The sequence below is a fragment of the Perognathus longimembris genome, chromosome 12, assembly GCF_023159225.1.
Source record: "Perognathus longimembris pacificus isolate PPM17 chromosome 12, ASM2315922v1, whole genome shotgun sequence".
In the NCBI taxonomy this organism is placed as follows: Eukaryota; Metazoa; Chordata; class Mammalia; order Rodentia; family Heteromyidae; genus Perognathus; species Perognathus longimembris.
In genome coordinates this window covers 56,229,782-56,373,960 of record NC_063172.1, presented here as the reverse complement: position 1 = coordinate 56,373,960, position 144,179 = coordinate 56,229,782, and the positions used below count along the sequence as shown (strand labels likewise).

The 144,179-nt window shown below is 42.5% G+C and overlaps 1 protein-coding gene across 1 annotated transcript; it reads right to left on the bottom strand.

Annotated features, from left to right (window-relative positions):
• Positions 1-79,919: 79,919 nt before the first annotated feature.
• On the bottom strand, positions 79,920-83,007 carry Sox17 (SRY-box transcription factor 17). Its single transcript, XM_048359096.1, has 2 exons — positions 82,514-83,007; positions 79,920-81,966 (listed from the first exon to the last, which is right to left on the bottom strand). Exons 1-2 carry the CDS (start codon positions 82,821-82,823, stop codon positions 81,050-81,052), a joined length of 1,227 nt encoding a protein of 408 aa, XP_048215053.1. The 5' UTR covers positions 82,824-83,007; the 3' UTR covers positions 79,920-81,049.
• Positions 83,008-144,179: the final 61,172 nt, after the last annotated feature.

Sequence of the window (144,179 nt, the reverse complement as noted above, 5' to 3'; positions counted from 1 at the left end):
TGTATAGGGAGTCGACTGCCAGCAGGAATACATTGTCTCTGCTTTTCATTTATTCTTTCTACAGGCATGTAAGTATTTAATCAGGCCAGGAAGCACAGGTACTCTGAACTGAGAAGTAAGGAGTCAGAGGAGAGGAAATAAATATATCAAATCATCACTCAACATCATTTCTAAATTGACTTGTCTTCTGGGCCAATGTTTCATGTTGTTTGTGTGGTTCTTTTTGTTTTGTTTTGCGAGTACTGGGGCTCGAACACAGAACTTCAATCTCTTACTTGAGACTGGTGCTCTACCACTTGAGCCACAGCTCCACTTCCAGCTTTTTGCTGGTTAATTAGAGATAGCAACTGCTCTTGGAATGAGCTAGCTGGCTTCAAATCTCATTCCTCATATCTCAGCTTCCTGAGTAGCTAGGACTATAGGTATGATCCACCAGGACCCAATTGTGGGATTTTTTTTTCTAAACAGCTTTATTGGAATATAATTGACATGCAAAGAACTACAAATATTTCACGTTTAATTTTAATTTAATTTTTAATTTAATTCAAGCACATACGCATACACTGTGAAACCATTACAAAAGAATAGGCATATACAATATCCTCCAAAGATACCTCTTTTGTAGATTGTTTGCTTTGTGGTGAGAAGAGCTAGCACATGATTTTTTCTCAAACAAATTTTAAAGTACACAGTGCCTATTAACCAGAAGCAATCCATAGCACAACTCCAAAATGTCTTCATCTTGCCAAATGGAAACTTTTTATCTCTCTCATTTCTTTTTTTTTTTAATTGCCAAACTGATATACAGAGTGGTTACAGTTGCATACATTAGGCATTGGATACATTTCTTATACTGTTTGTTACCTCCTCCCTCATTCCCCCCTCCCCCTCCCCTTTTCCCTTTCCCCCCATGAGTTGTTCAGTAGATTTACACTAAACAGTTTTGCAAGTATTGCTTTTGCAATCGTTTGTCTTTTTTTTTACCCTGTGTCTCTCGATTTTGGTTTTCCCTTACAGTTTCCTAGTTCTAATACCTGTATACATGGTTTCCAATGTACTCAGATAAGATACAGAGATCGTGAAGGTATGACCACAGGAAGGGGATACAAGAGGATCATCAGTAATAGAAGCTACAGTTTCACATCACATGTTGAAAGTAATTGCAACAGTGATTTAACAGTCGTTTGCCAAATGGAAACTTTATACCCTCTTAACAATAGCCCTCCATTCCCAATCCAACCACTTTTTTACTTTCTGCTCCTATGACTTTTCTCTAGAAACTTGTATAATGGAGTCATGGTGGTTACCTTTACCTGGATTACTTCCTTTATACTGTCTGTCAGGCTATTCGTGTTGTTCATATGGTAGAATCCCTTTCTATTAAAAGACTGAATGGCTGGGGATATGGCTTAGTGGCAAGAGTGCTTGCCTCTTATACATAAAGCCCTGGGTTCAATTCCCCAGCATCACATATACAGAAAATGACCAGTAGTGGCGCTGTGGCCCAAGTGGCAGAGTGCTAGCCTTGAGCAAAAAGAAACCAGGGACAGTGCTCAGGCCCTGAGTCCCAAGCCCCAGGACTGGCAAAAAAAAAAAAAAAAGACTGAAAAGACTGAATGGAAAGGTTAAGGTTGGGAGGATTATGGTTCAAGGATGTCGTCCAGGCAAAATGTTCATGAGATCCCATTTCAACCAATAGCTGAATTAGGCGGAATAACTGTCATCTCAGGTATGGCAGGCATACTAGCAGGTATGGGGCTGAGGAAAAAAGTAGGATACTATCTCAAGACACAGTGGGAAAACAAAAGAGGGAGGAAGAAGGCTTAGTTCCGTAGTAGAGAACTTACGTAGGAAGCATGCAGCCCTGAGTTCAAAAATAATATTGACAAAAACAAAATGTACGCCATTATATGGAGATCAATCATACTTTCCTATCCTAGCCATTTAACCATCAACTGAGAGCTAAATGGTTGCTCCCTCTAACAATTCTACAGTCACAGGAATGCTGTTGTCACCAAGAGCCAAATTTCATTTTTTGTCAATATGTCCAGAGATGAGACTTCTGGATAATAGTTATTTTTATATGTTTTTTTCAGAACTGCCTGCACCATTAACTATTTTCCATAGCTGCTGCTGCATTTTCCATTCCTGCCAACTGTGTACAAAGAATGCAATTTCGTCACATCCTCAGCAGCATTTGTAATCTTCTGCTTCATTTCATTTTGTTTTTGCAGCACAGGAGATTCAACCTTAGGCTTCCAGCTTAGGAAGGCCAGTGCTCGCCACTTGAGCTATACCCCTCACCTTTTGTGTTTCTTTAGTGATGGTAACTGTAACTGTAACATCTCACTGTGGTTTTGGATTGCTTTTTTCTGATGATGCACTATTGAATTATGGCTTCATATTTATTTGACTGCTTGGATGGAAAGCATAATCTCTTTGGTTTTCATTTCCATGCAGAAAATATATTTTCTTGTGAGGACTTTCCTAGAAGCAATGTCCCTTCTAATGTGCCCTTGAAAGGCGATGACAGGAGGAAGCAATTCTATCTGAAGAGCACTTTCCACTTCTTGACAAGGAAGCAGCAGGGGGCAGGATAGTGCAGTGGATAAACCTAGAAGTGACCCTCTAGAAGCCTGGGTCTGCTTCTTTTTACCTCCACTAAGCTTTGCTTAGTTCTTCTGCAAGGAAAGAGCCAATACAGACAAAACCATTGTTTTTCCTTCATTCCACAATGATATTGCAGGGCTGGGTGTAATTCAGTGCTAGAGCACTTGCCTAGCATGCTTGAGGCCAGAGCATTGTACCTCCAACACCATAAAATAATGATGAAAGTAGTACCACACACCTGTTGTATGCCAAATACTAAGTAAAGTGGTAGAAAAAAAAATAATCCAACTTCATTAAGTTTATTGATAAAAGGCATTCATTATACTTTGAATTTCAGTGCTAGCAGATCATATTTGAAAAAACTAGGCAATCGAGATCACAGTACAAGCTCAACAGCCTTAGCCTTGTGCACTACGAGCCAGGCACAGGTTGTAATTCTAGCTACTCAGGAGGCTGAAATCTGAGTATCACAGTTCAGAGCCAGCCCAGGCAGAAAAGTATGTGAAGCTCCTAGCGCCAGCCCACCTCCAAAAAGCTAGAAGTGGAGGAATGACCTAAGTGATAGAATGCCAGCCTTGGGTAAAAACGTTAAGGGATAGCACCTAGGCTCTGAGTTCAAGCCCAGAACACACACATACACACACACACACACACACACACACACACACACACAGCCACTTCAACTTGCAAATCTGACCCACATGTTGCCCAAAGTCTATGGATCTCACATTGGGTAAACAGTGAGCAAGATGGGCACCTTCTCCCACTCCAGCATTATCTCAAATATTCATGGGCACAGCAACAACTCGAAGCCACAAACGGCTTCTCCAGAGGCTTGGTCCCCACCATGCCTGAGACTTCAGTCTTTCTACTGTTTTGGGTAGCCTAATTTTGTTCCCAAATTCCCCAGCTGAGTAACTTTGAGTCACACTTGACTTCTCTCTCCTCTTTCCTTCCTGAATAACTCCCAACAAACCCGCAAATACTCATTCATGCTTGCCACCAGAGCGCCTTCTCCTAACATAACCACCGTTCCCTGGGAATTTGATCTGTTCCTGGGAGCCCCATGGAAACCCAGGAAGGCTCACCCATGCCTTTCACTTACATGGACAGGAAAAGTAGGGAAAGCAGGACGGGTAGGAACCAGGGCTTTCCCACAGGACCTGGCCAAGCCCTGCGCAAAGACGTGTCTGCATTCCAAGGCCGGAGCCGCCACCACCCTCCCAATCCCTTTGAAGCTGGGCAAAAGTCCTGCCAACAAAACGCCCAGCTTGAGAGCTCCTCTGCTTGCCCTGGGAGGGGCCTTTCCTGCAGGCCTCTCACGAGGGAGGTACAGCCACTAAGTTATGCAAGATTTTCACTTTAGACGCCGAGGACTTAAGAACTCAATTGACATAGTTTTATATGTGATAATACATCAGCTCAGATGGACCAAGATCTATTTAATCCTGAAAGGTAATTACACTGATTTAGTACTCTGTTATCATTTCTTAAATAAATTGTTGCCCGTGCTTCACACCTATAAACCTAGCTACTTGAGAAGCTGAGATCTAAGGATCATAGTTCAAAGCCAGCCAAGGCAGGAAAGTCTATGTGATTCTTACATACAATTTAGCACCCAACAAAGCCAGAAGTAGAGCTGTGGCTCAAGTGCTACAAAAGCTTAGGAAAGCCAACCACCTGGGGCTCACATTTGTAATCCTAACTTCTCAGGAGGCTGAGATTTGAGAATCATGGTTTGAAGCCAGCCCAGGCAGAAAAGTCCTGTGAGACTCCTATCTCCAATTAACCACTCAAAAACCAAAAGTGGAGCTGTAACTCAAAGTAGTAGAATGCTAGACTTGAGCAAAAGAGCTCAAGGACAGTGCCCAAGCCCTGAGTTCAAGCCCCGTCACCAACAACAGCAAAAAAAATAAAGTTCAGGAACAACACCCAGGTCCTGAGTTCAAGCCCCAAGACCATCACAATAAACAAATTAACTGTTCAGACTCTTATTTATAAATCAAATGAAATGTTCTTAGCTCCTTAAACAATTACAGCCCCTTTCCTACTGGTGTTAAGTGATCTCTTGTCCATGTTCTGATGTCTCTTAAAATTGGCTCCTTAGGAGGGCACACGGGATTTCTGGTGGCACTAAGGGAGCTTCTTGCCTCTTCATTCCAAGGTGTTCATGAACTGTTCAAAGCTGGAGTTTCATTTCTCCACTGTATGAATTTTTGCCAGGCCAAGGTCTTCTGTTCTGACTAAGGGAGCTGAAGGCTTCTGTTTGTGTTTGTTTTATCAGAGAGTGTTAGAACTAAAGAAATGCTGACACAGGGTGAGCAAGTCCCTCATCCAAAAGTCTGAAATCCAAAATGCTCCAAAGTTTGATGTGTCCTCATAATGACACAAAGTTGAAAATTCCACTCTGACCTCATGTGAAAAATTCATCCCAACACAGGTACACTAAACCCATCCTCTAAAATGTCCTTCAGACAACATGAACCAGTTGTACAGGGAACAGAAATGAATTTAACAGGCCAGGCTCTGGTGGCTCGCGCTTGTAATCCTAGCTACTCAGGGGGCTGAGATCAGAGGATTTCGGCTTGAAGACACCCCAGGCAGAAAAGTCCATGAGATTCTGATCTCCAATAAACTACTCAGAAAAGGCCGGAAGTGGCACTGTGGCTCAGGTGGTAGAGTGCTAGCTTTGAGAAAAAGCAGCTCAGGAACAGCGCCCAAGCCATGCATTCAAGTTACAATATTGGCAAAGAGGAAGGAAGGAAAGAAGGAAGGGAGGAAGGGAGAAAGGGAGGGAGGGAGGGAGGGAGGCATGCATTCAAATTACAATATTGGCAAAGAGGAAGGAAGGAAAGAAGGAAGGGAGCAAGGGAGAAAGGGAGAAAGGGAGGGAGGGAGGGAGGCATGCATTCAAGTTACAATATTGGCAAAGAGGAAGAGAAGGGAGGGAGGGAGGGAGGGAGGGAGGCATGCATTCAAGTTACAATATTGGCAAAGAGGAAGAGAGGGAAGGAGGGAAGGAGGGAGGAAGAGAGGGAGGGAGGGAGGGAGGGAGGGAGGGAGGGAGGAAGGGAGGGAGGGAGGAAGGGAGGGGAGAAAGAAAGAAATTCAATGTTTATAGAGTTGAGGCCAGCCCACATGATACTGCATTACACAGGCAAATAGTCCAAACCCCAAACACTTTGAGTTCCAGACATACTGGAAAAAGGACACTCAACTGGTACAGTTTACAAATTGGAGTTATAACAATTTGTGGGCCATGAAATCCACTCAGCAAAATAGGCACCTGCTGTAGACAGAATGCTTGGGCGCTGTCATTTGTGTGTGGGCATCCTATCCCCCGCTGGGTTGACAGGAAGCAGCGAGGCCTTTGAGGGTGGTGAGAATGTGAGAGGGAAGCCCTAGCTATGCGCAGGGTCAGTGTTCTTCCCAGACACCAGAGTGATTCGCTGCTGCCTCTCAACCAAGAAGTGAGTTCTCATGCCACCGATTGCCAGGGTCTGGATCTTGCACTTCAGAACTGGGAGAAGTTAAGTATTTGCTGGGTTTTTGTTGTTGTTATTGTTGGTTGTTGGGTTAGTGCCAGTAGTGGGCTTGGGTGCTGTTCCTTAGCTTGTCTGCTCAAGACCGGCCCTCTGCACTTAGGCCACCATTCCACTGACCGGAACACAAGCACCGTGAAACCATGACTACGGATCTCCGCAACATGCTAGATGCTGGTGGCTCATGCCTAGAATCCTAGTTTCTCAGAAGGCTGAGATCTGAAGATCAAGGATTGAAGCCAGCCTGGGCAGGAAAGCCTGAGAGACTCTTACATCCAATTAACTAAAAAAAAAAAAGCCAGAAGTGGAGGTGTGGCTCAACTGGTAGAGCACCAGCCTTGAGCAAGAAAGCTGAAAGATAGGATTGACACCACAATGATAAATAGTTATGAATTATTTATTTCTGTAGATTTTTTAATGTAGGTTTGTGCCCACAGCGGGGCTTGAACTCACAGCCTGGTCATTGTCCCTTAGCTTTGTTGCTTAATCTAATGCTCTACCACTTGAGCCCCATTTCTAGTTTTCTGGTGGTTAATTCCAGATAAGAGTCTCACAACTTTCCTATGTGGGCTGGTTTCGAATTGTGAACCTCAGATCTCAGCCTCTTGAGTAGCTAGGATTACAGGCATGAGCTACCAACATCCGGTCTATTGAATATTTTTGAAACATGAGAAGCAAAACCACAGATGGAGGTGAGGGTAGCATATTAAATAATGCATGTCATGTTGAAATTCACTGACAGACGACTAGCTGCAGCACCTTACACATGACAAGCTCCATGGTCCGCTGGTCCACAAGCCCCCACTGAGCAATGCTGTGTTCGGTGACAGCTATGGTAACCATCACTCCCATCGTGATGACTGGTGCACCGTCTGGGACACCTGTCTCCTCTTCCAGCGTGCAAAGTTCTTTTCACCACTCCCTCAAAGAGAAACCTGTGCATTTACACTTGTTATTTTCATCAGTCTATCTGAGCCTGCTGAAAGCTTCTAGAATCTTTACACTATCACCCAAAGGTACCTGGGTTTGTGTCATTTGCACACCTTGCTGAGCATCTAGCCTGTCATCTGGATCTTCATGGAAGACTCTGGTGACAATCAAGAGAGCAGAGGCAAGTGTGCTTTCCCCCTATGAACAAAGTTCTGCAGATCCCTGGGATGCCTTGTGTTTGCTTCTCTTTCTCAAGCCCACACCTTCGCTCTCCAAAGGGGGTCCTCTGAAGAAGGAGCCCTAGGAGATAAACCGCTTTGACAGAGCCACCTTGTGGTGCTTCCGCATCATTGCATGCGGGAGATGTTCCATACATAGGCTAGGGGGCATGGCTCTCACTCTACACACAAAAAAATGTTTTCCAAGTAAAATCAGACTGATCTATTTCTTTGGTTTGCCACTATGCAAAAATAAATGTAACAGTATAGGCAAATGATTTGGGGTGTTTTGCTTTGGTTTTTGGAGATGAAGTCTTTCCGTGTACCCCGGCTATTTCTCTATTTTTTTATTTATTTATTTATTTTTTTTTGCCAGTCCTGGGCCTTGGACTCAGGGCCTGAGCACTGTCCCTGGCTTCTTCCCGCTCAAGGCTAGCACTCTGCCACTTGAGCCACAGCGCCGCTTCTGGCCGTTTTCTGTATATGTGGTGCTGGGGAATCGAACCTAGGGCCTCGTGTATCCGAGGCAGGCACTCTTGCCACTAGGCTATATCCCCAGCCCCTATTTCTCTATTCTTAGTCTCCTGACAGCTGGGATTACACGTGTCTGCCAATATGTCTGGCTTTCAGAAGAAAAAATTCAGTGTGATAAAGAGAAAATTTTGAAGTGTGGCTTCATCATCCAGAGTCCTCATTTGAGGTAAAAATTCCTTTTTTGGAAGTTCTCTTGAAGAAATCTTTTCTTTCAATGGACAGCAGTAAAGAGAAAGGCAGTGATGGTTTAGCCACGCAGCTTCCTCACGCTGTTACCATTGCTGACGCCCTGTCATACCAGCCTGATTCCCAACCGCTCCCAAGCTACTCACACATCTCTGCTTTGTAGAGTAAGAAGACAACAAGGGGAAAGAAAATATTTCCATCACACAAGTGGGCTTGAGAGGTAAATAATGATTTACTGATCAGAGTTGGAGGCAAGGATCAGCTGAGTAGCAGACACATTCAAGAAGGCTGCTGTGACTTCGATCTTACATTTCTTACACAGGTCCACATGCTGAAGGCTTGATCCTCATCCTGTCATGCTATCCTCTCAGGGCTGGAGAACCTTGAGGAGGAATAGACTCCTGGAAGGAAGTTAGGTTATTGGGGGATGTTCCCTTGAAGTCGATATTAAATCCCAGGCCCTTCTTCACTCTCTCTTTGCTTTCTGGTCACCATGCAGTGAAGAGCTTTGTCTACCACATGCTCCTCCCATGATATATCACCTTGCCACATGCCCCAAAGCAGTGAGCCAATTGATCATGAACTGAAACCTCCACAGTATGAGCTAAAATAAAGTTCTTCTCCTACTAAGTTGATTGTCTCAGGTATTTTATTACAGTGACAGAAAACTGCCTAACACAGAAGTGAGGAGTAATATGTTATTCCTGATATCTGTTTCACAAACCAACTGGAACTCATGATCTATTTTGAAATAGCAAGTGTAAAAGTGACAACATCATCATTACCTCAAAGTCAGTTCTGGCCATAAGTCTGAGAATCAAGAAAACTGAAGCCTGAATCCTACACACTCGGGCTGTGGCCTTCTAGAATAAGCAGCCAGGAGAGTTGAGGTCTAGCCAGACTTCCCTGGAGGTCCTCCCACTCAGGCCCAATCAGAGACCATCTTACAGGATGATCTTCTTTATTATGAGTTTATAAGCTCTGAAACGGTGATGTCTCAATCTTCTAATAAATAAATAAATGTAATGGTGGAAAAGATCAACTTGAGAATATAGTGAGCTACGAAAACCATCACGCCAGCCCTTACAATGGAAAAAGTCTAAGAAAATGGAAATTGAAGACTTTTCTTAAGTCTACTAAGAAACTGAAGTCACAGGAACCAACTTAGCAGAAATCTTCAGAAACGGGATGCTACATATAAGTCAGTAAAAAGATTCAGCTGGAAGTTTTCCATGAGTTGCTGAAGGCCGAGAATGGGGGCAGAATATGAGGTAAAGCCTGTGGAGGCTGTAAATAGAGGAGCATGACAGGAAACCAGCTTGCATGCCAGTCATCTAGCTCTACATGAACATTAAGAGATGCTCTTCTATCAGAAATGATATAATAAATGTCAAAAAATTAATTTATACAAATCAGTCAGAGATGGAAATATGAAGCTAAAGTAAAATGTATTTTTTCTTATTTTAATTGCTTGAAAAGTTAATGTTACCAAAAATTCTAACAACAATTCTGTATTGCTATCTTATGTAAAAGTAAAGAAAACACAACAATGATAAAGAATGAAAAACAGAATATATATATACATACATATATATGTATATATAGATAGATAGATAGATATCCTCCTTTGGTCTCACTCTGTGTGAATGCCTAGATACCTATATAATTTATCATATCCCCTTTGATTTTTTTTCTTTTACTATCCAATGTGCTTACTTGTAGATTTACAGGCACATTCTAGTTACCACAAATGAAGGAAACTATGCAACTGATGTTTCTTTGGGTCTAGCTTAATATAATTTTTTCTAAGTCTTTCCATTTCCTTATAAATGATACAATATCATTCTTTCAGATTGACGCATAGGATCCCATTATATATGTATACCACATTCATCCTCTGAGTGGCGCCTGGGTTGATTCTATATCGTGGCTATGGTAAACAATGCCACAATGAACATAGTTGTGCTGGTAGCTTAAGTGTGGCCTTGATTATGTTCTAAAGGCACAATATCTATGTGTATTTGATCATATAAAACAGTATTTATTGAAATGAAATTCAGGAAATAGAAAAAGAGGTTTTTCTTTCTTTATTGCTGTTTTTGTTTTCTGTTCCTTTTGTCTTGTTTGTTCATTTATCTGTCTTTGGAGGGAGGGGACACAGAAATGATGCAGAAATGATGGGACAAAGTATGAACAAATTCAGCAGGGGTACTCACTAGACACTATGTTGAAAATTCACTATAAAACTCATGGTGAGGATGAGAGGGGAAAACTGGGAGAGTGTGAAAGAAGGGGCAACATTGTTCAAAAAGGAATCTTTTTCTAACTTACATAATTATAACCCCTTCATACATCACCTTTACAATAACAATAAATAAAAAATTAATTGCAATAGTTACTCAGAAGGCTGAAATCTAAGGATTGAGGTTCAAAACCAAAACTAGGCGAAAATTTTGTGAGAAACTCTTATCTCCAATTAACCAGGGGGGAAAAAAAGCCTGAAGTGGAGCTATGGCTCAAGTGGTAGATTACTAGCCTTGAGCAAAACATTCAGGGACATTGCCTCTGAGTTGAAGCCCTAGGACCAACACAAATAATAATAATAGTAGTAATAAATGATTATTTGTAAAAAATACACATAAGCCCTAGGATTGTAACTTTTTAAAGGTGTTTACAATGGAAAATAACATCAATAATAAAGCTGAAATAAAAAATGAAAAATATTCATATTAACCCAAAGAAGAAAATTTTTAAGGAAAAAAAAGTAAAATAAAAGAAACAGAAAACAGCAAGATTGTAAATGATGAATTTTAATCCAACCTTATTAATAATCACCTGAAATTGGATTAACTAAATCAGTTTTTTTTAATTTGTTGGATTTTAAAAGAAGAGGGAAAGAACGCAATCAAGAATCCAATGTCTATCCTACAAAATTAAGAAAAGGGAAAGAGTAGATAAGGGAGGGATGGGTGAGAATATTGAAAAGGTAAGATTGATCAAGATATGCTGTATTCATAAACTGCTTCATTAAATGGCAACTTTCTTGTACACCTACTTAAGTTTTCAGTATAAATTGTATGTTTTTAAATTTTTAAGAAAAAATAAAGTTGTGTACATTAAAAAATTGTTGGATTGTTGTATTTTGCAAAATAAAGCAGGACCCAACTATAGGTTGTCTACAAGAAACCTACATTAAACAATAAGATAAAATTAGGTTAAAAATAAAAAACTCTATATATAATAATATATAATATATATTATAATAATATATTATATACTATTACATAGTATATATTTATATTATATCATATATATACATATATATAATGCTAACACTAACCAAAAAGAAAGAATAGTAATGTAGCCTCCAAAAAACAAAAAAGAATACTATCAAAACAAAGTGCAAAATTGACAATAACTGCATCAATTTTCCAAAAAAATGTTTTCCAATTTTCCAAGAAAAATGTTCTCCTAATAACAGTCCTAAGTGTGTACATACGAACCAAAGTTTCAAAATAAAAGAAGCAAAACCTAATAAGTCTAAAGGTAAAAGAGCCAAACCCATAATAAATAGCTGGAAACATGGCGCTCACTTTCTCAGTAAATGATGAAACAGCCAGAAAACCACAGAATAACCTGATTGAATAGGTATTTAGGAAGCACTCCACTCACCAACAGCAGTTCCCATCTTCCCAACACACATAAAACACTCACCATGAAGGGCCATGGTATAAGCACTGATAATATTTAAATAATAGAAGTCATAAAAAATATGTACTTAGAACACAGTAGAATCAGGGAAAAAGTTAACTAAAGAAAGAAATTGGAGTAAACTTCCAAATATTTAGAAGCTGAATGATGCACTACTAATTCATGTCTAAGAGCAAGCCTGAAATAAAATTGGGAAGTATTTTGCACATATGGAAAATAAAAACACAACATACCAAAATTTGTAAGACACAGAGAAAACAGTACTCAGGAAAAATATAGCACTAAATGCTAAGGGTAGGAAAGAAGAAAGATCTAAAATCAGTTACCTAAGTTTCTACCTTCACAAATTAAAAACTGAAAAGTGAATAAATACAAAGCAATCAGATGGACTGATAAAGTTAGTTATGGGAACAGTAATCAGCAAAAGAGAAAAAAGGAAAAGAATACGGAAAAAAAAAATAAAACCAAATCCTGATTTTTAGAAAAATGTCAGTAAAATTAGTAACCTCTAATTAATGAGTTTGTCCAGGAAAAAAACAGAGGCTATAAATTACAAATGTTGGTCCTAGAAGAATGGAATAAATGAGTGTATACATATGTTTGACAACTTAGATAAAATAGGTTAGTGCCCAAAAGACATCAACAGAAACAAAACTCGAGGCCTAGAAGATTTTGGTGATTTTACCAATGCTTGAAAGCTAATACTAAATTTACATATTTGCCTCCAGAAAATAGAACAAGAGAAAAAACTCTCCAACTAATTTTATAATATTGCATTCTGACGAGCCATGTACCAGTGGCTCAGGCCTCAAATCCCAGCTACTTGGGAGGCTGAGACACGGAGGATCGAAGTTAGAAGCCAGCTTTGGCAGAAAAATCTGCAAGGCTCCAACTCCTAAATAATCAGCAAAAGGCTGGACTGGAGGTATGGTTCAAATATTATAGCCCCAGCAAGAAAGTCAAATGAGGGTGACAGGCCATGAACTCAAGTTTCAATACACACATACACAACAATTCGAATTTGAAACTTTAAAACATTTATAATAACATTATATGTATAATGTTATAATATAATGTTATAATAACATTAAAAATTTAATACTTAGGTTTAAAGATCACAAAACTTTGCAAGGTTTGTCAGCTGAAAAATACAATCCCCTCCCCCCCACCCCCGTGAAAGAAACTGAAATAGAAACTGACAGATATATCACACCTCTTAACTGGAAGAATCAATATTATTGCATTCATTTTTACATCACTGTGACAAAATACCTAACATAAACAGATCAAAGGAGAAATGACTTATTTTAACTCGGTTTTTAACCATGGTTCTTGGTTTTCTTGGTTGTGAACTCACGGTGAGACATCTGGGCAGTAGGACGGAGTGCAGAGCAGTGTTTTCCTGCATACACTCGTGATGCACAGGAAGGGACCAGGGAAATACCCCTAAGCACCTGCCTCCATGGACTTACTTCCTAAATCACTCAAACCACAGGACTAGTTAGGCTTCCTCTCTTCAAGTTCCAGCACCAGCAGTTGGGGACCAAGTCTTCAATCCCTGAGTACTTTTGAGGGGCACTTTATATACAAGCCATAACATTAAGACATCCACGCTCTTCACCTGATGCATATATTCAGTGCAACACAAGTGGACACTGCGGCAAAACTGCCAGATGCCCAGGGCTGACACCAGGAATCCTAGCTACTCAGGAGGCTGAGAGCGGAGGACCACTGTTCAATGCCAGCAAATGCAATAATGTCCATGAGATTCTCTTTTGTTTTTTTGGGTTTTTTGCCAGTCCTGGGCCTTGGACTCAGGGCCTGAGCACTGTCCTTGGCTTCTTTTTGCTCAAGGTTAGCACTCTGCCACTTGAGCCACAGCACCAATTCTGGCCATTTTATATATATATATGTGTGTGTGTGTGTGTGTGTGTGTATATACACACACACACATGTATATGTGTGTGTGTGTGGTGCTGGGAAATCGAACCCAGGGCTTCATGTATATGAGGCAAGCACTCTTGCCACTAGGCCATATTCCCAGCCCCTATGAGATTCTCATCTACGATTAACCACCAAAAAGCCAGAAAAGGAGCTGTGAATGGAAGAATGTCTCAACTGGTGGAGCACTTGCCTTAAGCATAAAAGCTCCAGGACAGATCCCAGGCCCTGAATTCAAGGTCCAGAAACAGCATCAAAAAAATTAAAATAAATGTGCTCACTGCCTTACATATTAAGGTGTGACCCCTCTGTACATCACTTTGACAATAAATAAATTAAGAACGAGAAAAAATAAAATAAAAACAAGCAAAACTTTTGGAGACATAGACAAACTAATGGTAAAAATTAAAAGAAACATGAAAGACTTAGGCAATCCTACACAATCCTTAAAAAAAAAAAAAAAGAGGAAGAAAGATGAAGACCTCATTCTATCAGATTTTAGAATTTATTATCAAGCAACAGTTACCTAGATTGTATGATATTGGTGAAAGGATACATAAAAATAATAGTAGAACAAAATAAAGACCCAAAAAAGGACTCATAAAATACACTCAACTGCTTTTCTGGCAACGATTCAAAGGCGATTCAGAGGAGAAAGTTTTATCTTGAAGAAAACGCTGCTAGAACGATTGTTCCAGCATCCAGAGGCAAAGTAGAATCTTGACACATAGCTCATACTTCACAATGGGCTCAGAATAGATCTCTGACTTAATTCTGAAACTTGAAAACAAACAGGAGAAATCTGTGAGGCCTTCAGTCAGGCAATAATTTTTTAGATGTTTTAAAATCCATAAAAGAAAACTGAAAGGGCTGGTAGACTGGCTCAAGTGGTAGAGTAATCTGCCTAGCGGGCCAAAGGCCCTGAATTCAAACCACTAGGCCAGTAAAAAGGAAAAAAGGAAAATTAATAAAGTAGAGTTTTAGAAACTTTAAAAAGATATCTACTTTATATAAGCCAATGTTGAGGCTAGGCACAGTGGCTCATGCCAACAATTTTAGCTACTCAGAGGCAGAAATCAGAAAAATCATGGTTCAAAGCCAGCGCAGGGCAAAAGTGACAAAGACTGCCATCTCAACCACAAGTTATGTTCAGTGGTTATAACTGTGATTCCAGCTATATCTGACACAATAGGTAGGACAGTTGTCGTCACAGGCTGATCCAGGAGTAAATGTGAGACCCTCGCTGAAAAAACAACCAAAGCACAAAGGTCCTGAGTTTGAAACACTAACAAAAGAAAAAGAGGAGGAGGGGGAGGAGGGGGAGGAGGGGGAGGAGGGGGAGGAGGGGGAGGAGGAGGAGGAGGAGGAGGAGGAGGAGGAGGAGGAGGAGGAGGAGGAGGAGGAGGAGGAGGAGGAGGAGGAGGGGGAGGAGGACTTGGAATGTGGCTTAGTGATGGAGTGCTTGCCTAGCATGCATGAAGCCCTGGATTTGATTCCTCACTACCACGTAAAAAGAAAAAGCCAGAAGTCGTGCTGTGGCTTAGATGGTAGAGTGCTAGCCTTGAGCAAAAGAAGTCAAGGGACAGTGCCCAAGCTCTGAGTTCAAGTCCCAGTACTAGCAAATTAAAAAAAAAAAAAAGGAGGAGGAGGAAAGGAGAGAGGGAGGCAAGAAGGGAGGGAGGCAAAAGGGAGGGAGGGAGAGAGAACTTTTCATTAGAATGCTGGGTGGTTTGAAGCATGCAGTCCAAGTCAAAGTGTGTGTTGAAATTCATTCCCCAAGGCAATAGCATGAAGCAGGCCCAACCCCCATGAAGGGGATTATTAGCTCCCTTGTAAAAGAGCATGTGGATGAAGAAGAGATCTCCTGCCCGAACCCCTTCTCTCACACCAGGACTGAGCGACGCCCCTCTGGAGGACAAAGCAGTGAGGTACCATCTTGAAGGCAGTCTCCGGAACTGTGTGATATAAATTTCTGTGGCTTATAAATTACCCAGTCTGTGATGTTTTGTTATAGAGCACAGAGACAAATATGTAAAAGTAAAATAACCTCAACACAATTTTACTAAAAAAATGAGCAAAATATCTGAAAATATCAACACTAATTGCTATCAGAAAAGTAAACAGGTATAAGCATCCATGTAAGATGGCTGCAATTTAAGACTATTGTCACCAATGCAGAACAACAGTGCACTCCTGCGTCACCGGTAGAAATACAAATGACAGCCATTTTACAAAACAGTTCAACGGTTTCTTATGGAGCTAGATGTGGGCTTACCATAGGATCCAAAATCTCACTTTTAGACATTTCCTAAACTGAAAACATACTTTTATCTAAGGACCTCTTTGTAAGGGCTCATAATAACTTTATTTGTAATGTCCCCAAACTGGAAGCAACACAGACACCCTTCAAGAAGTGACAGGCTAAATGCTCTGTGGTATTTCTGCACAACTGAAACCAGTCAGTAATAAAAGTGGAAAAATCTACTGTCTCTTGCAGCAGCATACATAAATCCTAAGGCTTTTTACTAAGTCAAAGAAATCAAACCCCAAAGAGATCAATCATATGGTTTAATTCCATTTTTGTGACTGCTACTCAACTTTCTGTGATGATAGCAAAATGCCTGAGATCATCAAATTTAAAAAGAAAAAATGTTTATTGTGAGTCAATGTTTCAGAGCTTCCACTTCATGGTCAGCTGGCTCCATGGCTTTTGGTGGGAAATGTACAATAGAGCATGCAGCACCTTGTGGCAGAGAAGCATCTGGGAGGAGATGGGCTGAGGTGTTCATATTCCCTATCACTAGGCTCCACCTCTTAAACACTCCACAACAAAGCCACTGTCTGGGGAGCAAGACTTCAACACGTGGGCCTTGCAGGGCACTTAGCTAAAACACAGTACTCAGCACAACTATTTCTCTGAAATTTACAAATTAAAACGACACCATGTGTTTTCATGCCTGTCAAATGGGTCACAGCACAATTCTAAATGTTGACAAGGCAGCGGAGGAAACCGAATGTTTATAAATGCATTGTTGTGGGAATTGTAACATTGTTCAACTATTTGGAATAGCAATGTGGCCAATATTATTACAGCTAAAAATGCACATTTTCTACAGCGCAGCAAATCCACTTCCGAACAACTTAGAGAGCCTGGTGTAAGATGCATGGAAAATCCTGGGTGCTGGAAAAGTCACTGCTACAAGGAGTAAATAAATTCCATATTATATATCAGAGCGAAACAATGAACCAGATCCACATATATGAAAAACACTTGCAAACTAAAACCAAGAACATAAACATAAAAGAACATATATTAGCCAGGCACCAGTAGCTAACACCTACAGTCCTAGCTACTCAGGAGGTTGAGATCTAAAGATTAAAGTTCAAAGCCAGCCAAGGGGAAAAATAATCCTGTAAAAACTCTCATCTCCAATTAAGCACCCAAAAAGCCAGAACTGGAGCTGTGGCTCAAGTGGAAGAGCACTAGCCTCGAGCAGAAAAGCTCACAGGCAGCACCCAGGCCATGAGTTCAAGTTCTAGGACTGTTACAAGGAAAGGAAGGGAGGGAGGGAGGGAGAGAAGAAGGGAGGGAAAGCAAGATTTTTAGGAGTTTATGGCATATTTTCAAAATACATATTTATAAGAAATGAAAATTTCCTCCATTCTTCTGTGTCTCTTGAATATTTTTATTAACTTGTGAGATATTAAAACTTTCAGGTTTCATAATTTATCAATTATGATTTACGCTTTTAACTTGTCCTTTTCTTAAAAGTCTTTTTCCCTGGTATTATAGAATCTTGTCTTATTTTCCCAAAAAAATGTTCAAATTGTGTTTTCCAAAATCATGTTAAGTAAAGTAAGTCAGGCTCAGAGAATCAAGGGCTCTTATTTTCTCTCATATGGGAAGTTAGACCTCTTCTAAATCTGTATCTACATACATGTAAACATACACAGGGTCAAATGCATACACACAAACATGTTAAATAAATATGATACATATGTAAACTAGTAATGCAATGCTGTTACTCCTTTGAACAACTAACAGTTTAACAAAATGAATACTAGAAAGCTGAACTATGTTGTTGGGGGAGAAGGTGTGCAGATGAATGGAGAGAGGAATCCGGTGCAGGTATGATACTCAGTGTACATATGTGAAAACAGAACTAGGTAACTGGAAAGGATGGGTAAGGTTGGGAGACATGGCAGAGAAAGATGAAGAGGTGCATTGAACTCACAAACTGGAATGTTGAATTAAAACCCCTTTGTACAACCATTTAAGGATAATTGGGGGGAGGGATGGTACGGGTCCTGGGTCTAGAACTCTAAACCTGAGCACTGTCCCTGAGTTTTTTGGCTCAAGGTTAATGCTCTTCCACTGGTGCCACATCTCCACCTTGGCTTTTTTTTTTTTTTTTTTGCGGGGGTGGGGGGGGTTAATGGAGATAAGAATCTCCAGGAGCTTTTGAACCCTAGTCCTCAGATCTCAGCTTCCAGACCAGCTAGGATTATAGGCATGAGCCATGAATGCCTGGCTAATACTTTCTTTTAAATACTGTTTCCTATACACTGCTTTGTTAAATGGAAACTCCTTTGTACAACTACTTAAACATAATTTTTAAAATTTAATTTGAAGAACCCTAAGTGTGAATCCCTGTGTCAGAGGGGCTATCACTTCCTGCCATTTGCATTTACTTAACTTCTTTCTTCAACCCTGAAGATAGAGCATATGTTATCTGAACTGACAGATAAAGAAAATACAAGCAGGAAAAGAAGTCTAAGTGGTAGGCCTGAGGGCATGCAGTTCTGAAAAATCCATCTGCGGATCTGCATGCATCTTCATGACCTGAGGCACATCAAGTTCAACTCCAGGTGAATCCGAAGTCTTCATTTCCTCTCACTTCACCTCCCCACCCAAGCTGCTGCCCCACCCAGATCTGGTTATACACCTGCATTTCCAAAAAGCTGGAGGGGTGCCCTCTCCAGATCCCACCAGAGATTCCAATATAGTCATTCTAACCAGGCACTGGAGCCGCACATCTGTAAGCCTACCTGCTCAGGAGGCTGAGGATGGAGGTTCAAAGGTAACTCAAGCAGGAAAGTCTGTGAGACTCTGAATTCCAATTAACCACCAAAAAGCTGCTGGAAGTGGGGCTGCGGCTAGCCTTGAGCACAAAATCTCAGGAACAGTGACTAGGCCCTGACTGAGTTTAAGTGGACGTATGTGCACATACATGCGTGTGCACACACCCACAGACACAGACACACCCAATCATCAATCATTCTGGCCAGAGATTGTTTCTAATGCACCCAGATGAGTTTTAACCTGAAACCAGAGATCACCACTAGTAAAGTGCCTCTCACTGACTCTTGCATAATTGCTAATGCTTAGAAATTTGTTTGGCTACACATCTTTCCTCTGGTGTGTGTATGAACATTGGTGGGGGAGGGTTTATAGTCAGAGATCAAGGAACTGGTGGTCAAGTACAGAGATCAAGTACAGGTGTTCAGGGGGTCTATGCGAGTAAAGTATTACTAGAGAGATTATTAACTAGAGGTTGAGATTCATGGGCCTAGATGTGCAGAAAGAGGAGAAGCAGCAAGTCTAGGCCATTTCTATCTTCCCCACTTCCATCAGAATCCACATGTGAATGGGAACCATGGTGATTCATTTGCATACCAGAGTTTGAGGGCCATTTCCTCTACTCTCCCTTCCCTCCCCACTGCAAATCCAATCAGATAATATCCTGATAGCATCTTTAATCTCCAGGAAATGGCCCAGGTGTCCCAGCCCTAGGGTATCCTGATCAATCCAGAACCGCATTACTTGGCATCTTAGTCCTATCAATAGCCTTTCAGTATGACCACCCTCTTCTGTCCTGTACTGTAATTAATGGAAAACCAAAGTAGGACCTTCCCCAGGGAAAAACAAACACACACACACACACACACACACACACACACACACACGCATGCACACACACACTCCACGTGTATTGCATAAAAATCCAAAGATTTACCAAGCCCCTGAAGCCCTCTTCAGATCCTTCCAGTCAAGAACTCCCACCTAAGCCTGTGGGGAGTTCAGGTCCTTAAATGCAAGTGTGGTATTTGAATCCCTGGCTTAAAGCCCAACTACCACCACAGTCCCTGCTTGTTCTGACACCATCGTGGCCAACTCAAGCCAAGCAAGTTCATGTCTGAGTCAGTGTTCTGTCCTATCCCTGTGGTCTGCCATTGCTATCCCTGTACCTGGTACCCTTCCTCCCCCAGGGAGCCTGGCTTGACCCTCATCTTACACTCAGCTGAAGGGCCTTTCCTTGAGAATCTCCGTGTGTGTGTGTGTGTGTGTGTGTGTGTGTGTGTGTGTGTGTGTGTGTGTGTGTCCTTAGTCTCTTATCACATCTGGGTGAGAAAGGTTATCTTTCATCTTTGGAACCTTGTGCTTGGCACAAACAAAGCTCACTGAAGGCTGCTAATAAATTCAAGGGGACAATAGTGCTAGCATTTTTTCCACTGGATCACATTGCTCTCCAATGTATGCTTTGGTACCCTGGTATTTTTCCCTAATAAATACAAGTGTGCTGCCATATCTTAACTTGATGCCAAGTGTATGGGTGTTCATAATACTATTCTTTACACATTGTTGTGTTCCTGAAATATTGTACGCTTACCAGTAAAGGACATTAAGGTACAGTGACAATAACAAGCATATGCTTGGTGTACCGTGGTTCTGTGAAAATGCAACTCCAGATTCAGGCTTCATAAAACCCAGTCCTGGCTTCCTCAACTGTTTTTCTGGGATAACAGAGCAATTTCAGCTAATTGTAGGAGATGAGAAACTCAAACCCTTATTTCCATGTTTGAATGTCCATTAAAAAAAAAAAAACAACTCTCAACAAGAAGGTGAGAATTCAATTTTGAGATAAAAGGAAAACTGGAGTCTAATCACAATTAGCACTTGAACATCCTGGTGGAGACTGGAGACGGAGAATTCAGTTCATTTTTAAAAGGATGAGAGCTTCACTCACAGCCACGATTTCCACCAACATTTAGACACAATCACCATCTCAGAGAAATATTGAGCAAGTTCTTTAATAAGATCTAGACATGCTCATTAAAGAAACAAACAACTTAAAAAGCTCTAGGCAGTTGGGCTTTGTATCTTCTACCCCTTGGCTATTACAATAACTTATTTTTTTCTGCCCTCTAAAACAAACAAACAAGAAATGTCTTTTGCTTTTAAAATGTCACCTCTTTTTCACTTTGATTTAGTGCCCTTTGGCCTCAAGCCCGCTGGCCCTGGTCCAAGGGGTCGGATCCTATGTATGTTTTGGCAACGGAGAGTTGCCAATTGGACGGGCAGGAAGCCTGCTGGGGCCCGGGCTCCTCCAAAGTGCCTGCTACGTGTCAGCTGCCTCCTGTCTGGCTTTCCCTCCTTTCTCGGGGCCATCCTCCGGGTGGCAAAGGCTCAGTCAGAACCACCAACCCCCGCCCCACGCCCCTAAGAGAATGGAAGGCAGATCCTTGGGGCTCCCTTGAAAGCAGCAATGTAGCTTTGGAAGTATGGACCCCGTCAGTTACAGGGAAAACATCTCACAAAACAGAGCATTCTTCCCCATTAAAATCCTCTTGCTGAAGTTGTTTTCTTGCTTTCTCCATGAGGTATAGTGCACTGAGTCTGCCACTGCAGATGAGCAAATCCACCGGCTCCACGAATACACCTTTTCTCCTTGCAGAAAGACAGCATTTCACCCTGTGTGGGGAGCCAGGGTACCTCCTTTAAGACGGGTTCTTCCACTCCTTGCTTCCTTCTAAAACAAGTCACAGACTCTTTAAGCATTAATTTTCTCCCCTTGATCAATGGAATGAAGATAAAAACACCTCCTCCTAGCAACCTGGCCATCCTCTTTTATTTCATTTAAGGAGACTTTATCTTTAGGTAGCTCATACTTGTAATCTTGCGATTCAGGGCGCTGAAACCTAAGAAACATGGTTCGAAGCCAGCCCAGGCAGAAAGGTTTCTTTGACTCCTATCTCCAATGAACTAACTAAAAGCTGGAAGTGGAGATGTGGTCCAAGTGGCAGAGCACTAGCCGTGAGTGAACTCAAGCTTAAGAACTGGCACAAAAGAGAGAACGAGACTTTTTGCTTCAATTATCAAAGTAAGAACTGAAAGCATCTCGTTCTTTTTGCTAAATGAAGAGCTTTCACGAGAAACCCATTGTCTGGAAGCATACAGACAGGTTCTCTGGGAAGAAACAACTCCAGATTGTGCTTACCGAGGGAACATGGTAAAATGGAATATTAGGAACACAGTAAGATGGAATATAAGGGACATATATTTTTCTCCCATTTGAGTTTATAGTCTCCTTTCAGCATATATTCCTCGAGTGTAGAAAAATATGATTTTTTTAAAGACTATAGCATGCTAAACATTATTCTGTTTCGGAATATTAATTGAAATCGATTAAAATCCCAAAATTGTACATGATACATGTAGGTACACACACAAATATGTATACATGGAAGCATATGCATTAGAATATGAATTAATGTGTTTCTCTTCCCTATGTAATGCCTTCTAAATATTTTACCTTTCAACACTGGGGGTGTTCTTTGCCTTCACTGGATAGGTAAGCTAGTAGATTGTCATGGAAGCCTCCATGGTGTACAGTAGAAAAACAAACACATTTGCATCCAAGGACCTACTTACATTTCTGGCTCTGAGGTCAGTTATTCCCTTCCACTAAACAACTTCCTGTTTTGCTCTTTAGTATCCTTTATCATACTGGACTCTTAACTGCAGTATTTTTGTTCTGCTTTATTCTACCCAGAAAAAAAAAAATCATTGCACCTGAACAAGAAACCAACTTTTTTTAACCTAAGTTTTCTCACAGAATCCATGACATAAGAGGATTAATTGTTTGTTTTCAATCCTGACTTTTTCTCCTCCTAGATCTATTTTTGAAATCCATTTTATTTTGGGATGTCCTGACTGGGATGATACTAAATTGGAAAGCCTGGTGCAAATTTTATTGACCTTCATTTCCGACTATAAAGGATGTTCCCTGCTAATCTGTCATCTTCAGGGCACACAAAGGCCCACAGCCGGGGAAGCTAAGCCAGATGGTGTCGGGGAGCACCCCCCACCAGATGCTTTCTGTTTTGTTGAAGAAGGAAAAAACACATGGGCATCCTTCTTATTCCAAGCTGAGTCAAACAAATGTTTCTTATGGGATCCACAGGACTGCAATGCTTGAGATCAGGTCTAATAAACCAGGTATTGTTGATTGCCTATAAGAGAATGAATAACTGGATTGATGGATAGATGAATGATTGAATGAATAGCATTGCACCAATGAATGAATGGATATTATTGATGTGTTTTAATGTAAACAATAGAGAAAATACAAAAAAGAGCCAGGAGCTGATGACTAACACAACGTAATCCTAGCTACTCAGGTGGCTGAGATCTGAGGCTCATGGTTCAAGACAGCTAGAACAGGAAAATCAATGAGACTCTTACTTCCAATTAACCAGTAAAAAGCTGAACTAGGGCTGTGGCTCAACTGGTAGAGCACTAGCCTAGAACTAAGTAAGAGCATGAGGCTCTCAGGTCAAACCCCAGTTCTAGTACAATGTATATACGTTATCACTAAGGAAAACTATAAAGTGTATGGCTCCCACCTCTAGTTTTCAGAGGCGAACAACATTAACTTTTGTCTGTATTCTTTCCAGTTTTGTTCACATTTTACCCTACTATGTTATCTATCTTCCTATCTCAATCCTTTTCCCAAAATTATGATCACATAGTCCACAGTGATCTGTTTCTCTTCCTTTCCATTCACATATATCAAGGACATTTGTTCATGTCAGTGTAGAAATTTGAGTTGTTCTTTTTTGTTTTTGTTTTCAGTTGGTCATGGGCATGAACTCAGGGCCTGGGCACTATCCCTGAACTCTTTTGCTCAAGACTAGCATTCTATCACTTTGAACCACAGCATCACTTCTGGTTTTCTAATGGTTAATTGCAGATAAGAGTCTCACAGACTTTCCTTCCCCAGCTGGCTTTGAACCACAATCTTCAGGTCTCAGCCTCCTGAGTAGCTAGGATTACAGGCATGAGCCACCAAAGCCTAACAAGTTGTTCTCTTTTAGTGACCACATGATATTCTGTTGTGTAAATGATTCAATGAGACTCCTGTTAAAAGTAATATCTCAGTGGTAGCATGCACAGGCCCAAAGTTGGACCCTTAGCACTACCAAAAGAAGAGAAGATAACCTTTATGACTTAATTTTTGTCCCAATAGCATACGATTGTAAAACATTACTTTATACATGTTACTGACCACCTGTTTTTAAATCATTAACATTCTCTGCTGTTTTATCTATTAATTTTCATTTTTCTTTATAGAAGTTCTGCACATTAGGAATTGTAGTGGTAATCATCATTCATATGTAGCAGATGCCTTCTCTCAATCTGTCACTTGTCTTTTAACTTTGTTTGGATGGCTTTTCAGCATTCAGTTCTATAAACTTTTCTTCCATTAAATGTCATTTTTCTCAGTATCATTTTTTTCTTTTCCAGCCCATCTGCAGAAGTCCTCCCCAGCCCACGCTGATACAGACATTTGTACATTTAGCAGTATTACTCAATAGGTACACATCTAAGGCTGGTCAAATGTCATTTCACACTTTCATATTTTCCAAGGCCCTTCTAAAATCATATTCGAAATATGTAACTTTGCTTTTGTAATCGTTTTTCTTTTTGACCCTGTGTCTCTCGATTTTGGTATTCCCTTACAGTTTCCTAGCTCTAATACCTGTACACACGGTTTCCAATGTACTCCGATAAGATACAGACATAGTGAAGGTACAACCACAGGAAGGGCATACAAGAGGATCATCAATAATAGAAGCTACAGTTTCACATCGCATGTTGAAAGTAATTACAACAGTGTTATAACAGTCGTTTCCATAACCTGGACTTCATTTCACTTAGCATCATCTTATGTGATCATAAGGGTATAGCTATTGGGCTCTTGTGATTCTCTGCTGTGACAGCCTAAACCTGTGCTAATTATTCCCTATGAGGGAGACCATAGAGTCCATGTTTCTTTTTTAATGAAATAGAGGAAGCAATCCAGAAATTCATATGGAACAATAAAAGACCCAGAATAGCAAAAACAATGCTAAGCAGAAAGAACAGTGCTGGAGGAATTACAATACCCAACTTCAAGCTGTATTATAAAGCTATAGTAATAAAAACAGCTTGGTATTGGCACCGGAACAGGCCTGAAGACCAATGGAACAGAACTGAAGACCCAGAAATAAAACCACAGAACTATGCCTTAGTTTTTGATAAAGGAGCTAAAAAAAATAGGATGGAAGAAAGATAGCCTCTTTAACAAATGGTGCTGGCAAAACTGGTTCAACACATGCAACAAACTAAAACTAGATCCTTATATATCACCCTGCACCAAAATCAATTCCAAATGGATCAAAGACCTCGAAATTAAAACAGATACCCTGAAAACACTAAAGGAAGGAGTAGGAGAAACACTTGGGCTCCTTGGCACAGGACAGAACTTCCTTAACAAAGACCCAGAAATGCGACAAATCAAAGAAAGGATGAACAAATGGGACTGCATCAAACCACAGAGCTTCTTCATGGCAAAGGACATAGCTTGCAAGATAAACAGAAAGCCCACAGATTGGGAAAAGATCTTTACTGGCCATACAACGGACAAAGGCCTTATAACTAAAATATATGCAGAAACAACCTATTTCTTAAAACAATCCATTTAGAGCCATGGTCAATTTTGCATTGTAGTTGTCTGTTAATTTGGAAATGAGCAGCCTGTGTATGTCATTTAGCCTTTCTAAGAGGAATTTTGATATCCTATCTTATCCTTAGTTTCTTTTCTAATAAAAACAGATCATTCTCTTAATTTCTTTTTTCGTGTGTGTGTGTGTGTGTGTGTGTGTGTGTGTGTGTGTGTGTGTATGTGTGTGCATGCGATTCCAGGACTTGAACTCAGGGCCTGTGTGCTATCCCTGAGCTTCCTATGCTCAAGGCTAGCACTCTTCCACTCAAGCCATGCTTCTGGCATTTTCATTGGAGATAAGAGTCTCACAGACATTCTTCCCCAACTGGCTTTGAACCCTAATTCTCAGATCTCCGCTTGTATTTCTCAAAAATAATTCATTATATTTTTACCAAATCAAAACATACATGTTCATAACACTTCACAAAAATAAGAGTTAAAGCTATTAATTTACAAAATAGATTGCACAAATATTAGTTTTAAGAGCTATAGGGGCTGGGAATATGGCCTAGTAGTAGAGTGCTTGACCCGTATACATGAAGCCCTGGGTTCGATTCCTCAGCACCACATATATATGGAAAAAGCCAGAGGGCCGCTGTGGCTCAAGTGTTAGAGTACTAGCCTTGAGCAGAAAGAAGCCAGTGCTCAGGCCCTGAGTTCTAGCTCCATGACTGGCAAAAAAAATGATAATAATAATTTTATAAGTTATAATTATGACTATCTCCTAAAACTTCCCTTCTACATCAAGACACCAATGTCCTTGGTGAGGATTGGATGCTTAGAATGCATTGAGAAGGATGTGAGGTCAGTACCAGGTACTGAAGGATGTGATAAATTAGTGATAATGAGGGCTGGGAATATGGCCTAGTGGCAAGAGTGCTTTCCTCGTATACATGAAGCCCTGGGTTCAATTCCCCAGCACCACATATATAGAAAATGGCCAGAAGTGGCGCTGTGGCTCAAGTGGCAGAGTGCTAGCCTTGAGCAAAAGGAAGCCAGGGACAGTGCTCAGGCCTTGAGTCCAAGCCCCAGAAATGGCCAAAAAAAAAAAAAAAATAGTGATAATGAGGAGGTAACGAATGGAAGGCATTCCCACCCCACTGGGGCAATTGCTTTATCCTCCCAGCAAGCTCTCTCTAGGCTCTTCCCAAGCTATGAATACCAGTGCCTCTCACCAAGCAGCCTCCTCTTCATTCCTGCCATTTTTGTTGCTCTTCTAACAATCACACTGTCCTGGGGGTTATACATGTGCTAGTGTCATCTGTTTAAAGACAGAACATACTTTAGTTATTTCTGTACTCTACCAGCTATCTCAGTTAGTAAATATGTGCTAATTTAGTATCTTGTTGAAAATAAAAGATCAAATTCCCCTTGCTATTCTGAATATTTAGCCATTTTATTTCATAGTATCCCAAGAAATGCACCTACCCATCAAGATTTGGGTAACCAACACCACTGTAAAGGTACAGAATAATTAAATTAATCTAAACGTTCCCTCATGATGCCATTTTAAAGTCATCCCTTCTCCACTGTCCCAAAGTCCCGGCTGCCTACTCCTTGGTTTACTTCTCCACTTTAGTTATTTCAATAAGAGATTACCATCATTTGGATCAGAAGTTCTGCCCCAAAGCCTCCATGCTGCAGGTTTGGTCCCAAGTTTGGCACTATTGGGAGGTGAGGGCACAGAGGGCGGTCTTCAGGTCTTGGGACATGACCTCAAGGAAGAGTGTCACACTCTAGTTTCTTTCTCTTTTTAACTTCTGAGCCAGGAAGTGAAGTTTTACTGTTTTGTGTACTTCTGTCATGACGTGTTGCCTTGCCACAGGCTTAAACGCAGTAAGGCTAAATAGTCTGAAACCACGAGTTCTCTTTATAACTTTATTATCTCAGGCATCAAGTTACAGTAGTGGAAACTGACTAACAAAGGTATAAAAAAACAAGAAGCACACACAGTTTTGATCTGTAGGTGCTGCTTTTATTCACTCAGCACAGCCGATGAGCTGTTCATTCTCTTTTATTCAGTTAATTAATTAATGTTATTGTAAAGGTGACCTACAGAGGGGTTACAGTTATATGTCAGGTAATGAGTACATTTCTTTTAAAACATTTTTCCCTCTCTTTCTCCCAGTTTTTCTCTCCCAACCCTGCCACAAATTATACAGTTCATTTTCAACCTAGTGTCTAGTGAGTACCATTGCTGTATTTGTTTACCCTTTGTCCCAACATTTTATTGACTAGCTATTCCATAGAATTTATGTGCCAGTTTCTTTAAATTTTACCTGTGGAGGAAAGTATTTGTTGCCAATTGCAAGCAAAATTTCTGTCAGTGATCATATACACCTTCCACTTCCCTGGCATAAAAACCCCAAGCATGCAATTGTTGGGCCACAAAGAGTGCAAGATTCGTTTTCACCATGGTGACACTGTTTTTTCACTTCAGCCAGAAATGTGCTAAATTGTTGTGAGATAATTCTGATGTTGGTATGATCTCAAAGTTGGCTTCTGTTTGGTCACCTTTTTAATTCTTTGAAGTTTTTCTGGATCTTGCTATGATGAACTGTGGACTTGTATGTCTTGGGAGTCCACATCATATTTAAACCTTTTGTGTTAGCTGGCCTCCTCTGATAGCACTCTGGAGATGACAAAAAGGTTCAGATCATTTCTGCCTTGGCCCCTGTTAGGACCAAAACCAAAGAGCTCCTCATTACTACTGCCCACATAATTTCCATTCCTGTGGGGTGGCCTAACTACCACTCACTACTAGCCAGGAACGTCCTGATGTTCTACTTCTACCCCTACTCCATGCTGGAAGGCCATTATTCCATGTGGTGTTCATTGACTCACAACTCTCCACTCAGCCTCCACTGAATCCACGGCAGTGGGGTTGAGACACCATATTCAGATTGGCAAGGATGGAGGCCTAGCCTTTAGCCAGCAGAGGAGAGTGGGGGAAGAAGGGACCAGAGGATTTTTCTTATACTATTTGTCTGGAACTGAGAAAACATTAAAGGTTTTCCTGCCAGAATGACATTTTCTTGGTGCTTTGGCTACAGAGAAGGTTTAAAAGGGGACTTTTTTATTCTAAATTCACTGGAATTCCAAATGTCTATTTCCCTTGTACATCTGGAACACTTGACATGTCACCAGAACCCAGGTCTCAAGGTCCCTGGCCAGTCTTCTCTCCATCTTTCAGTCTTCTAGTATTATTATAGTTTACACGCGTGCGTGCGTGCACACACACACATACACGCACACACACATGCACACGCACACAGAGTTTTAGCTATGGTTAGCAGAAAGAATAGAAAGATAGAAATCAATATGGAGTATTTTCTACAATTTTTCAATGACTTTGCCCTTATAGTTCATTATCTAGTGTCGGGTAGAAATTTTTATTCCTTAGCAAGTATAAAGAGAATTACTCCAAACCTCAAACAACAGATCCTTTTTTTTTCCCCCTTGTGGTTGTGTCACTTTATTTTTTTTAATAATTATTTATTGTCAAAGTGAAGTACAGAGGGGTTACAGTTTCATACGTAAGGCAGTGGGTACATTTCTTGTACAATTTGTTATCTCCTCCATCATTTCCCCCCTCCCCCTTTCCCTCTCCCCCCATGAGTTGTTCAGTTGGTTTACACCATATGGTTTTGTAACTATTGCTTTTGGAGTCATTTGTTTTTTTATCCTTTGTCTCTCGATTTTGATATTCCCTTTCCCTTCCCTAGTTCTAATGCCAGTATATACAGTATCCAGGGTACTCAGATGAGATACAGTGATAGCACGGGGACAACCACAGGAAGGGGATACAAGAGGATCCTCTTGCATGTCTTTTCTTCATGTACTCTACTTTCAATAAGAGATGCTTGAGACTATATAGAAGTGTGTGTGTGTGTATATATACATACATATTGTATTATATATATAATTTATAATTGAGTGCTCATTGTGGATTTTAATAGTAAAACAAAAACATATATATATATATCTATGAATACATGGTCTTTTTTTTCAAATTAAAAAAAAGAAATACTACCTAACTACAAAAAAAGAAATAAATAAGATAGATATAACTTGTGTATTAGACCACATTTCAGAGAAGTAAAAGTAATTAAATTATATATTAATTTTAAGAATATTTATGCTTTCCTGTTTTGAATTTTAAAAATACCTTCAAAATAAATAAATGATGTTTGAGATAAGGAAGTGTTTGGAAAATATTTTAGCTTCCCTAGTAACTACATTCTAGAAGCTATTTCCTATAGGCTATTTCATTCAGTGTTTACAATAAATACATTACACAAGCAATATTCCCTTTAAATTAACTTCTAGTCCAACATAGTTTCTAGATACCAGACATTTTTCTGTAATTTCCAAAGTCCCAGATGCAAGAATATTTTCCTCTTTAAGGCCCTCCTAATTCAAGCCTAGGATATAAGATAAACAAAGTCCACACTGCTCTGTAATTCCTCACAATTAATTTCCACAAACAGGTGTTTCTCCTTTTCCATCTACACTATGTCCATAATAGCAAACAACATCAAGTTTTTAATCACAAGAAGGTCTATGACATATGGCTTTCCCACTTCAAAGCAGTCTAATAATAGCACAAGCAAAGGAATATAGCCTTCTGCACAGAATAAACAAACACTTCTCTCTCCTGAGAGACATCAGATGAACCTTCTTATGTCAGATCTCTCCCAGAATTCCATTGTTGTCTCTCCAAACAGGCTTGAAGAAAAAAAATCACTGAACCTGAGATTGGAAGCCTTTCTCAAACATGTTTCCTTTCAAAACATAGGGAAACAGGATTTTTGGCCACAGCAGGTCAAGGTCAGCAATCTAACAGAATTAGTCCTTTTGAACTTCCTTTCTAAGAAACATATTATGTTATCTGATGAAAGCTTTTACATTGAAATTTTCTATTAACACTACATCTAGGATCAAATTGTGATCCTTGCATAATGAATAATTTCAGGTAGCATATTTTTTAAAATCTACAAATTAGTTTCATTCCAAGGTAATATGAACACTGTGTATTCTGTAAGGACTGGAATAGTATTTGATCACTTTTTGTAGGTCCCACAAAGATCTGTACAATGCACACAAATAGAAAATAATCAATATCTGCTTAATAAGTAGATATATTTTTAACAATTAAAGAACCATAGGAAAAATCCCACAAATTAAGATTGCAAAGAAATGCAAATATAGCAGTCAAACTGGGGTCCTTAGAGGTTGTGTTGCTTTCAGAGACCTAAGTTTATATGAAGTTTGCAAGTATGGATATCCCAACCAAATAAAATGGAAATTTAGTTTTCATTATGACTGGTTTTTGTTTTTCCAGTCCTGGGGCTTGAACTCAGAACCTAGCTTCTTCCCTGAGCTTCTCTATGCTTAAGGTTAGTACTCTACCACTTGAACCACAGCGCCACTTCTGGCTTTTTCTGAGTAGCTTATTGGAGATAAATCTCACAGACTTCCTGCCTGGATTGGGTTGGAACCACGATCCACAGATCTTAGCCTCCTGAGTAGCTAGGGTTACAGGTATGAGCCACCATGGCCCAGCTAGGACTGTTTTTAATACCACTATCTTAGATTTGTACAAAACCTATTTGAGCATTTGCAATAGATTATCATTTTAGTGTTATATAATTTTCCACATTATTATCTCTATTACAAAAATGAAGAAATTGAGATTTATCTCAAGGACCCCAATGAGTAAGCAGAAGAGCTGGACTGTTATATCCACCCTTTGTGTCCATCAGTGGGACTCTTCTTCATCTTTGCAGAGCATGGCCGCTCCTGAAGCTCCATTGCAGTAAGAAGGCCTTGGGCAGGCCACTCCTTGATTCATTTTGCTGTAGTTTGATCTGCTCTCTTCCTGATGCTGTAACGTCATGGAGCTTTGTAAGTGCGGTAGACATTTTATCAGGCTGACAGGTTTTCCTCCCATCAACCACCTTTCCATTGACACTGCCCACTTCCGGTCCAGAAGGATCTTGCTCAAGGAAAATGTCCAAACACATTTCCTCTTGCTCTAAACCGAATCATGAAAACCCATAAAGCTTTTTGATTCTGCGCCAGAAAATGGGAATTCCTGGATACAGTTGTAATTCTATATAAGGATGTAAGAAGAATTAAACCACAGAAGTTTGTTTACATGAAATGCCACAATATTGTTATTCATCACACAGCATAGAATCTAGTGGCTCATTTCCATTTGGTTATAGAGAAACCTCTAGAGAGATTTTTTTTGTGTGTGTGCTTGAACTCAGAGCCTGGTACTATCCCTTAGCGTTTTTGCTAAAAGATGATTCTGTACCACTTAAGCCACAGCTCCACTTATTGTTTTTTTGCTGGTTAATTGGAAATAAGAGTTTCATGAGGGCCTGGGAATATGGCCTAGTGGTAGAGTGCTTGCTTCAAATACATGAAGCCCTGGGTTTGATTCCTCAGCACCACATATATAGAAAAAGGCAGAAGTGGCGCTGTGGCTCAAGTGATAGAATGCTAGATGTGAGCAAAAAGAAGGCAGGGACACTCAGGCCCTAAGTTCAAACCCCAGGACTGGCAAAAAAAAAAAAAAAAAAATTCTTGTGAACTTTCCTGTCCTGGCCTCAAAATGGCATCCTCAGATCTCAGCTTCCTGAGTATTAGGATTATAGACATGAGCCACTGGCACTTAGCTGATTTCTGTTTTTTAGAGATTTACTTCAGTTAAAATCACTTGGGGGAGGAAGAAAGAGGGAGAGAGAGAGAGAGAGAGAGAGAGAGAGAGAGAGAGAGAGAGAGAGAGAGAGAGAGAGAGAGAGAGAGAGAGAACAAGATATCCTATCCATAGACTAATCAAAAATGTCTTTGAAATAGATGTCCAACCAGGACCCAAACGCTAAGAGCAGAGAGCACCCCTGCACTGACAGTGCCTGGCAGTAGACACCAAGTGACCAGTGTTGTGATCACACGCGCTCCACAGTGTTTGGAGGCAAACAGTCCTTAGAGTATTCTCAGAAGTGTTGGCCCCAGTCCTGGCCCAAAGTAAGACTGTCTTTAGGCCAAACACAGCAGGCAGCCTAACAGGAAGTTGTACTCCCCGTGGTGGCTCTTACTTCCTCTCCTCTCTAGACTCACCATTCCTACATGCAGCATCGGTACTGTGAGTCTCAAGGAGCTATAGACCCACCTTAAATGCAGGACTGCATATATATGTGCTATGAGTGAGTTCTGGTAGCAGTGAAGATATATTTACCTACATATAGCATGCTATATGTGGTAATGACTCAATAAAGACATAGCTAGTCAATAAGAAGAATTATATGAGTTAGCATTCTATTTGCCTTTGTTAGACTTGCTTATAATACACAAACAGGTATATATACATATACACAGTATATGGTATATGTATAAACATACATATACATATATATATGTGTGTGTATACTTATATATAGTGGGAGGAGGGGCTTGATCTAGATCCTAGGTGCTATTCCTGAGCTTTTATGCTCAAGATTAGCACTCTACCACTGGAGCCACAGCTCCACTATTGTCTTTTTTGGTAGTTAACTGGAGATAAGAGTCTCGTGAGTTTGTCTGCCAGGGCTGGCTTCAAACCACAGTCCTCAGATCTCAGCCTCCTGAGTAGTTAGGATTACAATCATGAACCGTCAGCACTCGACTAATAACTATTTTTATAGATGTATTTTTTTGTCAGTCCTGGGGCTTGAACTCAGGGCCTGAGCACTGTTCCTGACTACTTTTTGCTAAGGCTAGTACTCTGCCACTTGAGCCACAGCGCCACTTCTGGCTTTTTCTATATATGTGGTGCTGAGGATTCAAACCCAGGGCTTCGTGTATACGAGGCAAGCACTCTACCACTAGGCCATATTCCCAGCCGCTAGATGTATTTTCAATCTATCTTTGTCAACTTTGTCCTACTTAACATGACATTCTACTCGAGGAAACACCTTAACTCTTAACACCTTGTTTCCTTAATTAGAAGCTATTCTTTAATTTCCAAACAAAATCTGTGGCTTGAGTTCTAGAATTTTAAAACTTTCAGGAACTAAAAAATTTATATTGTCCAGTGATCAAAAAAGGCACCATGAATCACAGCCTCACTAAGAGTCAGTCACCCGGTGCTTGTGAAAACTATACATTTCCCTACCTAATCTGGTGTTTAAACCAATAGCTCACACTGAATAGAACAAATCTTTGTGATGACCCCAGCCTGTTCTGCTCCTGTTCCACAAGGGAGAGCCAAAGCAGAAAGTCACCAGGGCCTTGTCAACCCCTAGGATTATGAAAGATGATGATGACGACGGTGATAATGATAAGAAATGACTATTTTATGTCACTAATAGAAGCATATACATACATTCTTCGTTGAGTTCATTAGCTAGAAACTGGGAGTAGAAATAGCAGGAGAAAGTATGTCCCAGGTTTCTTCATTAATTCACCAAATCTTGGAGTACTTTGAGTTTTTCTCTTTTGTTGTTGCTTTTTCTTTTGAGTGATGCTAGGGATCAAACCTAGGGTTTTGCACGTGCTAAGACCCTGTATGCCTCTGAGCTATACCCCTATCCCCTTTGGGGTGCTAAAGAGTGAGCAGCCAGGTCTAGAAAAAAGCAGTAGTTTCATTATTGTTTTAAATATGACAGTCTTTTCCCTTCTACTCCTGTGGCAGGTCAATATAGGTGACTGGATGCCCCTACACATGACTTCTAGTGTGGTGTGGTTCCTGATAACAGAGGAATAATATCTGAGGAAAGAACTGGAACTTTGGGGTCTGTTCACTCACTTGTCCAACTGTCCCTCCACTGTCAGGGGTCTGACACCAAGGACCAGTGCATAAGTGCAAACTGAATGTTATGGTCTGGATCTTAAAACCGAGAAGGCCAAAAGACCTGGTCCTAAACTATTAGGAGATACTACAAGAGGTAGGGGCTAATGGGAATAAGTCCTTATCAAGTAATAGTGACACAGTAGCCAGTCTGTCTGTCTGTCTCTCTGTTCCTCCCTGCCTTCCTCCCTCTATCTCCCTCTTTCCCTCTTTTTCCTTCTCCCTTTTTCTCACTCTCTTCCCCTCCCCCTCTCCCACCCCCCAATCATTCCTGGACACCATGAAATTAGCAGCTTTTCACCACCAAACAGTCTCTGCACTGATACTCTTCTGCTTGCCACAGATCCAAAGCAATGTGGTTGCACAACCATGGGATGAAAGTTCTGAAATCATGAGGTAAATAAACCTTTCTTCTTTTTAAGCAGATTTACCACAGGTATTTTGTCACAGTGACCGAAAGCTGAATAGTACATCACAGGTTCAGAAGAAGAAGTTTTCTGTAAAGACTGCCAATGAAACTTGACAAGTAGCAACGTTCAGATTATTTTTCAAACAAATTCTCTCCTATAATCAAAAATTCCTTTCAAGATACTCTCTAAGTACCTTAGTGAATGAAGGTAAGAATGTATATACCTGGAGGCCTGGCTCTAGCCTACTAGGAGCAACCTGGAATACCCTGCTGTATGCTAGGTGCACATGGACTAAGCACACATTGAAATACAGAGGCTCGTCAGAGTGAATACAAGAGCAAGACCAACCACATGCTGCCTATAATTAACTCACTTTAAGTACAAAGCCACAGGGATTGGGCTTGTAGCTTGTGCAAGGCCCTGGGTTCATTCCATAGCATCCCTACACTCAAATGTTTATAATATGTATGCAATATATGTATATATTTATGCATATACATATGTATGTAATGTATATACATATGTGTATGTATCAAGTCATGAATATATAAAGAATAAAAAAGATGAAAAGAAACAAATATGTTAATACGAACTAAAAGAAATCTGAGGGCTGGGAGTATGGCCTAGTGGCAAGCGTACTTGCCTCCTACACATGAAGCTCTCAGTTCAATTCCCCAGCACCACATATATGGAAAACGGCCAGAGGGGGAGCTGTGGCTCAGGTGGCAGAGTGCTAGCCTTGAGCAAGAAGAGGCCAGGGACAGTGCTCAGGCCCTGAGTCCAAGGCCCAGGACTGGCCAAAAATTTAAAAAAAAAAAAAAAAAAAGAAAAGAAATTTGAATAGATAATATATTAGATAAAGTAGATTTCAGAGGGAAAATTATTAGCAGGGCTAAGGAGTGCTATGTGATAATGATAACGAGATTTCTTCATGAAGAAAACATAAATCAGCCAGCTAGGGCAGGAAAGTCCATGAGACTCTTATCTTCAATTAACCACCAGAAAACTAGAAGTGGCACTGTGGCTCAAGTGGTAGAGCGCAAACAGCTCAGGGACAGTGCCCAGGCCAAGTTCAAGCCCCACAATGGACAAAAAAATAAATAAAATAAATCCTAAATTCTTCTGCACCAATAAGCAGAGTGCTTTAAAATATCTGAATCAAAGAAATGTACCCATGGCCTAACGTATGAAACTGTAGCCCCTTTGTACATCACTTTGACAATAAATAAGTAATTATTATTAAATAATTTAGTTAATTAAATAAAACATCTGAATCAAAACCTGATATAACATCAAGAATAAAGAGATAAATCCACAACTTTAGGAAGAGATTGAAATATGTTTCTGGCAAAGATGTATTTATCCTTAAGGATAAATGATAATGACTCTCCAAAAATTCTCCAAATATTTGAAAACTACAAAAGTACATTCCTAAGTAACCCATAAGGCAAAATAAATAAAAATGGAAATTTAGAAGTACTTTAAATCCATAAAAATAAAAATATCTTGCATCATGGTTTGTTAAATGGTCATTAACAATTAAAAAAACCTTTGTAGCATTAGGATTGTAAGTAACTAGGATTACAGGAGTAAACCAACAGTGCCTGGCCAGACTGATTTTTTTTAAGAAGACACAAATGGCTAATATTAGGAATGAGAGAGGTGATAGATATCACTACTGGCTCTACTAGGAAGAGAAGGAAGTAGAGAAGTAAAGGTTTTTATTTGTAAACTCTGCCAAAACTTTCAAGGGGAAACAGTTTCATTTTTACACATTCCCCTCTGCATTACCTTGATAATAAAATCAAGAAAGGATATTACAAAAAAAAAAAAGGTAAAACTATAGCCAGGTGCTGGTGGCTCATACCTGTAAAATCCTAGCTACTCAGGAGGCTGAGATTTGAGGACTCTGGCTCAAAGCCAGCCTGGGTAGAAAAATCTGATGAATGTTCTTATACTGTATACAATTAACCATCAAAAAGCCAAAACTGGAGGTATACTTCAGGTGGTAGAGCATCAGCCTTGACTGAAAAACCAAACAAGAGTATAAGGCCCTAATTTCAAGCTCTAGTATCCATACACTCATGCACGTGCACGCGCGCATGCGCGCGCGCGCACACACACACACACACACACACACACAAAGTAAAATTACAAACCATTATCTCTCACATATGTAGATACAAAAATTCTAAATAAAACTTTAGTAAACTGAAACCAACATCTTATTTGGCCATCATGACCAAATGAAGATTTTAGTTTGGTTTTTGGTTTAGTGCTGGTCCTGGGGCTTGAACTCAGGGGCCTTGGATGCTGTATCTGAGCTATATCCATTCAAGGCTAGCACTTGACTACTTGAACCACAGCTCCACTTCTGGCCATTTGGTAGTTAATTGGAAATAAGAGTCCCATGAACTTTCCTGCCCCAGCTGATTTTTGAACCACAATCCTCAGATCTCAGCCTCCTGAGTAGCTAGGATTACAGGTAGGAGTCACAAACTCTTACTGACCAAATAAAATTCATCCCAAATATACAGGACTGCCTTACCATTGAAAATATCAATAATGTAATTAGATAGATAGATGATAGATAGATAAACAAAACTAAAAGCAACATTGTTTAATTATCTCAATAGATACCAAAAATATTTTAACAAAATTTATCTCTCATTACTGATATAAAATCTCAGCAAACTAGGGATACAAGAGAGCAACCTTAACCTTTTTCAATGGGCATTTGCAAAAACAAATTACAATCAACATACTTAGTATAGAAGTCTGGAAGTTTGTCCTATGAGATCAGAAAATAGATGAGTATATTGGTCTCACTACCTTTTTATGTGGATGTGTGCTGGTCCGGGGGCTTGAACTCCGGGCCTTGGTGCTGTTCCTGAGCTTTTATGCTCAAGGTTAGTGATGTACCACATGAACTACAGCTTCCCTACCAGTTTTTAGTGGGTAATTGGAAATAAGAGACTTCTGGGTTTTCCTGCCCATGCTGGCTTTGAACTGCAATCCTCAAATCTCAGCTTCCTGAGCAGCTAGGATTACAGGTTTGAGCCACCAACACCCAGCTTTCCTCACTACTTTACTTCAATGTTATGCTAGTAGTTCTAACCAATACAATCAGGAAAGAAAAATAAAAAACATTCACATGAATGAAAAAATGTACAACTGTCCTTATTCATAAATGACAGTCATTTATACAGAAAACCAATAGAACTTAAAGGAAAAAATAATTGACTTTAATAGAATTTTAAATTACAAATAAACACCAAAACTTAATTATATTTCTATGTACTAGCATAGAAACCAGAAATCCAAGTTAAAAAGAGAACATTACTTACAAAAGCATGAAAAAGACCCATGAACTGCTTGAAGGAAAATTTGATTAATGTTATGAACATATCTCTTTTGACGAAAAATTAAAGAAGATCAGAATTGATGGAAAAAAGATATAGCTTATTCATCAGAAGATTCAATATTGTTAAATTGCCAAGTTTTTATTCCAAATCCATCTATAGATTTGATATAATCTCAAACTAAATTTTACATTGTATTTTTGTAGAAATTTACAAGCTCATCCAAAAACTCATGCAGAAACTTAGATGACCTTCAATAACTAAAACATCTCTGAGAAAGAAGAAAAAGTTTGAAGACAAATATTATTTGACTTTAGAACACATCAAAAAGCTTTGTTTATCAAAACAGCATATTATTGTGAGGATGGACAAAGACATTAGTGGAACAGAATAGATAAGTCGAGAAAAATTTATAAATGTTTAAGAAATAGAATTTTGATAAACATGGTACAGAAAAATAGCCATTGTCAGCTAGTAGTACTAGAAAAAAAATTTGATGTTTATATGCACTGAAATACACCTTGACAGCCAGGTGCTGCTAGCTCATACTTGAAGTCCTAGCTGCTCAGAAGGAGATTTGAAGATTGTGGTTCGAAGCCAGCTCAGGCAGGACAGTCTGTGAGACACTTAGCTCCACTAAAGTGGAAGTGGAGCTGTGGCTCAAGTGGTAGAGCAGTAGCTTTGTTCAAGCCCCACGACCAGCACACACACACACACACACACACACACACACACACACACACCACGCCAGAAAACCAGCACAAAATAGATCATATATCAAAACACTGTCAAACTTTAGATGAAAACATGGAGAAAATCTGCAAGACTTAAAGAGATTCATTAGCTTAAAAATCATAAGCATAATCACTAAAAAGCAAATTAATAGTTTATTAATAATAACAATACTCCTACTCTTCCAAAAACACTATTAAGATAATAAAATTTGCATATAACTAAACAATGGGCAAAGCATGTAATAAAGGATTTTTTTATATACAGAATATATATCTCAACAAAAACAAACTTTTTACATTTTAAGTGGATGAAGATTTGAGCAGATACTTCACCCAAGATGACAGATAATTGCTACCATGAAGACATCTTTAGTCACTAGTTAAATGTAATTAAAATCATATGTTTGGCCAAGCACTGGTGGCTCATGCCTACAATCCTAGCTAATCAGAAGGCTGAGATCTGAGGATCACAATTCCAAATCAGCCTGGGCAGAAAAGCCTACGAGATTCTTGTCTCCAATTAACAACTAGAAAACTCTTAGTGGAGATGTGGCTAAAAGTAGTAGAGCACCAGGCTTTACTGAAAAGGCCCAGAGAGAGCACCCAGGTACTGAATTCAATCCCCACCACCACCACCACAACAACAACAAAATTATATGATTGGTACGAATGTATATTTGTATCACTATTACGGACCACTGTAAAAAGTAAAAATAGAATTTCCATATGATTCAGCAGTCTCATTCTGGGTATTCACTAAAATGGTTTGAAGTTACTTTATGGAAGATATTTCTGTAAACCCATGTTCACTGCAACGTTATTCACAATAACTAAGATGTGGGAATCAACCGAATTGTCTATCAACAGATAAATGAATGAGGAAGAGCTGTTACATATGCACAGTAGAATGCTACCCAGCTTTGCAACAATGTGGACAGGAGATTATACTAAGTAAAATATGTCAGGCACAGAAAGGGCAAATACTCTGTGAGGTCCTGTCTGTGGAATTTGTTTTTATTTATTTATTTTTTGGCCAGTCCTGGGGCTTGAACTCAGGGCCTGGGCACTGTCCCTGGCTTCTTTTTGCTCAAGGCTAGCACTCTGCCACTTGAGCCACAGCGCCGCTTCTGGCCATTTTCTATATATGTGGTGCTGGGGAATCAAACCAAGGGCTTCATGTATACAAGGCGAGCACTCTTACCACTAGGCCATATTCCCAGCCCCTGTCTGTGGAATTTGAATCAAACTCAAAGAAATAGAGAGTAGGGTGATGGCTCCCAGAATCTAAACAAGTAAGTAGTAAGGAGGAAATGATGGTGAAAGAATACTATGCTGTAAGCCAGGCACAAGTGGCTCACATCTGTAACCTTAAATATTCAGGAGGCTAAAATCTGAGGATCACAGTTTGAAGCCAGCCTAGGCAGGAAAGTCTGTGAGACTCTTATCTCCAGTTAGCCAACAGAGAGCAGGAAGTAAATCCATGGCTCAAATGGTAGAATGTTAACCTTAAGCACAAAAGCTCAGAGACATGTTTACTTTCTGAGTTCAAAGCCCAGAACACACACACACACACACACACACACACACACACACACACACTTTAAATATATGCTATCTTATAATTCAAATAACTCCTCTTCTAAACACTTACCCTAAGAAATGAATTAAGTGTCCACAGAAACAATTGTACATAGCTGCATATGGTGGCTTTATTTTTTTTTTAATGCATGAAATCAGCTAAAGAACTGAAAAAGCAAGCAGAGGAGCGCTGTCTGGTGCTCTGAGAGCTGCGTGGCAGCTCCCTGATCACAAGAGGATCGAATCCTCAGAGCCAAGATCTCCAGCACACCAGAACTCCTTACATGCAGGCTTTGTTTTCTTGTGAACTCAGACCTTGTACTTCTGAGAAAGCTTGTCCCTGTCACTGGGGGCAGTCTCCCTAGTTGGACACAGTCTAGCTCATGGCTGCCACTTCTAGATGGATCCTTTTCAGTAAGTTGTGGTATTCCACAAGCTTCTCAAAGCCACTGTCCTTTCCAGGTCCTGTTAGTTTTGTAGCTATAAAGTAAGTTGACAGGAGTCACTGGGATGTTTCGGAAGCCAGAACGAGGAGGGCATGGAACTGAAAGCCCGGGCACAGGAAGTCATAGCAAGTTTTTATAGCTGGTCATAAGGGAAGAGAAATAGTCTACCTACGTAAGAAAGATAGAGGTGGGTTAGAATGGGTTTCCTTTTGATTAGGGAATACTGAAGGCCTCTGAAGTCAATAGAGTAGAAGGGATTATACCAGTGAGTGCAGGCAGAGATGAATAGAGCAGCCTCATGGTCTTTGCTCTGTGGCCCCTTCTGTTGAAGAAACACCTTTGCTAGAAAGAAGTTGGCTAGGAAACCACATCAGAAATCTAGGACTGAGTTTGGAGCTGCTATTCACAAGGTCAGGTAAATTGGAATTCACTTTCTTGTCTCAAAACATGGGCTTCTCTATATGACAGCACTGTTTGTGAATGGAATATGTCACCACAGTAAGGCATCTAATATTTTTAATATTTACCAAATGATTTACCTCCCTCTTCTCTCCTGGAAACTCTTCATGCCCAGATACTTCAAGGAGTCAGGAAGGGGTACTCTAAAGTAATTACTAAGCACTAAGGACGAGTATAGAGTCTCCTAAAACCAATTCTGTTATTCCCAGGACAATGTGTACAGGGCAGCCTCCTGCGGTTGCAAGATAACCTAACACAAGAGGGAGATTCGTCTTGAAGGCTATTGCTCATCACATCTCAGTACAGGACCAGGTGATGCCACTTTCAAGCATGGCTCAGAAAACAACTTTGATGGAGGTTATCTGAGTCATGACCCTCTGCATTGTGACATCACTGAGGGCCCCTCCCAGGTTAGTCTCTTCTGGAATCCCTCCAGCAGCCTACATTTCAAAATGTGGAATCACTGTTATCAAGAGAGAGGGAGCCGGTTCAAGCAGGCTTCAGAGTCAGACTGGGAAGGTCCACCCTGGGATCTCATTTGATGACCTTCTATTCTCCTATGTAATCCACAGTGAGCGCTGATTAGCGCTGACAGATCCCTGCCGAGAACGCGCTCGTTATCACTTCCAGGCCAATGGCCCCTTTGAAAATGTAAGGAAACGTGTGATTCTTCTCCTCTAGAAATCTCACTCGCACAGAAACTTGAAGGACTGACACACAACTTGAGAAGAGTTCAGCTGTTCTCAGATGATCATCTTCAGACTGCTGATTACAAGCACCTCAATGTCTAGCAAGGCTGAAATCACACAGCTTACTTAGATCTGGATCCAAGCTCTATCAATCCCTGCCCAAGATTACGAAAGGACCCTATAAAATGCACTGTTTCTAATATAATGGACTGGTGTGGATGCTGGTGGCTCACACCTATAAATCCTAGCTACTCAAGAGACTGAGACCTGAGGATCCATAGTTTGAAGCCAGCATGGACAGAAACGTCTATGCCACGCTTATCTCCAATTTACCAGTTATAATTTTTAAAAAGGTGGACGTGGAGGTTTGGCCTATGTAGTATAGTGCTAGCATTAAGCAAAAAAAAAAAAAAAAAAAAAAGCTTAAGGACATAGCCTAGGCCTTGAGTTCAAAGCTAAGGGACATGAGTTCAAAACTAAGGCACAGTGCCCAAGCCCTGAGGCACACAAACATAAAGGGATTGGCCACAATAAAAGCACATTGAGGCTTAATACAGGAACTCTGACTGTATATATATATGCCAAGTTTCCCAAGTGAATTATCTGGGGCGTGGGCTACTCATCGGTGCCTTTGTGCTCTTACACACCATTCCAGAGCAATCTGCTTGCTCCATTTCTCACAGAATGCCTCTTTCTGCACAGAAGCCTCTTTCGTGCTTTTGTTCAGAACTGACATCATGAAGTTGGTGAAATATCACAATCATCCTCCTTTTTCCAACATATCACATTCCAGATGTGTCACTCACTACCTCCTTTTCTTCCTGACCTCCTCTAAAATGTCAGCAAGTGTGCACTTCCTCCTTCCTCCCCAGCAGGGCAGCACCTAAATTCTGCCAGTCACATCCCGTGTGAGGAAGCGGCCATGGTGTGATGCTAACGGGGGCATTTTATTACGGTCACCCTACACAGAGCTGAGAGAAGAGAGAGGCCCAAGAGGGAAAGCGGCGAGGAAAGCAAGGAAGAAGAGAGAAAGGAAGGAAAGAAAGAAAGGGAAAGGCGGAGAGAGAGGAAAGGAGAGGGGAAAACGAAATGAAGGAAAGAAGGAAGGAACGTGCCCCCAGAAGACATAGACCGGTGAGTGAAAGTTCTTGGGCCACAGGGAGGAGCTAGAAACTGCAGACATGTGCTGGACAAGGAGGCAAACGTTGCAGCTGTGAATGCAGCACAGCAAGAAGCCATGAGGACATCACCAGCAAAGCCACACCCCTGCCATGCTTCGTGTCCTTCCGAGCCAAGGAGAAGAGGAAGGGAATCTCAAGCCCATAATATTCACCTGACAGAGACAGGGTTTGACACACAGGCAGCAACCAAATTATCAAGATGCCATGGGTGGAAATGAGGACTATGAGTTAAGTTCCGTTGAGAAATAAATGAGCTTCCATTTCCAAGTGACGTGGGCGGTGAGATGGGAAATCCACTTCGTTGGCAGGAAAAGTAGTTCTCGATCTCTGCCATCATAACTTCTGGATGACACAGAGCGATGTACAGGGGTAAATCAAATAACGCCAGTCTCCACAGTACGAGAGAGATGGATTCTGAACACAGCATTCTTCATCGATGCACAAGACACAGCTATAACACATCCATGGTAGTGTGCCAGACATCATGCCAGCTCACTTTGTCACATGGAAGCTGGGTGCCAGTGGCTCACACCTGACATTCTAGCTACTCATGAGGCTGACATCTGAGGATTTCAGCTCCAAGCCAGCCCCAACAGCAGTCTAGGAGAGTTTTATCACCAATTAAATTAACTACTTAAAACAAAAGTGGAGTTGCTATGGCACAAGTGGTAGAGCACTAGTCTTAAACAAATAAGAAAAGCTCAGGGACAGTACCCAGGCCCTGAGTTGAAGCTTGAGGACCAACACACCTATACACAAAAAATTGTCACATGGGAACCTCTCACCTACTCAGCTCCAGGTACTATTACCATCTTGCCACAGAGGAGGAAACTAAAAGAGTGCTTGTCATGTACCAAGCCCTGTATATATAAATGCTGTGCACATGTGCCTTCTATTCCTACCCACCCCTGGTCCATGGGGAAGGTAGCCTGGTATTCTCCATAAGTCTGCCAGATCCAGAATAGAATCAGTTCCACCAAATCCTTCCCTACCATGTGACGTGTGTGTGTGTGTGTGTGTGTGTGTGTGTTTGTGTGTGTATGTGTGCGCGCCCTGGGCTTAAGCAGAGTCTGGGTACTATCCCTAAGCTTTATTGCTCAAGGCTAGCCCTCTATACCACTTGAACCACAGCTCTACTTCTGGCTTTTTGGTGTTTAATTGGAGATAAGAGTCTAATGGACTTGGCTGCCCTGACTAATTTTAAGCTGTGATCCTCAGATCTCAGCCTCCTCCGTAGCTAGGATTGCAGGCATGAGCCACTGGCACCCGGCCTACCATGTGACTTTTAAACTGTACTGTTGAAAGTACTGCTCCAATGTTGCTATTTTAAACTTTGCCACTAAAATTGTTTGTCTCCTCTTGGAAACTGTGTTTTTCAAGTGAATGCTTGCTTTATTCCTTGCTTCTTTTGTTTCGTTTTTTATTCTAGTACTCATCCAACCATATGCTTGCATCCAATTTCTCTCTGGAAGATCCTCTTCAATTATCATTTCAGAAACACCATTCCTCTGGTCAATGTGATTCAGTAACCAGCATATGATCAGCGTCCATAAGATGCATTGAGGACTTACTAGACCCTCAAGGAGAGAGGCAGGTCCTTTTCCAGGACTTAAATCTCACATCATGTAAGCGTTGGGGCTATTTTGGTCATCTTACCTCCACGGAGCATCTAACAATCGGCCTACCTCCAAGCAAACAAACCCAGCAGGGTGGTGAAAGGCAAAGAAGGGGCTGGGAATGTGGCTTAGTGGTAGAGTGCTAGCCTTGAGCTACAAAAGCTCAGGGACAGTGCCCAGGCCCTAAGTTCAAGCACCAGGTCTGGCAAAAAAGAAAAAGAAGAAAGAAGGAGGAGGAGGAGGAGGAAGAAGAAGAGAAAACTTTGATGCTTGAGAATACTGTTGAAACCCTTGATCCAGCCGTACAATATCTGAAATCAGTATTCTCTAAACATTTAGATATGTGAATCTCTAATCTCTTACTACTGCTAAACAAATTTGGAATGGAATTTATATGGAATCAAAAGTGTCACTACGCTCTGGGCACCAGTAGCTCATGACTGTAATCCTAGCTACTCAGGAGGCTGAGTGCTGAGGATTGTGATTCAAAGCTAGCGGGTAGAAAAGTCCCATGAGACTCTTACTGTGAAGTATCCACCAGAAAACTGGAAGTGGAGCTGTGGCTCAAAGTGGTAGAGCACTAGCCTTGAGCAGAAAAGCTCAGGGACAGCATCCAGGCCCTGAGTTCAAGTCCAACAACTGACAAAAAATAGTGTCACCAAAACTAAAGATTATAACATGTACGTATTATAAAATGCCAAAGCTGAGGTTGTAGGTAGTAAGCCAAATAGGAGAGAGGGAAGAATATTTGGTTGATGAGGAAATTGAATCTCAGAGTGCTTAGGAAATGCGTGTGATTTGTAGTAGGACCATTTGGGGAAACATGACTTGTCAACAGTAAATAATGTCCATCATTTTGCTGGAAAAATTATCTGACCATAGAAGCATTTGAACCAATACATAATCATAAGTCCTACAAAGAATATCAGCTCTGAAAAGAGTAGGTGAGACAATTCTGGTTGATGGTCTTAAAGGGAACTGATAGATAACTATAGATAACAGTAAACTAGTCTGTCCTGAGACCAGTTAGCATAAAACCAGATGACTTCCAAGGTTAACCAAAACCAGAGCCTTCTCTTATGGCTGACTAGGACATGTGATGGGCCATGAACGCAAATGCTTAGGGCAGAGAAGGACTTTCCCAGGTGGAGGTCACAAAGACTTCCCTGTGAAGTTCAGAAGGAGCCCAAATCAAGCACCAGCGAGAGATGGGTGAGGGTAAGTAGAATTACTATTCTCAAGCCGGGGCTGGGAATATGGCCTAGTGGTAAAGTGCATGCCTTGCATACATGAGGCCCTGGGTTTGATTCCTCAGCACCTCATATATAGAAAAAGCCAAAAGTAGTGCTGTGGCTCAAGTGGTAGAGTGCTAGCCTTGAGCAAAAAGAAGGCAGGAACAGTGCTCAGACCCTGAATTCAAGCCCCAGGACTGGCAAAAAAAAAAAAGAACTCTTCCTTCAAGCCAAGTCCTTCTACCAAAAACTGGCACTTCTCCCCAGGTTAGCTAAGACAGGACATTAGGGAAAGGCCTGACACTACTCAACCCAACTAAGTAGACCACTGCCAAGACCAATCAATATATATGACTGGAGTTGGCTAGGGATGTAGCTCAGTGGTACTGCCCTTGCCTAGCATGCACAAGGTCATTGGTTCAAACCTCAGCATGGTGAGGTGGGGAGAAACTTCCTTGGACCTTCCAGAAAAGAAATTATTCCTTTAGAATTTTTCCTCTACTTCCCCTCAGTGCTAATCAATGTCAACTAGTTCAGCCTACAGCAGGTGCATACATGCTTTGCATTGGTCTCAGAGGCCCTCAGCCACAAAGCCTGACTCCTTTAGGTGGCAAGCAGACTTGGAAACTGAAGGTGGGCCAGGTGGCTGGGACAGGAACAGAGAGCCTTTCCTGATCTTCTCCTGACCACAAGGGAACACATGTAACACATGACTATAACACGTTACCTTCATGAGGGGCTTGGCGTAGGTGCCAACCTTTCCTCCAGAAAGATGTAAATCTGCTTCAAGATGGCAAAGCGGGGGAAGCCAGGGGGGCTAAGAAGACCATGGCCAACCGGCTTCTCATCAGAGTGCTGCTGCTCATCCTGCCTTTGTCCCTGGGAGAGATGGGAGGGCAGGAGCAGCCGGCAGCACGCCAGGTAGCCGGGGGCCATGCTACTATGTTCTAGAAGAAAGTAACACAGAATGAGGATTCTACTACATTGCTCAGAACAGGAAGTGTTTGTGATTTCAGAGTTTAGAACAAGTTAATATTCATAGTGAGCTATCTAGAGTATGTGACCTAAATCTAAACACAGAATCTACCTCTGCTTCATATATGCATATATGTCTATGTTTCATATTGTTGAGTGTCATCTTACATGTTTTTGTTAGAATGCCTGGTTTTTGCCTGTGATCATTCACACGAGGCCAGGTGTGGAAATTTCCACTTGTGGCATCATGTCAGACATCAAAAAAGTTTTCGCTTTTGCAGCTTTTTGGATTAGAGAGGCTTGGCCTTGAATTTCACAACTACTCGTTAAACTTTACACTTCTAAGGAATGACTTCAGAAGGAAGGGGGTGTGAAGAGAATGGAAGAAGAGGAAATAAGTAGATGCTCCTTCCATTTACATGTGTTAGACAGCTTCCACCGGCTGGAGTGCAAGCGAGTAGACAGTGTATAGGTAAGGCCCTGAGTTTGGTTCCCAACACCATGAAATACAACACTTGCCAACTGTATTCACTTATCCGAGACAACTAAAAACAAGTTTGAAGTGTGCATCTGGCTTATGTCCCCTTGGCCATCAACCTGATAAATAAAAGCACCAGGGCCTATGTTCATCTAGTATCAAGGAATATTAAATGCTGTAAAGTGTGTGTGTGTGTGTGTGTATGTACATGTACCGGGATTTCTCACACTCAGTTTTTTTGCTCACAATTGGAGCTTTACTTCTTGAGCTACACTTCCAGCTCTGGCTTTTTGCTGATTAATTGGAGATAAGAATCTCTCCTATTTGTCTGCTGCAAACCATGCTCCTCAGATCTCAGCCTCCTGAGAAGCGAGGAAGTAAATGGAAGCCACCCGTGCCAGCATGCTCTTGCATTTTTATCTCTGCCTAACAGAGGAGAAAATTCTATCTAAAACAGGATGTGTGCAGAATAAATTTTGTTTTTTAAACTGCAATAACAAGAAGCTTTAAAGTAAATCAGACACTGTAATGTAATTTTACAATGCCTTGGAAAGAGCCCAACAACCTGGGTTCTTAAACAGGTTCTCCCTGGCAACTGGAGCTGCCACCCTCTGCATGAACTATTGTTCGTGTCTATTCCCTTGGTAACTCCAAGAAATACCCACCAACATGGATTTTTAGTCTGATAAGAAAAAGGAGGGGAATATGTTCAGATCTTTGGCTTGTTTTTAACTCATTGTATGAAAGTTCCTAAGAAGTGCTACTTAGCAAGCATGATAGCACACACCTGTAACCCCAGCCTTTAAGAGGCTGAGACACGAGAACAAAAAGGTTGAAGGCCAGCCTGGTCTACAGAATAAAGCAGGATCTTAAAATAAAACAAAGTTTCTCAAAAGCAGTGTTGCTGAGTCCTTCGCTCATCCGCCCAGTGCCACTTTATACCCTGGGTGCCACTCCAACCACATGGTCATTACAGCACAGGATCTACCTGTTCCAGCTCCTACCAGCTCCCCAACTTCTTCACAAATTTTATTTCCTACATGTGAGGATTCTGGACAATCACAGGATACTTTACCTGTTCCTGGCTTCTTTTTCAAAACATTTAATGACTTGGCTTTTCATTAAACTTCAAACACTTCAGCTTGATTGTTAAAGAGTCTCTACAATCTGACTGCAACTCACTCAATATAAACTCCTGGAGGTGAAGTCATTTTCATTCATTGTATTTCAAGTCATAAAATTCACTTGACTCTTCACATGTGTGGCTAGCAGGAAGCATATTTTCTGTCCCAAGGAGCTCCCTTTCACCCTCTTCTGGATCATCCAAGAATTCAGGTCACATGCAGTTTGAATGTGACCCTTTCAATATCCTCTCCTAAGTGAGCCCAAGATTCCAAACCAGGGCCAGTGGCATTGCCATCGCCGCCATCTAGCAATGCCATTGAATCCTGCTGCCTCTATTCAAAGCAAAGGCCAAGCTCTTCGTACAGGTTGACAAGAACTTGGGAACATAGGTACCATGCCAGCTGGCCTCCAACTCCTCAAAGCCACACTTGGTTCAAAGACTCCCTCCCTATACCAACTGTTGCCGCTTATCATCTTAGTTCGATGATGGCCATGGTCCTCTGATCCCAGCTTCCCCAAAGACATATATAGGCTCTGCTTCTGGGAGTTCTAATCCCTGGGGGTCCATTCCTAGAAGAGGAGCCACCAGAAGTGTGCAGTCACTTACCTTTCTCATTCTACCCTTCTTTCAAGCTAAGGCAGTTTGAGTGCCTCTACAGAGGAGTATGAAGAAGACAAACTCTACAAATAAGAACTGTGTACGTATCCTCCTAACGAGTGATTTGCTAGTAAGTCATGTCACAAGAGAGATACAAGATACAAGACTACAGTATTTCTTCTTTGCAACACTCCAGAAGCCCTGATCTGACCCATGCAATAAGACGGGGTGGCAAAGGATTAAAGGTTTATAAATCTGAAAAAATGAATTTAAAAAATTTTGGTTCAGGGCTGGGGATATGGCCTAGTGGCAAGAGTGCTTGCCCCGTATACATGAGGCCCTGGGTTCAATTCCCCAGCACCACATATACAGAAAACGGCCAGAAGTGGTGCTGTGGCTCAAGTGGCAGAGTGCTAGCCTTGAGCAAAAAGAAGCCAGGGACAGTGCTCAGGCCCTGAGTTCAAGGCCCAGAACTGGCCAAAAAAAAAATTTTGGTTCACAGATGACATAATTAACTGTTAAAAAAATCTACAAAAAGAGCAAACAAAAAGTCTACAAAAGGGCTGGGAATATGGCCTAGTGGCAAGAGTGCTTGCCTCCTATACATGAAGCTCTGGGTTCCCTTCCTCAGCACCACATATATAGAAAACGGCCAGAAGTGGCGCTGTGGCTCAAGTGGCAGAGTGCTAGCCTTGAGCAAAAAGAAGCCAGGGACAGTGCTCAGGCGCTGAGTTCAAAGCCCAGGACTGGCAAAAAAAAAAAAAAAAAAAAAAAAAAAAAAGTCTACAAAGAGCTACTAGGGCTGCAAGGAAAGGAGAGTCCATTAGACTCTTATCACCCATCAACCATTTGCAATGCCATTAAAAATACATTTAAGGATAAATCAAATACAATATATGCAATATTAAATGTTAAAATATAAAAAATTGATAAAAGAAATCAAAGGAGAACAAAACATATGAAAAGATATGTTCATAGATTGGAAGGTTCAATATTCTTAGAATGCTAGGCCTTCTCAAATTGATTTGTAGACAACTCAATTTTTTGTTTGGATAGTGAGTGTACGTGTGTGCTGGTACTGGGATTTGAATTCAGAGCCTGAGCACTGTTTCGTAGCTTTTCTGGCTCAAGGCTGTCACTGTACCACTTGAGCCAGCTCTACTTCTGGTTTTTTATTTTTTATTTATTTATTTACTTATTTTGGCCAGTCCTGGGGCTTGGACTCAGGCCCGAGCACTGTCCCTGGCTTCTTTTTGCTCAAGGCTAGCACTCTACCACTTGAGCCACAGTGCCACTTCTGGCCTTTTTGTATATGTGTGGTGCTGAGGAATCAAACCCAGGGCTTCATGTATACGAGGCGAGCACTGTTGCCACTAGGCCATATTCCCAGCCTCCACTTCTGGCTTTTTGGTAGTTGATTGGTTAAGTCTCATGTACTTACCTGCGCTGGCTTGAAACTGCAGTCCTCCCCTATCAGCCTCCTGAGTAGCTAGGACTGAAGGCATGAGCCACTGGGACCTGGCTTACTTCAGTCTTAACTTGAATTCCTCAGACTTTTTTCCTAAAGAAATTGGCCAAGTGATGATTTCAATGAAGTAAAAAAAAATTTGGCTTATCTTAGTTATTCATGGGAGGAATTTCACTGTTATATCTCCACACATCTTTCCATTATACTCCAAACAATTTCATCTTTCTTTAGAATTGAAAGTTTTAATGCCAGTAAGTTTTGTTTAAATTTAGCAAACCAATCCTAAAATGTATATGGTTATGGAGAAGACAAAATAAGAACAAGATGGAGGAATTACTCTCTGGGTATCAATAGCTATTACACAGGAAGACTGATTAGGATTGTGAGGTAGTAGCAGATACAAAATTAGACAAATGGGGCAATGAAGAAAAGAAAAAGTGAATTACAGGTGCTAACAAGGAAACTCACATGTGGCAAAGTAGCTGTCTGAGTCAAAACCTTAATTTAAAACTAAAGGAAAGTTGAAATGTGTATTAGCTCTCCATCCCTGTGACAAAAACCCCAAAGATGGCTATAAGAAGAATAGTTTATGTTGGCTCCTGTTTCAGAGGTTCAGCTCATTGTCATTTGGCCCTGTTGCTTTGGCCTGGGGTAAGGAAGGTAGAGTATCGTGTATGAGTTGGTGATGGAGGAGGTCTATTCGTGGCATAGCATGGCATCTAAGAAGTGAAAGAGAGGAAGAGACTGGTGTTATCCCCTTCAAGATCATGCCCCCAGTGAGCTAATTTCCTTCCATAAGACACATCTTTGATGGTAGATAGGTTCTACCACCACCCAATAGTACTGGCAAGTAAGTCTTTAGCACATGGATTTGCCAGAACATTTAAGATCCAGACTATCACAGTTAATCTGAACAGTGTTAACACAGTTAGCTTTCTACCCAGAAATAGCTAAACATCCACAGTTTCATGTGCAAGTTTTGAACTTGGAAAAATTCCAGATTATTATGTCAACATGTTATCTTTAAAGCCACTATGTTATCTTTAAAGTCACTATTTTCAAGCATCATCCCAGTGCTTGAACTTAGGACCTGGGTGCTGTTCCTGAGTGTTGTTGCTCAAGGCAAGTGCGCTGCAGTTGTAGACCCTGAGGTGCCAGGCGCTGGCAGGGTGTGAGCAAAGGCTCCACCCCATTGTCTCCAACCCTCTGGGCTGCATAGGTTTGCCCTTTTGTTTGGGAAGTGCTTCTTTTCAGCTTCAGGGCCTGGGGCTTCTCTGGGGAGGCATGGTAGACATGGATAGATTGAAATAGAATGAGGATGGATGCCTGCTGTCGGCACTTTTCGCAGCAGTGAGTCCTAGGACAGCATTATGCAAACTTGTGACAAATATAGAAGGTGTATATAACTAAAGGTTTTTGCTGAAATAAACAGAGTTATGCCATCGGCCTTCTCTCCATCTCCTTCATCATCAACCCCGTTGCCCCTCGGAATCCTTGTTCGGCTCTGGCTGGCCGGGGGCACTTTACCACTTGAGCCATAGCTCCACTTCTGGCTTTTTGGTGGTTAACTGGAGATTAGAGTCTTATGGACTTTTCTGCCTGAGATTGGATTGTAACCCTCGGATCTCAGCTTCTTGAGTAGTTAGGACTATAGATAGGAGCTCTGGCACCCTGCTTAAAGCCATGATCTTTAAGCAGTAGAGAGTACTAGAATTTGCTACTAGGAAAACTGAGTAAAACTGAAAAAGATCAACATTCTGTCTTGGAAATTTATACTTTGAAGCTTCAAACTGTATTATAAAATGGTACAGAGCCCAAAGTTCATTTCTAAAGCCAGAGAAACCCGAAAACAAGCCAAAGATCACACATTGCTTTACTGAACTCTCTCCTTTCCTCCATCCTATTTGAGAACTATATACTTTGTAAAGAAGATGTATGTGAAATACTTATCAGTCACAGGGTAATTTATGGGAAAAATGAACAGGATTTAGAAATACTGGCACATGTAAAGAAAGAACTGGGGAAATGCTGTCCTATATGACAACATAATGAGCCCAGAGAAAGTTATGTTTACATGGAAAAGCAGCCGCAGAGAGACAAACACTGTGGACTCCTACTCACAGATAGAAGCTTAAAAAAAAAAAGTTGATTTGTCAAAAATACAGAGTGGAATAATAGTCAGTGGGGGCTGGGAAAGGGGGGAGGGAAAGAGTGAGAAAGGAATGGGAAAGGGTTACTCATCAGGCACAAATATGTAAGTAATCACTTTATACAATGAGGGGACTACAGTTAACAATAGCTAACAATTATTGTTGGATGTTTCCAAATAGAATTTTTAATGTTCTCAATACAAAAAAATAGTATATTCTAGATGATAGTCATGCTAATTAGCTTGATCTTGTAGTGACATATGTAATATAGCCATTACACATTCTGTACCTGTAAGGAAATATCACATTGTACCCCATAAATATATACAATTAATATGTGTTGACAAAAACAATGAATAAATAAGATTGCTGGACAGTTCCCTACACCTGATAAAGACCAAATAGAGAGGTGAGAGAAATGATGAAAACATTCAAACTAGAAAGAAAGATATCTAAAAATAAGATAGACAAGGCATAACATGTGTTGAGCCCAGTAAAAAAAAAATGCAACCCCACTGAGGCTGGGAATGTGGCATAGTGCTCGTACACATGAAGCCCTGGGTTTGATTCCTCAGCACCACCTATATAGAAAAAGTCAGAAATGTGCTGTTGCTCAAGTGGTAGAGTGCTAGCCTTGAGCAAAAAGAAGCCAGGGACAGTGCTCAGGCCCTAAGTTCAAGCCCCACGACTGGCACAAAAAAAAAAAAGAAAAAGAAAAATGCAACCCCAGGAACAGAATAAAATTCTAAAGCCAGGCCCTGGTGCCATGCTCATAATCCTAGCTACCCAGAAACCTGAGATCTAAGGGTCTTAGTTCAAAGCCAACCCATGCAGGGAAGTCTACTAGAGGCTTATCCAATTCACCAGTAAAAAGCCAGAAATGGAGATATGATTCAAGTGATAGAGTACTATATTTGAGTGGAAAAAGCTAAAGGAAAGAACCTGGGCCCTGAGATCAAGTACTTACACCAATACAACACACACACACACACACACACACACACACACACACACACACACATACCCCTACAAATTCCATTAGGCAGGGTCACAACTATCATACTCAACAAGTAACCACAGAGCACTTGCCAGGTGCAGGAGAGAAATATAGAATGAAGAAAGAAAAGAAAGAAGGAAGGAAGGGAGGGAAGGAGGAAGGGAGGGAAGGAGGAAGGGAAGGAGGGAGGGAGGGAGGGGGGAAGGGAGGGAGGGAGAGAGGGAGGGAGGGAGCGAGGAAGGGAGGGAGGAGAAAGGAAGAAAGAGGGGGAGATGGAGGGAGAGAGCATGAATTCTAAAGTCAAATACTCTGGTTTGGATCCCAGCAGCCCTGCTTCCCACTTGAGGTCTTGGGAGAGCTGTTGCTGCTTTGTCCTGTTTGAGCATCTGCAGTATAGGAGCTACTCCCATAGGGCTGATATAAGCAGTGTCAGAAGAACTTGGTGTTGCATATTATTTCCATTATCAGTGCTGTGTGTGTTAGATCATAAAACAAGATAGTCAAATAAATTTAGGCCAAAAATTTCTATGTCCAGGAAGTTGGAGTGCATGAACAAACTTCTTCCTATTCCTGCTGCTAAGTACAAAACCAGAAAACCTGGACATTCTACATAAAGCAAACACCAGACCCTGCAAACAGAGACAAGAAGCAAGAACAGTAAGTGAAATGATGGGCTTGAACCCAAAGCCACAGGCCAGCTTTCTCCACTCCTGGCTGGCACTCTACCACTTGAGCTGCTTCCATTTCCAACTTTTTGCTGGAAGGAGGCTCTCTCATATTTGCCCAAGCTAGCTTCAAGGCAATTCTCAACTCTCAGCCTTCTGAATAGCTAGGATTCGAGGCATGAGCCACCAGCACCTGACTCTTTATCCTTTTTTGCACTGGAACTCAGCATAGCTAGAATGACCAGTACACACCTCCATATTTAGCTTCTTCTGTTTAAATGAAGTCCTGATCACTTTTATCCAAGCTAGTCTCAAACTTCGGTCCTGATCTCAGCCACCCGAGTATCTTGGAGTATAGGCACAAACCACCACGCCTGAATCTTGGTTCTTTTTAAATCAGAGAAATTCAGTTTCTAACTTTAAAAAGAAGAACAAATGTCAATGGATAGAAAATAAATTAAATAAGAATAGTGAGTAGGTTTGTCTTACCATACTATGAAGTAATTAAGATTAAAGACATTGGCAGAAATTAACAAAGAAGAGTAAAAGAACCCACAATGAAAGAATGAATATGTGATAAAGATAGTATTTCAGCCTAGTGGGGAAAGAATGGTTATATGTGAAATATTCTGAAATAATTGCCCATTTTTTTCAACTCTATACAAAAATATGGTCAGATTAATCAATGAGAAATAAATTTTAGTAGGACTAAAAATAATGGAGTGGAGCTGTGATTCAAAGTGAGAGAGCACTAGCCTTGAGCTTAAAAGAACTCAGGGATAGGGCCCAGGCCCTGAGTTCAAGCCCCACAACTGACCAAAAAATAATAACAATAATGGATACAAATATGAAAAAAAATCTATCATAACATTAAAAATTAAGGCAAGAGGACTACATTCTTTTTTTTACCAAGCATACTGGGCCAAATTTAACAGGATGACAGAATCTGGCTACGATCAAGTGAAAAAATAGCCACAACGTTTTGTAGATTTCTTCCATGAAAAGAAGTGACTTATTGTTCGGAGCTGAATCTAGGCTTGGCTGTTTGACTTGCATCTGCTAAAGAGACACTTAGTAAATGCTACCAAAGCATAGGCATCAAAAATCCTCACGCAATGGGATTTGATGCCTTACTATTCTTGAGAATCCCCTGGCCACCAGTAGTAGACTATCTGATAAACACAACTGGCTGGTCCGTGTCATCTCCCTAGCATTTAAAGCTCACTCCTATTCCAGATGTGAGCAGAGGCACTGACCGCTGGCTGACTGTAAAGCTGGGATGCCATATTTGATGATGAGCCATCCAGCTGAGCTCTGACTAAACTGCTGCCCCAAGGAATGTTGTTCTGGCCACAAACTTGTAGGGTAGATTATTATAATACACAGGTTAAACACACACTCATGCTGGTAGAAGTGTGCAAAAACAGGCAGGTCCTATACAACTAGTAGAAATGTTGTAGAAATTAAAAGGCAATTGAACAAAACCTATCAAGTTTGTAAACATAAATAACATTTGGTAACAATGTCACCTCTATGACCTGGCTTTATAAAAATATCTACACATGCTCAAAAAAGAACATTGTTGGAAGCATTGTCTATATCAGGAAAAAATGGAGAACTTAGTATCTGCCCAGAGATATTGGCCATATAGGCAATGATACAACCCTGAAATAAGTTAAGCAAGGCATTTTAAAGAACAGGGTAGATCTCCACAGTAGATATAAATTAGTACTGAGCATCTTCTCTTACATATTTAGGAAATAAAATACAATCCCTGACAACTCAAGCTCAGTCCATACACAGTCCCTGAGCCACAGAAACTGGTTCAACCGCAGGTATGACTATTCCTGACATTTTCTGCCTACCCGTGACAGAGAACACAACTCCCTCCCGGCAATGAAACTTTATAAACAAAAGCTCTCGGAGATGGCTTCCATTTTCTGGAGATCACAGACCAAGGGAATGAAGTCAACAGGACAAGAGAAGCCAGATGAGAAGAGGGAAAGTCCACCTGCTCCTTCCACAACCAGCAACACCGCTGTCATGCAAGGTGATTCCTGTCATTAAAAAAAAAAAAAAAAGAACATGGCATTGTGTAAACCCAAAGGATTTAATGGTATAAGTGCCTATTATCTGATATAAGATACTATATTGTGTAATTCTGCATGACTTACACAATATATGACATATTTTAAGCACATTTTTAATTATTTACTGTCAAAGTGATGTACAGAGTGGTTACAGTTTCATACATAAGGCAGTGAATACATTTCTTTTCAAACTTGTTACCTCCTCCCTCATTTTACTTCCACCTACCCCCATCCCCCATTCCCTCCCCTGCCCAATCCCCACCCTCCCACCCCTGAGTTGTACAGTTGGTTTACAGCACATTGTCTTGTAAGTATTGCTGTTGCATTGGTTCACCTTTACCCTTTGCCTCTCCACTTTGATGTTCCCCTTCCCTTCCCTAGTTCTGATAAACCTATCTGCAATACCCAGGATACCAAAATCCGTGACAGTGACAGCGGAGGTAAAACCATGGAGAAGAAAGACAAAAGAAAAGTTAAGTACATTTTTAAAAGGGAATGTATGTCGACTTCCTTTCCTTGGACATATGCTCAGGGATGGTATAGCAGGATCATATGGTAATTTTAATTTTCGTTTTTTGGAAAAACTTCTGCACTGATATTCATAGTGGCTGCATTAAAGGTTCTCACCCCACCCACCCCATGTACCCTTGCCAACATTTATTGTTTGTTGTCTTGATGATTTCTAATCTGTGATAAGATATAATCTCAGTGTCATTTTGATTTGTATTGGCTTTATAGTTAAGGATGTTTACACTTCTTTATGTATTTATTGGCTATTTGTACTTTTAAAAATGTAATTATGGGGGCTGGGAATATGGCCTAGTGGCAAGAGTGCTTGCCTCATATACATGAAGCCCTGGGTTCGATTCCCCAGCACCACATATACAGACAATGGCCAGAAGTGGCGCTGTGGCTCAAGTGGCAGAGAGCTAGCATTCAGCAAAAAGAAGCCAGGGACAGTGCTCAGGCCCTGAGTCCAAGGACTCAGTCCCAGGACTGCCCCCCCCCAAAAAAATGTAATTATGTTATTTGCAGGAAAATGGATGGAACTTAAGATCATATTGAGCAAGATAACCTAAGCTCAGAAAGACAATTACATACTTTCACTCATATATAGAATCTAGACTTAGAATAAAGATAAAATTAATAATAATAATAGAGAATAATACACAAATGTATAATGAAACTCTTTGGGAAGAAAAGCCAAAGGAGGTGAGAGAGAGGAATGGGGGGAAGGCAATGTAACAGAAGTATATGTGTACGATAGAATAATGAATCCCGCTAGAAATTGAGAAGCGAGGTTGGGAGCATTAAAATATCACAGTAAAACCCCTTTGTACAATTAAGTTAGGCTGAGAGAAAGTGGGAGGGAGAGTGAAATTCTGGCCCCTGGTTGAAGTCTAAGCATTGGAGTTGATGAGCTAAGCAGAAGGAAAGCAGATGGAAGCCAGAGTCGGGTGGGCAGATGAGGCGTGAGGCCAATCTTGCTGCCTCCAGGAACCCAGGAATTGCCCTGCAGTCAAGTACACACCATAGAAACTGGCTGGTGGACCAAGAATCCCTCTGTCTCTCAGGTAAGGACGCGTCCGCACAGAGGTCCTGAGACTACAGCCCAAGGGAAGCAGTAGAGTGAGTAGGAGACGGGGTCCCTGCTTATAGGGAGGTACCAGAAGGATAAAATTTAAACTAGGAGGGAGGCTTTATTTATTTGAATTGATATTTTCTTCATGTTCGTCATTTTAAAAATAATAAATTCAGGGTGCTAGTGGCTCACACCTGTAACCCTAGCAACTCAGGAGGCTAAGATCTGAGGACTGCAGTACAAAGCCAGCCCAGACAGAAAAGTCCCTATGAGACTCTTATCTCCAATTAATCACTAGCAAGCCAGAAGTAGCATTGTGACTCCAAGTTGTAGAGCACTAGCCTTGAGCAAAAGATCTCAGGGATAGCATGCCCTTAGTTCAAGACCCTTGACCAACCATAGATAGATAGACAGATAGATAGATAGACAGACAGATAGATAGATAGATAGATAGATAGATAGATAGATAGATAGATAGATAATGAGTTAGATCTTAATAAGTAACATTTCCAGGTAAAACATCCTAAGCCAGGGCAAGTTAAGAATGTACTACTAAAACCCTCCTTGGAGAACAACAAACCCATTTTCTGCCTAGGTCCGAGTGAATTAAGACTGTTCAGGAAGCTGGTTACAGTACAGGTGGGATTGCTTTGTTAGGGACTAGGGGCGGAGCTGGGTGGAACAAAGCTTTGCCCTTCCCCCTTCCACTCCTCCCGATGGAATTGTGGAGCCCAAGGAACACAGATACACAGATCTCCTCCTATCAAATGTTGTCATTCAGATAGGCCCAGACAATGCGTACCAAGCTTATGGTGGCTCTCCCGCTAGTTACTAAGCATATTTGAGATAAAGAAGGAGACTTTCTGATTGGCTGAGGGACAGGGTTAAAGCCCTGGAGCCTGCAAGCCATCTCTCTGGAATGAGAGCTCAGGTCTACCAGCCAGTGCCGCCCATACTCTGCCCACAGATGTGATTTCTTGTTCCCCACCAAGCTTCTGGGGCTGCTCCTCATGCCCAGAACCTGAGAGCTCATGCCGCTGCCCCTCCCACCACCACCCCCTGAACTCAGGACCTGTACCTTAGCTTTTTACCTCAAGGCTGGTGTTCTACCACTATAGCCACAGCTCTACTTTCTGGCTTTTTGCTGGCTAACTGGAAATAAGAGTCTCATGGACTTTCTTGTCTGGGTTGGCTTCAAACTAAGATCCGCAGATCCCAGCCTCTTGAGTAGCTAGGATTACAGGTGGGAACTCTAGCTAGAAGTCTTTTGGGGGGGGGGGGAATGAGGGGCTGTTTTTAGTGGCCCTTTGTCAAGTCCCTCTTTTCCCAGGTTCCCACTTTACATTGGTCTTGCTTTCAATCTCCACTATCCAAGCCTCTGAGTCTAGTGTGTTTGATTTGATAATGAAGAAGCAAAGGAAAGACTTCTCCAGGACCCCAGCCTGAGGGAGGAAGTGGGGTGGATCAGTTAGAAAGGATGTTGACCCCTCTGGGTCAGCCAGAGGAGGGGCCCAGGGCTGAGGGAAGTGACAACAGGGAGTGCCTGGAAGAGATTGTTCATGCTTTCAAGCAGGGCCAAATACCATGAGTAAGGCTGGGGTGTGCAGGGCCGGGCTATAAATAGCCTTGCCTAGAGACTCCCCCATACCTCATACCCAGGAGAGACCTTGTGCTCTGAAACAGCCCGAGGGTCTACAAAGCCATGGTGGAGAAAGGAAAGCTCAGAACCAACTCCTCCCCCTGTCTGATTCCCCCGTGGCAGTGGAGGAACAGGATGCAGAGCCTACTTGGGGAGGGGAAGGCCTGGCTTCCTCTGAGGGCCTGGAGCCTCTGCGGCCCTTCTGATGGGAGAACATCCTACAGATGCCCACTGGTTTGCAGGGCAGCTTCTGTCCCTCGAGGTCTTTGGGTGGCTCTGTCTCCCTCCCAATGGGAAACACCGCGCGTCTTGCTGGGCCTCTAGGCTGCATTTTGAGATTCCTAGATTTCTTTAGTGGAGGATCTGGGAGGACTTCCGGCTTGCACACTTCCCCTGCCCTTCCAGGGAAGTTCTGGAAAAGCTGATCACTTTCAGAGTTCCAGTGCAGCTCAAGTCAGATAGTGCCCCCTTTCACACTGGGTGTGGTCAGTGCTTTGAGATGAAGGCTTGAAGCAAAGAGAGATCTAGAGTGTGGGGGAGGGGGTCAAGGGTAAGGAGTTCGGCACCCTTCTGGGCTGAGCAGTGCCTCAGCTAACCAAGTGAACGGGCCTTCGAAGTATCAACATGGAACTGATTGAGAAAAGGCATTTTAAAACTTTTTTTAAATTCAGCAACTAGAGGTCAAGTAAGGTGAATTCTGACAGGAAGTTCTTAGGAGCACTGTATTGCTAGTAACACTTATCTGTAAACCCCACCAGCAGTTACCTAGCTAGTAAGACCCTCCTGCCACCCCAGCTGCTGGTTATTGCTCTACTATAGCCTCCAGCACTATTTGTGAAGTCTGCATCCTCTACCCTTCAACTTAAAATTTCTGTCTCTAGGCTTCAGAAGGATCTGGACACCTTCCTTTGATCACTAGGATTTTCTGCACCTACTTTTTTTTTAACTCAGTGTTTTTCAATCTGGGTTGGATTTTCATTACTGTCTGTCTGTCTTCCTTTCTGTCTTTCTTTCTTCCTTTCTATGTATCTTTCTTTCTTCCTTTCTATCTTTCTTTTTGTCAGTTATGGGACTTGAACTCAGGGCCTAGGCACTAACCCTGAATGTTTATGCTCAAGGCTATGGCTCTACCATGTAGAACCACAGCACCATTTCCAGCACGTGAGTGCTTAATTGGAGGTAAAAGTCTCAAGGGGACTTTTTTCGCAGGCTGGCTTCAAACCATGATCCTCAGCTCTCAGCCGCCTGAGTAGCTTGGATTATAGGCATCAGCCAAGGGCACTGGGCCTCAACCCATGCTAGAGGTTGAACTCTGGGGCCTGGGCACTGTCCCTTAGCTTTTTGTGCTTAAAGCTGACTCTCTGCCACTTGAGCCATTATCTCTTCTTCTGGCTCTTTGCTGGTTAATTGGAGGTAAGCATATCAAAGATATTTATCCAGGCAGAAGACTTGGAATATAAATCTCAGATCTCAGCTTTCTGAATAGCTAGGATTACAGGAGTGAGACACGAGCATTAGGCTTCCTTCCCCTTCTTTATTTTTTTTCTTCTTTATTGTCAAAGTTAAGTACAGACGGGTTACAGTTTCATGTGTAAGGTAAGTACATTTCTTATCCAACTTGTTACCTCCTCCCTCATTTCCCCCCATCTCCCCCCTCCCCACTTTCCATCCCCCCACAGGCTATATAGTTGGTTTACACCAATTGGTTTTGTAAGTATCTAAGCTCCCATTCCTAAGACAAGAGACCTCCCCCTTCTTTATATCTTGAGTCACTCCCACCCGACCACCAGAACCCCTGGCACAGATCCAATGCTGGGGTGTTCCAGGAACAGTGAAGGGGATCCCAATCTTCCTTCTCACTGTCTTCCCACCACAGGAGATTTCACAATCCATGTGGGAAAATCATCCCACATTACTGAGCTGCACTGCTCCTCTGACCTTCACCCTCAGCTCCTCCAGCATCTCCACCTAGCCACCCCTGAGCTTTACAGCCAATCACAGCTTCCTGGGCTCTGAGGTTCTCTTCTGATTCTTTCCCCTAAATCTCCGTTTCTCCCTCCTTTTTTCTTTTTTTCCAGTGGAATAATTCACATTTTATTGGGATAAATAAAATTCAATATGCATACAGTACCTTAATAAGGAAAGAGAAATCTTCCACCTTGATCAAACAGAGACAGACTTAACAGTAACAAGCAGTTTATATTACCATTTTCTTCTCACAGTTCTCACCTAGGATTTACTACTGTAGTTTCTGAAAGGATTTAGACCATATTTCCAATTTATATATAATTAGAACTCACTATAATTCAAATCTCTGAACTGATTTGTACCAAATAATCCAGTCTAAATCTTCCAGCCTGAAAAAAAAATGTTTTAAAATAGTTTCATAATGTTATTCATGTACCACAAAGAGTCCTCAAAATCTTAAGTTTTGGGAACAAGTATTCTCAAATATTCTGTGAGAGGTTTGCAGAGTGAAGAGACAAAGAGAGGAGAGGTGGGAGAGAAGGGAGAGGGAGGGAGAGGCAGAAATAGGAAAGAGAGAGAGAGGAAGAGCAAGGACAGGGAGAAAGATAGAGAAGCTCAATCAAAGTTTGAGTCTGATGATGAATCTAATGTGCAGGGGTTCCACGTTGAGTCATAATTGGCTTTGTGCTGGTCATAGATGTCCATTGGTGACATCAAGCACAGATCTCCCTCCTTTTTTCTAAGCCTACCAGCTCCTTGTGGGTTTCGAGCTCTCCTTTCCTCCACACTCAGCTGCTCTAAACTCTTGAGGCGCAATCTCACCCGCACTCCCTGAGCTTCCCTGGTCTCCATCACAGCTGCTCTAAGTTTATTCCTTCAAGCGCTGAACAAATCCTGCAATCTCTATCTGCATAGGGCTGCAAAGCATGCAAGCTGGGGACAGAGGCCAATGTGCTATGCTCCGCATGGACAATGGGGCTGGGGCTGCTTCACAAGTCCCTGTCAGCCTCTGATCTTGCAGCACAGACAAAAGAAGTCTCCCCTTGGATTCAATGCTTCTCATCTCTAAAACCCTCAAACACCACCCAGAAATACCTCCCTTCTCTGTCTCCCGCCCACCTCTCCTTCCAAAGCCTTGGGTCACCATTGGCACTTTCCTGTGAATGTGTTATTCCATACTAAGTGTTCAGTGGGTGTCAGCATTACTATTTTTATCCAATGCCCCTTTCTCATGAAATCTATCATTTGCCTGTCTGCTTCAAAAAAAAAAAGCAAACCTTTTACACTTTGTTATTGCACTACACATATTATCCCAGTTATTTGTCTGCTGTCCTTTCCCTTGGCAAGACCACAAAACACCTTCCTTGAGGATAAGGGGCTGTGCCCTATTCATTCCCAGAGACAATATACAGAGTCTAGGTATAATAGATACTCTGTAAACATTTGATGAAATAAACATGGCCCTAAACAAAAAGCAATTTTCAGGTAGTTATGCCCTATTAATATATCAATCTATTTAATGGACATAAGTAAAATCACTTCAAGAAATTTTAAAATTGAGACATCCTGACTGCAGGTCAAACCAATTAAATATGAATCTCAGATGGCCAAGGCAGGCCACAATCTTTTTTTTTTTTTAAGCTTTCCTTCATTCCTTGAGAATCACTAGCTTACCGAAAGTAGTAAGCCTCAATATCTAACTTGAATATATTTGTTACAGGAAGAGGCTGGCTCTAATCTAGTAAGAGAAGCTAGCAAACAAGCGACTCAGGTATTGTTAAACAATAACCAAGCTAGAGATGAGGTCAGTGGTAATGCGCACATGCGCACACACTGAGGCGGCCCACCCTGTGTACTTGTGATTGGCTCCTAGGCCTGCCCTAGGAACCCCTGGAGAAAAAAAAGAGATAACTGCTGAGGTTAGGGGACTGGGCAGCCCAGAGGACATGCCCACAGGCAGGACATCAGGCAACCTTGTCTAGTCTCCAGACCTTCCTCAAATTATTCAGTATCTGCTCCTGAACTGGGTCTGTTTTAGGTCAAGAATGATCCCTAAAAGCTCAAATGGGTCAGAATTCTAAGAGAGCACTCAAAATGTGGCCTATAAGGCTCACCTGGGAGGAAACTTGTTAGACACGATTTGAATACCATTTTTGCTGGGCACCAGCCGCTCAACCTAGCTGCTCAGAAGGCTGAGATCTGAGGATTGCAGTTCAAAGCCAGCTTGGACAGGAAATTCTATGAGACTCTCATCTCTAACTACCAGACAGTTCAAGAGTGATGGCGTGGAACAATGAAATTTAAGGACAATGCCCAGTTCAAGCCTCAGGGCCAGTACCAAGCTAAAGGAGAGTGTCTGGATCCTGAGTTCAAGCTCCAGTACAAGCATATATGAATGCGCACACACACACACACACACACACACACACACACACACACACACAGATTTTTAGCAAGATCTCCCAGAGCTCCACATGTATATTTGAAATTCACTGTTCCGGATCCAAATTTAGCCCAGTATTTCTGCTAACCTCTTAAGCTGTGCAAATACTAGTCTAAGAATATCTCGCAGACTTTCCTTCTTTGGACCCAAAGGACTTGGCAAGCCCAGCCTTCTACAGCCCTTAGTTCTCTCAAGTTCCTGAATCCCATCCACCATGGAGGCTTCAAGACCCAGCTTCACTCAGGCCCTCCAGGCTCTCCTCTAGTGAGCAAAACGGTGGCTAGTAGACACAGCCTGCCACCCATTGTGTCTAAGGACACAATCTTTCAGCCACACCCTTTCTCTGGGCTTGGAACTATCTGAGGCTCATCCAGGCTGGTCACAACAGCTTGAGACAAGCCCGACCCACCTGAGAAGAGTAAGCCCCACCCCGCCTGCAAGGCCCAGGTGCTAGAGGGGAAAACATCTGCCAAAAGAAAACTGAAGTTCTCCAGGGCCAGGCCAGGGGCTCCCTGCAAGTCACTCTGTGGACCCAGGAGCCTCCAGATCCATGGTGTTCCCCCATTCCCGGTCCTCTCACACGGCAAAGCCCAACCTCAGGAGAGCCGGGCCACCCTGCGCCTCCTCTCTCCACGAGAGCTCCACGGGCGTTTCGCCCTTCCCTCGCAGTGGGAACCAGGGCACAGGCGGTCGCCGGTGCCAGCCGACCCGGGGTGCCCAGCGGCGGAGGACGCGGGGTGTGGTTTCGCCCCCCAGAAAACTGGGACGCGGGGATACACCTCCTAGACATCTTGCTTCAGAAACTTTTGATTCGCTTCCGTTTGTCTCAAAAGATGATTCCACTGAGATTTGGCAGATGTTTGGAATCTTCAGATAAATTCTATATTTTCATTAGTCAGAACCTCTGTTGCAAAGATGATTAAGTTGGTGTGCTACAGTCATGAAAAGGTTTTCAGATTCCAGAGGAGGAAGATAAGACCAGAAGAGCCACTAGTATGACCCAGTAGCAAAGAACAAGGAGAGTGTCCTATCAGTATGGTTATCGGGCCAAGAACAGAGATGACAAGTTGGATCAAGACCGGCAGGGTCCCTGGGATGATGAAGAAGCCCAAGACCTGATTCTACCTCAGAGAACTGGCCATGACACATGGGGTGGGGTTGATAGGATACTTGGGTGGTGCCCTTGCCATTCAGAGAAGAAAACATATTGATGTTTTAAAGACTTTCTAGAAAACAGTGCGGAGTTGCTCTGTTTCCAATATTTAGCACTGTGCTAAGCACATGGAATTCTTCTAAGATGTTTTTCTGAATGAGTTAGCAGATGATGGGTGGAGTTGAAGGCAAATCATTTTATGTCAGACAAAACCAATGACCTTGCTTTGTATAACAGACAACCTCAGTGACTTTCAGTTCCATGATTGACATTCCTAGTAAGTTTGTGGTGTGTGTGTGTGTGTGTGTGTGTGTGTGTGTGTGTGTGTGTGTGTCTTTCCTGGAGTGTGAACTTAGGGCCTGGCATTGTACCTGTGCTCAAAGCTAGAACTCTTTGACTTGAGCCACAGCTCTATTTCTAGCTTTTTAGTGTTTAATTGGAGATAAGAGTCTCATAGACTCCCTTCCCCCCCAAAGGCTTTGAACTGTGATCCTCAGATCTCAGCCTCCTGAATAGCTCAGATTACAGATGTCAGCCACCAGTGCCCAGCCCCAGTAAGATTTTTTTTTAATCATAGCACTTGAACTTGGTATCTTCCTTGTCTAACAGATCAAGCTTCCTGATGGCTTTGCTCCTAGAGAAGGATGTCTTATTCATCTTCAAATCTTCAGTTATTATTTTTTGCCAGTCCTGGCTTTTGAACTCAGGGCCTGAGCACTGTCCCAGGGCTTCTTTTGCTCAAGGCTAGTCTACCACTTGAGCCACAGCACTACTTCTGCCTTTTTCTGTTTATGTGGTGCTGAGGAATCAAAGCCAGGGCTTCATGCATGCTAGGCAAGCACTCTACCACTAGGCCATATTCCCAGCCCCATGTTTTTAGTTCTTACAACAGTGATTAGTAGGAAGTAAGTGCTGAACAAATACTTATTTCATGAATGGCTGCAGAAATGATGAGCGAGTAACTTAGCAAACAACCTGTCTTTAATATTTTTTTCTTTATTGTCTAAGTGAAGTACAGAGGGGTTACAGTTTCATATGTAAGGCAGTGCGTACATTTCTTATCCAACTTGTTACCTCCTCCCTCATTTTTCTCCCCCTCCTCCTCCCAATATTCCTCTCTCCCCCCGCCCCCAGTTGTACAGTTGTTTACACCAAATGTTTTTGTATGTATTGCTTTTGGAATGGTTTGTCTTCTTATCCTTTGTCTCTCGATTTTGGTATTCCCTTTCCCTTCCTAGTTCTAATATATGCATATACAGTTAGATCTTAAAAAAAAAGAAAGAAAGAAAGAAAGAAAGAAAACTGAAGTCCTGCTAGGGGCAGAAGAGAGAAATAGGTCAGGAGGCTGAGATCTCTGAGGATCTTGGTTTGAAGCCAGACCAGGCAGGAAATTCCATATCTCTTATTACCAGTTATCCAGAAAAAGCTGGAAGTGGAGATGTGTCTCAAGTGGTAGAGCACCAGCCTTGAAGGGAAAAGCTAAAGGCCAGTGCCCAGGCCTTGAGTTCAAACCCCAGAACTGAAAGAAGAAAAAAAAAGGCTGAGGAGATACCAACAAATGCCACTATCACATATGAAAATATGATCTGGAAGATGAAAAGATAGCTGTACCCTCAGTCCTTAAAGAATAACACAATGCTCATGGTGTGAGAGTTAAAAGTGTTTTATTTGGATATTTAACTAGAAACTAGGTAGTAGCACCCTTGACTAAAATTATGCTAACTGAAAATCCATTTAAAATCCTCTGCAAGCCAGATCCTAGTGACTCACACCTATAATCCCAGCTACTCAGGAGGTTGAGATTTGAGAATCTCTATTCAAAGCCAGCCTCCAGAAAAGCCCATCGGACTCTTATCTCCAATTAACCACCAGAAAACCAGAAAACCAGAAGTGGAGTTGTGACTCAGAGTGGTAGAATGCTAGCCTAGAGTATAATTGCTCAGGGAAAGCAACCAGGCTCTAAGTTTAAGCCCTACAACTGACAAAAAAGTAATCATTTGCAAAACTCCTTTACCTAACACTCACAATGCTGATACTGGGGAAAAACACCCAAATGCTACAAGCTTCCTTTCAGTACACAACTCAGGTTTGATCTTGAAGTAGCTTAAATCTTATACGTAGCATTATTATAAGGATCAAGATGTAAACTCTACATTTGATAGGGAGAATGCATTTATTGATTAATATTAAGGGTAGAGGAATAGCCCATTGGTAGAATACTTACCTAGCAGGTAAAAGACCGTGAACACTGGAAAACAAAGTGAAAGAAAAAGAAAAGAAAGGAGAAGAAAAGGAAAGAAAGACTATTTTAATTGTTACCACTGTTTTAAGGTATCTCAGTCACCAGAAAAGAGAAGCCATATTTCGACAGGTCGAATTGGCAGATTATAGTGGAGAGCCCACATCTGCAGGTCTCAAAGACCAGCAGCCCAGAACAGAGTTTGACAAAGCTTTCAAAGGCAAAACCACCTGCTTGTGGGTAGAGACCAACCCTAAACAAAAGCAGACTTTATATGGAAGCAGCTCAAGGACAAGCAGAAATCTCCATCTAAGAGTATTAGCCTCAAACCTTCCACTTAGGGAGGCCCTCAGAGGCCCAGTGAATGAAACTGGAGGCCAGCATTCTTGGTAGCAAGTTTCCTAAGGCGAAACAGTATGACATCTGCAATTCAATGAATGGCCCCTCTCTCACCTCTAGGCATTTCAGCTCTGGGTGGAAATCTGGTCCACCCAGCAAGGCACCAGGATGGCTGAGGGGTTACTGAGACTCAGCCTCCTCACTGCGCCCCTAACTACTACCCTCCCCTTCATTTGAAAAGGCCTCTTTGAAAACTAGCATTTACAACTGGCATCACTGGAAGAGGTTTTGGGTTGCTTGTGGGGGAGGTGATTGTTTGGTTGGGTTGGGTTTTTTTTGTTATGAGGCAGTCTCCTTATGCAGTAGAGCTGGCCTGAAGCACACTGTACAGCCTCTCTGTCCTCAAACGTACCATCCTCCTGCCTCAGCCTCCAGGCATGTGGCAATCACACCCAGCTCCAGCTAATAACATATTAAGAGGAAAAAACACAAGCTCCCAAGAGGCTGTGCCTGAGCTTTCTAGGAAGTGACATCAGCCAGAGAAAGTAGGAGAGGAACCTTCTGCCAGGCAATGTTGTATTACTCATTTTTTCCTGAGTCCCCACCTGGGGACCTCTTGAGAATAAGAAGAGCAGCAGCTAAGCCTCCTTCCTGCTATGCATTGCATTTCACAGACTATTAGCAATCTTCCCAGGCGCCTTTGAAGTGCTGTGTTAAATCCCCCTGTGGAGGGAAAGCCTGGCCCTGCCCATAGATGCACTCTGCCCCCTTGTCTCAGGACTGTATCCTGGGTCTTGAGGATTAAGTCTGGCCAGAAAATGGGGAGAACAACAGGATTTTCCCCAGGTTTATTTCTGGTCCCCATCCTCCTGAACCACAATTGGCAGTTGATTCATCCTTCTCCAAGGCCACAGCTCCGGGCTGTCGGGACTCCTAGGTCCTCCTGATTTCTAATAACTGCCTCTCCAGCCTCCTGGTTGGGGTGGATGAGTAGTACTTTGAGACACCAGTGCCCTAGTGAATTTCCAGTCCCTGTACCAATCGGCTCAGAGCAGGATGACTGCTCACAGGAAAATCTGTGAGACTACCTCAATTATCCACTAAAAAGCCCAAAGTGGTAGAGCACTAATTTTAAGCAAGAAAGCTCAGAGAAAATATCTAGGCCCTGAGTTCAAGCCCCAGATCTGGCACAAGGAAAAAAATAGATAGATGCACAATTTTTAAATCTTTATTTTCAAATTTACAAAAACATTTTTAATCTAGAACTTCAGAAATAATGAGTTGACATTTGCAGGAAAATGGATGGACCTAGAGAAAATGATGTTAAGTGAGTCCGGCTCAAGGAGACAAAGGATGCATGTTTTCTCTCATATGTAGGAGTTATGTCAAAATTATAAATATATAGGAAAGCATACACAGAGTCATATACATGTATACACAAACATATTAACTAAAGTATGGTAAACACAGACAAGGATTTCAGTGGTATAACTCCTTTGTTACAAGTAATTTACAGTTTTACAAAATGAATACCAGGAAGCTAGAAGATGCATTGTGGGAGAAGGAGAGGTCAACAGGAGTGGAGGGAGGAGGAGAGAGGAAATGTGCACGAATATAGTCATAATATTCAGTGTACATATGTGAAAATGGAACCCAGTAAGTTGAGGGGGATGGGCAGGGCTGGGAGAAATGGAAGAGGAAGCACTGTACTCATAAACTGGCAAGTTGAATTGGCACCCCTTTAGATAACTACTTAAAGATAGTAAACAAAACCAAAAAGTAGATAGGACTTGAAATGTAGAAGAACAAGAATTTTACGTAAGTATTTAAAACTAGTTGGAATAAGATCCCTCTTGAGGGAGAAGGGTGCTTTCTAAGATGATTCATTAATTTTCCACTTTTTAAAAACATTCCAAATGCAAAACTGACATGTAGAAGGAAATGTAGACAGCCACTGGTGGAGCTGGTACCTGCAGAAGAGAGAAAGTGCCAACAGAGAAGAATAAGGGTGGAGTATTTTATATGCAAGTGTGGAAATAGGACAAGGAAATCTGTTGAAATTGTTTTAAGAAGGAGAAGGAGAAAGACACTGAGGGGGGTGAGTTTGATGATTATGGAAACGCCACAATGAAACTCTCTTGTACAACTAAAAAAATTTTTTTAATTTGAAAAATAATGTAAGTAGAAAGTGAAATATTTTGCATGTGTAGGGTGAGATGCTTCCCAGAGTTCCCTGAGGGCAGACACCCATCCTGTATCCCGACTGTGTAACTAATACACCGTAAACGGAGAAGTCAAACCAGAGGCCTGCGGGGAGGGGTGGGTTCAAGTCCTCAAGGGCACCTGAGCTTATTAGCAGGCTGGCTGGAATCCAGCGGTGCTTTGGGAGCCTAGCAAGGAAGATGCTGCTGCTGCTGCTGCTGCTGCTGCTGCTGCTGCTGCTGGTGATGATGATGATGATGATGACGACGACGACGGTGACGATGGTGATGGTGATGGTGATGGTGATGGTGATGATGATGATGACCATCGTACAGCTCCCCGATGGTGCCGTGGGTGCTTCTGGAAGCCACTCCCTGCACAGGCAAAGCCTTTACAGCGTAACACGCATCCTGGACACTGGCTGAGGGGCGCCCGGTGACGTCGCCCGGCGGAACCCAGGACCCCGAGGTTCCCCCACCCTGGCAGCTGTAGCTGCGGCCGCAGGTCGCGGGTCCGAAGCGGGCGGGGGGGCGGCAAATAGGCGCGGGCTGGCTTCGAGTCGTGGCGCTGGGACCAGTGCGGGGCGGGCGGGCGCGCTCAGGGGCGGGCGGGAGTGGGTCCCGCAGCACCCCTGCGCCGTGCAGCCTCCCGAGCCCGCGGGGAGCCCCGAAGGCGGCGCCCACTTTGTCACCCCAAGACCACAGGATTACGAAAGTGGGCGGCGGGTGCGCGGGCCCGCGGCGGGCGGCGATGGTTGGGGAGGAGGATTTCATCGCCTCTCTGAATCAGCTCCTGAGGAGGGGGGGCGGGACGGGGGGGGGCAGTGTCCGATCGCCTTAGATTTTCGGGTCCTGAAAATGCCAGCGAGGGGCCACTGTCCGTGGGGAGTCTCGCTCCTGGGGCGGGCGGGGCGGGGCCGTGGGGGAGCGGGGGAGGCCAAGTCCGCGCCCCGCGCCGCACGCACAGGCTTCACCGGAGGAGAGCACGGCCTAGCGAGGGGGTGCCCGCCCGCCCGCCCCTGAGGACTTGTAGACGCGGGGTGGGGGGGTGGGGGGGGCAAAGAACACAGGAGCCGATGCAGCTGCCCCTGTGGTGCTGGTTTCCAGACAGTACCACCTGGCTGTGTCATTCCTTCTCCTTAAAAACAAATAGGGTGGGGGCGGCTGAGCTCTGAGGACGGCGGTTCGAAGCTAGCCTGAGTGGAAAAGTTCCCAGGAGACTCTAACCTCCCATCGACCGCTCAAAACCCGGACGTGGCGCTGTGGCTCCAAGTCATGGAGCCTTGAGCAAAAGAGCTCAAGGACAGTGCCCAGGCCCTGAGCTGGAGCGCCACAACCTGCACACACACACACACACACACACACACACACACACACACACACACAGTGCACCCCTCTCTTTATTATCCTCATGTCAATTTCAGCAACAACAACCCAATAATGCTCAAACCTGCTCACCTAAAACTGTAAAGCTTCCAGAAGGAAGGGCTGAGTGCCTTTCCTATATTATTAATAATGCGCAGTTTTATGGTAGTCTATCCGTGACCTCCCCACCCCCACCCCCTCTCAGTCCCCCCCCCCTTAAGAATGAAGAAGGCAGCCCTTCAAAATAAAAAGAAGAAAGCTTTGGAATAATAATAATAATAATAATAATAAGCATTCAGCTCTTGTCCAGGGAGCATGACCCCATCAGACGGACCTGAACAAGCGTCTCCCAGACCGCAGCACTTGCATCATCATTCATGGGGGGGGGGGGACCCCACACTGGCTCCTGTAGGTCAGGTCATTTCAGCTCCTGCTTCCTAGGCTGTGACGAAGGTTCACTAACCCTTCGTCCTGAGAAGGCCACCCCGAGCCCCCAGTGGAGATTTTCCCCGAGCCCCCAGGAGAAGCCCGCCCTCCCGGGCGCTCAGCCCTCCCTCCGCACCTCCGCCTCCTCCCGCCTGGGACGCACAGCTAGGCCTCCAACCTGGCCAGGACCGTCGCCGTCTCACTCTTCACCTTCACTCAGCGACTCCGCCCACGGACCGGGATTCAAGCCCGGCCTTCACCCCGGGCCGCGCGCTCCGGGATCGGCGCTGGCAGCCCTGGGCGCCCCAGCCCGGCTCGGCCCGGCGCTCCGCGGGACACGCCGCCTCCGGCAGGACCGGGCTGGGTGCGCGCGCTCGGGGAGGTCGGGGACGCTGCGGTGCTCACGTCTCCAAACCGGACCCCGCCGCCGCCGCCGCCGGTGTTCCGGCAAACGCCACCCCCGGGCGTAGCCAGTTCTCCCGATCTACCCTGTAGCACCGAGGGGACCACGCGCGCCCACGGGCGCGTGGAGAGCCTGCACCCCCGCCTCCCGGCTCCACTCGGGCCGAGGAAAGCGCGGGCGCCCGGAATCGCAGCGCCTCCCCACCGCTTCACCACGCGGCCGCCTCCAGCCACAGGGCTCGGCTGGACGGGACGAATGGGTCGTGGTGAGGCTGAGCGTGGTGCGGCACGCCTGTATCCCCAGCAGGGCGAGGACCACAGCAGGGCCGCGGCGAGTTCTAGTTCAGCTCGCGTCGCGTAGTGACATCCAGCACAAGGCAAGCCATAAAACAAGACAAAACCCCTCACCACGTCCAGATCGGAATCCCGTCCCCTCCTCGAAGGAAATCCAGTCCCGGATGTCACGACTTGCGCTCGCTGGAAGGCGAGCCGGCCGGGGGCGCGGGGCCGCGCGTTCGCAGCAGCGGGAAGCGGGCGTGGTGACTGCGGGGATGCGGGCCGCGCCGGCCGGGCTCGGCGGCACTGCCCCCTCCCCCAACTCAACTCAAGATCGTTACCTTCGGAGCGGTGCGTGGCGGGGGGCGCCAGGTGCCCGCGCGCGGGGTGGGCTCGGCGTGGGCCGACTTCAGCTGGGGAGCCTCGCCGGGAAGCTCGGGCTGGGCCCCTCCAACCGAGGCTTTTCTTTTCTTTCCTTTATGAAAGGCATGGACGAAAACGCCCCGCTTCCTCCTCTGTCTGCAGGAACCGAGCGAGGCGAGCCTGAGACGCTGGAGCGCGGGGCGGCGATCACAGGGCCGGATCTGTGGGTGTTGATTGATTCCGAAGACGCGAGAAGCAATATTCCCGCAAGCCGTCTCGAACCACCCCGCCCCCTGCCCCCATCCTGCCCCCCCACCCCCACCCCGCAGCCACTACTTCCAAAAAAACCCGGCTTTCCTAACCCGGAGGAGCGCGGGGCCGACCGCCTCAACTTTCCCAGGGGAGGGAGTCAACACTTCCTATTTATGGGAAAGACTTTAATAAACGTGGGTTATCCCAATACCCCCCCCCCAAAAAGGCAATGATAATTCAGAGAAGAAATGGAAATAAAATGTAATGACATTCTCAAGATTGAAGAAGGTAACAAAAATTCAGTTATCACAGCAGCGAATAATGAATAAACCTAGAATTCACCCATTCATCATTATCTAACTGCCCACTGAGCTGAATTAGTAATGTCGGTGAATATCCAGTAGGAAAAATGAGAAGTGTCCATTCTAATACGTGGAACAGACTGGAAAAAGACAGAGAACTTTTCAACAACTATACGCCCATCGTGATGTTGCTTCAGTTCTTGCACTTACATGTTTCATTTAGATTTCTGAGTCCTTTTCCAGTAAATATATGTATACACACATACAAATATATATATAATGTCTTCAATCTCTGTGCCGAAACTACAAATTTTAATTTTTCTCTTACATCATCCTGTAGTTCCAATGTTTTCAGTTTAATATTCTTGGTATTTTGTGTGCATCTGCAATCCCTTCCCACTATTGTAATCTAACCACCAACCAAACTACCCTTAGTCTTTAAAAGCGGAATCCACTATATACATAGAAAATGTAAAAAGGCTCCCTTGCTTTTCCAGTACCTCTAAATTTTCTTCTCAGCAATCTGTCCACAAATGCCCCCAGGGGGAGGTTTTCGTTTTTGTTTTTGTTTTTGTTGAAAACAGCAATTTACACACGTGTGCCATTTCAGCATAAAGTGAACTGCCAGAAGCCAGAATCTATTTCTTAATTTGTCGTCCTCCCTTTATTTCACCCCACTTACCTGTCTGCAAGAATTCTGACTGCTCCAACTTTAGAAGTAAATGATGTGGAACTACCATTCAGGCTGATGGAGGAGGGGCTGAGTGCAAAGGTTAATATTCAGTGTCACGATTAGCCACTTTTCTTAGGAACACCTTGGGGGGGGGGGTGCAACATGAGAGTTCATGGTTATGGCAACATTGTCCGCAAGTTCTTGACATGAAAGTTATGTCTGTTCACATTGTATAATCAGAGACTGAGCTGTCCAAAGCTCAGAATAAAACAGATGATCTGTTGTCTCCAGCAAATATGGACACTAAGCAAAAAGCACCCAATTAAGTTCTGTTTTTTTGTTTGTTTGTTTGTTTTCTTTTCTTTTCCAGTGGAAGGCTGACATTAAATCTCTCCACTGGCCTGGGCTGCTCTGTTCTCCTCAGTGAAAATCCCACTGCATCCTGGAACAGAGTATTATTGCAATGACACTTTTATCAGCCACCAAAGACTTTCATCACTCCTGTCTCTTACTTCTTTTTTTCAATAGACAGAGTAGAGCAGAGTTCAGGGAGGAAAAATACTAGCAGCTTCTCCAAAACCACAAAGCCAAGTTACTTACGCAGGTGAACCTTTGACCCAAAATGCAGTTTCCTTCTCTTCCTAGCTTTTATTCTTCCATCCTCTGCTTCTGGCTCCAAGAGCTTGTGATGTCTTGCAATGTTAAATGTTTCTGTTCCGCATCATTAGGGAGGAAGACATATAACTGCTGGGTAGTTCTCAAATAGAAAGGATAAGCAAAACCTGAACTGATGAATTCAGGGTGAAGCTCTGATGGAAATTAAGGTACCAACAACAAGCAGTTCACTTTTCCGAACACTTAGCAGGACTACATCCGGGAAGCAGAGCTCTTCTGGTAGCCTGAAGAATCAGACAAACCCCCAAAAATCTAATCCAGTCATGTCTGTGATTCTCTTCTTTCCCTAAGGAGTTGTTGCCGGGTGTGTGGGAGGTCACTGACAATCAGCAAATGTGGATCCTGCCCTCTCTCCTGACATGTGTACGTTTATATATGTTATTCATGACTCCTATGCTCTTCACAAAATCACCTTCCTAAGCAACACCGCCACAGAGAATATTTGTTATGAAATCAACTATGGTAACTGTTTGTAGCTTCTAAGGGTAAATAGAAAAGCTAAAGTTTCTTCAGTAAGAATAATTGGATTTTTTTCTTTTGTTCATCTACATTGGGTGTGAGATACTCAGAACCTTTGATATTAAAAGGCAGCATTATTATCCCCTCACTACACAGTCAGTGCACTCAGAAACTTCACTTCCCATTTCCTGGAGAAACGTGGAAGAATTGGGGGTTGAGCGGTCTCTGTGATTATACACGGGAGACGGAGATGCTGGAGTTCTTTATTCCCTTTTATTTTCACAGAGCTGCTTGATGACTCAGAAAAATTCACAGCAACCTTTTGTTTTTGTTTTGTTTTGCTTTGTTTTTAATGCCAACTGGCCTTAATGCCTTACTGCTGCTTGAACTTAGGGCCTAAGCATTGTCCTTTAGTGTTTCTTGCTCGGGGAAATTACCACTTGAGCCACAGCTCTACTTCTGGCTTTATTGTTATTGTTAATTGGAGATAAGAGCCCCAGGCACTTTTCTGCCCAGGCTGTCTTTGCACTGTGGTCCTCAGATCCCAGCCTCCTGAGTAGTGAGGATTACAGATGTGAGCCACCAAACCTGGCCACAGCACCACTCTTCCTGGAAGGAAAGTAGGGACAGATGTTAGAATAAAACTTGTAGGAGAAAATGAATCCAGATCCCAGACCAGGGGGCTAATGAAATACTCAGCTCGTCATATGTTTATCAGCTAGACAGGAACTCAAGCTGAAAAAGATACCCCCATTCTACTGTAGGCGAGAATGGGGTAAGAAACATCAATATAGTTTTCTTCAGAGGAAAATTCTGGACTCCATATGAAGCACCGTGTAAGAACGAAGAATAGATGTGTACTAAAAGAATGGATGTTCAATGGTATCAAAACAAATCAAAGCAGAATATGGAGAGAAAGGAAGGTTTGAACTTCTTTGATGGGGTGAGTATGGGGTGGAATATTACACACAAAATAAAATGGGACATGTACAAATATCGGGACGAACTGATACACCCACCGGCTCATAGCACTCTGCTTGGTTTGCTCCAAACTCCTTTTGCTTGGATATGTTCTTCTTAGCATCAGCACAAACTTAAAGGCAAAATGCTAGGATATCTTTTGCAATGTGGTTCAGACTAAAGTTCTAGTTCTCTCTCTCTCTCTCTCTCTCTCTCTCTCTCTCTCTCTCTCTCTCTCTCTCTCTCTCTCTCTTTCTGTCCTCCTTCCCTCTCTCCCCCCCCCTCTCTCTTGGTTGGGGCAAGGAGCATGAACTCAGGGCCTGGGCACAGTCCCTGAGCTTTTCTGCTCAAGGCTAGCATGCTACCACTTTGAGGCACCACTTCTGGCTTCCTCACGGTTAATTGGAGATAAGAGTCTCAAGGACTTTCCTGCCTGGGCTGGCTTTGAACCACCATCCTTTGGTCTTACACTGATGAGTAGCTAGGATTACAGGTGTGAGTCACCAGTGCCCTGGCTGTACTTCTCTTTTGAGATAAGAATCATTAATGAAATAGTTACCTACCTCTTAGCCACTTTTATAAGCAATAAGAAATTTACTTGTGACCCTAATCTATTATAGAGGTAATTCAGATTCCTCTAGGGAGAAATGATACTCTCTTCCTATTATTCTCAATGGTGGGAAGATTTGTTCCTAAGTATTTGTATTTGTTTCCAAGGAAAACAGTAACAACTAAGAAAAATGTGATGTGTTTTAAAATCACTAGCTAGGGGCTGGTGGCATAGTCAGTGGCAGAGAGCTTGCCAATAACAGGCAACCCAGGGCGTCACTAGCCAGTAGACCTGGACCCCTTCACCTGTGTCCATGCAGAAAGAAGAGTCAAAGCTCTGTTCTGCCATGGCTATCCAGCTAGGCGGATTTTACAGAAGGTTTCACCCATTGTCCACCTGAAAATCATAAAGGTGTCTCGGATGGGAACCAAGTTTTTCCCTTGACTGTGCTCCAGGGCTCACATTCCAGTACTTTTGAAGAAGAAAGGGGTTCAGAATGGTTACTAAGCACCCCTAAACTTAGAGGTTGATAATAATCATCCCCTCTACCTTTCTTATTTTAAATCTCTCCCAATTGTGGACTGCCCCAGAACTTCTGGCTTTCATGGGGAGGAGGGTTGTCTTAGTTTACTGTCTTGATGAAGTTGGGTATCAAACCTGTTTCTTTGAATACTAGCCAAGCACTCTATCTCTGAAGGACACCCCCCCACACACACACCCCATGCCCTTTTGGGTGTTTTTTACTCTGGTGTCTCTTATAATCCAATCAGAGGATGGCTAGTGGGAGTGAGCTAGAGGAGAAACTGAGCATTTTCCCTTCCTTTCCACCTTCCTATGGCCTCGAACATTGGTAAACAGACTTTTAGTTGCTTAGGGCTTTCTGGGCACAAGAAATAAAACTCGCAAAGCCTTCCTACAAGTTGGTCCAGTAGCTAGCGCAATACCAGTTCTTTTGTCTTCTGTTGGATTAGAGTAGCAAATTTAACCCAGGTTAAACATGGAAGAGGACTTTACAGGGATATAAATGCCAAGTACAGTTTGCTAGGACCAATCTTAAGAGACTACCTACCACCTCCATTAAAAGACATATCTTCATTGTGACCAAACATTATGATGGAGGCATCTATTCCCCATCATGCTTGAACTCTGTGTAACAAGAATATGGGGGGGGGGGGGAATATGAGGGTGTGACTCAAAGTCGGCCCTGGTAGGAAAGTTCATGAGACTCGATCTTCATTTAACCAGCAAAAAGCCAGAAATGGAGCTGTGCTTCAAATGACAGAGCTCCAAACTTGAGTGAAAAATCTGAGGGACAGCATCCAGGTCCTGGATTCCAGCCCCAATACTAGCAAAAAGAAAAAGGAAAGAAGAAAGGGAGGAAGGAAGGGAGGGAGGGAGGGAGGGAGGGAGGGAGGGAGGGAGGGAGGAAGGAAGGAAGGAAGGAAGGAAGGAAGGAAGGAAGGAAGGAAGGAAGGAAAGAAAGAAAGAAGGAAGGAAGGAAGGAAAAGGAAGATGGGAGAACTCAATATAGGGAAGTGTTACTTGGCATTTTCAAACACAGGTCATTTCTCACAACAAATCATCCTCAGGTTTCCAAATCTGGGTTTAGATTACTCGTGGTTGGTTTTAAGTGGTGGGGTGTGTGTGTGTGTATGTCATGAATTACCTGAAAGTATATCTGAAACACAAAGTGGACATGTGTGTGTTTATTCCTGTAGAAAGGCTTCCTCTATTATCTTCAGATGAACCTAAATATGCAAGATATTTAAGGCTATTTAGAACCACAAAGTTGCCCTGGATTCTTACCTCTGATTGACTTCTAATGTGTCTCAGAATTGGCTCAGACCTGTGATCCTAATTATTCAGAAGGTTGACATCTGAGGATCAAGGTTCAAAGCCAGCCAGGACAGAAAAGTCTATGAGACTCTTATCTCCAGTTAACCAGAAGCAGAGCTATGGCTCAAGTGGTAGAAAGCCAGTCTTGAGTGATAAGCTAAGGGAAAGTGCCTTGGCCTTGAGTCCAAGCCCCAGTAACACACACACACACACACACACACACACACACACACACACCCCTCCCAAGGTGAAATGGGGGTTGGGTGGAAGCAATGTATGTTTCCAAATCAAGTTTTTTTTAAGCCAAATATTAAAGAATAAAATACTTGCAGTTACTTCATCTGAGTGCTTGAGGAAATACAAGGAATCTATGTGGTGTCCTTACTGCCAAGAGCTACCTTCAAGAACAAGTAGCTCTCCTCTGAGCAAAGCATCAGAATTCCTTTCGCCACTTAGCTCTTATTTTCCTATCCATACGTGATGAGTATTAAGAATGCAACTTAACAGGATTCATTCACCTAGGTACTCTACCTCTTCTCCCTTCCTCTTTTCCCTGTCTATCTTAATTTTGTTAGCCAACGGTATACCAGAGCCTCCTTGGGAACCTAAAATCTGAACTGGCCACAGGGCCTTGAACCTGAGCCAGCAGCCTCTTTTGCTTATGGCGTCATCTACTGGGAATGCTGGGGACATCTCAGGCATGTTGCTCAGACTGGAAAATGAAGAACCTTTATGGGACCAGAGGAAGAAACAACATAGAAAAGGGTAGAACACTTAAACCTAACTGGATTTGATAACACATGGCAAGTTTTCCAATTCTAAAATCACTAAGGTGGCTTACAATGTTTAGCAAGACTTATTAACCTTTCTACACTGAAGCTTTTCATCCTTCCCACTCATATCCACAAATCCCCACCAAAAATATGCCTATTTTCACTAATCCAGCCAAATATTTCAGCTCAGATCAAACTAAACTCTCACCTGAATATAAATTCTTCCGGCACCCATGGATCTATCCCAGCACAAATACTGTGAAAAGCTTGTAGTAGGGCTGGGAGTGTAATTAAGAGGTAGAGGGCTTCCTGCCATGCAGAAGACTCAACACACACACCGGCCTGCATGTGAATAGAACCTAAGCTTGCAGGCCTTTTCAGCCTCTCTGTGCTGTGCGGAATGGCATTGTGGAAACAACTGGCACAGCAAATACCCAATCGTAATCCATTCAAACTTCAATCTACAGAATGTGTGAAAAATGCCACAGCAGTAACAAGCAGATCTACTTCCGCCTGTGTTACTTGGGCTCTGGATAGTTAGGGCTGTAGCTTTATTCACATTTTAAAGCACAATACGCACAAATCCACCCATATACTCTTCCCACATGTAGCAACTCAGATGTCAGGAAATTAAGTCATTGATTCATGTACCTATAGCAAAAAACAAGGGCTGAATTTAAAGGCTAGTGTTGACTAGTAGTTGAAATACAATGTTTATTTTGATTAGTTCCCAGCCATACTACATAACTGAGGATTAAAGGCCAGTTGTGCAAGTTGTATTGAGTGAGGGATAAGGATTCGTGATGAATATAGACCACAAAAAAGTGTGTGTGGGGGGCAAAGCCTCTATAGGCAAATCTCAAAATTGACAATTAGACAATGAAGCTATTTGGAAATCTGCTCTTAAAAGCAGAATGTAGAATGTTTACAGTATTGATATTGACCACTACTTTAAAAAACTGAGCAGGCTCATTATAGGAAGTTCTCCCCCCCCCCCCCCCCTGCCAGCAAGAACAATTTCCAGCACCTACAGGTTATAATGTGCTTTTTTAGGGCCTTCTTGGAGGAATTTAGCTGCATTATGGTAAGACAAGATATTTTCACTTAAGTGTGTGTTTCTAGTGGTACTGGTTCTTAACATGGATTTAAAACATAGGTTTCTTCTAAGACTGGTTTGACAAGAGACATTGCTAGGATGAAGAACTAAAACCCAATACTTCAGATTTTTATTTTTTTTTTTTTAAAAAAAGATTAAACACGAGCACACTTGGTGCAAAATTTTGATCAAATAAATTTCCAACGGATGGAGCAACTGTTTTAAGACAACATTCACAAACGGTTACTTTTGAGATCAGAAATGGGGTGTGTGTGGATAGTGGATGAATCAATTTTAAACAAACACCCCACAACACCCTCCCCCCAAATTTTCAAGTGGCAGACAAAATAAATTACCATAAATTATATGCCAAGACAACCTAAAAAAAAAAAAACCAAAACTAAAAACAAAACCGAAGCACACGGCTAAGGATTTCCTTAGTTCTTCCAGGAAGTGTGCCACCCTGAGCCCCTGGGCGGCCGGAGCTGTCAAACGTCGGGGTAGTTGCAGTAGTACACGGCGGAGCTGGCGTCGGACACCACGGAGGAGATGGCCCCGTGGCTGTCGGGGAGGCTCACCCCACAGTCATGCCCCTGGTAGGGGAGACCCATCTCGGGCTTGCACACGAAGTGCAGATACTGTTCGAATTCCGTGCGATCCACCTCCCCGAGGAGCTCGGCGGGGTGGCTGGGGTCCGTGCCGTCGCGGCCTGGCAGCGCCTCGGGAGGCGGGGACGGCTGCCCCGGGCCGGCCGCGGGGCTCTGCGCGGGCTGCGCGTGGAAGCCGCGTCCGCCGCCCGCCGCCGCCGAGCCCATCGCGCCGTAGTACATGTGCAGGGCGCCAGGGGGCGCCAGGAGGCCCGGCATCGAGGGGCCCGCGGGCTCGGGGCCCAGTCGCGGGTGCATGTGGCCGGCGGGCGGCTCCGCGGGCATGGCGTAGTCCGAGACCTGCGGGTAGCTGTAGGTGGCAGGCGCTGGGCAGTCTCCGGGCATCGGGGCGGCGAAGAAGGCTGGGTCGGGGTCCACGCCGTCCAGGGGCGACGTGTCCGGCGTGGGCAGCGGGTAGCCGTCCAGCGGGGGCGCGCCCAGGCCCTGGCAGTCGCGGTAGTGGCCACCCACGTGCGGGGCCAGCATCGGCGGGCCCGCGGGGAAGCCCTGCTCCGGGAAGGGCAGGCCCAAGCCTTCCATCGCCACGCGGCCGCCGTCGGGGCCCAGCGCCGCGGCCTGCGGCTCGGCGAGGCCGTGCAGGAAGCCTCCCTCCACCCGCTTCAGCCGTTTCACCTGCTTGCGCCGCCGGGGTCGGTACTTGTAGTTGGGGTGGTCCTGCATGTGCTGCACGCGCAGCCGCTCGGCCTCCTCCACGAACGGCCGCTTCTCCGCCAGCGTCAGCGCCTTCCACGACTTGCCTGCGCGCCGGGCGGGACGGGGCGGAGGGCGCCGGGGTTACCGCGCTGCGCTCGCCCTCCCCGGCGCGATCTAGCCCGCCTCCGACCCAACCCGGAATGGCACAGCCCGAGGGGGAGCGGGCCGAATGGGAAGGGAGGCCTGGAACCCCTTCTCGGGTCCCATCTAGGGCACCCCACCCTGCTTTAGCTCTCCTGACTCTCTGGGCTCCGAAAAACTGACAGTTTCCCCCTGCGCTGGGACAGGATCGGGGACGGGCCGACCCCACACCACCGGGGTGCTATGAATACCGCCCCGTGTGGCCGCGCGGACCGGCCGGGAAGCCGCCCTCCACCCCGCGCCCAGCCACTCAGCCTCCCGGGCCACCCGGGTCATTAGAAAGGCGATGGCTGATCAAGGCCGAAAGTTTGGAGAGCCAGGCGGGAAGAGAAGAGCCCGGCTAAAACACATCCCCAGTATCGGGCGCCAGGCCCCCCAAGAGCACCCACGCACCCAAGGACGTGCCCTCCGACCCGCGCCCGCGCGCCTCGGCCCCCGCCCGGGACTCACCTAGCATCTTGCTCAGCTCCGCATTGTGCAGGTCCGGGTTCTGCTGTGCCAGCCGCTTGCGCTCGTCCTTAGCCCACACCATGAAGGCGTTCATCGGCCGCCGGATGCGGGACTCGCCCTTGGCCCGTCCCGAGGCCCCAGACGGCGCCCCGCTACTGGCCGCCGCCTCTCCGCCCTTCACCTTCACATCCCCGAGGGGGCTCAGAGACTCGGCCCAGGGGCAAGGGCCCAGCCCCGCCATCACCGGGGGCAGCGCGCTCCGGGCTTGGCTCTGGTCGTCACTGGCGTACCCCGCATCCGGGCTGCTCATGGCGCTCCAGCCCTGCCCCGCGCCCCGTTACCCTTAGCCAGACGGGGCCGCCTCCCCCGGGGGAGGGGGGGGTGAGAGCGAGCCAGGAGATGCCCGGAGAACTACTCGGGCGTCCCGACCCGAGCCCTCCTCCAGCGAGCCCAGCCAGTCCCAGCCCACGACCTAGCCAGCACCCCCTGGCGACCCAGTGACACTGCGGGCGTCCCCCCGTTTGCGGGGCCTTTTCTGCTCAGATGTGGCCAATGGAGCGATGGGGGCGGGCCGGGCGGGAGTCTTCGGCCTCCGCCCAGACGGTGGTCGGAGTCCCAAGTCCCAGTTCCACCCCACGCCCTCCCCTTTCCCTTCCCCCAGCTCTGCGTCCAGGGCTACACCTGCCCCCGGAAAAGGTGGCTGGAGCCGGGCTCTGCCGCCCAGCCCTCTCCAGCCCAGCGCGGAGCACTGCTTTAAAAAAAAAAAAATCAAAACAAAACTGTCCAGTTTTGCTAACTGTCCCATCAGGTAGAGAGAGGTACTAACCCAAAGCAGCTCGCGTTAATCGTTCTAAACATCCTTTGGATTCACTTTTAAATCTCATCTCCAGAATACAAGCTCTGGTTCAGTGCTGGGTAACTCAGCTGCCTTCCAAGTAACTGAAAAGGTGTCTTCTTCAAATGTATCTTCTTTAAGGTAGAAGATATTGCTGATAAGAAACGAACAAATCTCTCCCAAGGCCTCACCCTGCTTACATTATGTTCAGGGTAAATTCTAACTTTTTGAAACCACAGTAAACTCAGGAAGATGTCCTGACTTCCAATGTTTCCTTCAAGAACTGGGATTTTTATTCACAAAAAACCATACCTTGAAAATGTGTATATGAAATTGTGTAGTATATATGCATATAAAATGTTATGTATGTATAAACACACACAGTTTCTCATGTCTTTTCAGTACAAGGGGCAAGACTTGGTTCTGACTTATGGGAAAGATTTGCACAGACCCTTGTCCCCGTCCCAAAAGTAAACTGTAAAATGAGCAATAATGTTAGTCTCAGTGTCCAAGTTTATTAGTTTAATCCTTTTATGTGGCAAAGTAACTATTTCTCATCATCTGTTAAAGATAGCTACCCTGGCAGATAATTATGGCATTTTTATACATTTCTTTAGACTGCACAGAAAATCTGAGTGACTAGTAAACTTATTTTTAGTAAAGTAGTAAAAACTTTTTCCCTCTGTGAGACTTTTAAACGTGCCCCTGTGTGACAATACAGCATACCATCGAAGGGTTCTCAATGCCCTCCCCTAAACAACCTGGGAGGCAGATGCTTTTATAGTTTACAGGGGAGGAAACTGAGGACAGGAAAGGATCAGGAAGTTGGAGAGATCAAAGTATCAGGAAGGTAAAATTCCCACCCAGCAGTCTGCTTTCAGACCAGGAACTCTTAATCACAAAGCCTGGCTGTTGAGTTTGTGTATTTATGTTTTTTTCAAAGCATCTATCTTTTCAAAGGTAACTAAATCTGTTCATAATTCTGAAGGAAGAATAATCCCAACACATTAATTTCCAGAAAAGACTTTCTTTCTTTCCCCTCTTCTTTTCTTCTTTCTTCTTCTTCATTTTGCTATGAAGATGTAGTGAAAAAGTAGCGCTTACATTGGGGAATCGGAGATGTTAAACACCGAGGTTTTCTTTGTTGTTGTTTTTTAATGTGATATTTCAACAACAGACTTTAATTTTAAAAAAATCAAATCTGCCCTAAAACCATGAAGTTCTTGCCTTCAGTTTTTGATGATGCCCCTTTTCTCCAAAGAACTCCGGCACAGTAGCTGTACTTCAACTCAGCAAGGATCCGTGCCGTGTCGTGGCTATCTTTTCCCCTTTCCCCTTCCCTACCCGTCTTCCTGCAGACACAGTGACAGAGGTTGTGGTTCCCTGGTTTCTAAGATTCAGACAGGAAAAATAAATAAATAAACGTGTTTAAAGACATCAAAGAGAATTTTAATTGGTGATTTAAGGCAAATTTAACTGGTAATATACTTTTCTTTAAAGTTTTCTTTTTTCAGAAAAAAATCGGCTTGAGAATAAAAAATACATTACAAATAGTTATATAAGTAAGGATTTTAAAGTTACAGAGACAGCAATATTACAAATTACTTTCCTACCACCATACTCTTTTTTTTTAAACTTTAGAGATATTTCCTAACAGTTGCAGATATAATAAATGCCTATAAAGAGCTCAACGCAGAATTTTCTTAGTACAAGTATTTTATGAACAAACGGTTTTTAAAAGTCAGGCGAAACTAAACCAGAACACCCATTCCAAAACCAACTTTCTCTGCCTAGATTACTCTATTTGGCCAATTTCTCCAAACAATTGAAACCACAGGAAATATAATCCAGGTGTGGTTCCAGAAAAATCCTATGCACCAATCTACCGACGGTCACCCACTAGTTCTCCAAGCTGGGCTCCTCATGGGAAAAGGCGCCCTTAGGAGCCAAGAAGGTAGAGAAACGGCGGGCGGGGGGGTGGGGGGTGGGGGGGGGTGGGGGGTGTTCTGGAGACGAGCCACTTATCTCTGTCAAGTGAGATTACCGGGAAATCAGGTGAGACTACACACCCCTAGGACGTTACTGGAGCTTCTGATTTTCATCATTTCTCCCTTCTATGTCTTAAAACACATTCTCTGGTCGGGGTGTGTGTGTGTGTGTGTGTGTGTGTGTGTGTGTGTGTGTGTGTGTGTGTGGTGTGTGTGTCTGTCTGAATGAGAGGTGGAGGGGAGAGAGGGAGTGCGTGTGTGTGCGTGAGTGTGCGTGTGTGTGATAACATGGTTTACTCAACACATTTACCGAGAAGGAATTATGTTGCTTTTCCAATACTTGTTTGTGAAAGGCAAGCGCTTCCCTGAGGTCTCGCTTCGTCGGAGCGAGCTCTCGACGGCTATTTGGGGAGGGGGGAGTTGAGGGCCGGCGTGTCGCCGACAGCTCTGCGGACGTGTGGACTCGCTCTTTCAAACGTGGTGCTGGAAGCCGAGCTGAAACTTTTATCAGAGCCGGCCACAAATGCCACATGTAAAGAAGCAAACATCCGGAGTCGCTTCCTGCAAGCCTTGCTTTCCTCAACACTAGAGATTTACTGGGGGAGGGGGGCGGAGGCCCGGGTTTCTGGAATCAGAAGGCTGCCCCCCCTCCCCGCAGCCGGCGGGGTGCCTCGGCCGAGCCCCGCGCGGCCACCTCGGCTCCCTGACCGCGCTCCCCTCTCCCCGTGCCCCGGCGGGGCCGACCCTGCGCGGGAAGGGAAGGAGGCGGCGGCGCGTTGTGCCGGCCACTGCGTGGGGTTTGAGGGCCGCGGGCGCACCGGCGGCCCCGGGGGGAGGTGGGGTGTCTGTGACGCTGGCGTGAAGGGGTCAAAGCCGCGCTGTCTGTTCTCGCCGGGCCTGCCGGCTGGATTTCCGGCAAGGTGTGTTGTCGATGCTCAGAAAGCAGGACCAGGACCAGGCCACCCAAGTCCATCGCGAAGGATCGGTGGGCACCTGGGCAGATCCGGGGTGGCCGTGGGGCTCACGTGCGTGGAGGAGGGGAGTGCGTGCCTCCAGCCCCCCGGGGAAGCTCCGGGGTGGCCCCCCCGAAGCCGACCGGACGATCCCCAAGAGCGAAGAATGGCCACAAGGCCTATGCACGAACGCATCCGTCTCCCGAAGGCGGCCTCCACCACCGAGGGAGGCGCCGCGGGCGGCGGGCGCGGCGCCGCGGGCCGAGGCTCCGCACCTCCGACGCGGGCCGCGCACCGCGACGCCTCGGGTTGGCACCTCGAGCCCCGGCGCCGCCGCGCCGTCGCCGCGCCCCCCTGGATACCTTTCGCGTCTCCGCCCCGGCCTTGGCCCAATCCCCCCCCCCTCCCCCGTGGGTCCCGGATGGAGGTCGAAGGTCACGGGCTGCAGGGGAGGGGCGGGGAGGAAGGATTGGCGGGGAAGATAGCGGTCACCCGCTCCACCTTCGCGGCGCCGCGGCGGGTCCCCGGCCCGGGAGGGTCGAGCGAGCCCGGCCCACCGCAGGCCTCGCCCGCGCGGGTGGAGAGAAAGGGCGGGCGAGGGCCAGGGGACTTTGATCGCTCAGTCGAGCAGGATTCGAACTTTCTCCTCGACCCCCTTTCCCGGAGCACGCACCCCTCCGCAGGGCGCGGTCCCCGCTCCCCGCCACCCCCCTCCCTCCCTCCTACCCCCGCCCCGGAGGCCCGGCGACGACTCCACGACGGTGTCCGCGTTCCCGCTCGGCCCCGCCTGGGGCTTGCGAGGGTGAAGCAGGAAATGCGCTGTTCCCGGCCCACTTCCCAGCCTGGTGACCAGAGTGCGGGGACGGGGCCGCGGCCGCCCTCCCCCACCGCGGGCCCCCGCGAAGGTGTGGGCATCTTCCCGGCCCGGCCAGGCTTCAGCAAGCCCAGGGTCCTGGTAGGGAAGCGGTGTTGAGATGAGACAGTCCAGTTCCTAACGCAGTACTGGTTACACACCCTGGCCTGACACGCGTGCGGGCGGCGGGTGGTTTGTCACGCATGTCTCCACCCTCAGCCCACGAGGAACCAGGGCCTTTTGGATGAAGTCGAGAAGCTCACCAGCTAGTCTCGTCAGTCCTGGGTCCACAGTGAGCAGATAAACGCTCCCACTCCCACTCCCCCGCAAAGGAGTGCAGACACGGCCTCTGCCTCCAAGGAATGTAAATGCAGTATCATTAGCCTTTTCCCCTGATTTATGAACTCCCAACTGGGTGTTCTAAGTCTCTGCTCCTGTAATAATTTGTTCCTGGCATGTGAAAGTGATACTGACACTGACATCAGTAGGTCAAGCGCTTTTATTTATTATTATTTTTTTTTTGTCCTGGTGCAGGTAATCGGTTTCTTTCCATCCTAAAACCTCTGCCAAGTTTCTCTATAGGAACAAGCCAGATTATGCCAGGTGGTTTGTTAGGGCAAGGTGTGATCACGGACATGATCAAAGTTAACTAGGTCGTGAGACAGGCCACTCCTGACAGCACTCATTACCCACTCACCTAGACAACTCTAACCAAACTCATGATCAGATCTTGAGTGGGGACTTGAGTTGGCTTGCAAAGTTCCGAGGCAGGAAGGAAGATGTTAGGGTTCCTTGTTGGATTTCATCGCAGGCGGTTTTCAGTTGATTTCCGTTATGTAGTTTTCCTTCTCTGTCCAGATGTTGGACCTTGCCATCATTGCAGCGTTCTATCTCCAGAACAGATGCCCAAATGGCTGGCCTGGATAGAGTCCTAGAAGCCTGTTCTTTCTCCATGAAGGGGGAGGCGGGGGAGGATGAGCACTGAGCCATCAGCAAAGGTTCTGCTTAGGCTTGTGCTCAGGTGCCTCAAGGGCAATAAATTTTTCCTGTGTTCTTCACTCAGAGCTCAGTCTCTAGACATTGAACACCCAGAATCTCTGTGGAACAACACGTTCAGTTGCTTTTCAGATCCCATTCAACTTGGAATTCCAGTCCAACAATGTACATGGATAATTTCACCTGTGCATATAATACAAAAGCAAATGTCCACCTTTGAGGGAATTTAGGAAGCAAATTAATTCAGAGTGTACAAAGCCTTTTAATGATCTTCCTAGCAGGCCTGCAGGTTACTGGAGGAAATCTATACTTAAGCCTCATTTTTTTTTTATCTGAAAGCAACCTTATTTCATACCTAAATCTGTTAGTATTTTATTAGCATACACCAGTAGTCCAATGAAGTTTCTTTATGATAATTCCACAGATGTGTACAGTGTTCCTTAGATAGGTTCAATCCTATGTTTCTATTACCTTCACCTCCTTTTCCTCCCCATTTTCCCAGTGTTTAGTGGAGTTCATTATATAGACATGTATCTAAGTTTGTATCTATGTAGATAAACATACTTCCATCCCTTTTTTCACCTCCTAGTTACCGCCGACTTTCTCCTCCTTTCTTGCTGTTCTGCCACCCCACAGTTCCTCCTTTACATGCATATCTTGTCATCATTATTATAATAATAATTATTTTGGGTCTAGGTTCCAAATATGAGCAAAAATATGCAATACCTGATATTTTGAGCCTGGCCTATTTGACCCCATTTACTAAGAGACTGAGACCTAGGGGGGATAAATGACTTAAGGTCATCTTGTTAGAGTGAGCCCTGGGACCCAAATCTATTTACCCTTGCTATTCACTATAGCTGTGCATGCCATGCTCCTAGCTATAATGAGAGACCTAGTGAAATTTCTAAGAACTAAACCAGGATAGCAGAAAGCAGGGATGAATTCCATTAAAAATCCTTTCAGCAGGAACTTGCAATGTTGTCACTATGATGATCTTTATAATGAGAGATGCCGTACTGTAAGAATGCATTTTCATTTAGAATATTCATTACATATTCAAAAGTCATACAATCTAAGTCTGAAGTGACAACTCATTAGTTTTGACTATTCTTTCATACAAACACATTCTAATTTAGCTGAGAAATAAGAGAAGAGTTCATAGTTAGATGAAGATAAAGTTCACATACAGGTTAAGGAAACTGAAGCTTTGCCATTGTACGTCACATTCTTTCAGATTGTCCAAGACTTAGTTAATTATTCTGAATTGTTGTGGTCTTATCCATCATCTGCTTAAGCCACCTCAATACCCACTGTAGAGTCTTGTCTTGACCAAATACCCTTATATCTAAATAAAGTAAAACTGCCCATTCTTCTACTAGGGAGAGAAATGGGTGGCCCGTATTAGCAATTCTATTTTACAAACTAGAAAAGTATATAACATGGACCAATTAGGTGATTTGCTTAAGGCTTCCAGTCCTCCTACAAGACAAGACAATAAACTATCCATTTAATCAACATAAATTACCCAGCACTTGCTAAATATGAGGCTTTGCACAGTCTAGAACATTGGTAATTGAACACACACATGACAGTTGAAATGTGTTGGATTGAATTTTACTTCCCCAGCTCAGCAGATGTCTGCTTTTGGAAATGTTGCTGAACCTTTAGTACTTTATCTGTAAACTGGAAGATTAAAGAGGAATGACTTCTGAGAATTTCATGAGGCTAAAAGTTTAATGCTAGATGTTGGTGACTCATGCCTGTAATCCAAGCTACTCAGAAGGCTGAGATCTGAGGACTAAGGTTTGAAAACAGCCTGAGCAGGAGAGTTTATCAGCCACCAAAAAGCTGGAAGTGGAGCTGTGGCTCAAGTGGTAGAGTGCTAGCTGTGAGCAAGAAAAGCTCAGGGATAGCACCCAGGTCCTGAGTTCAAGCTCCAGGACTGACAAAAGAAAGTATTGTCCATAAACTACTTAAAATACTGTTGGGCCCTTAGTAAGTATAACATAGATATTTAAGCAGTAAATCAAAATTTAAATTACTGTATACTCGCATTTGAAAATGTACTGAAAGATGTAAGAGAAACCTTACCTTTTACTGAGGGTAGATGAATTTTGAAACCTGAGCAAATATAATTTCAAGATGTAAATTTCATTTATAATAATAATAATAATAGCATTGTCATAGTTAAAAGTAAAGCTTTGGGGAGCTTTCTACACACTAATGTTAATTTTCTGGTCATATTTGAGTTGGATTTTTTTTTCAGTGCCCATTCTGGGGTTTGAACTCATGGGCTCTGTCCCTGAGCTTTTTTGCTTAAGAGTAGGGCTCTATCACTTGAGCCATTTGCTTCACTTCCAGCTTTATGGTAGTTAATTGGTAATAAGACTCCAATGGACTTTCCTGGCATGGCTGGCTCCAAACCACTATCCTTAGATCTCAGCCTCCTGAGTGTTTAGAATGATAGGCTCACGCCACTGGCACTCACTTTGAATGTGAATGTTTTAATTCTAGTGGTCAAAATAAAATCTTTGTTTGTGCATAACATCCTAATACCTGAAGACTGATAAAAATACATAGAATTGTATATTAAGTATTTAGTATTCTCTTGGAAAAATTTCAAGATACAAAGGAACACCTTGCAAATCTGCTCTTAGCTGGATAGGACTAAATTCTTTTCCTACCTAGGCAGAAATATAGTTGAATTCTGAGAAGTAGGCATATATGTACTTCCAAGGAGGACTAGTCCACAAATGTCCTAACCGCCTGGGCTTTGTATTCTATTGTGAACAGACGCTAAATCTGAGTCTTGATTGCTAGTAGGTAGACTGCAAATCACCGAAACTGCCTTACACTCAAATATTTTTCAAAAAAGGAGGGAAAATGCTTGATCTTTTCTCAACTTTTCCAAGTAAAGAGATGAACAAGTAATCATAAAGAATTTTGCAAAGTAAAATACAGAGTAAAGTTGTGATGGCTTTGTATGTGCGTGTGAGGAGCTGTGGATGTCTGGGGACTCAGATTTCAAGAAGATTCTATGTACATAGGAAAAAAAATAGCACCAGCCCAGGTTCAGGAACACTCACGAGACTCTAATGTCCAATTACCCAGGAAAGGTCAGAAGTGGAGGTGTGGCTCCAGAGGTAGAGCTCCAGAACTGAGTGAAAAAGTAAAGCTAGAACAGAAGGCCCTGAGTTCAAGCCCCAGTACCAGCACATAAAACATACACACACACAAAAACCCAAACTAAGATAGAATGAAAGCTGAATTGTAAAGGATCCTTACTGCTTTGGGTTATAGTAGAAGGCTATTGCAGAACTAGTTTTTTTTAATTTTATTTTAAATTGTTATGTAGAAGCTTTCATCCTTTAGGCAAAAGCAGACTTTATTTCTGTGAATCAAGATGGTGAATTTATTGATTAACATTATATTAGTAAAGCAATTGATTATTTCAGTGGGTGACTTCACACTAGAATTGGAGACAAGATTGACAACTCACTCTTTTTTTATCTTTTCCCCAGTAGAACCTATTTCCCTTAAAACTTACCTGACATGTAAGGAATGTCAGGATTGAGAAGGTCTACATACTCTGCCTTTCATATCCCATAATTCAGAGGGCAAGTGTGACATTGTGGAAATAGCTCCCATATGTAATATTATGCTTTACTCTACAAATGAAAGTGCTTGTTACTTATGTGGCTACATATACACATAGGTATTCTTTGAAGATCATTTATTTGGAAACAATTTCAGATTTGCAAAAGGATTGCAAGAATCATACAAAGAGCCATATTACCATCATTGATACCCTCCAGCTTGTTGGCATTTCATTTTTGACCCATCACTCCTTATCTAAATAAACATAAACACTTCCCTACATTGGTTTATTTCTGCTCCCTTTCTAAATGCATAGAATAATCTATGCATATAATACATTGATATATGATAGATATATTTATAGTTATGCAACATTAACATACACTCAGGTTACAGATACCATATAAACACATAATAGAGATCTATTGTTCTCTTATATATGTTCATGTAACTATATACTGTATATAGTTATATATACTATATATTATATTATATGCTATACTTATATACTATATAGCACTGACTTACATATTGTATATTTATTTATTATATACATATGTATGTGTGTGCATATGTGTGTATCTGAGCCATTTGAAAGCAAGTTTTAGCATGATGGTTCAGTGATTATGAGAATATACTTCTCTGTATTTTTTTCTCAGTAACCACTATAGAACTTCACAAATCAGGTATCAATGTACTACCTCATGTGATATCTTCTAAATCACATACTCTATCCTTCGTATTTGACAAATTGCATTCACTCTGTTTATTTCTCTTTCTGGTTCAACACCCATTGCAGGATCACACATTAGTTCTGGTACCAAGTCTCTTCCATATTTTTCTGTCGTCTTACAACTTCTAAAGCATTGCAAGGAAGTCTTGCAGTCAGGTGAGGCTGATGTTGCTTTGTGCATTGTAGGCAAGAAAATCCATGGAAATGATGGCGTGCTTCTACCAAAGCACAATAAGGAAGACAGTTTGTTAGCCATGTCCTATTTTCACCATGGTCACCTGGTCAAGTTGTTGTCTGATCAGTGTCTCTGTCTTTTACTATTTTCCCTTTGGTAATTGAGATATTTTGTTATTTTTGCTGGTAGGGGGAATTTGGTGATTAGACTGACATTCTGATCCTCGTTAGATTGCATCTACCTGTCTTGCTATAATTTCATGAGTGACAAATGGTGATAATGTGGTTTTATTTCTTTTCCCTCTTGGTTTGTTAGTTAATTAGTTAGTTAGTTAGTTTATACAGGGTCTCTTAGCCCAGACTGGCCTCAAACTCAATCTCAACCTCAGCCTCAAATGATAGGATTATATGCATGTACCATACATAGTGGTTTCTTTCCTGCCCCTAATCCTTCCTTCCTCTTTTTCTTCCTTCCTTTCCTCATTCTCCTCTTCCTCCTCCTCTTTCTATGGCTGTACTGGGGTTTGAACTCAGGACCTTGTGCTGCTATATCATATCTCCAGAAAACCTGGTGATTTTCTATTTCCATCATTCCTTGAATGTTTCTCTGTTGCTTCTTGTTATTTTATTTATTTAATTTATTATTATTATTATTATTTGCCAGTCCTGGGCCTTGGACTCAGAGCCTGAGCACTGTCCTTGGCTTCTTTTTGCTCAAGGCTAGCACTCTACTATTGAGCCACAGTGCCACTTTTTTCTACATATATGGTGCTGGGGAATCGAACCCAGGGCTTCATGTATATGAGTCAAGCACTCTTGCCAGTAGGCCATATTCCCAGCCCCTGTTTCTTCTTTTTAAAGGAAGTTTTCCCTTCATTGATTTGTTATTTTTTGCCTCAATAAGGATTGCTGGGTTACTTCTATGATCTTATTAGTTTGGAGGCCCTAGGGGCCAAAGATTTGACAAATTTTCTCCTATATCCTTTGATAAGTCCTTATTCGCTCACCATTTCCATACACTTTAACATGACAAGGTACTTCAGGCTTATCTTGTATCTTTTCTTTTTTTTTTTTTTTCTTTCTTTTTTTTTTTTGCCCAGTCCTGGGCCTTGGACTCAGGGCCTGAGCACTGTCCCTGGCTTCTTTTTGCTCAAGGCTAGCACTCTACCACTTGAACCATAGCGCCACTTCTGGCCGTTTTCTGTATATATGGTGCTGGGGAATTGAACCCAGGGCCTCATGTATAGGAGACAAGCACTCTTGCCACTAGGCCATACCCCCAGCCCGTCTTGTATCTTTTCTGCCTCAGCACAGTCACCAGTCATTTCTCCAAAAAGTCTCCAAAAAGTACCTTTTAGTGGAGGATGGGATCATAAAAGAATGTCAGCACTCTCCCAGATCCTGGGACATTCTAGGCCCCACAGTAGACAGAACCAGAAATACATGTGTGTAAAATATTCTGCCTTACCCACACTTTTACTTTCCATGGGTTTAGCTTCCCAAGACCATTCAACAATCTTGGAAATGTTCAAGTGTGAAATTCTATAAATAAAGAATTGTGAGTGTGACTCAAGTGGTAAGCGACTACCTAGCAAGCATGAAGCCCTGCATTCAAGTCCTCCTACCATCAACAAAGCGTTCAAATTATTTTATATTATTAGTCTCTTACTATTCCTTAGTGCCTCTTATTATGCTTCTTTATAAATTAAATATAGCACCTCCTGGAGGTGCTATATTAAAATACACTTCAGTGCTAATCTCCCTTTCAGGTGTCCCCTAGAGAAGTTGTGTGTGTGTGTGTGTGTGTGTGTGTGTGTGTGTGTGTGTGTGTTGTTTTGTTGTTTGTCCCAGTATCAGGGCTTCAGGGCTGGTGCTCTACCACATCTTTACTCCAGCTTTCATGCTTATTAATTGGAGATGAAGTCTTGTATATTTCTGTTTGGGCTGACTTCAAACTATCCTCAGATCTCAGCCTCCTGAGGTGCTAGGACTACAAGGGTGAGCCAGCAGTGCCCAGCATCCTCAAGGAATTCTTAAAACATATCCCCCATGGACAAGAAGCTACTGCCAACTATGTGTGTTTATATAGCTACATACATGTCTATCACTATCTCCATATCCTTCCGTTTGTCTGAATATACAAACACACATGTGCTTTGAGTTCATTGAGGATACCGCTAATTCAAATCCAACATCTTCAAGATTTTCCTATCCTGCTAGCTTTCCATATTTAGAACTCCTTTTCCTTTGGCCAGAAACGTGGCTCCATTCCCCAGGTTACCTGTGTGTTGTCACTGTAATGCACCTCACAGCCTCTCTCCCTGCCCCCCCTCCAGGCCTGATCTTGGCTTGCTGGCTGTGGTAGCGCCTCTGTGCTGACCTTCGCTGGCCTCTCGGGTCCACTGCATCTAGAAGCAAGGTAAAGAAAGAGTTATTGGTTTCAAGTTTTGTTTTGTGATAGGTTTTTTGTTTGTTTGCTTACTTGCTTGAGACAGGGTCTGCCCATGTATTCTGACTTCAAATCTTCTCTATCCTCCTGCCTCAGCCTTCTAAGTGCTGGGATGAGCAGCACACCCCTCCACTCCCAGTACATTATTTTAAATGTATTTAAAAATATTTTATAGGGGCTGGGGATATGGCCTAGTGGCAAGAGAGCTTGCTTCGTATACATGAGGCCCTGGGTTCAATTCCCCAGCACCACATATACATAAAATGGCCAGAAGTGGCGCTGTGGCTCAAGTTGCAGAGTGCTAGCCTTGAGCAAAAGGAAGCCAGGGACAGTGCTCAGGCCCTGAGTTCAAGGCCCAGGACTGGCAAAAAAAAAAATTTTTTTTATAGTACCAAATACAATCACTGACTTGCCTGGCTAGCATACTCCTAAGGAACAAGTGAAACACAAATTTGTAAGTCATTACATGTGTTTGTCTTGAAGAGAGTTATGCATGCTTTTGAAAGTGTAACTTTGTATCACAAAGAACTAAAAAGTATTTCTTGTACTTCCAATCATGGCTAAAGCAACACCAGATCCTTGTAGGATATTCTTTTTCTCAAAAGCATAAAGAAGAAAGGGCTGTGGCTGTGGCTTAGTAAGTTGGCTCCATGGAGAAGATCACCAGTTCCAGCCCCACTACAAAGATAAAGAACCCCAAAATGTCAAGGAAGATAAGCATTAAATATATACCACTTTCCAGAGATATTCACAAATACTGATGGCTTTGAAGAAATATCTGATAAATACATTGCTTCTCACCACTGTGAGCCTCGCTCCCTCCCACTCCATACACATTACTCTCCATGATATTAACGGAAGAAGAAAATAATGTATAATAAGTCAGACTCTGACTAGCCTCAAGTACAAGGGTTGGCCAAGTTCATTTATAAGCTTCTATGCATGACTGAATTCCAATGAGTCACTGCCATTTTCAGAGTGAGAGAGAAAGTTTCAAGGAAAGAAATAAAAATAAAGACCACTGTGTCTCCCAAACAATGGTCTCTGCAGGCTGCACTCACCATGGGGTATTGAGGCTGTCTCTCTCTCAGCCTCAGGAGCAGCACTTGCCAACAGCCCCAGACCTCACAGTGCCTACATCTAGAGCCTGCTGCAAAGATGCACCGGCATCAATTCAGGTGCTTCTTTTCTGGGAAAATTTCTTTCTCTTTCTCCAGTACAAAGGCAGAGAATTCACTGGGTCAAGTCTGCAAAAAAATCTACTGGTAAAATGTCCCAGGGACAGAAGGGGAAACAGAGATTAAGCATGAAGGAGTCAATGACTATTAATCATAAGTGCATGTATCAACTTGTTTGTTCATTGTAGGAAGTGAGACTTATGTGTGTCTAATATATCAACTGGGATCTGGAGTGATTGCTCAAATGGAACTTTTATTTTTTGGATCAGTTTAAGTCTTTGATAGTTAGACAGCCTACTTGAATCTGATTTGGCCAGTACTTGTTTTATTCTATCTAACGAATGAATTATAATACCCTATTTATAAAGATGATTAGTGTGAATACATGAATGACTTGAACTTTCCCTAAGAAGTTGATTTGGATGGTGTTTCTTGTTATTGTTGTCCTTTGTCTTTCTTGGGGTACTGAGGAAACCCAGGGCCTTGCTTTCACTACTGAACTATATTCTCTTTTTTTTTTTTTTTTTTTTTTTGCCAGTCGTGGGCTTGGACTCAGGGCCTGAGCACTGTCCCTGGCTTCTTCTTGCTCAAGACACAGCGCCACTTCTGGCCGCTTTCTGTATATGTGGTGCTGGGGAATTGAACCCAAGGCCTCATGTATACGAGGCAAGCACTCTTGCCACTAGGCCATATCCCCAGCCCCTGAACTATATTCTCATCACAAGTCACAATCACCAGTTCTCCTTCAATGCTATGTAAAAATCCTAGCCACAATGGCTCTACCAGAAACTGGCTGTCACTGTGTTCGACTTTGTCCCTTAGCACCCTGTCTGTGTCTCCATGGCTAAGTACTAGCCAACTGTCTTCAGGCTGTTCTTGGAACATGTTAAGGTATTTTTTCCTCAATGCCTGTGTCATTCTGTTCTCTCTGTGTGGATCTAAGGTCCTTACTTTCCTACAGTAATTCCTTCATCCTGACACCATCCTACAAGTAGCAGCCAATATCTCCTTCTCTTCCCCCAGATTTGTGACACTGAGTTCACATGACTCTTTTTCCTTAGAGTTTCTGAAAGTATTCACTACTCAGTAGTTAGTGTATTTCACACTTCTTCATTAATTTGGCCCGCCTATTAGTGCTGGCTTCCTGCGATATTACCTGTGCTGGTCAACATGGCTGTATCTCACCTTGTGCTCACTGGTGTTGGGGATTGGCCCATCAAGGAAACTCAACAACATTAGTTGGGTTTAAAAAAAAAAAATCACTGACAGAATTTTCCATGGCTCTCAGTGGGACTCAAACTGGAGAAGTTTGACTACAAACATTTATGCCTCCATTTTTCTTGAAAACACCCTTGGATCTTTGATGGTTGCTATTAAAGTTTCATTGTGTTACTTTAAGAAAAGGAATGTCCCTAAAAGGGACATTTCCCTCACAGGCATGTATTTCATTAACAGAGTAAATCTCATAGAGTCACTAAGAACTTTCCAGAGAAAGGTGATGCTTATAAGGGCCTCTAAATAATTTGGGCTGATTAGGTATCTTAATCCAGTTGCCAGTTAATTGTGTTTGTTTGTGATTAAGAATATGATTTTCGCCTACACCGCCCCTCTACAATCTCCATGTGTTTGGAGAAAGCCAATCTCCTGGCCCACTTCATATCTGCAGTTTGTTCTTTGAAGGTGTTTGCTGAGGGAGCGGGATGAGACCCGAGCTATCACCTGGAACCCTGAGCTGGGAAAAAAGAATCCCTGTCAAGCCACCTGCAGATTGACTAAGAAAGATTCCTACGCCCAGGGCAAACAAGATCTGAGGACAGGCTCTGGTTCCCTCTCCACCCCCTCACTGTGGGGCCCTGGTCATTATTTCTAGGGAAAAAATGACTCAGTGTTGCAAATTCCAATCACACTGCAATGCTCTTTCAACATGAGCTTTTCTGAGACTACCCGAGCAAAAGAAAGTGTTCCTTTTATTTTCCATGTGCATTACAATACTTTTTAAAAACAATAACGATAACGATAAATTGCTAGACAAAATTTAAAGCGCATTTAAAGTTGGGTGCGGGTGGCCAATGCCTATAATCCTAGCTCTTTAGAAGGCTGAAAGCTGAGTGTGCTACAAGTCAGCCTATGCAGGAAAATCCATAATATTCTAATCGCCAAGTAGCGGCCAAAAAGCTGGAAGTAGGGCTGTGGCTCAAGGGGTAGAGCATCACCCTTGAGTGGAAAAGCTAAGTATCAGTGCCCAGGCCTAACTCCAAGGCCTAGTACTTGCATATACAAAAAAAAATTGGCACCACTCCTAATTTAAAAAATCTGATTTAAAATAAGGAGCACAATGAAATCTGCTATCACTCTTGAGCTCCAAATCCACACTATGCCATTTATGGATAGTTTTGAAGGTTGCAGAACTTGGTTAATTTCCCTAGACAACAAAGTCAGGGAGCCTTGGGAATGGAGGTGGGGATCTTCTCCCGGGGTTTACCTCAGCTGTGGGTGGGGCAAAGGGGCTAAAATGCAAAAAGGAGAGATTTGGGAAAGAAGGAATTGGAGGTTTCAGGTTAACTTAACCTTCCTGTGACCTCCTTCTTAACCACAGATTCTAGTTCTTTCTTCTGCTGCCAAATACTTACATCTATTTTCTTAACCATAGCTACTCTGACACACCAAGTGTTTCTGTGTTCTGCTGCTGAAGAACTTGGAGGGAGATTTGCCATCCTAGTCCAGTGGGGGAGGGAGGGGACACACTGGCAGCAGGAGCCAGGGCCCAGTCCTTGGCCAGCACCTTTACTAGTCAAAGGAGAACCCTGCTTAGCTCCTTCTCAGCCTGGGAGAGGAAGACTCCTTCCAAGTGTGGGAGGTGCTGTTTGTCCTTGCAATGGGGTGCGGCTTTTTGGCCAAACTCTTCTTCCTTAGAAATGTCAAGACATACCTTCTGCCCCATCCTCCAAATCTACCTTTACACTTCTCTACTTGGGATCTTGGCTATGGGAAAGAACCCGGGGTTCATCACCAAGCCAATGAAGGTGCATGTTTTCATAGCCACAAAGTTATAATATATAACAAAATATTGACCTTTGGTATCCTATGAAATGTTTTATGCAGACAGAGGGTGATAAATGGTTGCTTGATGTCACATTTCATTTTCTAGGCAGAACTCCAACTATTTACCTGTAATTTCTCTCATTCTATGTTGCAACTAGCTGGGTTCTCAATGTTGCTGGAACTTGTGCAGCTATATTCTCTCCATTTAAAATTCCCTTGAATTATTTTACACATCTTTGCATGTCCACAAATCCAGGCACCAACATCTCAGAGAACTTTCTGTAGCTATGAGTATAACTTTGCGATTCACTCAGACGTGCACAACATAGAGGAACACACAAAGGAGAAAATGGCTCTGTTGGTAGGTTTGTTTGCTGATACGATGGACTTGCAAGATGGATCTACAAAGGCATATTTCTTTGTGAGAGAAGGTTGCTTCACTAGATGTTATCTCTTTTAAAGAAGATGCATTAAAATATTATTGTTGTACAAAGTAAAATAACTTTGTGTAATACTTTCCAGAGTACTTTTGTGTACATATTTCAATTTATTCCCAAAATAATAGTACCAGATATTTATTACTGCAGATTGCATTGTATTCGCAAGAGAAGGGAGTTTGGAGAGATGAAATGACTCAGTCAAAGTCACAACAGACAAGAATTTTCTAATTGCATGCTACAGTGTATGCTGTCTTTGTGTTTCACACTGTTAGTGTAGTTTTACATTACACTATTCCACCAGCAGTTTATATTCTTTATCCATTGCTGTAAGGACTTCATTACACTTAGTTTGCCATGGGCATGTTGCTATGGGTATACTGTAGCTAGACTGCAACACGCTTCTTGTTTTTATGTATTTATGATCTATAATCACTATAACGTACTTCATAGGAAATATTTTCGCAATAATGCTTTCTATGTTCATAAACTATGTGTCAGTAATCTATATGGCAATGCAGAGTGGACCAGATTTTGCTTACAAATCTCTGGAGATGGGAACATGCTGACGATGGCCTTCTGGAGTCTTCTCCACAGAGCTTGGCAAATCTGCAGGGACCCTGGAAGCCTGCGCCCCCAGCACCTCGGGTGCTGTGTTTCCTAGCCAAGGGTCAGACATGTTGTTTTAGTATATCAAGGTGAATTTTTTGTTGTTGTTTGTTTTGTTTTTTGTACTAGTCCTGGGGCTTGAACTCAGGGCCAAAGAGCTGTCCCTGAGCTTTTGTGCTCAAGACTAGTGTGCTACCACTGGAGCTACAGCTCCACTTCTGGCTTTGTTGGTTAATGAAAGATGAGTCTCACAGACTTCCCTGCTTGGGCTGGCTTTGAACTGCAAGCCTCAGATCTCAGCCTTCCTAGAGGTAAGTTTATAGGCATGAGCCTCCAGAGCCAAGCTATCAAAAGGTTTAAATCTAAACATGTGGCTTATTTTTTTTCCCCTAGCATTGGGAGTTTGAACTTAGAGCCTTGCATGTGCTGGGCTGTTTAGCTGTCATTCTACCAACTGCAACCAACTTGAGTGAGGCATCCAGGCTGACTTTTTGCTGGTTATTTGGGAGATGGAGTCTTGAAATTGTCTGCCTGGGTTGGCCTCAAATCTCAATCCTCTAGATTTCTGCCTCTGAATAACTAGGTTACAGGTGAGCCACCCACACCTGGCTTAATCTTACTACTTTTTCATAAAACTAACATAGTCTGGACCAACTTTAATTCCTTTGCTGAAGAGGAAAAGTATAACTCACTAATTTCCCAAGTCACATTGTCTTTCCTTCCAGATCTCAGTTCTCTCTTCCATAGCTTTTTGTCATAATTTTGCAAACAGAATTCAGGTCACAGCATATTGTAATCTGTGGTTTTTGTGGAAATTGAGCACCTGTCTTTTTCTTTATACCATTCTGTATGGCCTGTTAATGCACAATAGGTGTTTAATGGATGTTAATTCGTTAAAACTCTGATTCATTTAGAACAATGCTCACGACAGTATCTCTCTTACCCTTTCACTAGCTATTTGCTCCTGTGAGTTACAGTCAGTTGCTGCAGTCTTAAACTGCCACATATTGCTGACTCTTGCTAAGCACACAGGGAAATCAATCTGTCTGTACAAGTGCTATCTTCCACGGACTCTCCACTGCCCCTGGGTTCAAGACACTTTCAGAAAGACTCAAGAAGGCAATTAAAATTATTCAAAATCAGTTGGGAACATGGCCTAGTGGTAAAGTACTAACCTCACATACACGAAGCCCTGGATTCGATTCCTCAGCACCACATATATAGAAAAAGCTGGAAGTGGCACTGTGGCTCAAGTGGTAGAGTGCTAGCCTTGAGCAAAAAGAAGCCAGAGACAGTGCTCAGGCCCTGAGTTCAAGACCTAAGCCAGGCAAAAAACAAAACAAAACAAAAAAAACATCAAATTATCCAAAACCAGTTGCAGACCATTCATTGCTTAAATGTAACCATTTTAAGTGTTATATTTCTGTAAAAAAGAAATTAAATTCTTTTGCTAGACACTAGTAGCTCACACCTATAATCCTAGATACTCAGGAGGCTGAGCTACGAATTGAGGTTTCAAGCCAGCCTGGCCAACATTTCCATGAGACTTTTCTCTCCAATTAATCAACAAAATGTCAGAAGTGGAGCAAATGGTCCAAGTGGTAGAACACCAGCCTTGAGTTAAAAAGCTAAGCAAGAGTGCAAAACTCTGAGTTCAAACTCCAGTACTGGGGCACACACATATATCCTTTGGACATTTTGTTGATAAATCTAGGTAAAGCTTATATTAAAGAATGTACTCTTTCTTTCTCTCTCTCTCTCTCTCTTTCTTTCTTTCTTCCTTTCTTTCTCTCTTCCCTTCTTCTTCCTCTTCCTCCTCCTCTTCCACCCTCCTTCCTCCTCCTCCTTCTTCTTTTTGGTGCTGGGCCTTTAATTAAGGGTCTAGGCACTCACTGTCCCTGAGCTTTTTCACGCAAGGCTAGAGGGCTACCACTTGAGTCACAATTCCATTTCTAGATTTGGGGGGAGGGGATGGGAGTGTTGGTGGCAGTTAACTGTAGATAAGAGTCTCATGGATATTCTGCCCAGGCTAGCTTCTAATCAAAATCCTCAGCTCTCAGCCTCCTGGGTAGCTAGGGTTACAGTTGTGAGCCAGCACCCAGCCATCTTAGCATCTCTTCATCCAAATAAAAATCATTCCCCAAATAAAACATTGTAAATTAAATATTAGCCTTAAATATTCTGGGTAAGAAACCAGAAGAAACAACTCAAAGGCCATCAGAGCTACCTCAGTCCCACCTCCCTGAAGACAGAGCCCTCTGCACTCCTCTGTAACCAAAAGAGGGGGTCATGGCAGTGCGGCCATCCACTCATTTAACACTTTGCTGGCCCACGGTGAAGGCAGGGAGAAGAGACTGCTCAGGGCTGGAGTGGTACCCCGAATGTGATGAGGTCCTGACCTGCTAGACATTATCAGGGCTTCTACTCCTGCATTGTGGTTCCTGCAGACATCTTTGATCCTCGAGATCACAAAGCACCTCTGGACAATTTGTTTATAGAGAAGAGAGACAGAGACAGAGACAGAGACAGAGACAGAGAGACAGAGACAGAGACAGACAGAGACAGAGACAGAGAGACAGACAGAGAGAAAAACAGAGAGATGCAAGGAAGAGATGGAAAAACAGAGTAAAAGAGGAAGAAAGGTAGGAAAGAGCCTCTGTGACAGCCTCTTGTCTTACCACATAGGGTCTTCAATGGGGATGGGTGCCGGCTCCCTCTGGCCGCCCCCATGGGCGCACCCAGCCACACTGAACATGTCCGCAGTGGGGCGCAAAGGCCAGGCTCCAACCTGGAAAGTGTGCTCCTCCTGTGGGCAAACCCGAAAAGCCCTGGTGATTAACTGCGGAACACATGCACCTGGACCGCAGATGCACGCTGGAATTCCCCGCAGGCTCCGCTGGGGGCGGCCCCCGTGGCGGTAGACATCTTCACAGGTGCGGAGCGCGCTGCCTGCAAGGATGTCCCAGAGGCCCGAGTGGTTTCAGAAGGTGCCCAGGAATGGCGGGTCTCAGTGTGTGGAAGCAGAGCACCAGGTGTGAGGCATACATTTTCTACAGTGAATATTAATAAAAATATGGAATAAAAATATTCTGGGTGAAAGCAGCCTGTCACCAAGGACCACCCATTTCCCAATTGCATTGATATGGAAGATCCCCAATAGCCATCTATATGGAGAAAATAGATTATGAGGTGCTAAGAACTCGAAAAGAATTGCAATTTATTTTGGAGATAAATGAAAATATTATAAGCTTGATTGTGGCTAAATATAAGGAAATACTTAGATAAATCCAAGCATACTAAATATTTATGGACTGCATAAATTCAAATATTTAAAAACCATTGTTCACTATAAATGAGAGGATTTATGGTATATGAACTATAACTTAATTATACAATTATTTTGAAAGTCAGAACTTCGAGACAACCTGGAAAGAGAGCAGAAAGTGAAAGGAGGTCTTGCCTGGAGTTGCAAAGTAGTTAGGAAGAGTAGTGCCTTTGGACAGCACCAACCATCTCTCCTCTTCCCACTCGACCTAACACATCCCTCCTTAACTCATGGATTCTCTTCAAACTCAAAGTATTTAATAGGAAAGTGTGCTGACACACAAATGTTTTAAACTACTAGATTAAGCAGTAAGCCTTGTTTTATGTCTTATTTGCAACCTGAATTCAAATTCATGGATACTCTCAAGAGAGTTTTGCCAAAATCGCTGGATAAATCTATTTCAGAATTCTATAAGGAGATGTCTCCTTTCTGCCTACCTTCCTACCTGGAGTGAGTAGAGTGAATTTTTATCTATTCTTAGACTTATTAAGATCAATTGTCAATTAAGATTTGCTAAGAGATTCTGATAATCTAACAAAAATTAAAATGGTATGTAAATTGACCTTAAGTTAATCAAATTGAAAATGACACATGGCTAACTATAAGGATAGAAGGAAATATACTGAACTTGGATCTCTTTGTTCTCCTAGTAAGTATTCATTAGTATACTTTTGTTAGTTTTTCTGCTGGTACTGGGGCTTGAACTCAGTGCCTGGGTTCTGTCCTTAAGTTTTTGGTTTTTTTGTTCAGGGCTAGTACTCTGCCACGTGAGGCCTACCTCTACCTCCAGCTTTTTGGAAGGTAACTGGAGATAAGAGTCTCTTCCTTCCTGGCTGACTTTGAACCATGATCCTAAAATCTCAACTAGGATTTCATGCCTGAGACATTGGCACCTGTCTTATTAATGTATTTTTATCAAGCTTCTTTCCTTTATTCAGTTTAAGATTTCATTAAATATTCCACAGGAAGTTATCCTAATATTCAATGATTTTATGGAAGACTGCAGACCGGATGAGCCCAAAGAAGATTTGTGTGGAAAAAATTTTCATCACCAAAATAAACCAAATAAATTTTATAAATACACTTAAAGACATTACAAATATACTTACAGGGGTTACAAATAGACTTAAAGGTATGTTTAGTGTGGAAAAGCTTTGCTTGAGGACCTGAGAAATTATGACACAGAGGATAGTTTTTCCTCTGCATATTAAACAAGAATGTTTTTACTTAACCTTGAGTGTCTGAGACAACATGCCAGTATACAGTCTAGGTTAGCAATAGAGCACCTGCCTAGCATGCTTATGAGTCTGAGTTTGATTCCCCAGCACCACAAAACAAGTAAAAGTTGGGAACTAGCTAGAGTGTTTGATCTGAGTGATTTCATTGAAGATGGGGACTTTCTACCACTTGGAGGCTTAGCAAATGACTTCACCAGCTGCCACTTAAGCATCTTACTTGTTCTTCCTGCCTCAACAGGAAATATTTTTTGAAATTGATTGTGGTAATTTTTCTGTTTGGAAACATTTGTTAAAAGAGTGAACAAGAGGAGGCTGGGAATGTGGCTTAGTGGTAGAGGGCTTGCCTAAAATGCACAAAAGCCCTGGGTTCAATTCCTCAGCACCACATAAACAGAAAAGGCCAGAAGTGGCATCATGGCTCAAGAGGTGGGGTGCTAGCCTTGAGCAGGGACACTGCCCAGGCACTGGCAGTTCAAGCCCCAGGACTGACAACAACAACAAAAAAAAAGTGAACAAGAGTTTTTGTAATGATAAATGACAAACCAAGGGCTTCCTATTCAATTTTGAAACCTTGAAGGTTTGTTGTTCCCTTTTTTCTACCAAAATAAGTAGTATATTGTAGTCAGAATGAAGACATTTTACTCTTAGTTTTTTCATTACCCTACATTTTGGAGAGTAATATTTATTTTGAGCCAGAAATAAAAAAGATTTAGCTTTGTAAAAAAAATATTACTTTACAGCCAAATAGATGATATATCTTTACCTACTTTAACCTCTCTAAAATAGAATACAAATTAAAATTGAATCTCTACTTCCATTGAATCAGTTAATTTCTGATATACTCAGAAAACTGTTATGGATAAAACATAAGATATAAAGAAAGACAGATTTTCTTTAAGGTTCCCAAATAAACAAAAATCAAAGCAATGGAATTTGGAGTTGGAATTGTATGTATTCAATTGTACACACAGTCTCAACCTTCTGATTGCAGAAATTTAATTAGCAGAGAAATGGTTAAAAATTACTGTCCTCTGTGCTGTTTTCCTTATTCAAATTTCTTTTTCTTTTTCTTTTTCTTTTTTTTTTTTTTTTGGCCATTCCTGGGGCTGGTACTCAGGGCTAGAGCACTGTCCCTGGCTTCTTTTTGCTCAAGGCTAGCACTCTACCACTTGAGCCACAGCTCCACTTCTGGCTTCTTCTGTGTATGTGGTGGTGAGGAATCAAACCCAGGGCTTCATGCATGCTAGGCAAGCACTCTACCACTAAGCCACACTCGCAGCCCGGCAGATTTCTTTTTAAAAAGCTCATACTCTATTTTAGAAGACCTAGCCTCATAATCCTATCTGATAATATATTTAACTCAAATGGAGTAAATGTCAGTAAGACAAATTCTGTTCTGTGATATCAACTACACTAAGTACTATGTTCTAGTTTACAGCCCTGATTTAAATTTTGATTCATGGAAAACAAGAGAATTTGCTGGAAGAACTAAGTTATAATGTGGAATCTAAATTATGATATGTACATTTATTCATTTTCCAAATATGCCTCAAAATATTAAAGGACGGTATGCCATAATGAATCTAATAATTACATATTGCCAGACACATAGTCATTTTAACAAAATATATAACAAAATATGGTTATTAATTCTATTTGAAATTCATACTTTTTCCCAAACAAAATTAGAACCTTGAATTTTAGATTATGGTCATTTTGGCCTACTTTTTTACACTGGAGTTACTTTATTAAGTTAGATCAAACAGGGGCTCTGCCTCAACTAAGTGGACACGGTAAACTGGCTCCCAAGTTGATTTGTGGAACTCATTACTGGCTTCACAAAGTGTTCAAGGTTACTTTTCAATTTGTTTCAGCCAGAATCAATAAATCTCTCACTCGGTTTCTTTGCTGTACGTATTGTACTGGTTAATCATGTATGTGCAAAGCATATCACAGTAGACTTGAGAAAGACTTTTTTGATGGGAGCCAATTTTTAACTACCGTACTGTTGAAGACTGAAAACAAAGGAAAACTGCTTCTGTTTATTATTAAGGTGCAATGGGAGCTAAGAGCCATAAATAATCTTGCTGGCCAACATCCAGGACCAGAAAGAAAGATAGAGGGGAGGGAAAGAGGGAGTGAAAAAGGGAAAGAAGATATCTCTTAAAATATTTCTATTTAGGAATCTTTTGAGTCCTCTTAGAAAATCTCCAATAGAGAGATAAAGGTGCCCAACCAGAAAAAAAGGAAAATAGGCAACTCTACAAATATAATGTTAATTTACATGTGTGCATACATGCATACATTGAAATACGTCCTAGAAACCAGATCTTAAACTTCACATTCATATGAGTAGTGAAGAGCTGTAGAAGGTGAAAAAATGTTGTAAATCTTTTCTACATGAATTTCTGTCTTGTGCTTGCTCAAGACAGATGTCTTTTCTCTGGATTGTACTATCGGTCCTTACAACTAAAATTGGAGGTTTGGTCTAACTGGGAATGAAGACATAATGGTGTCCAGTCAACCCAGTTCGGCCCAAATCTAGCTGAAGCCACAGTCATAACACCTGACTCCATATTGTCCTGTACCATCTGTGCCACTTATATGGGTGCCAATGAGACTGTGAATCTCCAAATGGGGGATGAAGGATAAGGTTCTATTATTATGTGTTTCTGCTGTTGTTGATTTTGGGGTTTGTTGTTTTTTTTTGGGGGGGGGTTGAACAGTGCTGGCTGATGACGAAACAAGGCCTTGCACATGCTAGTCAAGTGCTCTACCGCCTGGCCACATTTCAGGCATTGATGATTATGAAGTATCTTGCATTTGTCACATTCTAGGTTATCATTTTCTGTATGACAAGATTTTGAAACTTTTATCTTTTAATTTTTTTTAAATTCCAGTTTTTGGTGAAGCAGGGAAGGAGAATTTTTCTTTTGGAGGGGGGAGGTTGTAACAGGAATTGAATTCATCTTGCTTTTCTTGCCTGATTTACATGTATCCTACCATGACTGATAGGATTTCAAAATTGTTGGATGCTTTGAAAAATACTCTACCATTTCCTTAAATGTTAAAGAGTCCTCAAATAACCTAACAATTCTACTCTAAGCGAGTTGTAAACATACCTACTACCCCAAACTGTATGCTCAGATGTTCATAGCAACATTAATCGTGAGAGCCCAAATGTTGAAATATCAGGGTACATATTTATTTTATTTTACTTGTGCTCTTACTGGGGCTTGAACTCAAAGTCAACTCTTACTTGGCTTTTTTGCTCATGGTGGATGCTCTATCACTTGAGCTACACCTTCACTTCTGGCTTTTTGTTGATTAATTGGAGATTAGAGTCTCATGAACTTTTCTACCCAAACTGCCCAACCACAGAGTTCAGTCTGCTGAACAGCTAGGCTTATAGGCATGTGTCACCAGCACTTGGTTTGTATAGGGTTTTTTTTTTTTTTTTTTTGGCCAGTCCTGGGCCTTGGACTCAGGGCCTGAGCACTGTCCCTGGCTTCTTCCCGCTCAAGGCTAGCACTCTGCCACTTGAGCCACAGCACCGCTTCTGGCCGTTTTCTGTATATGTGGTGCTGGGGAATCGAACCTAGGGCCTTGCGTATCCGAGGCAGGCACTCTTGCCACTAGGCTATATCCCCAGCCCCTGTATAGGGTTTTAGTGTCTCTAGCTCTTCACCAATACTTATAGTATGAGCTTTGCTTTATCCACATCCTAGAGGATATAAACTAATATATTATTGTGGTTTTGATTTGCATTTTCCTAATGGCTTTCACTATGTATTTTTTCATAAGCTTGGTGGCCATTTGTATATCTCCTTTGGAGAAACACCATTTCAGAAGCTTTAAATTGTTTTAAAAATGTTCTTATTATTGAGTTGTGATTATTTTTATATTCTAGGTATAACTCCCTTAAAATCTAATGTGATTTACAAATGCTTTCTAATTGTGTGTGTGTGCGCGCGCGCGCGCCTTTTCTGTACTTTAACTCAGTGCGGGCCTGGGTGCTATCCCTGAGCTTTTGTGCTCAAGGCTAATGCTCTACCATTTGAGCCACAGCTCCATGTCTGGCTTTTTGGTAGAACTTAGAGACAAAGGAGTCTCAGGAACTCTCCTGTCCAGTCTGGCTTTGAACCACAATCCTCCGATCTCAATGTCCTGATTAACTAGGATGACAGCTGAGACCACTTCCATCCAACTCTAACTTTTTTGTTCACTCTTTTAATTGTTTGGTTTTTTTTTTTTTGGAGGCAAAATTTTTTGATCCAAGTTCATTTTCTCTTTGTTTGGTTGCCCACATTTTCTGTGTCCAATCTAAGAATCTATTGCCTATTTCAAAAGCATAAAGATTTACCTGTGTTTTTTAACTTGAATTTTATCATTTAAACTCTGATATTTAGGAATTAAATTCCTTCAAAATGTTTAAATTCATGTCTTAACTGTGGAAAAAAACATATAACAAACTATACTCTTAGCCACTTTAAAATGTACAGTCAGTGATGTTAATTTCACTTGCATTATGTGGAATCCTCATCACTACCTGCATTCCACAATTATTACATCTTCCATAAACTCTTTACCAGTGTCTCCTATTCCCTCTTCTTCCCAGCCCTGCAAGCCACCATCCTTCCTTCCTTCCTTCCTTCCTTCCTTCCTTCCTTCCTTCCTTCCTTCCTTCCTTCCTTTCCTTCCTTCCTTCCTTCCTTCCTTCCTTCCTTCCTTCTTTCTTTCTTTCTTTCTTTCTTTCTTTCTCTCTCTCTCTCTCTCTTTCTTTCTTTCTTTCTTTCTCTTTCTTTCTTTCTTTCTTTGCCAGTTGGGGCTTGAGTGCAGGGCCTGAGCACTGTCCTTGGTTTCTTTATGCTCAAGGCTAGCACTCTACCACTTGAGCCACAGCTCCACTTCTGGCTTTTTCTGTTTATGTGGTACTGAGGAATCGAACCCAGGGCTTCATGCATGCTAGGCAAGCACTCTACTACTAAGCCACATTCCCAGTGCTGGAAGCCACTATTTTCTGCCTCTGAGCTCATTCCCTCAATTAACATCGTACAGTATTTTGTGACTTGCTAGTTCCACTTAGCATATTTCTCCCAAGTCACTCTTCCTTTCTAAAGGCTGAATAACAGCCTTTGTGTGAGCAGCCCTATTTTGTTTAAGTGTGATCTATTTTTAACTAAGTGTCACTGATGTTTGTAAGGTGGGAGTCCAGTTTTATTCTTTTGCATGTAGAAATCCAGTTACCTCAGTATCTTCTATGGCCTATTCATTCTTTTTTTATTAATTAATTTATTTATTGTCAAAGTGGTGTACAGAGTGATTACAGTTTCATACGTAAGGCAGTGAGTACATTTCTTATCAAACTTGTTACCTCTTCCCCATTCATTCTTAACACAGATAAATAATTGAATTTGAATTACCTTACTATTTCACACTCAAGTGCCAGGACAAAAGATCCAAATGCTATTTCAAGAGATACAGAGAATCATTTAGGACACTTTGTGTTGTGAGTGATATTACACACTCAAGACAAGTATTAAGAACACCAGGTGATACCATGTTCTTATCGATTATTTGTACCCAAGTACCTTTTATGATTAAAAAAAATATATTAACAAGCAGACTGTCACTGAATATGCTACTTTAAAAGTACAGTGAAATGGATACAACCCACAACAGAATTCCATATTTATTATCATTACCAATGTTTAAGTGTAATAGTCATTGTAGAGTGCTCATATGCACATACAAATTGAAAGAAAAAGAATTATGAAAGTAACTTCTTTTTAGGGAGTTCAGTTATTAAGAAGCGATATGTACTTGTCTGACAATAGGTGGCGCTAGACATTTAGTTAGGGTTGCATGCAATTGTATGATGCCCATAATATATATAACTATGACAATCTCCCTCTGGAAAAGATGGAAAGTGATTGGGACGCAATGGCCTCTTGTCCGTATCCCACTGCATTCCATTCAAATTGTCAGTAAGTAAAGGCAATTAAGCCAACCCTGCTAAGCGTGTCTACAGGCTTGAGCAGCCCCAACACACGGGAAAAGGAACAAAGCACCTTCTTGCTCTCAGAGAGGCAGTCTTTGAGAAGAAGGACACGATCAAACCTCGTCAGTCCATCAAGAAATATCTAGGAAGATCCTCTGGTTACTGGTGGCTCACACCTGTAATCCTGCCTAGTCAGGAGGCTGAGAGCTGAGGATCAAGGCTCAAAAGACAGAAGGGAGGGGCTGGGGATATAGCCTAGTGGCAAGAGTGCCTGCCTCGGATACACGAGGCCCTAGGTTCGATTCCCCAGCACCACATATACAGAAAACGGCCAAAAGCGGCACTGTGGCTCAAGTGGCAGAGTGCTAGCCTTGAGCGGGAAGAAGCCAGGGACAGTGCTCAGGCCCTGAGTCCAAGGCCCAGGACTGGCCAAAAAAAAAAAAAAAGACAGAAGGGAGGTGTGGCTCAAGTGGCAGAGCACCAGGCTTGAGTGAAAAAGGCAAAAGAGAGAGCAAGGCTCTGAGTTCAAGCTCTAGTACACACCCCACACACCCCCCCCCCCACACACACACACGAAGACTGGAAATTTTTTTTTCTTAATTCTTGAGAAATAAAATGGAATGTCATCAGAGAAGGATCTGCACAACTGGCTTCAGGTATATTTTTGCATAACCACCTCATTTGTATATATTTCCTGTGTTACTACAGTAGTGGTCAACCATAACCACTGCTAGACTAAATATTATACATAAGGCTATATCCATGTCTATGTGTGCAAATACACACACACATTAATGCAACACACATTGAAACCTCACAATGGTTTCAAAATTGGTCTTCCATATTAAAAACACATATTAGAACAATATCAGATATTGAGGATAGTGTAGTGTTTGGCTCTCTTTTCTTTTTTCTTTCTTTTCCTTCCTTCCTCCCTCCCTTCTTCCCTCCCTGCCTCCCTCCCTCCCTCATCCCTCCCTCTCTTCCTCTCTTCCTTTCTTCCCTTCCTTCCTTCCTTCCTTCCTTCTTTCCTTCCTTCCTTCCTTCCTTCCTTCCTTCCTTCCTTCCTTCCTTCCTTCCTTCCTTCCTTCCTTCCTTCCTTCCTTTCATTTTTGCTTAAGATTAGGACTCAATCAATATCTGATGCTTGCTTTCACCCACTGGCTGGCACTCTACCCCTGAGTCACTCCTCCAACCCTTTTGCTTTACTTTCATTTGTGATACTTCACACCATTGAATGGTAGACATCATGCTGTCTTTAATGTACTTAGGGATACAATATGCAAATAAAAATTAGAACTTGTGCCAGATGCTGGTGGCCCTTGCTTATTATAATCCTAGCTACTAAGGAGGCTGAAAACTGAGGACTGTGGTTTGAAGCCAGCAAGGGCAGGAAACTCTGTGAGACTCTTAACTCCAATAAATGACTCCAGAACCTGGAAGGGGCACTGTGGCTCAAGTGCTAGAGCCCTCATCTTGAGCCAAAGAAGCCCAGGGACAGCCCTTAGGCCCAGCCAGAGTTCAAGCCCCACGATGGGCAAAAAAAAGGAACTTGTAATAATATGACTTTTCAAGAATATTAGTTCAAATCAAAATGGGGAGTACTGGTTTCAGTAATGTCTGAGTGCTGACAAAATATAACTATGTTACTGCTTATTCTTCATAGAATATTGGGGCATCTCAGTCTTCAACGACATGGAAAAGACAAGTAAATGCTTGCCCTGTTACTGTTTTCTATAGAAGTTTTTAAAGGTTTGTTTAATTTTGTCATGCTTCTTAATGTTCTCAGCCAAATAAATGGTGACTTGTTTTACTCTTTCAAAATAGTCACAAAGCAAATAATGTACTTTCCAACACATCTTAGAGAGTACGATAGATAGGTACAGATGATAGATAGATAGATAGATAGATAGATAGATAGATAGATAGATAGCGTGGTAGGTAGGTAGATAGTGAGAGGTAGAGAAAGAGAGAGAGTGAGAGAAACTTAATGTGATATAAGATTTGGCTTAGTCCTGAACCAAATATTAAATATAAAGACTTTCTGAAACCTCATTTTAGCTCTAGACTGGCCCACTGTTGTGAATATAGATGAAAAGATTAAAACTTTTTCAGACTTCTCTGAAACAGAAATTTTTCTTCTCCTATTTTTCAATACCTATAGTGAAAGTAAGAGACTCAGATTTTTTCTTTCTTTCTTATGGTGCAATTTATTACTAAGCTATGTTATTACCATACTTTTACAATATTGTCAAGTTTAGCACCCTACAGTAGAAACTATAGCCAATGCTTATTCTCACTAAACGGAAAATATGTGGGCAGGATAAGCAAATAATTTTTTATAAATTGAGATAATGCAATAAATGAAGTCCTTCACAAATTTGTCCATCTAATAAAACCAAGATTTAAAATCCCAAATGAACTCAAACATTCCAATCAGACATACTTTTGAGTTTATTTTTATTGGATTGTATAAATTCACTACCAGTCATCTTTTGCAATTAGATTTTGTGTCTTATTTTAGCATTTATAAGACCCCATTGTGCTTGCCAGGGCTCGCGGGATGGCAAGGGTGCTCACTTTTTCTCTCTCTCCCCCCACCGGACTCTTTGAAGGGAGGACCACTGAGTAAATTCATGTGCTGACAAGTCTGAGATGACCGCATTGTTCTAGGATTCGCATGAGTCTTCAATTCTGGATTTCACATATGATGACAGATGGCAGTAGTTTTTAAAGTGGGGCTCATTGTTCTTGGGGAAACTCAAACATCTTCTTAGGAATCCTTGGTTTTTCTACACAACTTTTTATAGTTCTGGGTTATTTTTGCTAACAAAGGTCAGTGTAGATATCTTCCAGGGTATGTAGATAACCCTCTGATGACCAGTACCGTGTTGGTCTCTTGCCTGGTTTGCGCACAATGGCCACCAGCTGAGCCATTTTACCAGCCAGGAGATAAGTACAAAGAAGCTAGCAGAGAGAAAGGGGACTGGTAATGGGGCCCCCCGACGCCCGCCCTGTTAAAATCACACCCCTAAATGTTTTCAAAAATTTAGCTGAGAATGTCTGGGGCACCTGTGGCTCACACCTGCCATCCTAGCATCTCAGGAGGCCGAGATCTAGAAGATTAGCGTTGGAAGCCAGCACAGAAGGCCCTGCCAGACCCCATACATCTCCAGCTAAACAAACAAAGCTGGGCTAGAGATGTGTGTGGCAAGTGATACAAGTGATACCGGCCAGATAAGCAAGCAGAATGAGAGCACGAGGCCCTAAGTTAAAACCTCGGTGCCGGGGGGGGGGGGGGGGGGGGGGAAATGTTTAGATGATACAATTTTGTAAATGTCATGATTTTTATTCCGTTATTATTGTTTTGTTTTGTTTTGTTTTGTTTTGTTTTGTTTTAGGACAGGGCCTTGCTGTGTAGCCCAGGTTGGTCTTGAACTTGTCATCTTGCCTGAATGCTGAAATTATAGGCATGTACATACAAAAACTTTCCGCTTTAAAATATAGTTAGGGGGCTGGGAATATGGCCTAGTGGCAAGAGTGCTTGTCTTGTATGCATGAAGCCCTGGGTTCAATTCCCCAGCACCACATATATAGAAAATGGCCAGAAGTGGCGCTATGGCTCAAGTGGCAGAGTGCTAGCCTTGAGCAAAAAGGAAGCCAGGGACAGTGCTCAGGCCCTGAGTTCAAGCCCCAGGATTGGCAATAAATAAATATATATATATATATATATATATTTAGGTTTAGAATAAATTTTAAAATAATTCCCTACAGAATGGTTGACATTTCTTAAAATATCACTACTTACAATTTTTTTGTCTTCATCATGATTATTTCTGTGCGAGTTACTTTTAATCTACAAAGAACATATGATTTAGTAGGTTCAAGTATCAGAAACTTAATTGAAATAAGAAGACATAATATTTACCTAAAATGAACTCTCTAATTAGAAGAAAATATATGTTAAATAATTTCAAATAAATAAATAACTTTCAAATAACTTTAAATTTCAAATAACTTTAAATAATTTGTGTGTATGCCTATACTAGAGCTTGAACTCAGGGCCTAGATGCTGTCCTTTAGAGTTTTCATTCAAGGCTGGCACTCTAGCACTTGAGCCACCAGCTCTACTTGTAGTTTTTGTTTGTTTATGGTGGGGCGGGTGCTTGGGATCAAAACCCAGGGCCTCACTCAGGCTAAGTCAATGCTGTGCTACCAAGCTACATCCCCTAAAGAATGGTTTGGTTACTGAAAATTGTACTCTTAAAAGGTACATGGGCAAAATGTTCCTGCATGAAAGTTCTTACATGTTCCTAAACCATGTTTCAAAAGAATGCACATGTTATATATTAATTAATAACCCAGACAGTTCTGGTAGAGTATTCTATAACACACAAACATGAATATTCACACTTAATGGATAAATTAAATGATAGAGTCTCAACATCAGATGTTTCTCCTGCCAATTAAGTTATAAAAACTATTTTAATTTTCAGTTGGACATTTGTGGTTGCTTTTGGTTTGTTTTAGGACTTCAGAGAAGGGACTACAGACCTGAGAAGGATTCCTCTTGCCTGTGTGGTCTTCCCCTGGGAATAGTGCTGTCCCCACTGCAGAGTGGCAGTTGCCCTGTGGGTATTCATTGGGGCACAGAGAACAAAAGCTTCTCACTGCATCAAAAACCAAAACACATACATTTTAAATTTTTCTTGCTAAATGTTTATACATTGTCTGGATTTGACCCAAAATTTGCACATTTGCCTGGGAGAAACAGTATAGCCCCTTCTGCCAATCACTGAAGCTCTTGATGGTTACCAGAAGGATCGTCAGATTGTGGAGGCCACATGGATGCAAGGCGATTGACTAGTGGTGTGGACACAAAGCCTTCATGCCCTTCCCACCAAGGCAGGAACAATGGTTGTTTCATGGTAGTGAATACCTATGTACACTTAAGTAACCACATATAAGGTTGGGCCAGAGTTTGCCTATAGTTCATGTTGTGGGCTTGCAAGGTTCTGCCACTTGTTAGTTACATGGTTTGGAGGAAGTTACTTAGTGAGGTCTTGGGATGTGTCATTTATACACAGGGAAGATTGCTCTCCATGTCAAAATTTGCTGAGGTCAAGCCAGGAAACTGTGGCTCATACCTGTTAAGCTTAGCTATTCAGGAAGCTGAGAGCTGAAAATCATGGTTTGAAGCCATCCCAGGCAGAAAAGTCCTGGGGACTCTTATCTCTAATTAACCACCCCCCCCAAAAAAGCCAGAAATGGAGATGTGGCTCAAGTGGTAAAGCACCATCCTTGAGCAAAAAAACTAGGGGAAGCATCCAGGCTGTGGTTTCAAGTCTCAATACTGGCAAAAAATATACATATACATATACATACACATATGCATATACATATACATATATGTGTGTGTGCATATATGTGTATATATTTTTTTGCTATGGTCAAAATTGGGAGCACAGGGGCTGGGAATATGGCCTAGTGGCAAGAGTGCTTGCTTCGTATACATGAAGCCCTGGGTTCGATTCCCCAGCACCACATATATAGAAAACGGCCAGAAGTGGCACTGTGGCTCAAGTGGCAGAGTGCTAGCCTTGAGCAAAGAGAAGCCAGGGACAGTGCTCAGGCCCTGAGTCCAAGGTCCAGGACTGGAAAAAAAAAAAATGGGGAGCACAGGGAGACTATTTTCATTGACAGATCATATATGAGTCCCTTGCCCCAAGGCAGGAGCATGGAAGAGAGTTGGTGCTAGGATTTTGACTACAAGTGGTGATGAAGCCAATTTCATCTTTCTATCCATCACTCTAAGCACCAAGACCTGGATCTGTAAGAATTCACTCCATTCTTGTGATTTCTTTTCTCATAATAATGAATTATATACTTGGGGGAAGAAATCATCTTGAGAGAGAGGTATGTATCATTATGTAACATAACAGAGATCTAATATGTAAATATCTACTTTCACACTTTGGTCCTGTATCTTATTATGGGTAATCTGGGCCAGTCACTCTGAGTTTCCATCTTTAAAACCTATAGCTACTTAGGAGGCTGAGATTTGAGGACTGAAGTTCAAAGCCAGCCTGGCAGGAAAGTCCATGAGACTTTTATCTCCAATTAAGCACCCAAAACCTGCAAGTTGGATGTAGAGCTGTGGCTCAAGTTAGTAGAGCCTCATCCTTGAGCGAAAAGGCTCAGGGACAGCAGCCAGAGTGCAAGCCCCATGATCAGAAGAAAGGAAAGAAAAAGAAAGAGAGAAAAAGAAGAAAGGAAGGAAAATAGAGAAGAAGAGAGAGAAAGAAAGAATAAGACACAGGATGATGGCTTGTTCACAAAGATAGCAATTACTCCCTTCTGTTTATTTTATTTTATTTTTATTATCAGGGTGATGTACAGAGGTGTTATAGTTTCATATGTAAGGTAGTGAGTATATTTCTTGTCAAACTTGTTACCACCTCCCTCATTTTTCTCCCACCTTCCCTCCTCCCTACTGCCCCCTCCCTTTGAGTTGTACAGTTGGTTTACAACATATTCTCTTCTAACTATTGCTGCTGTGTTGGTTCACCTTTTACCCTTTGTCTCACCATTTTGATGTTTCCCCTTCCCTTCCCTAATTCAGATAAACACATATACAATACCTAGGGTACAAAAATCAAATACAGTGACAACAGGGGCTAAACCATAAGGAAGAAAAAAGAAAGAAAAAGGCATATCTTATCATAGTATGGTGAAGATAACAACAACACTGATAAACCAGTTATTCCCATAACTTGAGTTCATTTCACTTAACATCATCTTATGTGGTCATATGTACATAGCTATTGAGTTATTGTGATAATCTGTTAGGGTTATCCAGACCTGTACTAATTATTACCAATGAGGGAAACTATAAAGTCGATGTTTCTTTGGGTCTGGCTTACTTCACTTAGTATAATTTTTTCCAAGTCTTTCCATTTCCTTACAAATGGGGCAATGTCATTTTTTCTCATAGAGGCATAGACTTCCATTGTGTATATATACACCACAATTTCTTTTTTTGGGGGGGATTGTAAATCATTTATTATGATTGAAAGGAAAGAAAATGATAGGAGACATATATTACAATTAAACATGAGACATTCTCTTGTAACTAATCATAATGACATACTTTGAATTTTTAATGGATATATAAGCAGTTTCCCAGAAAAGAAAAATTTTCACATCATCAGTGACAGAAAATTGATTTCTTTCCATCAAAATATTTTATTTCAGTTCTATCAAAACGAAATGCCATGTCTAACATACTACCACTTTAGCTATGTCTTCACAACTTAGTTTTTAAGATAGAGGGTTTGAGAGGGTAGGAGGGCTTACTAGATACACCACAATTTCTTGATCCATTCATCTACTGAGGGGCATCTGGGATGGTTCCATATTTTGGCTATAGCTGCAAAATAAATAGAAAGCCCACAGATTGGGAGAAGATCTTCACTGGCCAGATAACAGACAAGGGCCTCATATCTAAAATATACTTAGAACTCAAAAAATTAACTTCCCCCAAAACAAATCCTCAAAGAAACAACTGCCCCATTAATAAATGGGCTATAGACGTAAAGAGAGACTTCTCTGAAGAGGAAAAGAGAATGGCTAAGAGGCACTGAAGAAGTGCCATAAAAGAAATGCAAATTGGGGCTGGGGATATGACCTAGTGGCAAGAGTGCCTGCCTCATATACATGAGGCCCTGGGTTCGATTCCCCAGCACCACATATATAGAAAATGGCCAGAAGTGGCGCTGTAGCTCAAGTGGCAGAGTGCTAGCCTTGAGCAAAAAACGAAGCCAGGAACAGTGCTCAGGCCCTGAGTCCAAGCCCCAGGACTGGCCAAAAAAAAAAAAGAAAAGAAAAGAAATGCAAATTAAAAAAAAAAAATTGAGGGCTGGGGATATGGCCTAGTGGCAAGAGAGCTTGCCTTGTATACATTAGGCCCTGGGTTTGATTCCCCAGCACCACATATACAGAAAACGGCCAGGAGTGGCGCTGTGGCTCAAGTGGCAAGAGTGCTAGCCTTGAGCAAAAGGAAGCCAGGGACAGTGCTCAGACCCTGAGTTTAAGGCCCAGGACTGGCCAAAAAAAAAAAAAAAAATTGAGATTCTACCTCACCTCAGTAAGAATGGCCAGTATCAAGAAAACTAATAACAACAGATGCTGATGGGGATGTGACCAAAAGGGAACCCTACTGCACTGTTGGTGGGAGTGTTAACTTGTTCAACCACTCTGAAAAGTAGTATGGAGGTTCCTCAAAAGGCTAAACATAGAGCTCTCCTATGATCCAGCAACCCCATTTTGGGGCGGGGTATTTACCCAAATGATAACAAGCAAGACCACACTAAAGCTACCAGTACAACCATGTTCATTGCAGCACAATTAAGCACAGCTAAAATCCCTTCCTTCTATACATATCTCATGCCTAACAAGCCTGGGTGGATGAACAGACAGCACAGAGCTGCTTTTTTTTCCCTTGTATGATTTTGTCAGGGCACTGGGTAAGTTGGTAGAGATGGGCAGTAGCTCTTAGAAGTGGTAATACAGCTGAACCTGTCTCTGGACCATGTCTGAGATCAGAGGTGTAACTAACCCAGGCAGGAATTTGCATAACTGGAGAAGAGCCTTGATAGCCCATCTTGGGTGGTAAGGGCTTTGGAGCTCATCATCAAGGAAGCCCCCCACACCAGAAGCAGCTTTGGAGGCTTATTGTCTCCTCCCACCTCAAAGGATGCCTACTCTACTACTATAGAAGCTACTTTCTCTCAAATAAGCAGAGATAACCCCCAGCCACACTGCATCATTCAGCCTGCTGAGATAATGGCTGAGACCTTGTGTTTTTGAACAAAGTAAAACTAAAGCATATTTAAGTGCCCAGGAGGCCTAAACTGTGAGCCATTGGCTCAGGTGGTGACAGCAGGGAAGACTAAGAGATGAAAGGACACAGAACCTATTCAAAGCCACAGGAATTTTAGTTTCAGGGACCAGAAGAAGAGAGGAAGAAGGAGGACAGAGATGAAGGTAGGAGGCCAGGGCTCCTTGAGGAGAGGACATCAACCATGAGAGGCTGTTCTGTGTCAGAGCAGAAGCTCCTATTGACTGAGACGGGGACCAGAGCTAGATCCCAACCTTCCCTTCTTTAGAGGTGCTGACTGTTGAGCTGGGAGTCAGAAAATCTGGAGAGCTCATGGAAGAAGGAAAGAGGTTCTGTGATTTAGAAACAATCTGAAGGAGTCATCAGTGACAGCTGGACTATTTGATCTTTGTTGATTTGTTCCAGATGCAGCCTAGACAGAGACTTTCCTATGCAAGGGAAATAATGATCGCATCCCTGAATAAACCAGCACTCCCACTTGCCTCTACAGAAACCTATCCAAGACTTTAGACTTGCTTATGTACAATTATCAAGAGCACTTCCTTTTCTCCCAATTATTCTGCTAATATCCTAGGTGTGGACTCCCTTCAGTGTGGCTCAGGTATCCAGGGCAAAAGGGAGAGTTTTCTTTATCTCAGAAATACCAGCCAGAGCTGGTGAAATTCCACTTTTAAATAAAGTTTAACTTTGATACTTATTAGAATAGTGTAAGACTGTGTTTCTATTTATGAACATAAAATCAAGTTAATCGACAAAAAGAAATGCAATAAAAATAGATCTTTAGTTAAGTGCTGGGGACTCATGCCTATAATTCTAGATACTTAGGAGGCTGAGATCTGAGGATCACAGTCAAAGCCAGCCTGGGAAGGAACATCCATGTCTTTCTCCAATTAATCACCAAAAGAACAGAAGTAGACCTGAGGATCAAGTAGTAGAGTGCTATCTTTGAGCATGAAAGCTTAGGGATAATGCTCAGGTCCTGAGTTCAAGCTCCAAGAGAGACATACACATAGAAAAAAATAGATCCTGGTGTGAATAGGGGGTGTTTGTTACAATCCTGATCTAGCAAAAAAGGATGATCCCAAAAAGAATGAAATAGATGCTGAAATTTTCAATGTCAGTTTGATATATAAACATTTATTTGTTTGTTTATCTACAGGACTAGAGATTAAAAATCCACTGCCTCTAGGCAAGTGCTCTACCACTTGAACTATCCCAGACAATTTTTAAAACATTTTTATTATGATTATGATTATTGTTACTTTGGATACTGAGGTTTAAACTTGGGGCCTTACGCTTGCTTGCTTGTTTGGCTGGTGATCTATTACTTGAGTCATGCCTCCAGCCCTGCTCTTTGTGCTGATTATTTTAGAGGTAGATTTTTTTTTCTGCCTAGACTGACTTTAAACCATGATTCTCCACATCTCTGCCTTCTGAGTAGCTAGGATTACAGGCAGGAGCCATTGGCACCTGGCATGTGCTTTATTTTTGTGATAGGTTCTCACAGACTTTGTCATGCTGGTCTTGAACTCATGACCCTCCAGACTTCACCTCTTAAGTAAGTGGGAATACAGGTATGCCCCATTATAGCCAGCTAATAGACCATTTTTTGGCTAAAAAAAAAATGCACCAAGAGTCCTTTTCTGCTTTGGAAAACATGCTTTCTTTTTTTGGTGGGGGGGGCAGGGGTGGTAGTGGTAATTGAATATACTTGTTAAGTGGGTGCTCAAGTCTCAAGCCCTTTCTGTGTTGGTTATTCTTTAAAATAAGTTTTCACTACACCTTAGTTATCTTCACTGAGATCCTCCTATCTGAACTTCCTCTGTTGCTGGATGACTGACAAGCACAAACCACTACATCCAGCTGATGAGCAAGATCGAGGTTTAGGAACTTTTTTTGCCTGACCAGCCTTGAGCCACCACTATCCTCTAAATTCTACCTCCCAAGTAATGAGAATGGTAGGCTGGAATAACTACAGGTGGCTGGAAAGATCTTCTTTAATGACTTTGAGAATGAGAATGATAGAATCTACAACTTAAATTAAGAATTTAGGGTAAGTTCATCTACAGAAAATTTAATGACATTTTAGATAAATTTGTATTTAATTATGTAAAATGGTCTCAGTGAATATGCAGTTCTTCTTGAAGTGTTTAAGTATTTTAATAATTTATTTTCTTGATATATCTAGGATTTTTATTTTTCCAACATTCCTAACAGAAGACATAAATAAATTGGCTAATCACCTAGACTACGAAAAGTCAAAATATCATTTTATGTGCTATTGGCTTAAAAGTAGACACTTATTTTCAAGACTAGAATTCTTGATATGTTACCTTACCACAAATTTCATAAGAAATCAAGAAAGAAGGGCTGTGTAACTTCTGGGCAGGGACTGGAGGGGAAACTTGAGGAAAGTGAAAGAAGTGATGACATGTCCAAGAGAGAAAGGAATACTTTACCTGAATTGTGAAATGATAACCTCTCTGACCTAAAATTTAATAATAACAATACCATTACATTTTGAAACACTCAGCTATTACAGGACACCACAGTTTTCAAATAAAATGCTTTCCTTGGTTTCTGTGCAGACGCAGCACAGTGTATATCATACAACAAACAGAATACAACTACCTAGAATTTGTCCAGGAAGTGTGTTGAAACATGTGGCCAGGCTCTGATCGAGAATGTCCTGGCAACAAGACCCCTAAGCATCTTCTGGCCAGTTGGTTCCATGTGCAGATAAGCCATTTCAGACAAACATGTCTTTATCTAGCCTTGGAATACATCCAGAGGAAACAGAAAGACTCCTGACATCAGAAAATAGCTGTTGATTTTGGAGCATCCCTATCCATAAGAACCAAACACATGGCAGATGTGCCAGATGTGTCAGTTGAGCCCACTCTGCAGGAGCAAAAGGAATGTCAGCTATGAAAATGTTCAAGAGGAAATGGAGATAGAAACTTCCACATTCCTCTACCTCTGTCTACATGCCATTAATTGGGCCATTTTTTTACATTTAGTCTAAAAAATCTAGACTGGCACTTTCAGCTTTCTGTAGCCTTGAACAAAAATGTGATATTTAGATGCTTTAAAAGATCAATAGCAATGAGACTTCCCAGGCCCATTCCAGACTCTTTCCTGAGCTCTAGGCCTTTGTGTACAATAGCCTGTTAGAGAACTAAAATTTAGTACTTCAAAATAGAGCCAGTATTTCTCCAAATCTATCAGATCTAAAAAATGAGTTCTGCAGATGACAGGATATATGATCAATTTTTTTAAAAAATAGATATCCTTCTATTCTTTCTTATTTTTATTTTTTATGGTTATTATAAAGGTGATGTACAGAGCAATTACAGTTTCCTAAGTCAGCTAATGAGAAGATTTCTTTTTGGACAATGTCACCACTTCCCTCACTCCCAGTTTTTCCCTCCCATCTCTACCCACAAGATCAAGTTTTTAAAAGTCAACTGTAATTCTATACAATAGAAGTGACTAACCCTAAAAGAAATGAAGGAAAACATTCCATTTACAATACATCAATGATCATAAGACATTTACATATAAATCTAATATGAAGTGAAAGAATGGTGTCAACTGCAAAACACTATTGGATGAACTCAATCAAATAAGTGAAAAAACCCACCCCATGTTCATGGATCGAAGGACTTAATCTTGGCAAGGTAACAGTATGCCCAAAGTTTGTCTATAGTTTCAACCTAGCCTCTCTTAAGATTTTATCTATCTAATTTCTACAACGCTTATCCTAAAATTTGTACAGAAATACATAAGAATCAAGACTAGTGAAAATAACCAGGAAAACCAACAAAAACCAGGAAAAATAAGTATGAACAAAGTTGGAAGACTCACACTTTTGAATTTCGAAGTTACTGGGAAACTACAGGGATTAATATATAGGGTACTGATCTGAGTATAGACATAGAGCTAAATGAAGGAAAATAAAAAATTCAGAAATAAACCTATATAGTAGTTGAGTTTGGACCAGGGTGACAAGACAATTTATAAGAGAAAGAATAATTTTTCCTGTAAAATGTACTTGATACCCATATGACAGAGAATGAAATTATACCCCTTCCTCATGTCATATATAAAAGTTAACCCAGGATGGATAATAAACCCAAACGTCAGAGCTAAATCTATAAAACTCTTGGATAAAACACAGGCTTAAGTCCTCCTTATCTTGGATTAGGCAATAGTTTCTTAGACAAAGGTACTTTGAAAGTTTGAAAAAGATGGCAGGACTTCAGTAAAAGATCAAAGGTAGACATTTTGTGGGTGGGGTACAAAAGCATAAACAAGAAAGGAAAATTAGCCAGGCCTCAGTGGCTCACACCTGTAATCCTAACTACTCAGGAGGCAGAGATATAAGGATTTCATTTTGAATAATGGATGGAGAGCAGGTAAAGTAGCAGGAGCCAGGCTAATGAACTCCTTCCAGTGAGCAGAGGGGTGTGCACGAGAGGATTCCTCCTGGAGACTGTGATGGGAGGCAGAAGCATTGGGGACCAGCTGCTGATCTGGAAGCTCAGGAATGGATCCAAACAGCATATTATCATTGTTGAAATGAAAGCTGTGTCCGAACAAGTGAAGAATGTGTGTGTGTGTGTGTGTGTGTGTGTGTGTGTGAGAGAGAGAGAGAGAGAGAGAGAGAGAGAGAGAGAGAGAGAGTGAGAGAGAGAGAGAGAACAGGAAAACAGGAAGGGGAGAGCTGCTTATATTCAGAGCTTTGGGCAACTGGAAGTGATGAGGGTCGCAGGGCAGGGAGCAGCTCAGGCAGGGGGAAGGAGCTCAGTGAGTTTCACAAACATGTTGAGGTCCTTTATCTTGGAACTAAGGACCAGAAGTGGTTGTGATTTTGCAACAGATGCATAGACATCTTTGGTAAGATCATTGATAAAGTACTCAAGTTGGAACAGGAAATTCTTTTCTGCTTACATCCTATATTCTTACCTAAAGGTATTTGATACAATGTTTTTTCATACACCTGAGCTTTGACTTCATCTTATTACAGGAGGTCAGTCAGTGTGGACTTTTCCACGGCTGGTGTTTTGTTGGTGATCAGTGAGGTTTTGAAGTTGGGAGCATTTGGGGACTCCTGGTTTTCATTCAGTGATACTCCATGTGCTCCTGTGTGATATGCAAAGGGAGCTGGCTAATAGGCATTCTCAATCTGCAGCCTGGGGGAAGAAACAGGCTGTGTTCCTGTCCCCAGGCTTATATTCATCTCCGAAGGATTCTGGCTAAGCAAGAGGATGGAATAATGAAGAAAAATAATTTCCACCTCTCACGAACATGTAAGTCACAGAAGAATATGGCTCTGTACTCAAATGCTGGGGAGGAAGTGCATGAGAGACCTCTCTGCCCACCGCACCCCATAGTTACCTCAGGGAACAGAAAGGGGTTTGAGGTAATTTTGTAGGATGACGCAGAAGCAAAATGCTTCAGGAGGCAGGGGATACATGAAGTTACTAAATTGTAACAGCGTCTAGAGATGCCAATCGACAAAAATCAGTATTGCTCTGTAGCCGTGGTCCACCTCACAGGGGCTGGACTCAGAACCAGCCAGGCAGGACTGTCCCTCTACCAGATGACCAGGAACAGCGGCTACAGACAGCTTGTGGCGGTGACTATTGGAATGTGGTTTTAGGAGTGCCTTGTCCTTGCAATTTGTGCATGAAGAGCGGGAAAAGGCTCTGACAAGCTCCTGAATAGTACTTGAAGAATGGATTCATCTGATCAAAATGTCAAAATTGGATGGGCTGTGAAGCTCATCTACCGCATAAGCTCTGCTTTCCTCTTGTAGCGTTGGGAGGCGAGTGGGGGAAACATTATTAGAGTAAATATGAATCTGGGCCTTGCTTGGCATTAGGGCCCAGCAGGCAAGCTTTTGCCTAGACTCTACAAAGACCCACTGGAAAGAGAGACTTGAGAAGGCTTAGAAAGAGCCATGGAACATTTGTACACTGAAGTCTGCGAGGATGGACATCACCCTAGTGAGCTGTACACAAATCATGTTTCGTTTGCCTTCTATGAAAAGGTAGTCAGCCTAAGATTTATGAGCTACTCTTTAATACGACCAGGGATGAAATTGAAAAACAACTCTTTACGGCTGAAAACTATCCCCCAAGGAGAAGTGGTAAATACCACTGCAAGGAAATGAAAAACAGGAGGTGACATGTTTGTGTTGGGCAGATGGGAAGTGGCTTTCTATATTTCCACAGGCAATTATAACACCATTAAGGAAATATGAGAAAGCCATTAGCATTACACAAATGCCTGCTGCTCTGTCCGTTTGTGAATGCTATTCAGCTGAGTTCAACCATGGTTATATGTGTAGTGTTTCAAAGTATATATAAATACCATTTTTGTTTTACCGACTCATTGAGTTTAAATATACAATTACTTTTAAATATCCAGGTCTAAATTACTTCTAAAGTTAAAATCAAAATTTCTGGTCACCAGTGGCTCATGCCTATAAATCGCTACCTATCAGGGTCAGATTAGAGGATCTTAATCTGAAGCCAAAGGCAATAGACCCTTATTGCCAATTAATTACCAGAAAACTGGAAATGGAGCCATGGCTCAAGTCATAGAGCATTAGCCTTGAGTGAAAAATCTAAGGGACAGCAACCAGGCCTTTGGCTCAAGCTTCAGTATTGGCACATATATACACAAATACAAAGTTAAGATAAAAATCATACATGTGACGGCTTCAGAAAAGACCATGCTCTTATTTATAGTGGAATTATGAAAACTTAAGTCCTGACAATAAGCAGAAAGTTTTATCAATGTTTACTTGAATTGTCAACTGGCTGTATAGAGGATGTGCAGACTTACACATCTAAGATGCTAGAAAAATAAGGAAGCACTTCCTTTCTCCAATGAGATCTGTGTATCTGCTATCCAAGGGGACCGCTTAGCTGCAGAGAAACTTGTTCTATGTATAGCCTTGTTGATTTATGTGCGTCTCTACAAGGCCCACACCCAAGGTTTTGTTTCAAATGAACAACATGGGCAAACAAGCTATCTAATAAACCTTCAGTGTTATCCTAGAAGATGGAAAGAAGGGCAAGATCTCCAGATAATCTAGGTCATTTTCTCCCTTGACTTGAAATCCTTCTGTCTCCAGCTGAGTTGAAGGTTGGCATCTCCTTCTTGGGTTTAAGTAATGAATGTGCAGAATACCTATAGGAACGATGTCACTGCTAACCCCTCTCTAATTAGAGCAGAGGTATCTTCTTTGTGAGAGGTTCTGTGTGGATTAGATGCACTGGCTGCTCATAGCCCTAAGATAGATAGATAGATAGATAGATAGATAGATAGATAGATAGATAGATAGATAGATAGATAGATAGATGAATTTCAGTTTCTATCCCAGAACTCTCAGGGTAATACTGCAATTTAAGGGGCACCTGTGTGACCGAGCTGGAGTCTGAAATGTAGATAGTCTCAAAAAATAACTGGTGAAAAGATCACATGTCCTTACAGATAAATAACTTTCTCTAACACCTTCAGATGTCACCAACTTGTGTAGTGTTCTACATATTTGTGTGTGTCTGTGTGTCTGTGTCTGTGTCTGTGTGTCTATGTGTCTGTATTCTGTGTCTGTGTCTGTCTGCCTGTCTGCCCATCGATCCTGGAGCTGGAAATCAGGGCCTACGTGTTGTCCCTGAGCTTTTTTGTACAAGGTTAACACTCTACCACTTGTGCTTATTTTTGGTAATTAATCAGAGAAAAGAGTTTCATGGACCTTTCTGTCCAGGCTGGCTTCAAACCACAATCCTCAGATCTCAGCCTCCTGAGTAGCTAGGATTACAGGTGTGAGCCGCCAGGTGTTGGGCAGACTCCCATGTCCATATGCCAGGTCCAGGTATAAATGCTTCTGTTCACATCATCATCACAGAAACTTCACACCACAGGCCAGAGAAGCCCCACCACTGGCTCCAGGCCACCCAGTAACTAGTGTAAGGCATTTCTGGCAGAGGAATCTAGGCACTGTGCTGACCTAAATTGCTTCTGTGCCAAAGTGGGCCATAAGTCTCCTACACTTAACCATCTACCTTCTCTCTCTCTTTTTCATTACTTAGATACATGGATGTGTCATTGTTGAGTGACTTTTTCTGGTGTGAGAACTCAACACTACTTTTTCTTAGGCTTGATGGGTTCATGAATATGAACATGTATCCATGGCTTTGGGAAAGACCAGCTTTGACAACTTGTTTTGGTTATTCAACAAAGTACAAGAGGAGATGATGGGATGAGATGTGGAAAGCTCACCTGGACTCTTCTCCGGGTGAGCTGGTGATCATGGATGAGGCACTGCCGTCTCTGGCTCTGATTCAAGGATTTTCAGCTGTGTCACAGGAGAATCTGACCCAGCACCATTCACTCTCTTCATTCCTGAGCCTTCTGTGATTCTATGGAACTGAGAAATTGGACCAGCATTGAAGAACACAGGTGGCAGATACAGCAGAATGTGAAAATGCACTCTAATTCCACTCTAATTATTTGAATGATAGAACTTCTGAAACATGAAAGATTCTCCTCTCGTCCTTATAGATGAGGGAATATTTGGAAAACAAATGTTATTATATTCATGTCTGCAAAATACTTCACCTTCTTATTGTGCTGACTTGGAAATGACAAGACATGAGGTTAACTACGAATCCTAGACAGCTATTATTTTCAATAAGCAAGCATAGCTTACTCATAAGGTGTTATTACACAATCTGAGTTTGGATTTTTATCCCATTTAATATTTAACTTAAAGTTCTGATTCTGGAGAAAGCTGTCATTTTCTAAAATGAGTGATTTTTATAAATTAAAAAAATTAACTTCTGATTAAATTTGTGGTTCCATTACTCAATTTAACTAAAGAAATTACCTGCTGTAGTTTGGGTCATTAAAATGTGGTCTTTGAATGGTTTCTAACTTCTGGTATCAAAAAGTATTCAAATTTGTCATAGGATCTTATTAAAATCCTATGTATCCAGTGGGAGACATTGATTGCAACGATTAGAGGCTGTGATCAAACCAAACTCATTGTTAGAGTGGTTTCATCATGTGATTGGGGTGTGGGCTGCTTCCGTGGCTAAGATGGGACCATATCCAGAAATGGGGTGGAGAAGGGGACCCTCTGGCCTTTTGACCCCCAAGCTCCTTTCAGAGAAAGCCTGCATGAGATCTGCACATAGGGAGAACTCGGGTTTCACAGACAATGTCAAGGAGCCCGCCTGAGCTTGAAGTCTGAAAAGAATTCAGAAGCTGCATCCTGTTAGAGTTTCCTCTCATTCCTGTATTTCTTTTTCCCTGGAGCACCTTATTGGCAGCAAATGAGCTATTCTTTGGTAATCTTCCTAAATATTCTTTCCCACAACCTTTCTTTTTCTGTTTCTTTCTCCCTCATTCCCTTAGATACCTTTCTTTCTTTTTGTTTTAAAATTTTTATTATCAAACTGATGTACAGAGAGGTTACAGTTTCATACATTAGGCATTGGATACATTTCTTGTACTGTTTGTTACCTCCTCCCTCATTCCCCTCTCCCCCCTCCCCCTTCCCCCCCCCCATGAGTTGTTCAGATCATTTACACCAAACAGTTTTGCAAGTATTGCTTTTGTAGTTGTTTGTCTTTTTTTACCCTGTGTCTCTCGATTTTGGTATTCCCTTTCAATTTGCTAGTTCTAATACCAGTATACACGGTTTCCAATATACTCAGATAAGATACAGAGATAGTGTAGGTACAACCACAGGAAGGGGATACAAGAGGATCATCAACAATAGAAGCTACAGTTACACATAGCACGTTGAAAGTAGTTACAACTGTGATATAACAATCGTTTCCATAACATGGAGTTCATTTCACTTAGCATCATCTTATGTGTTCATAAGGGTATAGCTATTGGGCTCTTGTGATCCTCTGCTGTGACTTGCCTAAACCTGTGCTAAGTATTCCCTATGAGGGAGACCATAGAGTCCATGTTTCTTTGGGTCTGGCTCACTTCACTTAGTATAATTTTTTCCAAGTCCTTCCATTTCCTTACAAATGGGGCAATGTCATTCTTTCTGATAGAGGCATAAAATTCCATTGTGTATGTACCACATTTTCCTGATCCATTCGTCTACTGAGGGGCATCTGGGTTGGTTCCAGATTCTAGCTATGACAAATTGTGCTGCGAAGAACATTGTTGTGCTGGTGGTTTTAGTGTGTTCTTGTTTGTAGTCTTTTGGGTAGATGCCCAAAAGTGGGGCTTCTGGGCCATAGGGGAGCTCTATGTTTAGCCTTCTGAGGAATCTCCATACTGCTTGCCAGAGTGGCTGAACCAGTTTACATTCCCACCAACAATGAAGAAGGGTTCCCTTTTGGCCACATCCCCTCCAACAATTGTTATTGTTAGTTTTCTTGATATAGGACATTCTTACTGGGGTGAGATGGAATCTCAATGTTGTTTTGATTTGCATTTCTTTTATGGCCAGTGATGTAGAGCACTTTTTCATATGTCTCTTGGCCATTCTCATTTCCTCATCAGAGAAGTCTCTTTGTAAGTCTTTAGCCCACTTGATGAGGGGGCTATTGGTTGTTTGCGGTTTTGTTTTGGAGGAAAGTAATTTTTTTAGTTCTGCATATATTTTAGATATGAGGCCTTTGTCTGTTGAATGGCCGGTAAAGATCTTCTCCCAGTCTGTGGGCTTTCTGTTTATCTTGTAAGCTATGTTCTTTGCCCTGCAGAAGCTCTGCAGTTTGATGCAGTCCCATTTGTCCAACCTTTCTTTGATTTGTAGCCTTTCTGGGTCTTTGTTAAGGAAGTTCCGTCCTGTGCCAAGGAGCCAATAGATACCTTTCTTTCAAAGACACTCACTTGATAATTATTTTCTTGTTCATGAGTTATTCACATCAATCTCTCTTTTTCTAATTCTTTGTCCACATTGCTAATCTATGACAAGAGGCAAATAGGTCTTAAGGGAACAGTCTTCGTTCGGTCCCCTGTAGGAGAGGAAAACTTCATTTCATTTACAATTACCAGACTTTGTTACATGATGCCCATATTTTTCTGCAATAAAACAACTTGATAGACATACCCTGATTGAATTATGGAGAGAAATGAATGTGGGCATTTCCAAGAGAAAGCAAAGGAACTGTGTTCCGAATTCCCTGCCCAGCGAAAGCATCTGCATACGTATCAGTGGGTGTGGTTAGTGAAAGCCACAGGGAAGATAACTGTCCTGAGTCTAGTGGATATGAGAACAAATGTCTCCTGTACAGTGAGATGTCATAAAGACTGATACGATTGATCTGAGGGTTTGAAGGAAAAAAGGCAAGCAAATATATATCCTGCTGAGAGGAGAAGCCTTAGGAAGGAGATGACCTTCAAAAAGATACTTGGGGGGGAGGGGGAAGGGAGACATGAAGATTCCACAGGGTGAATTCCACTACCCCAAAGGGTGTGGACACCCTGCAACCACTCAGGCAAAGGTATGGTGATACCACACGCTCCACAGGGCTTAGCTAGGAACCGGTATACCTGGGGGGAGTAGGGGTGGTCAAGACACAGCTGAAAAACACACCAGGAGTAAACAATGAAAGATTCCATTTGCCTTTGCCTGATTAAGGAGCCTAAGTATTGCTATGCAAAGGGGTGTGGGGGGGAGGGTTACCATGGAAGAATTTTAAATCCCCAATTACAATGGACAGTTTGCAAGCTTTAACAAAATCTGACAGGCAGTTGGAAGGAATATTGGAGCTAGCTGCCCATGCTCCAGGGAAAGAGCGTGAAGAAGCAGGAAGGCAGGAAGCAGGAAGGAACGTGAGAGTTACAATGGAGATGGAATTGGTTTTGGAGATCTGTTGCAAACAGAGGAGACAAATTTACATTTTCTTTTGCAACAATTGTCTTAAGTATCCAAATATATGGGTAACAGTCACATTGACCAAAATCTATAAAGCAAAGAGTGAGTTTGAGACGGGAAAGCTCACGAGCATCAGCCGAACATCTTTCCCGGCCATGCTTGTTGGACATGAGCGTCATTTTGGAAGCCATGATATGAAGTCCAGGAACAAAATGCAGATTTGGAAACTGTCAGATGTTGGAACAACTGAAGCCAAAGATTTGAAGAAGACATCCATGGGAGATACAGATGACAGAGACCGAGGAGAAAGAAATGTGGATTGGAACCTCAGAAGTACCAACGTGTCAGGTCAAGGAGCATGCAGAAGATTGGAAAGCCAGGAAGGTCAGCAGAGATATGGAGGATTGGTATCCTACCATCAAAGGGAGAAGGGAGTGGACCGAGGCTTAGACAGTCAAATAAGATAAGAATGGGAATGTGCAGTAAATTTCGAAATCTGGATTTACAGGTAATCTTACCATAAAAAGCTTCAGAAAAGCACTGTCAGAAGACAGCCTTATCCTCAGAAAGCTGAGGACAGCATGAGGCCTCAAGATAGAATAACGATGGGCAATTCTGTCTTCCACGTGAGAACACTTTACACTAAAGATGACTGGGAACCACCAGATCTTTTCTGTTTATAATAAATTGTGGGTTACAACTGTCAACAGTAGTCATATTAGAAATATAAACAGAACTTTATGAATAATTTTTTAGGCTGGACACTGAGTGTTTTTTTTAGGCAAAAGGCTGAGATCTGAGGGTGGCAGTTCAAAGCCAGCCTGCGCAGGAAAGCCCATGAGATTCTTAGCTCCAATGAACTACTCAGAGAAAACACTGGAAATGATACTGTGGCTCAAGTAGTAGAGCATTAGCTTTGAATAAGGGAATCTCAGGGACAGTGCTCAGGCCCTGACTTTAAGCCCCAGAACTGGAAATTATAATAATAATAATAATAATAATGACAACAAAACAAATATTTTGCAGTCCTTCCTTTTTCCCCCTGGTACTGGTTTTGACTTCAGTGCCTCGAGCTTACTTGCTCAGCTAGCACTGTCTTACTTGAGGCACCCAGTAGTCAAGCTTTCTGCTCATTATTTTGGAAATGGAGTCTCATGGACTTTTGGGCCAGGGCTAGCTACAAAACATGATTCTCCAGATCTGAGCCTCTTGAGTATTTAGGATTACAGGTATGAGCCACTCATGCCCTGCTATAATACTTGTAGGCCTGAAAAGTAACCATGTTTCCCAGGGCAAAACCCAGCATTTGAAATGCTCCATCTATACTATATATGCTGACCTACAGATAATAGTGCCAGTCTTTCTCCTCGTGCCCCACCCAAGCAGCCTATTCACTGAGAAAACAATGCTCCAAGTAAGCAGTTTTCTTTTTTTCCATGGTGTAATCCAGTATCACAGTTTATACTACTCTACTTTTAGTATGTGCAAAGTAAGCAAGGAATGGCTTTTAAAGGACCAGAGCCACCAAATAATAGAATTCAGGACACTAATGTTGGTGTTCTTTTTCATTAGCATAGTTATCAGCTTTAAATTTCTGACCACAAGTATTAGTATAAAGACAAAAATGAGTAATTTCCACATTCAACAGCCGAGGATCATTGACATGCTTCATCTCACCTGGTCTTCCAGACATCAGGGCTAGTTTTCAACTTTCTAGGCAGATCTATAAGGATGCTTATTGTATTTCATGTTATATCTTTGCACACAAGCCATCTGAGGCCCAGAAATGAAAACAAAGCTTATCTAGCTGTCGAGGGAGTTACTTGGAAGTAGAACTTAAGACTAAAGTTTTTCTCTTGCTTTTCTTTCCTTATACTTGGATTTGAACTCAGGTCCTTGTGCTTGTTTACCTTGCTTGCTTGGCTGGCATTCTACCACTTGAGCCAAATCTCCTACTCTTTTTGTTTTCTTCTGCTGGTTATTTTGGAATGGAGTCTTGTGACGTTTTAACTGAGCTAGCTTTGAACCCTGATCAATCGGAGTTCAGCTTCCTGCGTAGCTGGGATTGCAGATGTAAAGCACCAGCTTTTCCATGGCTATGATATACTTTAAAAGTACTGCATTACTTCTCATTGGATTCATGATTGGTTGTTTGACTGCCCTCCTGAACATTTTCATTCCTCCCCTGTAAACAAGAGAAAGGTTTATCAGAGGATCCTAACTGTTCCCTCTCCTGCTCAACCCAAGCCCAGTACAGTGTGTCCAGGAATGTGTAACACCCAACAGCCACAGGAGGACACCTCCTGAAGCCTCTCTGAGTCAGAATTTCTCATTAAATAGAAAAACCCAGACTGATTATTTCTGGGTTTAAAAGAATAAAACACCATGTACCTACTAATATTGACAAGGATGCAGAGAATACAGAATCCTCTTGTGTTCCCTGTGGAAATGCAAAATGGTACAGCCACTCTGGAAAATATATTTTCTTTAAAAGTTAAGAAGACTACATGTGGGGCTGGGGATATAGCCTAGTGGCAAGAGTGCCTGCCTCGGATACACGAGGCCCTAGGTTCGATTCCCCAGCACCACATATACAGAAAACGGCCAGAAGCGGCGCTGTGGCTCAAGTGGCAGAGTGCTAGCCTTGAGCGGGAAGAAGCCAGGGACAGTGCTCAGGCCCTGAGTCCAAGGCCCAGGACTGGCCAAAAAAAAAAAAAAAAAGAAGACTACATGTAACTTTACTATCATTCAGAGAAGATTTAGTCACTGTAGCCCCAAACTAGTCACTCCAAATGTCCGTCTAGAATCAACAAAGGAAATGTGGATATTCATCCCATAGAACATTGCTTGACAATAAAAACGAAAGAATGATTAATGCATAAATAACTGAATTGATTACTTGGAAAATTGTGCTGTCAAAGAAATCATACATGAAATACTATATATTGTATGATAACGAGTATGTAGGCTTAAAATGCAGAAACACAGAGGCCCAGCACCGGTGGCGCTGTGGCTCAAGTGGTAGAGTGCTAGCCTTGAACTGAACCGCTCAGGGACAGTACCCAGATCCAGAATTCAAGTCGCACAGGACACAGGGCAGGAAATTGACTGCAGATGGGAATCAGAAAACATTTTGGAGTTATAAACATTATCTCTGGATGAATTGTGATGGTATTAGAAAAAAACTGTACAGTTTACAAAAAAATCACTGCATTGTACTCTTGAAAGAGATTTATTTTCTGGTTAGATCATAACTTAACAAATTTGCTTTTAAGAGAAGAAAAAAAGAGAACAAAATCCTGTACTATCCTTTCCCACAGGGATGAGGAAATCTCAGCTCATTCAGAGAAATTCTGGCTATAGACTAGAGCTACAACTTCAAGTTAAACTCTTCTGAAAGTCTCAGAGGATAGTTCTAGAGTACATGTGGACACTTGTTAACAACGAACACGTGCCCTGGGCACTCATAGTCCATGCCTGGAATCCCAGCTACTCAGGAGGCTTGATCTCCAGGATCTCAAAGATGGCAGCTGGAAGCCAGCTGAGCAGTAAGGTCTGTGAGATTCTTATCTTCACTCAGCCAGCCAACAGCTGGAAATGGAGCTGCACCTTACGTGGTAGAGTTCTAGCCTTGCGTGGAAAGCTAAAGGAGAGTTCCCCAGAAGTCCAAGTCTCAGTACCAGCACAAATAAAATACAATTTTAAAAACTGGATGTGATATCAGAAGGAGCAGAAATAAGAATGTATCCAATGATAGTGGCTTCCTGGAAAGGGGTATGGGAAAAAAACAGGGTATGGAAAAGCTTCAGAAACCTGGGGGGCCAGGAAGTTCAGGCCTGACACAGCAGCAGGGCGCCCTGCCCTGCAGAAATAACTCAGCAGCTCAGGGAAAGGGTTTTGCCCTGTACACGCCTGCATACACCTCAGTTTGAACATCTACAAAATGAAAATAATAGTAATACACATATACTGCTCACAGAATGTTCTCAAACTGGGGTACCCAGGCTCTGATAGCAGACAATCCACTTCCACGCAGTGAAAAATAGAAGATGTAGCCAGTTGTAGAGCCTTTGCTCAGCCTGCAAAGCCTTTGGGTTTGCTCCCCAGGACCAGAAAAGAAAAGAAACAACAAGAGCTTCTAGTTAGGTTCATTGACATTACTCCTGTAACTTTATTTTTAGCTTATGTTTTCTTTATACGTAGTACAGTAGTATATTTATATACTTTATATCAAGTTAGCAAACACAACTTCTTGACTTATATTCAAGACAATATTTTACTGGTGAGACTATCAGTTAATCCACTGGTTGGCACTCAGTCAATGTTAGCCATTACCAAGGTAAGATGTATGGAGTTAGAGTGTAGCTCAGTGATAGAGCACATGCCCAGCATTAGAGCCCCGACTTCAATCTACACTACCAAAAATCTATAATTGATTATATCATTGTGACTAAGCCCTTGACAATTAGCTATACTGTTGTCAGTTTCTTTTTTCCCATCACCAAGGAGATTATGAAGCAAACAAAAATCAAAAGATCAGGGGCTAGGAATATGGCCTAGTGGTAGAGGGCTTGCCTTGTATACATGAAGCCCTGGGTTTGAGTCTTCAGCACCACATAAACAGAAAAAGCCAGAAGTGGCGCTGTGGCTCAAGTGGTAGAGTGCTAGCCTTGAGCAAAAAGAAGCCAGGGACAGTGCTCAGGCCCTGAGTCCAAGCCCCAGGACTGGAAAAAAAATCGAAGATCAAATTATCCAAGTGAACCCTATCAATTCAACCCTCAATTCTGTGTGTGTGCGTGTGTCTGTGTGTGCACGAGTGTATGCACGTGCACCCATATGGAGTTTGAACTCAGGACCTGGGGGCTGTCCCTGAGATCTTTTGCTCAAAGCTGGTGCTCTACCCCTTGAGAAAAAGCTCTGCTTCTGGGAGATAAGAGTCTCATAGACTTTCCTACCCTGGCTGGCTTTGCACTGAAATCCTCAGATCTCAGCCTCCTCAGTAGTTAAAGATCACAGGCGTGAACCACCTATGCCTGGCTGAGAATGTGTTTTATTATCATTTTAAAAATAGAAAAAAATTGAAGGCCCAAGAGAGAAGAAAACACTTTTTACCGTTGTAGTGTGGAAATACTGAATTTTATTTTTCCAATTCTTAGTATGTAAATTCTATTGTACAGAATCAAGTTGCTGTTCTTTTGTTAATTTTATCTCTGCACTATATATGTGTATGTATATATCTATAAACCTATCTATCTCTATCTATCTCTCTCTCTCTCTACCTATGCAGTGCTAGAGGTCAAACCCAGGGAGGTCAAAGCCTCACACAGGCTGGGCAAGGGCTCTCTCACTGAGTTGCATCTCCAGCCCTTGTATTTTTTTTTAATAACCCTACTCATCTGAAGCACAGGATCCTGAATTGTGGGAAATCCAGACATCTCTGGGTTCCTCCAAACAGCCAGGCCCAAGCTTTGGGCGTCTAATCTGGGAAGGGCTCTCTCGAGCCCAGCCGGTTTCCCTGCCATTCTTTGTAAGAACTGTGTGTATGGCACCGGAGTGACTTTCCCAGAAGAGCTTCTGGGACCCAAGTGTGCACAAAGGGGCTGTGCAATGTGTTTCCCTCCCTTCTGGCTCAGTTGGCTCTTGAGCTGCAGGTCACACACAGCTCACAGTTCCTATCGACTTTTCCCAGAGGACCCCTGGGCTCCTGCAGGAGCCAGCACCTCCCTGGAACAGGAAGCTCTATTTACACTGTCTTGGAGCCTGGTGCTCATCCATAAAAGGGAAAGGAGTCCTGTAGGAAAAGGGCAGGGTGCTTGGAAACTCTTTAAAAGTGAAAGCCTCCCAACTGCTTTCTGTTGTTTTACATTTTTGCTTGATAGTTATTTTTCAGGACAGAAAAACACATCCTCTTTGCCATAAGTGAACAGCACATCTGAAAGCTGATATTTGCTAGCCAAAAAAAGTATGGAGAGAATGTCACGGAGAACCCTCTAGAATGTGAGTGTAGGGTAGGTAACACCTTAGTCTTCTAGAACATGATTCCAGGCAGTCTTGTTGGTTCATATGTGAATAATTGAATTGTACTTTAGATGTGGGAGAAGGCTCATGTAGATTCAGAAAGTCAGGATTCTTAGGTCTATGCGTGGCTGCTTCCAGGTTTGTGTACTGGTGTCAGTTATGTACATTTTGTTCCACTGCTGAGAGACACACAGGGAGTGAAGTGAGTCCCAAATGAATAAGAGTGAGGCCAGGAAAATAATATGATTGGGGTGAGAGAGAGAACTTTAGGAACCCAAGCTCTTGAAGGATGCAATTATAACAGTCAACAATTATTTAACCATACTCGTAACAGGATTTTCCATCATTTGAGTTAATTGTGAACAATTTTTGTGAATTGGCACAAGGCCTTAAATATTATAAGGCCTTGGAGTTGGGTACTTTACACATATTTTACCTTCACGATAACCTTGTGAGTTTGGTATTATCAGAACTCCTGTCGTATTGATGACACATAGAGGTTAAAGAATTTGTCCAATCTAATGCTAAGTAGTGAAGCTGGAATAGGGCTAATGCATAGCTAGATTCTCCAAACTTAGATGCCATAACCATTTTCATCTAGATAGCACAAATAATACTAAAGAATTTCATGAATTAAATGTTGTTCATTTGTTCAACATCTGCTATCACATAGGACCAGGGCCATATCTGCATTCTATATGGTAACTTGGGTATCACAGAGACTGGAGTAGATGAGAGGCCAGGATTGGAGGATTATACATTCGGAATCAGATGCCACTGTGGAGCTAGTCCCACCTCTCCCAATACACACGCAACTTGCACCCCAGGCTTTCCTAGAACTGCATGGCATAAGGTTTCCTGCCATTACGCACATTGTTGCCAATGCCTGAAACTGGCTCTCCAGTCCCTCAGCTGTCCTAGTTCACCTATGAAACTCCAGTGTCTCCTGTGAAACCCTTTTCTGACCACTCTAGAGAAGGTTTCTCCCTCCCCTGGTCTTTGGGTTCCCTGAGCCATGTCTTCCTTTACCCAGCATGTGGCACCGGGTGTTCTGGTTGCATCTTACCAGCTAGCCTGCAGGACCTTAAGAACTAACTGAACTTATTCTTGGCCTCTCTGGCTTCCCATCGCTGAACCCAGCACTGTAAACAGTATTCGATAGCATCAAATTGTGAAACAGATTTGGTAACTTCCTTTGGGAAGACATTTCCCAAACCTGTAAATCTTCCACCAATGAGAACCATCTCAGAGAAAACACCTTGGGAGACTAAGATATGGATATTTGATTCTATCAACTTTGACATAAGACCTGAAGGGACCAGAAGGTGAACAAAGTAAAAGACACACCACTTGAGAAAATTTATCATAAAGGGAAGCAATTAAAAGGCCAATAGCTGAGGGATGAAAGGGTAAAGGACTTTTTATTTATCTAGATGTTGCTATAATTATTAGATGACAGAGAATCTAGAATGTTTAAAGGCTTAAAGAAATGTGTGGAAAGAAAGAGGAGAAAAATGAAGGGACTCATTGATAGCTTAAGACTTTGGAAATCGTTGTAACTAAGTACCTCCCTTGACAAATAAGTATTTGAAGTGGAAGATCTCAAAGTGTCTTGTTTCTTCAAGTTCCTTTTCATTTCAGTCCATGATGGCTATTATCAAGGATATTAATGGATTCCATTTTGCTGGAATATGAAATCGGACAAAGCAATAGAGATGTGATCAGAGGACTCCGGCGGCTGGAGATGGAAGTCTTGTATCCATCCCAACTTGCCTGACTGAAGCTGCCCCTCAGCTGCCTGGTGTAAGACCAGATAGTAGAGGAAGTTGGGTTCACTTATGTTTCAAATTAGTTAAGCATATGCCACACACAAAAATCAGCCAAACATGTGCAACAAAAAGAAAGTGCAGGGGCCGATAGTGTTGGCAAAACAGTGAATGACAGACAGCACAGGCCACAGAATCTGATGGGAATGTCAGCGAAATCCTTAGTAGAATGCATGAAGAGTAGCAAGGCAGGGAACAGAGGTGACTAGAGGCAAGACGATACCTGTGGTGGGCAGATCTGAGCAAGATTCTGCTGGTGCAGAGTCTGTGGTCAGCGAAGTAAAGGACTAAATTGATTATTTTGTTGTTTTGTTTTGTTTTTTGCCAGTCCTGGGCCTTGGACTCGGGGCCTGAGCACTGTCCCTGGCTTCTTTTTGCTCAAGGCTAGCACCCTGCCACTTGAGCCACAGCACCACTTCTGGCCATTTTCTATGTATGTGGTGCTGGGGAATCGAACCCAGGGCTTCATGTATACGAAGCCAGCGCTCTTGCCACTAGGCCATATTCCCAGCCCTAAATTGATTATTTTGGAGACTGAATAGTTTCAAGGGATACCATGGTACAGACTTCACATTCTGTACAATGAGACCAGGCTAGTCATGGAACAGGGGGGAAGGTCATAAAGTGTGATGTCCCTAAAATGAAGGCAAACAAGAGGATGAAGAGGAAGAATAAGATCCCCAGGTCTACCGCACAGAGCTGTGGGTGTCGGTGGGAGGACTGGTCAGCACTCTCCGTCCTTCTCTCTTTTAAGGCTTCAGTGGTAAGAGGACATGGAGCAGACTCGTCTTGAAATGCTTTGGGAGTCCATGTCCCAGTTAGGGATGTGATCCCGCACTCAGATCTGTAATTTGAGGATCACAGTTGGAAGCCAGCCAGAGCAGGAAAGTCCCTGAGACTTAAAAAAAAAAAAAATCTCCAACAATCTAAAACACAAACAAACAAACAAACAAAAACAGCCAAAAGTGGAACTGTGGCTCAAATGGTAGAACAGTTGCCTCAAACATGCTCAGGACAGTACTCGGGCCTTGACCTCAAGCCCCAAAACCAGCACACACATGTAAAAATTATCATCTAAAAGTGTAGTACCCGTTAGTGCAGTGAAAATATGGTAAACCTTAATGTAAACTTGGACTTGGGTGATGGTGCTATGTCTGTCATTGTAGAATGATTGGCATGGGGGCCTATTGCTAAGGGGCCTGGAGGATTAGGGAAATATTAGTAGCATGTTCCATTTAATTTTCCTCTGAACCTAAAAGCACTCTAAAAACTGGCTTTAAAAAGGAATACGATTAATAAATCTTTACCAAAACACATAAGTTAATAGGCAGTTAGGACAAAACCAACTCTCACCTTCATGTTCTCAACAGGAGGGAGCCAGCTTGGTGAATCTGTTTTGTGTTACTATAAGACAACACCTGAAACGAGGTAATTTATTTATTGCTTCTGTATTTAGTTATTTATTTTGGCATTATTGGGGTTTGAACTCAAAGGTTCACACTTGCTAAACAATTACTCTACCACTTGAGCCACGACTTCCACCCTTTTTGCTCAGGTTATTTTTGAGATAAGATCTCATTTTATACCAGGCCTTTACCCAGTTTGTGATCCTATTTGTACTTCTCACTGTGGCTAACACTGTGTGTACCACCCCTCCTAGCATTTTTCTGTTGAGGTAAGCTCTTAAGAATTATTTTGACAGGACTGGCCTAGATTGCCTGTCCTCTCTTTCTCTGCCTCCTGGATAACTAGGATTATAAATATGAACCACCAGCCTAACCAGGTAATTTATAAAGAAAATAAATTATTTAGCTTACACCTCTATAGTCCAAAGTGGACACATCAAGTTGAGAGGTTCAGGCTGCATTATAACAAGGCAGGAAAGCAATAGGGCATGTGGTAATATGTGGACAAAGTAGAAGAGAGAGAGAGATTGGGCTTGCTTTAGGAGTTGCTCTTGTGATAACTAACCCGTCCAAAGAGAGAAGTATTAATCCCTCTAATGGCTTCATCATCTCTTGAAAGTTTTCCCTCCCAATACCATAATGATATTCAAATTTCAAAATGAGCATTTTGGGTGGAAGGTCCTACTGTATTCGAACATAGAACTCGCCACCACTACTGTAGAGGGACTATGGCATTAACATTTGCCTCAGCTCTGAAGTGAATGGAGGACTGTGTACAGTCCAAGTGCACTGATATGAACTGATTGTTAAGAAAATAAGCACTCTGTGTTTCGGTAGCTAGAAACCAGACTCCTTCATTATTTTTAGCTGATAGTGTGGCTTGAACTCAGGGCCTTGCATTTACAAAATTGATACTCCACCACTTGAGTCACATTTCCGGCAATGTTGTGTTAGTTATTTTGGAAATGGAGTCTAGCAGATTTTTATGCCCAGATTGGCTTTAAACTGAGATCCTTCAGCTCTCAGCCTCCTAAGTAATTAGGCTTTCAGGAGTGAGCCAGTAGTGCCCAGTATATGTGCTTTGGAAGTGAACAGTTTGTAGCCTTTATACAAAGTGGCCAGAATGGTTCAAGGCCAGCCTGGGCTAAATAGTGAGCTGGGATGTAACTTAGTGGTAGAGTGCTTGCTCGCTTTGCATCCATGCACCAAGTATCTCAGCACTGCAAACGAAACAAAAGTAAAATGAAAAGAGGATTGGATTCATGAAAGGAACTTCTGGTAGAGTTAGCCTGGGATGAGGATGAGATCTGAGAGTACACAGACAGGAGAGACCTCTGCTGCTGAGTGAGTAACTGCTCTCGGGAGCGCCCAGCACAATCAGGATTGCCCTGCCTCAGCTCGCCCTGCTGTAGGAAGCAGATTTGCTCACAGATGCTCGGTGGCCACTGTACCTTTCTTCGCCAGCATTAAAGGACATTACAATTCAGCCTCTTTGTTTGTGGTCCAACAGAAGAAGTTGAAGTCGTTATTGTAGTTCATTTCAGGGTCCCACATTCCCAAATGGATTTCTTTAGTTGATTTTTCCCTCCACCTTTTACAAAATCTCAATATGCTGCAGTTTCTTGGTAAATATTATTCAGCTGGTCCTTCTCACAATCTATGATGATAGTCTAGAGTTTTCATTTCATCTTCATGGCAGAGAAATATAGTTACAGATGGAAAATGGTTTCACTAAGTCACCAATGAATCAGTTTCAGCACCCAGAAGGAAAATTAGGCATCCAGGTCTTTAGTATGAAACGTTGAAGTCCTACCAATAATCTGAGAAAAGAAAAATAATTTTATAATACCTCTGAAAACGTTAATGGCTAGTTTTATGTATTAGTGCTTGTTAAGCAGTTTTCTTCTTTCTTTTTTGGACTTTCTTCCCTCTCTCCCTTCCTCCCTCCTTTCTTCCCCCCCCCCTTTTTTTTCTGAGGTGCTTGAGATAGAAGCAAGGATCTTTCCCATGTAGAGAAACCCTCTACTACTGAGCTACATTCTCATCTCTTGTTTTTGTGTGCTCATTTGTTTTAGCTTTGGTTTGGGGTCCTGCTAGAAAGCCCAAGCTGGAATTTAATTTTTGATTCTGCTACCTCCACCTACCAAGTGCTGAGATTGTAGGTGTGTGGTCAGAGTACCCTGTATACAACGTTCTCTCTGGCTGAAGAGTTTCTGGCCATGGGTGGTAGTTGTAAAGTACTGAGAACTGCTCACAGAATGCCCCTTCTTCATTTGTGGGAAATCTATGCCCATTCTCTTTTCTCTTGAGTTTGAAAAAAAAGTAAGAGTTCTGCAACTCCTCTGATACCTGCCTAAGAAATGTCAGCCATGCACAGAACGCTCACTGTCCTGGTTGCTGATTGGCTTGAGCTTCCTGAATATGGACAAAATGAATTGGTCTCATTTGTTTTTTGTTGTTTTTTTTTCTTGGCCAGTCCTGGGCTTGGACTCAGGGCCTGAGCACTGTCCCTGGCTTCTTTTTGCTCAAGGCTAGCACTCTGCCACTTGAGCCACAGCGCCACTTCTGGCCGTTTTCCATGTATGTGGTGCTGGGGAATCGAACCCAGGGCTTCATGTAAAAGAAGCAAGCACTCTTGCCACTAGGCCATATTCCCAGCCCCTGGTCTCATTTGTTGATAACGTATTTTCAGGCACTGTTAGGTAGTGATAAAATAGCTTATACTTCATATATTTGAAAGAAAAACCTCACAAACATAAAAAAGTGAAAAAATTGACTTTCTTCAATTTTTTTTTTTTTTTTTTTTTTTTTTTTTGCCAGTCCTGGGCCTTGGACTCAGGGCCTGAGCACTGTCCCTGGCTTCTTCCCGCTCAAGGCTAGCACTCTGCCACTTGAGCCACAGCGCCGCTTCTGGCCGTTTTCTGTATATGTGGTGCTGGGGAATCGAACCTAGGGCCTCGTGTATCCGAGGCAGGCACTCTTGCCACTAGGCCATATCCCCAGCCCGACTTTCTTCAATTTTTAATTTTCATCATAACTATAGTTACAAATAGCCTGTTGAATATTGCTGCCTACGCTGTGAGTTTATATCTTTTCTGTGGATTCTTTTTTTTTTTTTTTTTTGCCAGTCGTGGGGCTTGAACTCAGGGCTTGAGCACTGTCCCTGGCTTCTTTTTGCTCAAGGCTAGCACTCTGCCACTTGAGCCACAGCGCCACTTCTGGCCATTTTCTATATATGTGGTG

Coding starts and splice junctions, on each gene's coding strand:
- Sox17 (XM_048359096.1), bottom strand. CDS start 82,823: ATGAGCAGCCCGGATGCGGGGTACGCCAGTGACGACCAGAGCCAAGCC. Junction 81,967..82,513: donor GGAGCTGAGCAAGATGCTAG/GTGAGTCCCGGG, acceptor CCCGGCGCGCAG/GCAAGTCGTGGAAGGCGCTG.